The following is a 144,179-nucleotide window of genomic DNA, read 5'->3' as shown; positions in this document are numbered from 1 at the left end:
CTTTCATAAACCCTTAACATGTCTTACATCACATATGGTTCTTACAACACCATCATGCATTTTGATTTTGACATTTCCAATACCAAGTATTTTGCATGAAATATTATTTCTCATCAAAACACAACCAATATTGACTGACCTGTAGGTGTCAAACCATTTTCTATTTGCTGTCATGTGATAAGAGCATCCGATATTTAGAATTCAAGAATCATCCGTGAGGCACTCCGAGCCTGATAAAATACATAGCATATCCCCATCATTGCACTTTGAATCTTATTCCACTACATTTGCAGATTCTAACAGACCTTGCTAATTTTCAAAATTCACTTTCTTCCACTCTGGACATTCAGTTCTTATGTGCCCAATTTTACCACACTTAAAACATTTCACGTCCTTCTTCTTCTTCTTCTTCTTCTTCTTCTTCTTCTTCTTCTTCTTCTTCTCAGACTGCAACCGAGATTTGCTTTGGGACTTATGTCTCCCATGTTGTTGATTACTTTTCACAACAAATCCTTCACCATGTGAAGCTTCCTCGCTAATCATTTTTCTTTGATGAGAACCAAACAATACACTTGTCACCTCTTCCAAATTCAGGCTATCCTTGCCCCATGTAAGAGTTGTAACCAAATTCTCATTAGTTTGAGACGTAGGTAGGTAATTTAATAACATCAATGCTTTGTCTTCCTCCTCGAACTTTACATCAACACGTGCCAAATCACTCACAATTTGATTGAAAATGTTGATATGCTGGTTCAAATCCGAATCCTCAACCATCTTAAGCTAATATAACTTTTGCTTAAGAAAAAGTTTGTTCGACAAGGATTTAGACATATTCTAGCTTTCTAACTTTTGCCACACAGCCGCTGGAGAATCCTCTTTTATCACATGATAGAGAATTTCATTAGCCAAACACAAACGTATTGTAGAAATGGCCTTTGCTTCCAATTCTCTCCATTTTGCCTCATCCATTCCAACCGGTTGAACGCCAAGTAAAGCCTTAGTCATTCCTTGTTACACAAGTATATCCTTGACTCTCCTCTTTGCCATAAACCAAAATTTCTGGTTCTATAAAATTTGACAATGTCAAATCTTGCAGAAGATGATCCCGATGCCATGACAACAATCGCTCTGATACCAATTTGTTGTAATATGAATCGAATAAATAGGATGCATAGAGGAATAAAATACAACAAGAAAATGAAACACAACTAGAAAATGATAAACAACAAGAACAACAGCAAAATTTATGTGGTTCGGTAAAATCTACATCCACGGAAGCAATGGCACATGAATTTCACTAAGGAAATGTCGAAGTACACAATACACTTCTCAATGATCTCTCTTATATCTCACAATACCCTCACACAGGGATAAATAGACTTTCCTTTGGAGGTTCCCCCCCCTCCCCCCCAAAACCAACCAACTTAATGTTTAAATTCAAATTTTGAATTTGTGTCTCGTAGTTCAGGAGTGAAATCGTCGACGATTTTCTGAGATCGCCTGAAACCGTTGACAGTTTGAGATGCCGGGAGCAATTTCTGAGATGTTTGAAATTTTTCAGCGAAATTGTTGAAGGTTTCTGTAGTAACCCAGATAATTATAGAAATTAAATAATAAAAGGAAGGAGACAAAAAAGAATTTCAAAGGGGGACTTAGCAAGGTCTCATCGACGAGCGTAGAACGTTCAACAACGAGCAGTATTTATGGGCACATCGGCGGGGACACAAGTCTCGTCGACGAGAACTTATTGAGGGGGCTGATTTCAGGGCCTGAGACTCGTCGACGAGGTGTCGTAGTTCGTCGACAAGGCCATGTGGCCAGAAGTCTATAAAAAGCTGAAAATGATATTTCAGCAAGGAAATAAAAAATCTTTCAATTCTTTGTCTCTTTCTCTCTCATGATCGATTCTCTCTCATTCTCTCTAGATTTCTCGCCCCATTTCTCCCTGTTTCGACAATCAGAAGTCGCCACGTTGATCTTGGGAAGATTTTCGACAAGTCTGTTAGAGTAGATTGTTGGTTAGGTCAACTTGGGTACCATCCCAAAATAGGATAAGTAGATTATTTGGGTATTTTTAGTATTATTATGCTTATTTAAGTTTAAATTTTGTGTTGTATGAGAATATACTGGAATTTTGTGAAGTAAAACTAGAGTATTATATTTTCAAGGTTGGGATGTTTTTGGACCCTGCAAGCATAGGTTGAGGACCCCAACGGATATCTTTCCAAGAGTCCAGGTAAATTATAGTTTGAGAATTTCGAATAGGCAGGTTCAGGAAATATGAGTATGATGATTTTCTGGGGAATTCAGTGATTTATTGAGGAATTGGTATATATGTATTATTTCTGTAAAAACCCCAAAAAGATATATAAAAGATTAGTGGATTGATTTCCAAAAAAAAAAAAAATAAAAAAAATAAAAAAAATAAAAAAAATAAAAAATAAATGAAAAATTAAAAAAAATAAAAATAAATAAAAAATTAATTAATAGGACTTAAAAAAATTTAATTAATTAAAATCTATTTTTATTTTGTTAATAAAATATATTATTATTAATATTAATTAAATATATTATTATTATTATTATTATTATTATTATTATTATTATTATTATATATGATAACCACCTGACAACCCCCCCCCCACCTTCTTCTTCTTCTTCTTTTCTTTTCTTTTCTTTTTCCTGCGTGCAGGAACTCTCAGGAACCTTCTCTCTCTCCTCACGTTCTCTCTACCTCTCTCTTCGATTTCGTGATGGATTTTCGCCCGATTGAAAATCCGAAGAAACAACTGGACTCCATTCGCTGCTGCCGTCATTTCTACCGAAGCGGATCGGTGGTAGGAGCGGCGTAAGCGTATTCCCTGGGGTAAGCCATTTTCCCCTTTTTCTTTAATTTCTTGCAAAATATAAGTCCAATTGACGAACGGACACCACCACGAGAATCTAGGGATGATTCTCTACAAGTCTAGTGGGACGGAATTCTTGTGGGGGTGTCGGGCCAAAACTCTAAATTTGGGGTACGGCGATTATTAAGGGGCTTATTTTTAATTAATTAGCATTAATTTAGAAATGCTAAAATATTAAGCATCTGAGACTGAAGTAGGATTTCTGAAATTTAGGGCTCGGGTGAGCGCCGCGGGTGTAATTTTGGGACCGCAGGCAAAATTTAGAAAATTAAGTGGGGGTGTTAAATAATAGTTTAAATATTAATTTGAGGTATATGGAGTCTAGGGAAGGTTAGATGGGTATTATTTTGGAGAAATAGATTAATTAATTTGGGGAAAATGTATATTGCAGGAGTTGAATTTCAGACGCCAAGGGCGTAGAATTTGGGATTCTAGGGAGACTCTCGGGAAGTCAGGTAAGGGGAATAAATTATAGCAGTGTTTTTAGAATATTATTTGAATGAATATGTGAAATTGAGCATATGATATTTTGTCTGAAAATTATTATGATATAAATATCAGATAAATTGTGTGGTATTTGAGTAATTGTAAATTGTAATATTTTGGAGTGTAAAATATAATAATGTATAATTTCTGAGAAAATATTGAAATGAGAATTACTGATTTGATTAGTGAAAAATAATATAATATGGTATTATTATATGAGTATAATTGTTTTGCCTGGAAAATGGGATTTTGTGAATTATTGATACTGGAAAATAATGAAATGTGGTATTTATTTGTGAGTGAAAATTATTTGCATGAGAAATGAGTATTTTGGGAAAATGTGAAAAATACATGAAATATGATATATGATATTACGAGATGATGAAATGTGCACAGAAAATGATGAGAATATTTATATTGAACTGAATTGTGATATATTGGAATATAATTGATAAAATGCCAATACCGCATAATGATTGCGGGTATGTGGTGGTAAACCCTGTTGGATGGTTATGATATTTAGCACGGTACCGTTGCGAGTGGTGTTAGTGCAACCACACGGACTCTTGGAGCGTGTGGCGTGACAGTCGACTGTGCCATTGTGTAGGGTTGTTGGGCCCCCTGAGTCCGGATCAGGGTATTAGGCCGGCCAGTCGTACTACAGACGCGATATGTGATATGATATTTGATCTAACCGGGTCGGCCAACTGCGGTTAGATCCAGCCTTCGGGCCGCACAACCTTGACCATGGGGGGAAGCATGGCGTGTATAGAAAGATCCTCAAGGTGGCCATGAGTTACAGAAGCGATGTTGGTATTTGATACCGAGGATACTCATGAGCCGGAAAGTAAAGTGGAAATGAAAAGTGAAAGAATGATAAAATTGGCTAAAATGAGAAATGAAAGAAAGAATGGAAATTGAGAAATAAAGAATGATAAAATTGAGAAATGGAACAGTGTGAGTTAATAATATAAATAATTAAGGCGAAGTGAAACTCTCCGCCTAAGGACTTACTGAGTAAGGTGAGTGCCCTGATGGGTATCAGATGTGGCCATACCCGGCTGCATAACGTGTTAGGGCAGAGGGAAGCTACCTGTATGGGTGGGTAATCTTCCTTATTCTCAGGAACTTTACGTGTAAATATGTGTTGGAAATCATTAAATTTGATAAATGATTTTTAAGCTTATAAAAGCTTGTGTTGTATATTTATATGATTATGTGTTTGTGAATATCAGTGTATTTTCTCAAATGAAATGGTGATTTGAAAAGTAAAGTGTATTATAATTTTACTCATTTGGCCACACACTGTAAATAATCTATTCCTTCTTACTGAGATGTGTCTCACCCAAATTATCTAAATTTTTCAGGGAACAGAGATAGGCCAGGTGGTAGAGCTCCGTGATCATAGGGAGCTGGGACCCTGAGATACAGGGTGAGTTTTGACTAGGGAGGTGTGGTTTCCTAGGATTGTATTATTTTTGGGTATGAGATAGTGTTGTGTATTTATGTATGTTGATACTCTAGGTATTGTATTCTGACTTATGTGTATATACTGGCTTCCGCCGTTAGGTTGTTTAATAAAATACTTTTTACCCGGTATCCAATGCGGGTCGGGTCGTATGAATGGTACTAGGATTGTTGACGTGGCTGATTTGTGGATGTTGTGGATTTATGACGTGATTATTTATTTATTAAAAGAAGAAAAAAAATTGTACGAAAATCGGGGCGTCACAATTTCACTATTTTGAGGATAGTATGTCGAGGGCGTGAGAGTGGAGTTGGACGCAAGCCTTCCAGTCACTTAGGTAATGGAAATATGCCATGTTAGGAATTTTAGAAGATTTATTAATAAATTATATGTTTTTCTAGATTATTATTATTCAGTTTAGAAATTATTTGTATATCAGGAAATATAGTTATCAGTATATGAGATATTTATTTATGTAATTGTGTGGTATGAGACAATACTAGATCAGTATATGAATTACACAGTTTTCGGAATATTGTGATTTAGAGTATTTTTGCATAGAAACATGTTTTACTAGATTTTATAGAATTGTGAATTATAGTGTATATTTTACAGAAAAATATTTATCAGACATAAATTTTATAGATATTATACAGACATATATTTTACAGTATTTAAAGAATACCATGATTTCCAAAACCATAACATTCAGACATTACAAATTATTTAGTTAAATATTACAGTCAGATATTACAGTTATTTCAATCAAATAGTACGATTGTTTTAGTTAGATAATATAGTATTTCAGATCAGATTTATAGTGTTATGGTTATTTTGGAATCATGATGAAAAAATAAGATAATTATATATATATATATATATATATATTAGTATTATACAGTATCAAATCCCTAATGAATTATTTCAGATATATTCATTCAGCAGAGCATGGTACCGTTGCCAATTCAAATCAGAGTGCAACCACACATCTTAGATAATGTGTGGAAGGTTTTTGTCAATCGTGCCTGGAGGGATTGCAAGCTCCCCAGAAGTATGGGTTGAGGTGGTTGGATTGACGAGGTAGATATTAGTACGGTGCCTAGGAGAGGTTGCAGATTGGATGGGCTGAGGATTGGTAGAGTTACAGTTGACTTACCTGGTAGGCCAACCAAAGTTAAGTCCCGCCTATGGGCCGCACAACCCTGTCATGAGGGGTTAAATCATGATGTACAGTTTTCCATGGTATTTTCACAGTAATGTATATGTATATAGATTTACAGGATATTAGCAGACATATTATAATACTAGAAGTATGAATAAGTAGAAACTCAGATATTACAGATGTATTTTAAACCATAAAAAATATGAAATGTACTGTATATTGTCTTATCAGCCGCCACTGTTTCAGTTACTTAATAGTATACCATTTATGTAGCTTAGTTGCCACACACTAGTAATAGCATATTTTCTCTTACTGAGTGTTGTCTCACCCCAGTAATTTAATATTTTTCAGGTGATCCAATTAGGCGAGCGGATCAGGCTCGCATATAGAGAGGGTGATTACACTACCCTGCTTGTAGGGTAAGTGTATACAAGAGGTTGTATTTTTAAGTAGATGATACTAGGGTGGTGTGTATATATGTACGTATGGTTTGGGAAGAATTACTGAATTCTGGTATTGTTTATATGGATGAACAATTTTATGTTTTTCTGCTGCATAGGTGTGTAATATAATCAGGTTTTCCTCAGTGCTCGGTTGGGGCCTGAGATGTTACATCAGATTATACAGGAGTATCATAATGTTATATTTTGTAGTTTATTTTATTTAAAAAAATGATATAGATTTTCGGGTCGTTACAGTTTGGTATCAGAGCTTAAGTTGTTAGGTTTTGCAGACTTTAGAGTACTGTGGAAAACAATACCAGAATATAGGGATGAAATTTTGAGAAGATTATAACAGAATATCTGTGAGTCAATGTTGGGGTACTAGGCTGAGAATTTAGGGTTCTGTTTTGCAGTTTAGAGGCAAAAATTTCGGGGTGGTTTCTGTGATTTTCCTGGGGTGACTATTTTAGGAAAACCATAGTAAACTATTGTCGATTTCTATTTCCATATGGTAGGACTAGACCTTAAATTAGTGATAGAAGGTAGGAGGTATTTTAGTTAGAATAACATTATGAAGTTCGGAATTTCAAAATAAATTGTTATTATTGCAGGATGGACCCAAGAGGTAGTAGCGCCCACGCTAGCGGCAATGATGGAGCAGGGCCGTTTGGTATGGGAGGTGGGGACTCTGATGCTGTCTTGTGCAGTGTAGCTCAGCAGGTCATGGCTGAGATTGCATAGAGCTCCAGAGAGCAAGGGGGTCCATCTATAGCACAGGGGTGCATGATAGAAAAGTTCGTGAAGATGAACCCTCCAGCATTTTCAGGAGCAGTTGATCCTGTAGTTGCAGATAATTGGATGTAGGAGATAGAAAAGATAATGACAGTGCTCCACTACACCGACGAGTAGAAGGATCTTTATGCCACGTATAAGTTGGCAGGAGAGGGCCGAGAGATGGTGGGCAACCACGAAATTACTGGAGAAGCAGAGACCCATCCTAGTGCTTATGACCTATGCCTAATTTAGAGACATATTCTTTGATATATACTTTTTTACCACGGTCAGAGAGGCTAAAGTACAGGAGTTTCTGAGTTTGACCCATGGATCGTTAACAATTCAGCAGTATGCGGCGAAATTTATCAAGATGTCATGATTTGCTCCATATATGGTACCAAATGAAGTTAAGAAGACCAAGATGTTCGAGCGAGGTTTGAGATGAGATATATACAAGTAGGTGGCAGTGTTGAAGATGCAGGATTTCTCTGAGCTGGTTGACAGAGCTACAGTAGCATAGGAGAGTGAGCAATAGGAGTATTGAGCTAGAGGAAGAGACTCACGCCACCAGGTTTCCAGGCAGGTCCCAGCCGGGGCCCATAGAGAGGAGACCGATATGGAGGAGGCCAAAGGCAGATGATGGGGCACAACGGCGTTTAGGGTGGGCAGATTATTCCTATCTGTCCTAGATGTGGCCGGAGGCATTCAGGTGAATATAGGATGGGAGAGAATGTCTGCTATCAGTGTGGGAGATTCGGCCATATAGCACGATCATGTCGGGGATTGCCAACTTACACACCAGCTCATAGACCATTCCGGGGTGGTTATCAGGCGCCTCGTGGAGGCCAGTAGAGAAATACAACAACGACGAAGGTTTATGCATTGACGTTGGGAGATGCGGAGGCTACTCGAGATGTCGTGATAGGTTTCCTTATTATTTTACCATATAAAGTTGTTGTTTTATTTGACACAGGTGCCACCGATTCTTTTGTGTCATCGAAAATATGCTAAAGTAGTTGGGGTAGAGGCACAACGATTAGATGTTGAATTGTCGATAGCCATGCACTGGATTGGTAATGAGGTGTATGAGGGTACTTAAAAATTTTCTAGTGGGCATTTAGGAGAAAGTACTACCAGCCAACCTTGTGGTATTAAATATGTAGTGATTTGATGTGATATTGGGCATGGACTGGTTAATAGCTAATTATGCCATCATAGATTGTCATCGAAAAGAAGTGATTTTTAGACCCCCAGGTGAGCAAGAATTCAGATTTATGGGTTCACATGCGCACACCTCGCCATAATTAGTGTTAGCTATTCAGGTGAGGAGATTGTTTCAGGATGGTTGCCAGGGGTATATTGCCTACATAAAGGAGTTGTCGAAGGAGGAACTGAAACAGGTTGATATTCCAGTAGTCGGAGAATTTCCATATGTTTTTCCAGAGGAATTACCTGGCTTACCACCAGATCAAGAGATTGAATTTACCGTGGATCTACTACCAGGGTCAGCACCAGTGTCTAAAGCACCATACTGTATGGTTCCAACCGAATTGAAGGAATTGAAAGATTAGTTGTAAGAATTGTTGGATAAAGGATTTATCAGGCCTAACGTATTGCCTTGGGGAGCACCGGTTTTGTTCATGAAAAATAAAGATGAGACCATGATGATGTGCATAGATTATAGGGAGATAAGCAAATTGACAGTTAATAATAAATATCCTCTTCCCAGAATTGATGACTTATTTGATCAGCTCCAAGGGACCCAGGTCTACTTTAAAATTGACCTTCGGTTAGGTTATCACCAGGTGAAAGTCAAGGCAAAGGACGTATCAAAGACAGCATTCAGAACCAGATACAGGCACTATGAGTTCCTAGTAATGTCGTTCAGGTTGACTAATGCACTAGTAGTATTATGGATTTAATGAATTGAGTTTTCCATCAATACTTGAACCAGTTCGTTGTGATTTTTATAGATGATATACTAGTCTACTCGAGGAGTGTAACAACCTCAAATTCCTTAACATAAAATGTAATATATTAAATGGAAAATTTGACCCGAACCCGTGAGTGACGGGACATCTGTCAATCACAGCGGAAACCTAAGCAGTAGTAAGTATAAAATCTCAATCATCCATTCATAAAACATAATACCAGAGTTTACTACAACATCATAAAACTGTATTTATACACATCCTCATAAACATCAAAATAACTCTAGGATCAAACACAAAATAATTCTGACCCTAGTACAAAATCTTACCCTCTTAACGGGGTAAATCACTAACTCAACAGTGGCTACGACCCGCTAGTTACTCAGGGTCTCCTGAAAAATTAATTAATGTTGGGGGTGAGACACATCTCAGTAAGGGAAAATAAACTAAATACAGCTGTGTAGCAACATGAACATTTAATGCAAATATACATATACAGTACATTTCATATATCTGTAGACGTTTATCATAACATACTGAATAATCATATACTTTCATACTTGCTAATAAGTCATGTCGTATATAAAACATCCCGTTATAACTGATAGTACTGAAAACATACCTAGGATGAATAGCTAACTAATGTCATGTATTACCCCCCATGACGGGTTGTGCAGCCCGAAGGCGGGACCCAACAATGGCTGGCCGACCGCTGTCGAGTCAAAAATATGTCTGTAAGTACGATGGACCCGCCACACCCTGGTCCGGACTGCCAGGTGGACGTCTACAACTCTACACTGAAAGCCACATTGACTATCCATCTCCCACCCCCTCGTGGGGTGGTTAGCACAAGTCTAAACATAGATATCTTATCTATATAGCTACGGTACCGAGCTCTTGAAACTAAACTAAACTAACATCTGGGTTCTGATAACATATAATATGTGAGATTATAGAATTTTTCATAATTATGACCTTGTGCCAAACATTTCATAATTACTGTCTTGCGCCGAATATTTCATAAATAAGGCCTTGTGCCGAACATTTCGTAGATACAGCCTTGCGTCGAAATTATACATAAATACGGCCTTGCGCCGAAATCATACATACATACGACCTTGCGCCGAAATCATACATACATACGTCATTCTGAAAATAATCATTTAATCATATATTTTCCAAAATCATAAGTACTGTATACTTTCATAAATTCTCAAATTATACTGCATTCATATCATCATCATATCATAATAGTTTCCCACGTAAAATAATATTCATGCCACACATTTGCTGTATAAAACTATACATTGCATTTTAAAATCATACTTCCTGACATCTCAAACATATTTATACATTTCAACCTATTAGCAGTATTTTTCTCAAACGTACATTTCCTTCGTAATCTATAGATATAATACATGATTTTCAGAAAATAACTTTTCTCATAGATAATAATAATTTGCATGAAAATGACTGCTTTAAGTTATTCCCTTACCTGACTACTGAAAAAACCCCTAAAATATCCTAACTTGACACCCGTAGGATTTCCTGATCAAGACCCTAAAAATGAAAACTCACAGTACTAAACTTTAGTATTTCTACGTGTACATCATTTCCTATAACTTCCATAAGGTCAAATTTGGCTTAAAAAGTCTTACCTCAACTTAGGGATGATTTCCAACTTACTTTCAATAGTGATCCGCTCTGGCAGATTTGGAGAGAACTTCCCTAGGAGCGTCGTGGTGACTTCAAATTGTCGATTTGGCGTAAATCCGACCCAAAATCGATGTGAGAGAGAGAGAGAGAGAGAGAGAGAGAGAGAGAGAGAGAGAGAGAGCCAAAAGGAAGAGAGAGAATGAGTTTGCTTAGTTGTGAAGTAACAAAAATCCAGATTTTTTTTTATATTTATAGAACTGGATTCGTCGACGAGCCACGTCATTCGTCGACGAATCCTTCAATATTTTCGTTGACGAAATTCAGTCCTCGTCAACGAAATTCAGTCGGTTCAAAACCTCTCTCAGTATTTCCTCGTCGATGAAGTCAACTTCCTCCTTCTGTTACCATCTCCATTTCCCTTCCTCTTTATTATTTAAATCCCATTATTATTCGGGTTGTCAAAAGGAGTTTTGAGGAGCACAAGTATTAAGAGAAAAGAGTTTTATGCGAAGTTAAAGAGATGTGAATTTTGGTTGAGGCGGGTTACTTTCCTCGGGCATGTGATCTCCGAGAACGGTATATCAGGTTACCCAAGTAAGATAGAGGCAGTGGTGAGTTGGGTAAGGCCAAGAAATGTCTAGGAGGTCAGAAGGTTTTTGGGTCTGGCAGGCTATTACCGACGCTTTGTGGATGATTTGTCCAGATTGTCAGGTCCACTAACACGAATCACGAGGAAAAATGTGAGGTTTGAATGGACCGATGATTGTAAGCAGAGCTTCTAGGAGTTAAAGCGATGATTGGTCTCTACGTAGGTACTGTCTATTCTATTAGGGGAGGATGAATTTGTGATATACAGTGATGCATCTTTGAAGGGACTCAGATGTGTGTTAATGCAGCATGGAAGAGTCATCGCCTACGCATCTAGATAGCTTAAAGGGTATGAAAAGACGTGCCCCATGGACGACTTAGAGTTAGCATAATTGGTGTATGCTCTAAAGATCTGGAGGCACTATATTTATGGTGGGAAATGCGAGATTTTCACTTATCATAAAAGCTTAAAGTGTTTCTTCACCCAGAAAGATTTGAATATGTGGCAGAGAAGATGGTTGGTACTTATCAAAGATTATGATTGTACTATTAGCTACCACCCAGGAAAAGCAAACGTGGTGGCTAATGCACTAGGCAGGAAAACGGTAGGAGCAGCAGTGTCAGCAATGGAGTTTCAGCGCCCTGTCCAGATTGATTTGGAGAGGTTAGGTGTGGAACTGATAGAGGGTGATCACCAGACATTTATTGCCCACCTGGTGTTACAACCTACATTGTAAAAAAGGATTAAATCTACCTAGATAACTGATCCGGAACTAGCAGAGTTGATAGAGAAAGTGCAAGATGGGCAGGAGGAAGAATTCAGTATATTAGATGATGGAGCCCTGCGGTTTCGTACCAGATTATGCATTTTCTGCAGATGCTCAGATCAGGAGGGTTATCTTGGAGAAGGCTAACAGATCCCTATACACTGTGCATCCAGGTAGTACTAAAATGTATCGGGATCTATGAGAATCCTTTTGGTGGAGTGGCATAAAGAAGGAGATGGCTGAATTCGTAAAGCAGCGCTTTGACGTGCTAGCTGATAAAGGCTAAGCAGCAGAGACCCGCAGGATAGTTGCAGTCACTTTACATTCGTGAGTGGAAATGGGAACACGTCTCTATGGACTTTGTAACAGGGCTACTGCCAGTGCAATAGGGACAAAACGCTATTTGGGTGGTCATAGATTGACTAACGAAGACTGCTCACTCCATCCCTATCAAAGTCAACTATTCTATAGACAAGCCAGCAAAGTTGTATATTTAGGAGATAGTTTGCTCCCATGGTGTGCCGGTATCCATAGTCTCAGACCGTGACCCCTGATTTATGTCATGATTTTGGAGGAGTTTTCAGGATGCTATAGGGTTACAGTTAGCATTCAACATAATTTTTCATTTGCAGACTAATGGGCAGACAGAGAGGACAATTCAGATACTTGAGGATATACTGCGAGCTTGTGTGCTGGATTTTGGGGGTAGCTGGACCCAATATATGCCAATGGTTGAGTTTGCGTATAATAACAGTTATCAAGCCAGCATCGGCATGACACCTTTCGAGGCATTGTATGGTAGGAGGTGTCGTTCTCCACTATACTGGGATGAAGTGGGTGAGAGGCAAGTTTTGGGACCAGAATTGGTGCAGCAGGTGTACAATAAAGTCTGACTAATTAAAGACAGAATCAGTGCAGCTCAGAGTCAGCAGAAAAGAAAAGCTACGTAGATACTCGCCGCCAGGAGTTAGAATTTGACGTGGGGAATCAGTTATTTCTTAAGGTAGCTCCACTAAGAGGAGTTATGAGATTTGGGAAGAAGGGTAAATTGAGCCCTAGGTACATTGACCCATTTCGAGATACTTGAGAGGGTGGGGTCAGTTGCCTACAAGTTAACTCTGCCACCAGCCCTATCTAGAATACATGACGTATTTCATGTTTCCATGTTGAGGAAATATATCCCGGACTCTTCCCATGTGATCAATTATGCAGAGGTAAAGCTCAGAGATTCAGTGGCATATGAGGAAGCACTAGTGCAGATCTTAGACAGAAAGGAACAGGAACTATGCACCAAGAAAATTCAATTAGTGAAAGTATTGTGGAAGAACCATACCATAGAGGAAGTCTCGTGGGAAATTGTGGAGGAGATCAGACGAAAATACCCACACCTATTTAGTGGGGTACAGTAATAGTCAATGTTGTTTAGGTAACGATAATTTATTTTTATTTTTAGCTTATATGGTAGATAGTGTTTTAGTTTTGGGAGAATTTTTTTTTATGAGTATATTTGTAATCTCCCAAAACCCTGAATGTAATCACGGTATTCATCTGCCATAAGTGAAGGTAAGTAATAAGATAAGTAGCCCATTTTTTCTCAATAAATGATGTTGAATATAGATAATGAATTTCAAGGACAAAATTTCATAAGGAGGGGAGAATGTAGTAGCCTGGATAATTATAGAAATTAAATAATAAAAGGAAGGAGAGAAAAGAAAATTTCAAAGGGGGACTCAGCAAGGTCTCGTCGACGAGCGCAGAACGTTCGTCGACGAGCAGTCTTCTTGGGCACCTCGACGGGGACATGAGTCTTGTCGACAAGAACTTATCGAGGGGTCTGATTTTAGGGTATGAGACTCGTCGACGAGGGTTAGGTGTTCGTCGACGAATTCTCTTCTTGGACTCTTCGACGAAGTGTCGTAGCTAGTCGACGAGGCCATGTGGCCAGAGGTCTATAAAAAGCTGAAAACGACATTTCAGTGAGGAAATAAAAAATCTTTCAATTCTCTCTCTCTCTCCTGCTCGGCTCTCTCTCATTCTCTTTAGATTTCTTGCCCCGTTTCTCCCCATTTCGACCATCAGAAGTCGCCACGTTGATCCTGGGGAGATTCTCTACAAGTCTGTTAGAGTGGATTGTTGGTTAGGCTAACTTGGGCACCATCCCAAAATCAGGGTAAGTAGATTATTTGAGTATTTTCAGTATTATCACGCTTATTTAAGTTTAGATTTTGTATTGTATGAGAATATACTGGAGTTTTGTGAAGTAAAACTAGGGTGTTATATTTTCAGGATTGGGGTATTTTTGGACCCTGCATGCATGAGTTGAGGACCCCAACAGATATCTTTCCAGGAGCCCAAGTAAATTATAATTTGGGAATTTCAAATAGGCAAGTTTAGGAAATATGAGTATGATGATTTTCTAGGTAATTCAGTGATTTATTAAGGAATTGGTATATATGTAATATTTCACACTTTTGAGGATAGTACGCCGAGGGCGTGAGAGCGGAGTTGGAGGCAAGTCTCTCAGGCAGTTAAGTAAAGGAAATATGTTATGCTAGGAATTTTAGAATATTTATTAATAAATTATATGTTTGTCCAAATTACTATTCAGTTAAGAAATTGTTTGTATATAAGGAAATACAGTTATCAGTATATGAGATATTTATTTATGTAGTTGTGTGGCATGAGACAGTATTAGATTAGTATATGAATTACATAGTTTTCAGAATATCATGATTTACAGTGTTTTTGCATAGAAATATGTTTTACTAGATTTTACAGAATTATGAATTATAGTGTATATATAGACAGATATATTTTACAGACAAATATTATACAGACAAATATTTATCAGACAGATATTTTACAGTATTTATAGAATATCATGATTTCCAAAACCATAACACTCAGACATTACAGATTATTCAGTTAGATATTACGGTCAAAAATTGCAGTTATTACAGTCAGATATGATTGTTATTTCAATCAGATAGTACGATTGTTTTAGTCAGATAATATAGTATTTCAGATCATATTTATAGTGTTATGGTTATTTTGAAATCATGATGAAACAGTAATATAATTATATATATATATATATATATATATATATTAGTATTATACAGTATCAGATCCTTGATGAATTATTTCAGACAGATTTAGTCAACAGAGCACAGTACCACTGCTAATTTAGATCAGAGTGCAACCATACATCTTAGATAGTGTGTGGAAGGTTTTCGTCAACTGTGCTTGGAGGGATTGCAGGCTCCCTAAAAGTCTGGGTTGAGGTGGCCTAATCGACGAGGTAAATACCAGTGCCATGCCTAGGAGAGGTTGCAGATTGGCCAGACTGAGGATTGGTAGAGTTACAGTTGACTTACCTAGTAGGCCAACCAGAGTTAAGTCCCGCCTACGGGCCGCACAACCTTGTCATGATGGGTTAAATCATGATGTACAATTTTTTAGGGTATTTTCATAGTTATGTATATGTATACAGATTTACAGAATATCAGTAGACATATTACAATACTAAAAGTATGAATAAGTAGAAACTCAGATATTACAGATGTATTTTAAACTGTAAAAGATATGAAATGCACTGTATATTGTCTTATTAGCTTCCACTGTTTCAGTTACTTAACAGTATAGCATTTGTGTAGCTCAGTTGCCACATACTAGTAATAATATATTTCCTCTTACTGAGCATTGTATCACCCCAGTGTTTTAATATTTTTCAAAACAATGCTTAGTTACATAAGAAAGGAAATTTATCGTACACAACTCTATATAAGTGAGTTTGAATAACTTTAAGAATTGCATTCGGATGAGTGACAGAGCCCTCAAATTTTCTCTTGTTTCTAAAGTGCCATAGATCATAAACTGTGATTGTCAAGCAAGCTCTCTTAGCTATGGCCTGAACTCCTGTTCTTTTGGCCTCTTTGTGAAGCCATTTAAGTCTAGCTTTTAAGGTGGACATGGATCTTTTCAGCCCAAGCCAGTTCCTTAGACGGTTCCACACACAAGCAGACAGGTTACATTTAAAAAAGAGATGGTCAAGAGTGTCCACCTTAAGTTTATCACAAGTCTGCTGCTTTCCTTTGGCAGCTAGCCAAAGGACAAAGGAATGCTTCGGTATGCACCCATTATTCCAAACCAGAGCTTTCCAATGAACACTGTTACCTTTGCATCTCCAGAATTGGAAAGCTTTCAAACAAACAAACTGCTCCGCCGCAGTCCACTCTCTCAGCTGAAGCTCCTATCGTGTGGTCTAGGTTCAATATTGACTTCTAATTGATAAAAAAGGAAAAATCAATCTGTAAATATAAGTAATGGGCATAGTAGACAAGTTAGGGCTTTATTAATTGATGGGGTGGGTTGAATATATGTGTTTATAATTTTATGGATTTAATCGGGAAAAAAAATCAGTAACCTATAGTTTTATTACCATAATTGGACTCTTCTATAGTCTTCAAAACTACAAAACGTTATATTCTATCAATTTGCTTGATGAAAATCAATATATTAGATGTAGAGGTGAGCAAACGGCCGGTCCGACCAAATTCGATTAGTTAACCGAATTAATCGAAATTTTCGGTTAATGAGAACTATTAACCAAACCGACCGAATAGAGGGGCCGAACCGAACCGAACCCGGTCAAATTACCTTTTCGGGTAATTCGGGTAACCAAATTTAACCGAATTAATTTGAAATTAATTAATAAAAACATAATATAATTGTTGATTTTTTATTAAATACTAATTAACATATTATTAATCAAACATATACTAATTAACATATTAACAAATTAGCATATACTAATTAACATATTAACAAATTAACATATTTTAATTTATATTTAAATTTTAATTAATTATTAAATCGATTATTTCGGTTAACCAAATTAACATTCCTCTTAACCGAACCGATTAACCGATTAACCAAACTTTGTAAAACCATAATCGAACTGACCGATCCTGTGTTCTTAACCGAACTGAACCGACCAATTTCGGTCGGTTAATTCGGTTAATTCGGGTTTCCCTGAATTATGCTCACCCCTAATTAGATGATTTGTAATATATTAATTAGACCAAACAGATATGTCCAGTATTATCGGGCATACCCAGGAAAGGGGAAAACAGAGCTCCCCTCCGAAGCATCTACAAAAACATCAAAAAGCCAAAACATGGCTCAGGAAAAAACTACAACTCAAACAATCGAGAGCCAGGTTGACAAAACATTCATCAACTTAGCCAACCAAGGGAAACAAATACAATCAAAGACAATCCATAAATGGAAATTTCTCTTACACAGTTCTGTAAATTTGGGTTTGGATAGTTCTGATAATACTCTTGGGTTGGGTAGCAATTCCTTCAAACTTTCTCTTGTTCCTCACGTGCCAAAGGCAGTGCACTGAAATGGCAAGGCAAGACTTCTTAGCTACAGCTTGAATTCCTGTGGCCTTAGACTCTTTGTGGAGCCACTTGAGGGCAGCTTTAATTATGGACATGGCTCTTCTAATACCCAGCCAGCCCCTTATGTAGTTAGTTCCACACAGTCGAGGAGAGCCTATATTTGAAAAAGATGTGGTCAATGGATTCAATTTCTGAATTATAAAACAACCTAAATATGAATTTGAGAAGAAAGTAACTAATATCTATTACCCAGATCCAATAAAACTTCAAATCCAAAACTTCTCCAAACTCAGGACAAGAGTCCAAATGACCCATACTTAAAATTTTTTATATATTTAATTGCATTGAGATTGCTCAAATTTCTCTCTCTCTCTCTCTCTCTCTCTCTCTCTCTCTCTCTCTCTCTCTCTCCAAGTTTCACAAATTTAATTATTGGAATTATTCCATATCAAATGGCTACAAAACTGTTCCTCCCCACCTCATCCAAAACAGAATTGTGACATTCATGTGAGAAGCTTTAAATTGAATGATTTTTTTAAGACTTTATTTGAATCAAAGATTTGTTTGAGAAAAAAAATTAATAAAAAAGTTATTTTCTATTATGTTTTCTCTCTAAATCAAATATTAATTAAAAATAAAAAATTCTTTTAACATAAATAAAATTTTTTTAAAAATATATCAGAAATTTTCTTATTGATTTTTATCATTTCCTTCATAATCAAATATAAGTAGTGGGTTGCATTACATTTTCTTTTATTCTCTTAAGGTCATGTTTAGAAGTTGAAAAATGTATTAAGAAAATGTGAAGAAAATATAAATAAATTTATTCTTTCGTGTTTAATTATGAAGGGAAGCGAGAAAGAAATAAAATATAAGTGCAATAGCAAATAAAAATTAATTTTACACATCATTACATTTAAATTTTTAAACTTAGTCATGTTACAACTCGTTGCTGTCTAAAAATCGAATGATCTTTGTGAATCACTCCCCGATCACGACCACTTGAAAAAATTAAGCAAGAATGGCTTGGAGGACCAATGGTGTATTCCGAGAGATCACTCTAATGCCTAAGCAAGGGACTAATGAGAGGCTATGAACTGCAACAGTAGAAACAAATGTGAATGAGTGAAATGCTTACCTATTCTCCAAGTCCCTTTTTATAGTGGTGGAAGGTATTGATGGACATTTATTGTACTTGTGGGGGTTACAGAGGCTTTATGGGCATTTATGTGAAGGTTTTAAGTATAGTTTTGTAACGATTCTTCCTCATAAATGTGTGTACATTAAAGAGAATTAATGGTGTTTTGTAATCTTTCTTCCTTTTTTTTTTTTTTTTGTCTTAAGATTGAAATCACGGTATTCCTCCGTCATAAGTGAGGGGTTTTCTAATAAAATTAGGAGGTGCGCCCTCTTTTACCAAAAAAAGAAGAAGAAAGTAACCTTTCTTCCTTTTCAGTAAAGATATTTTTGGGAATATCACAACTAATTTTTGTCTATAATGATCTTTGATATAAAGATAAAAAGTAATGAAATTGAATCCCTTCTTATTTTCTCGGACAAAATCATTGGTTCGCATAGAATCTTGGCCTTGTTCGACAACTTATGAAAAGATAATTTCATTTTCCATTTTTAAAATTTTCAAATAATTACTAAGATGACACATAGTTTTCTAATTTTTTCAAATTTGTAAGTTTTTGTTGGGAACTTAGGAAAACACTAAGAAAAAGAAAGGAAAATATGAAAGAGTTGGCATTTTCATGTTAAGTTATCAAAGAAAATGAGAAAGAAAATAAAAAATTATATCAAATGTATAAATACAATTTTGATTTTATGCGCTATTAATATTTAGTTTCTCTTAAGTTTTAGTCATATTAAAATAAATTTTCATTTTGAATAGAATGTAACCTAGAAGGAAAATACAATGGAAAATGAATTTCTTTCTCATCTTCCTTTCCTTTGCTTTTTCCAAATAAAATCCTTGATCCAAAAGGAGCCATAGTAAAGTCAAAAAATATCTTTTGTTATTTTCTATATTTTTGTATAAAATTTAAAAATAATGGTGACATTTTTATAATTATTTGAAAATCTTAAAATAAAAAATAAAAATTACTTCCCCCAATAAATAGAAAAACAGTTGGAAGTATGAGTTTTCGTAGATTAAACTATAATTTCTGTGAATTTATTTTATACTATATTTTAGACAAATTTATATAATTAGAATCTAAAATTCATACTTCCAAAACATTGTGCAAAAATAATATTAGTTAATCCTAAATCTGTGAGAGGGAAGAACAAACGGTGTCGTGGTGTAGTTGGTTATCACATCAGTCTAACACACTGAAGGTCTCCGGTTCGAGTCCGGGCGACGCCAACGGTTCTTTTTGTTGTTCTGTTCTCAATCCTTTACTTTAAAGGAATCAAAGCGAGCAAGCCTTTTCCACTCCTAAAGAGGAATCCGAGGCTCAAACGACAACGTTTTGCTCATTTATCCATAGCAAACGGCCTTTTCGCTTTCTTGCCGCCGACTGTTCCCCAAAAAAGGCTTTTCCTTCTCCAAAATACAAAATGATTGATTCCCCACTGCATCTTTTATTTTTGGGGTCCGCTCACCTATCTATCTCTGTCTCTCTGGTACACCTGCCCACCTACACTCCCGAGCGCTCACTCGGTCATCACTCACAGTAACACGCGCAGTCGCGCACTCAGAGAGAGAGAGAGTGAGATGGGTTTCCTCACCCACAGAGTTGAAAGAGAACAGATCAATGCCGGCGACCATATCTACACTTGGAGAGCCGTCTTCACCTACTCCCACCACGGTACTACTCAATTACTATTTCCCACTTCTTTAATTTCTCTCCCTGGTTGACTATCTCATTTTCTGCATGATTATGGAATGTGGGTTTCGTGTAATTGGCTTTGTCAATGTGAATGCCGCTTTGGGTTCTGTGATTTCTGTCTCCCCGTTAACTGCCTTGGGTTTCATCAATGGCGGACCCATCTTCTGGGTTTTTTCCCAGTGCTTAATTTGGCTGTTTCTTTTGTGTTTTGGCAATAAAAATTAAAATATTTTGCGGGTTTTCCCCTCTCTTCTAGTGGATCCATGACCTGGGTACATATTAAAATTTTCCTAGACTTGAACCATCAGGGGATCAACCAAAATCTTTCAAATTGTAAGGTTTGCACTGGAATCTGAGCTTTCTCTACTCTAATAATGTCGTTATTTATTTTTATTATTTTTTAGGTGCCCAAACTCTCCCCTTGTATTTGGAAGCTTGAATTTCTAGCCTTGATTTTAGAATTGGTTATATTCTTGAAGTCTGTAAGTGGCGGTTCAGGTTCCTCCCCCTCTTCACGAACCTCAAACATAGAAAAGGCCAGCGATGCATCGGGTTGTACCCTGCAATGTAGTATGGAATGTTGTGTCATTATAGAGTTGTATGATCCTATGCTTGAGAGAGTTCTTAGATTTGGATTTATGTGGGTTTGAAAAAGTTGAGATATAAAATTGTATTGAATTTTGTCCAAATTCATCCAAATCCAAAATCAAAGCCCGAAATTTATTCTCCCAAATGCAGCATGAGGGTATGGGTGTTTTACGGTTCGTTTACATGGGGGCTATATATATTTGCAGCTGAGAGTGGAGGTTTCACAAAGCATGCTAACAAATCACGTAATTTGTTTTCGACCTTTCTTTGTTATTTTCATTAGCTGCCTCAGGGCGTGTTTCATGATAGCAAGTATTTGAGTAGGTGTAATACAACATTCAATGCTCCCAAAGCAGTTTATTTCTAATTTTAGAATAATTCTTTGGTGTATAACAATTGTGGCAAAACCCATTGTGGTACTACACGTTTACCCATAAAACTTTATCTAAAATATTGATTTATTGCTTTGATAATCTTGTACACAATGGTTTGATTTTTGTTTTGTATATCTCTATGCTCCCTAATGCAAACTTTTACTGAAAACATCTATCCATGGGAGAAATGATTCCAATGAATCCACTGCAGTAAATTGAAAATAGTAAACTGCAATTTTGATGCAGTTAGCCTTTCTTTAGACCAATGTTTTAAAAGGATCAATTGAGGCTCCTATTGACGCTTATCTCAAGACAAGGCATGCCTAAAATGCCTTGAGGCTTAGTCTAAAATATCAATCCCCAAAATGCTAATACATTATACACCAAGGCAACATTTGCACAAAAGACATTTTGTGCTTTCAAATTAAGGCTTACACATTTTGGTGTGTGAATCTTAAGTTAGATTTGGCTGGAAAACTTTAAGTACAAGTTTATATGAATGTTGTAATATGAGTTGATTTAATTAAGGGTTGCATCTTGAAAATAATTTGAACTATTTAATGTTATAACTATCTCTTGGCATGATTCATTTAATTAACTAAATTTAATACTTTTTGGAAAGCCAACAAGTAATTTACAAATATTATATTTATATATATATGCACACAACAGCTTTCCTCTGTGCATGCCATTCAAATCTCGACACGTTGCATCTTATCTTCACCCAAAAAGCATCTTAGTCATAGGCCGAATACTTCACACCTTGTGAAGGATCATGTGACTCTAGCTAAAACATTCTTTTTTAACTAGGCAACCAAAGATTACCGCGATTTACCACAAGAAACATTCACAGCAGTTGATTGTAAGTAAGCGGAAGGTAAGCAACTAACGAAAACCAATTGCAAGCAAGCAGTAAACATTGAAGTAATGTAATTCATTAACACCACCTCCCTAAGCAACATGTGTTTAGTGAGGGAAGCAAGTAGGTTAAACACGGTGAAGAAATGCTAGTGAGTTTTACAAGATTGATAAGCACTCACCCTCCCCTAAAGAGATTTATATGCTATTTTAGCTCTAGTACTAGAAAACATCAAATTGTCCAAGGAGTTATACTCTCCTTTTCCACTAAGTCTTACAACTACTCAAAGCATAAAGCTTGTACTAGAATTTACATGATGGTAACTCATACCATGGCACTCAATACAAGCATTATAGGCTAGCATATTACCCCGAACAAGTTTGGCCCATGACACCTATCAATGCACACCCCAATTCGACTAGAACGCACTTCACCATCACTGTCCAATTCCACGCTTGAATTCATAACACCACCACCAACAATAGCTCCCTCCACCTCAGCTATTACAGGTACTCACCAACTAGAATGCTAAAAACATTGGTCGGTGTCCATGTCAATGCCTCCACCCTCATTAACACTAAAAACAAGAAATTCATTTCTCCTTTCTAATCGACGTCGGAAATGATGTGCAAGTTGTAGATTGGCGGAAAATATGGAGTTTAGGGCTCTCGCTATTTGCTGGAGATGATCAAAAGGTGGATTTTGGGTTTGAGTTGTAGATTGATGGTTGAGAAATATAGGGTTGAGGGTTTTTCTGTTCGCCGAGAATGATGGAAAAGTGGATTTTTGGTGCAAGTTGTTGATTGGTCAAAAAATATGGGATTAGGGTTCTCGTTATTCGCCGAAAATGATGGAAAGGTGGATTTTGGGTTGGGTGCTACACTAATGGGAGGTGTTTTTCTAGAAGATAAGAAGTAGTGGCATGGTTGGATGGCGTGCAAGTGCAGACCTGGATTGGGGTGCATAGGAAATTCTAATGCCCAAAACGCATAAAGAAAGACTGTTGTATATATATATGTTGCTGCCAAAATTTGTGTGGAAGAATTTGGATCAATCACGACTTCAATTACTTGCCAAGAAAGAAAGAAAAATGGCTTCAAAGACTTGAGGTGTGCTCTGGGGATCGCTCTAATGCCTAAGTTAGGGAATTTGGAAGGATTATATGATCGCAATCGTAAAGAGTGAGTAAGGATTAGATGCAATATGTTACCTTCCTTAGGGAGACCTTTTTATAGGCATTTGAGGTATACCTCCTTATTGATTTTCCTACTAATGGATGTTTATTTGTATCCTAGTGGTTACGTTTTGGTTATGGATATGTTACTAAGGAGTAAAGATTAGTGTGCTAATCCCTTGCTTTAATTGACGGATGTTACCTCCTTTCCATTAATCCTTTGATATCTTATCATTTTTTGGTCTCACATAAGTTAATGTTGAGTTTAATGTTAGAGTCTCTTTTTGGTTATACCAATTGTCCCCCTACTCTCGAGTCTTAAAGTTACCTTTTTGGCTCGAGAATATATTGCATTTTACTATAACTCCTTTCACAAGAATGAGATTAAATCATCAGATAGACATCTTTGGGCCTCATGAGTGGTGCTCACAGATGGGCCAATACTCTACCAAGTAGTGCCCGTTTCTTGTTGCCTTATAAGCGGTGCTCATCAAATGGGTGTGTACTTTGTCACACAGTGCTCGTCTCTTGCTGCCTCATGAACAGTGCTCATTAGATGAGCCAATTTTTTGTCGAGCAGTATCCGTCTCTTGTTGTCTCATGAGCGGTACTAATCAAATGAACCAATTTTTTGTTGAGCAGCGTCTGTCTCGTGTTGTCTTATGAGTAGTGCTCATCAAATGAGCTTTTATGAGCCTCATGAGCGATGCTTATCATCAGTCAACTTTTTGTCGAGCAATGGTCATCTCTATTGCCTCATAAGCGATGCTCATCAAATGGCCTTGTACTTTGCTGAGCAGTGCTTAGTTCTTGTTATCTCATGAGCAGTACTCATCAGATGAGCCAATTTTTTGTCAAGCAGTGCCCCTCTCTTGTTGTCTTATGAGCAATGCTCATCGCTCATTAGATGGACATATTTGGGCCTTATGAGTGATGCTCCTTAATTGGGCCAATTTTTTACCGACTAGTATCTATTTCTTTGTTCCTAATGAGCAGAGCTCATTAGATGGGCCAATTTTTTGCCGAGTAGTTGCTGTTTTGCTAGCATGATTTCCCTAGCATGATTTGCATCTCACAAAACCTTGTGATTCATGCCACCTCTATTTTTCCTATGAATAGTCCCTCTCCCCGACTCTTATTCTCCATATTTATAAGGGAAATCTTTACTAGAGGCATGTTTCTTTACTCACCCCTCCACGATTTTATTAGCATCTCTAATATGTTTTTTTTTTTTAAATAAAAATAAAAATCTCATCTGCTTCTTTTTGTGGTGATAACCTTCTCCAAATTGATATATTTCTGGGCTTGTGCCATTAGCTCTCCCATATCGGACAAGGGTCTCTTCCCCTGGAATTGAGGAAGTTATAAGGTTGCAAAGTCGTTGTCAAGGCGGCTATTGTTATTTTGTGGTCCAGACTTTTGATCTCCATAGTTGCTTTGGTAAAACGACGCATGAACTCTTTCAACGTCTCTTCCTCTCCTTGAACAAGGCTCATAAGGTGTGCTGAAGTCTACCACCCTTCTTGGAAGGCTAGAAATTGGTCTAAAGGTACAATTTGTGACAAATTATCTAGTGGTGGGGAGTGAATCGATTGGTGCGATTGATCCCTAGCAATGCGTTCGGACTCAGAATTGCATGATGCAACCATGATTGAGTTTTAGAAAGAAATATTTTCAAGCTTCCTACAAATGACACCAACTGTTGTTGCCAAAATTTGTCTGGGAGAATTTGGATTAATCACGACTTCAATCACCTGCCAAAAATGGGAGAAAAATGTCTCGAAAGACCCTAAGTGTACTCTGGGTTTGATGCCTAAGTCAGGGAATTTAGAAGGATTGTATGATCACAACAGTAAAAGAGTGAGGATGAGATGCGATGTTTTACCTTCCTTAGTGGAGTCTTTTTATTGACATTCGGTATACCTTCTTATTGATTTCCCTACTAATGGATATTTATTTGGATCGTAGGGGCTACATTTTGGCTATGGGATATGTTAGTAGGGAGTAAAGATGGGTGTGCTAACCCCCTGTTTTAATTGACGGACATTACCTCCTTTCCATTAATCCTTTGATGTCTTTTCATTTTTCGATCTAACATAAGTGTTTAATACCAGGTCTCTTTTAGATTATATATATATATATATTACTTTTCCAAATTTTCTTATTTTTATATGCAATTTATTTACATATTTTTATCTAAAAACAATTCTTGAAAGGCTTATGCTTTGATGCGTCAATACTTATCCCTCGCCTCTTAAGGGTTAAAATGCCTCACCTTATGCCTTTGTGCCTTAAAACATTGTCCTTAAACAAATTCAGATTTAGGGGAATGATTTTTTCTGCTCAATGAAATGGCATAGACCTTGCCTCCATTTAGGCTACCTACTCAGCATACTTATTTTCATCATAGATTTTAGATAATTTGCATGAATTTCTGTGTTTGTGTAATTTTCAATTATGTTGGGGTTAATTTGTAATTATGTGTTTTGAGTTAATTATAGGGTATATATACTTTTGGTTGTGCAGCCTCACCCTTCTCTTTCTTCTTTGTCCCTTCTTCTTTTACTTCTTTTCTTTTCCTTGTCTCTTCTTTTTGCCCTTTCTCTCCCTTAACTCCCTCTCTCTATTTCTGTTTTTTCTGCTGTCCTATATCAATTTGGTAAACCATGATTGCCATGCCATAGCCATGTCCATCAAACCAAACATTTTGCTGCCACAGCATCAAGCAAGCTGTCGCCATTTCGTTCACTTGCAATATCTCCAAAATTGTTGCAAACTGAACAATTTCAACACTATACATGAGGCATTCACGGAACATTCAAAACCAAAGGCATTGCTGCACTGCAAATTCTTCACAAAATTACTGTCATGCACTAGAGTTTCCAACACGACATTTGTCAAACACTTGCTATCCCTCCACCACCATCAACCCTAGAACCCCCTGAAAGGCCTTCCCCTAAATTTTCTTCATCATCTGTCCTCATGTTGATCCCACATGCCATCTGAAGATGTTCCAGCCACCAACCCTCAAATTCCCACCTTTCCTGGATTTTTCTTGACACACCACCGCCACCATTCTCACCAGACCTTGATCCACTGGCATTAAAAAAAAAAAAACATTGCCAGAGGCCCTTTCTGGCAGTTGCAGTCATGCTCCACGTGCAGGCTACCCAACAAACGTCAAACATGTGAAAAACTTCCAGCAACTTATGCGGCTTTTGGAATTGCGAGAAATTTTGTTCCTGCCATGAGATTTTGCCTTTCTTCAAGAGATTCTGAAGATGTATGATAGAAAACTATTTTATCATGTTCGATTAATCGATTCACATTTTGAAGGATAAATTCAGCCTGCCAGTGCCTTTATTTTTGGTGGTTATTTTGTGAAATTGGGAGTAAGCTTGTGGAAATTTTATGACTAGGATGAGACTAATTGCAATTGTACTTAGTGTCTTAACATAAATATTAACACCTTTAATATAAAATTTACATATTGTCTAATTAAATATTAATTAAAATTTTCTTATTAATGTTTGTGATTAACATTTTAAATATTTTATATTTATAGGGGTATTATTGTCTAAAAGCCAAAATAGTGAGGCCAATTTGGTTTAAAAAATAGGATTCCCATGAAATTTACTCATTTAGGGGGGAGGGGGGGGGGGGGGGTTGTGTGGGAATAGCATGTCCATGTTTCATGGAAATCCTTTCATTCCCAGAAATGTGAACATTCTTATCACATCAAATTCTCAATACTCAAACAAACGTAAGCATTTTCGGAAACCTTGAAAGATGCCTCAAACAAACACCTCCTTCGATGTTTAGTAGGACAAAAATCGGGCAATTGGGAATTAGAGCTACCCATATTGAGTTTGCTTATTATAATTCTGTGAATAAATCTATAGGAAGAGTCCCTTTGAGCATGTACTTGGTTATAAACTCCATGTACCCATTGATCTTGTTCCTTGGCCCACCAAATGCTTGTGTTAAACCTGCTTTTCATTTTGTTTTTCACTTCCATTAGTTGCACACTGAGGTTACGGGGAAACTTGCCATGAGTTATATGTTTACGAGCTTGCTGCAGATGTCCATCATAGAGCTAGAGAATTTAATGTGGGTGACAGTGTCATGGTTCACATTGGACCTATACCTACCCCAGAAATTATTTTAAAAAGCTCCATGCTTTTGCCAATGGTCTTGTCTCCATCATTCAGAAACTTGGACCTGATTCATATTTAATTGATTTGCTCGATTATATGACCATTAATCCAGTTTTTGTGTGGAGGATTTGACACCTGAGGCACCTTTTAGCCTCCTGCTTTATTATTTAGTACCCATGCAGAGTCGGCATTTCCACAAGATTCTTCCATTTCTTAGCCATAGGACAATGGAGTCTATTCTGGATGATGGGTTTGTGTTTACTTCTCGGGGTGATTTTTGGCATTATTTGGTTCAGTGGAGAGGATGCCCCTCTTTGGATTCTACATGCCTTACTGAGGATGTTTGTGAGAGTGCTCCTAAGTTATTAGATCTATACATGCAGCTACACTATCCAGTGCAAATTCCCTAGGGCGTATAATGAAGGACCGCCCATTTAGGCTGCCTATCAGCATACTTATTTTCAACTTAGATTGAGGACAATATGCATGCATTAGTTTTTTGTTTGCTCTCTTATTTTCTGTTATGTAGGGGTTAATTTGTAATTATGTGTTTTAGTTAATTGTAGGGTATTTCTCTCCCTCAGATGAGTCATCATCCATTATGATGGCAAGTGTTGATCTTGGTGCTTCCTCTTGATGTAAGGGATCAGCCATCTCAGCAAGAAGTTTGGAGATAAGAGTTTTATATAGTTTGATAGTTGAAGTGTATGTTACAGCTCAGTGTTTTAAAAGGCTCAATCGAGGCTCGCCTCAAGGCAAGACATGCTTAAAATGCCTTGAGGCTCAATAAAAAATACCAAATTCCAAAAAGGCTAATGTATTACATGCTAATTCTTACACATTTATACAAAAATCACGCCTTTTGCACCTTTTTAGTTGAGGCTTACGTATTTTGGGTGTGTGATTCTCAAGTTCGAATTGGTTAGAAAATTTTAACTACATGTTTGTACAAAAGGAATGTCATAATATGAGTTTATTTCTAAAACTCTTGAACCTCAACCTTTCCAAAATAACTGGACTTGTATCTTATGTCATGAAAATAGTTTGAACTTTGTAATGGTATAGCTATCTCTTGTCATGATTTATGTTATGTATTCAAGTTAGCAATTTTTGAATGGCCAACAAGTATTTTTTTTAAAGTACATCTAGTTTTTCTTTTTTACATTATATTTGTGATTTTCTTAGTTTTTACTTTATTTTAAATGTATATAATTTATTTAACAAGTTTTTATCTTATAAAACAAATTCTCAAAAGGCTTACGCCCCAACTGCCTTAAGGCTTATGCCTCACCTTTTGAGGATTAAAACACCTCGCATTATGCCTTCGCCTTTTTAAAACATTGGTACAGCTTAATCACATTTGAACTCATCGGTGTTTTGCTCCCCCCCCCCCCCCCCCCCCCACCCCAAAACTCTCTCTCCCTCTCTCTCGTCCTATTTCCTCTTCTTTTCTCCTATTTCCCTTCCTCTTCCTTAATTCCCTCTCTATGTTTATATTTCTGCTGGCGTCCTACATCACCTTGGTATCTCTCAAATTTTGCATTTGTCTTATGGACAAACTCTAAATCAAATACAGTAGTGAAGCAGCTGAACAAGCAAAAGCAAAATTTCTGTGGGCAAGGGAGGAGAGAATTTTCTATCAATCAAACAGTGGTATTGCAGAATGCCCAAACTCTAACCCCATATCAGTGGGCCTCAGGATTGAACTTCAAGACGTACTTATCTCATTGAATTTGATTATATGCATTATTCTTGGTTAAACTCAAAAATGAAATATAATATTCACAAGCAATGATATAATAGTAAAAGTTCTATAATACTGTAAATAAACAGGCATCTTGCTTCTTCCTTTGTGTGGTGAAGTTTTTCTCAAACATGTTTGTTTGTTTCTTTTCGTGTTCCCATACTCGTGCAAAATTCACTGTAGTTTGAATTTTGGTAGTTCTACCAAATCTGTTTCACCCCAAAATACCTTATATGAATAGCTGGATGCATAGTTTTGTATAATTATGCTCAAAAAACAAATATCCTGCTAAAAGAATAACAGTGCCCTTCTCAATTTCCATTTTACATTTGCATCCAAATCTGTGCAGGCATCTATGTTGGGGGAAGCAAAGTGGTTCATTTTACAAATGAACAGCATTCAAGTCGGAATCCTCCTCTTAGCTCCTCTCTAACAAGTTCAGTTTCATCTAGCAGATTCCCTGCTTCAAGCTCAAAGCACCAGCCGATATGTCCAACTTTCCCTGATTGTGGTTTTCGACAACCTGGGAGTGGGGTTATCCTCTCTTGCCTGGATTGCTTCCTTGGTAATGGATCACTTTATCTCTTTGAATATGGAGTTGCCTCTTCTGTCTTCCTTACTAAACTACGAGGAGGCACCTGTACTATTGCCCAATCTGATCCGCCAGAAGCAGTAGTGCATAGAGCCATGTTTCTCCTTCAAAATGGGTTCGGAAACTATGACGTTTTTAAGAATAATTGTGAGGATTTTGCAATGTATTGCAAAACAGGTCTTCTGGTGGTTGACAGCACAGGTTTAGGAAGGAGCGGTCAAGCTTCCTCATTCATTGGTGCTCCATTGGCAGCCATTCTTTCTTCTCCCCTCAAGTTTTTAATGACCAGTCCTGTGGGTGTGGCTACAGCAACAGCTGGTATGTACTGCATGAGCAAATATGCTACTGACATTGGCGTTCGATCCGATGTAGTGAAGGTGCAGGTGGAGGACATGGCTTTGCTCCATGGCTGGGTCGAACATTCGGAGGAATTACCAGAAGAAGATGAAAATCAGGAAAGACAAATTGTGCTGTATGAGAAGGATATTTCAACTTCAGGGCAAATCACGACCAGTTGACATGAGCTTGAACCCGTTCCCACAATGGTCTTGGTGTGGCTAATAAGCATGCCCTTTGAGGCTTGCGAAATTTCTTTCTACGTGATTGTGAAACCTTCCTAGTGCCTTATTTTATCTCTTTCCTGGAAATACATGTATGTAGTGGATTTTATTTTTAGTTGGGTTGATTTTGAAGTTAGTGAAACTTTTTTGGTATGTATTTATTTATGTGCTATTTTAGTTTTTGATAAAACCTAATGTCACAAAGGGGGAAATGGAAAATAAGAAGATGCAATTGTTTAACTGTCATGAAAAAAAAAAAAAAAAACCAACATGAATAGCATGATAGTAATTTATTGGTTGCTTTTGCTAATCTTTTTTGCATTTGCAGCATTAATTTCATGGTCCACCAAACATGTTCCTTGAAATTCTTGAAATCTTGAGGGAAAACCTCAAGGTGGTTTTGTCTTTTTACCAATTCTCAAGGAAGATCAATATCTTTTGCCCTAATAATAATAATTCCATTTATTTTTTCTTTCCTTTCCTTCATCATCATCATCATTATTATTATTATTATTCAGTAGCCAGTTATTCTTCTTGCTTTGGATCACCTTCACAAGTATCATTGAAATCTTGATGCTCTCCCATGGTAGACCCTAGAAAGGCCTTTGATTCAGTAGATTGGGGGTTTTATAATGCTCTTGCAAGCAGACTTGGTACTTTGTAAATTTTGTGAACAGGGCCTCTGAATGCATCTCCACCCTTAGCTTCTCCTCTGCATTAATGGTTCTGTAGAGGGGTTTTGAAAGGGAAGAAGGGGATTGTTATGGACATGGAAGTTTTAACCAGAATTCTTCGAAGAATTGCTATGAAGGCAGAAGAACTCAAGTTTCGTAGTGTATGTATGTCTCAGAATTAATTTTGCAAACTAATGTTTGCAGATGATTTAATAATTCTTTTCATATGGGGATGTTCCCCAGATCTGCTAGCAGCATAAGGAATGCTTTGAATCTTTTCCACAGAAAGCTTTCAGGTCTTCAAATAAATCCCTCAAAATCTGAGCTATTCATTTCTAGTTCAAAGTTTTGAGAAACTAGAAATTCTTCAAATTGTTAGAGGCAAGGATTTTACTTGAAAAAAAAAAAAAGGAGGAAACTCATTGCGCATTGCATTTTCCTTCAATGTTAAATTATATTTAAAATAAAAATTATTTTAATGACTAAAAATTAAGAAAAATTCAATATTAATGATGTATAAAATCAAAATTTTGGTTATAAATTTGATATATTTTTTATTTTTATTTTTTCACTTTTCTTGATAATCAAACATGAAAATACGAATTTTTTTCATATTTTCCTTTCTTTTTCTCAATGTTCGCTGAATTCCATTGGCAACCTTAGAGTATGGGAAATTATAAGAGGAGTTTGCCCCTCCATGCATCTTAGTATCTATCATTTAAAATTATGACACATGCCCAATTGAGTGCCTCTCCCTTCGCTCTATTTGAAACTCAAAAACATTAAGAAAATGAAAGGAAAATATTAAGAAATCTATATTTTTATGTTTGGTTATCAAGAAAAATAAGAAAGAAAATAATATTTATAACAAATGTATGACCAAAATTTAAATTTTATATATTATAAATATTTATTTTTTTTACTTTTAGTCATATTAAAATAAATTTTAATTTTTTAATAGTCTTTAATATAAAAAATATAACTCCGCCTGTGATGCACTTAAATGTCTTAATTTTTTCACACACAGCCAGTCCCAAGCCCGGGTTAAGGAGGAGGGTTGCGTTAGGTAGCTGACAGCCAGCGTAAAATTTGTCAGATCACTATGATATGAATCCTTACCGAATATTTGCTGGGGCGTCCCCTACGAGCGACGCGTTGCACCTGAACCACTTGGGTGTAGTGAAAAGTGGGTGAGGGTGGGCTAGGTCGTGGCCCCGAAGCGACGCGCTGTATCGGCGCTCGGGTACGGTGTCAAATATGCAAGGGTTCCTGCATCATTCTGGACGTGGGCAGGTAAAGACGTTAGTTCAGGAAACTATGATTAGATTAGCAACTTGGAATATAGGGACACTTACGGGTAAAAGCATGGAAATTGTGGATACAATGATTAGAAGAAGAATTAATATAATTTGCCTTCAAGAAACTAAGTGGGTGGGGGAGAAAGCTAGAGAAATCGATAAATCAAGTTTTAAACTTTGGTACCCTGGAAAAGAAAAACATAAGAATTTAGTAGGCATTATTATAGACAAAAACTTAAAAGATAGCATTGTAGATGTAACTAGAGTAAGGGATAGAATTATAAAAATCAAAATGGTATTAGAACAAGAGATAATAAATATCATTAGTTCTTATGCTCCTCAAGTTGGCTTAGCAGAAAATCTTAAGAGATAATTTTGGAAAGATATGGATAATATTATACAAGGCATACCAGGGACTGAGAAAATATTTATAGGAGGAGATCTGAATGGACACGTTGGAAGAGATAATAAAAATTATGAAAGGATACATAGAGGATATGGATATGGAGGCAAAAATGAGTTTGGAGAGATGATCTTAGACTTTGCTATGTCATATGATTTTAGTATAATAAATACTTGCTTTAAGAAGAGAGAAGAACACTTAATAACCTTTAAAAGTGGACAAAATAGAAGTCAAATAGATTTTTTTTTAACTAGGAGGGTAGATCATTTATCATGCAAGGATTGTAAAGTTATTCCAAATGAAAGTCTAACCACACAACATAGAGCCTTAGTATTATATATATGAATTAAAAAATGGATAAAATAAACCAGTGTAGGAGAACTAGATGGTGGAACCTAAAAGGAGAAAATATAATAAAATTTAAAGATAAAATGATCAAAGATGGAGATTAGACCTTAGAGGATGGGATAGATACAAATACTCTTTGGAATAAATTAGCTAGCTCTATTAAAAAGATAGCAAAAGAGATTTTAGGCGAATTAAGGGGAAGATTCTCAAATAGCAAAGAAAGTTGGTGGTGGGATAAAGATGTACAAAAAATCATAAAGACAAAAAGAATTTGGTATAAAACGTGGCAAAAATGTAGAAACAGCGATAACTTTGAAAAATATAAGGAGGCAAGAAAAGATGCAAAAAAGGCCGTTAGTGAAGTTAAATATAAATCATTTAATAGTTTGTATGATAGATTAGGTACAAAAGAAGGGGAAAAAGATATATTTAAACTTACTAAAGCTAGAGAAAGGAAGAATAAGGACTTAGGAAATGTAAAATGTATAAAAAGTGAGGATGATATTGTCTTGGTTAAGGACGAAGATATTAAAGAAAGATGGCGAAGTTACTTTAGTAAGTTATTTAACGAAAACCAAATAGAAGGCTTAAATTTAGAATTGTCAAATGAGGAAAAGACTAAAAATATAAGATTTATTCGAAAAATTAGAGTTAACGAAGTTAAGTTTGCACTAAAAAAGATGAAAAATGGGAAAGCTATGGGACCAGATAACATCTCAATTGAAGTTTGGAAATGCTTGGGTGATAACGGAATTATATGGTTAACTAATTTATTTAATATAATTGTAAAAACTAAGAAAATGCTAGATGAATGGAGGAAAAGTACTTTAATATCTATATACAAAAATAAAGGAGATATTCAAAATTGTAATAACTATCGTGAAATTAAACTTATGAGTCATACGATGAAACTATGGGAAAGAGTAGTTGAACAAATATTAGGGTTAGAAACAAAGATCTCAGAAAATCAATTTGGTTTTATGCCTAGGATATCTACCACAGAAGCTATTTATCTTTTAAGAAGATTAATGGAAAAGTTTAGGGAAAAGAAGAGGGACTTGCATATGATATTTATAGACCTTGAGAAAGCATATGATAGGATACCTAGGAAAGTTCTATGGTAGGTTTTAGAAAAAAGGGTGTATGTTGTAGGTATACCGATGTCATTAAGGATATGTACGATGGAGTAATGACTAGTGTAAAGACTATAGATGGAAAAACTAGAGAATTTCCAATTACCATAGGTGTACATCAAGGATCTACTTTAAGTCCTTATCTTTTTGCTTTAGTGATGGACCAATTGACTAAGAGTATTCAAAAGGAGGTTCCATGGTGTATGTTGTTTGCAGATGATATTGTATTAATTGACGAAACTAGGGATGGAGTAGAGGCTGAGTTAGAATTATGAAGAGAAACTTTGGAATCTAGAGGCTTTAAGATAAGTAGAAATAAAACAGAATATATGAAATGTAATTTTAGTAATGATAGGAGGAATATTAGAGACAAAGTTAAACTTGATGATACAGAAATTAATAGCATTTGTAGATTTCGATACCTTGGATCTATTATGCAAGCTGAAAGAGAATTTGAAGATGATGTAATGCATGGAGTTAAAATAGGTTGGGTAAAATGGAGAAGTTCTTCAAGTGTTCTATGTGATCGAAGAATACCCTTAAAATTGAAAGGAAAGTTTTATAGGACAGCTATAAGACCAGTTATGCTATATGGATCAGAATGTTGGGCGACGAAGAAACATAATATCCAAAAAGTAAAAGTTGCCGAAATGAGGATGCTTAGATGGATGAGTGGTATAACATTGAAAGATAAATTAAGGAATAAACATATTCGTGGTAAGTTAGGTGTAACTCCTATAGAAGATAAGATAAGGGAAGGACGACTCAGATGGTATGGACACTTGTAACGTAGGCCTTATAATGCACTTGTGAGGAAGAGTGACTTAGTTACTATGGGGGGCCGTAAAAGGGGTAGGGGTAGACCTAAAATAACTTGGGAGTAGATAGTAAGTAAAGATTTAATATCTTTAAATCTGTTAAAAGAAATGGTCCATGATCGCATAAATTGACGGAAAAGGATTCAAATAGTCGATCCCACTTAGTGGGACTAAAGTTTGGTTTTATTGTTGTTTAATATAAAAAATATATAAAGGAAAATAAGTTTATTCATTTTCTTTTCCTAAAAAAAATCTTGATCCAAACGACGGCGCTGCTTCGTTATGTTTGTGTGAAAAAAATAAATAAATAAATAAATAAAATTTGAAAGTTTTAGAAAAGGAAACTTGCATTTCTCTCTCTTCTTCGCCCGCGGATCTCTCTCTCTCTCTCTCTCTCTCTCTGCTCTTCGCCTGAGACCCAGAAAAATGGACATGAAAATTTTTTTAACCCAACATTTGCGAGGAAGCTCTGCTGTTAATGTATAGTTGATGTAGGGAATGCCATCGGCGACCGATTTGATGCAGCCGCAGGCGTCCTGCCTGTCCTCTGCGCTCTTAGCAGCGTCATTGACGGCCTTAACCCCTACGCAGCACATGGACAGCGGCACCGTCCCGCGCCGCCAACCACCACAGCCGGGAAGCACGGGGCGATTTCCTTCCTCACTTCGTCGCGTGACACTGCGGCTTCAGCTACCTGGGTTACGGCCACCGCCACCGCGCAAGCAAGGACCACGACGCCCGCGAATCTGTGGAAAATGAAAATGGTAACTTTTTCGCGCGTGCAATGGCAAATCCGCCCTATCGTGAGGAGATCTCCCTGTTAGTCCGCTCAAAATTTACTTGTTCTAGGGTTCCGCCCATCGTGAGGAGACCTCCCTCCCAGTCTACTCAAATTTTACTGTTTCTAGGGTTTCTCTCTGCCCCATCGTGAGGAGATCTCCATCACAGCTGGGCATTGGGTTTTGGTGTTTGGGAACTTTTTTCTTTTGGATTTAAGTGTTTCAGAATCCTCTGCTCATCTTTGAATTTTTTTTATGCTTTGAAATTGTTGTTATTTGTCTTCTAAATCAAGTGTGAAAATGAATGAATGAATGCATAAGTATATGTTATCTTATATTATATTTTATATATGCCAATGTATTCATCCATGGCCTCTATATATAAATGCCAATGAGTAAGTAGATGTTCTATTATATTATATTTTATATATGCGGATGTATTAATCCATGGCCTCTATATATAAATGCCTTCGTAGCTCTCTCCTCATAGTCATAATCATGAATCTTTTTAAATGGACAGGAGGGGTCTAGTGCAGTTTATGGGACTATATTCTAGCTTATTATCAATAAACACAACCTTTTAGAGTGTTTTGTTTTGTAGCTTGAAGGGATACGTTGAGTGTGCGCTAACTTTTAAATCTTGAGCACATAGGTGCAGTCTGTCCTTGTGCGCAGGCCTTAGCTCCCTCATGGATTCCACTTATATAAGATTCTGTGGCTGTCCATCATTGATGGCCTTCTGTCATGCAGCATATTTACGAGGATGGAATATTTTTTAGGATGCTCTTTTGCTGATATTGGGAGAAAAGCTATTTCCCTGCTGACTATTTAATTCTCCACGTCTTGGTGTCTGATGTTTACAGCTGCAGTTGTTTCCCTCGCAGCAGTGTTCTGAAGTTAGTCTGTCTGTTTTTAACATACCATCTTTACTCAAAGTAAAGAAGTTTGAAAAAAATAATTAAAAAAGACAAATAAGTGTCAACACAACAATGCAGATGTAGTATGATAACCTTGATTTTTTATGACAAATATCTTTGCTGCCTCCCTTTCCTTTATTTACAAGGACTTGCATTTTATTTCATGGTGATCGCTTTCCCATGTCCTCTCATGTTAATGGTGCACTCATAAATGCATAGGAATGTTGATGGTATTGTCCATGAATTCCAACTTGTGTAACAAACTCACTATACATAATACCCAATAATAGCTATATTGACGAAAGTTTTAAGGGTTTAGTCATAAGCCTTATTCATATGCTTAGGCAACCCTTGAAAAAGTCTTTATCACCCCTAATAATGTTATGGGGGTTTTAGATTTGGGCTTTGGATTGTTTTGAGGTGTTTTCTAATCCTATTTGGAAAGCTAAGTTTCCCTCTGAGGTTAAAAGGTCACGTGGTTGGCCTTCCTTAATAGATTGCATACTAACAATCTCTGTAGATTGGGTTAACTTTGTCTTCTGATGCATATGATGCATCATGCTAGTCATGAGTCAATTTTCTCATATTGTTTGCATCATTTAGCAGCTTGGGAGCTTGTCTAATAACAAATATGTTATTTGGTTCTTCAGTGTTTGGGTGCATGAGCTTTTTGGAGACTGTTTTTTTGTTTTCTTTTGGAGACTTTGAGGGATGCAAGGATGTTAGCAGGCTGTGGTTGTGTATTGGAAGAATATTTATATATTAAATTGTTGTTGTTTGCCTTCACATTTGCTTTGGACAAAATTGTTATTGTTGCTCCACTATTGGTTTGTTCATCTATTTTGCTTTGATGGAATCTGCTTCTTGGATTTTCAGCAATATTTGATGGCTTTTTTAGTATGGTTTTCTTTTGTTTCTTTTCCTTAGATGGATGTCTTCTCAGCTTCTCCCTATCTTTCTTTTGTCATAGTAAATTTTCTGTTCCTATTAAAAGATCATTCTATTAAAGTTTTGTTTCATTCCCCTCCCCCCCTATTTCTATTTGGAGTGCTACATTTTACTTTTTTTTTATTGTTTTGAACATCATCAATTTTGTTGTCCCCCCTATTGAAACTGGTTGTAAGGGGGCCAACGGAGATATCATTAATTGCTCATCTGTTTTCATTGGTTTGAACTTCAATTTCCACTGGTGGGTAGAGGAGTGATATTTTTGTTGGCCATGACCATATTTTACGTGGATGGGCCCCTATCTTGGCTCCCTTCTTGCATGTTAATGAATAAACCATATATTCAATCATGTTCAATAGATTCTTAAGAGCATAATCCCTCATCTCTATTCCATTTGTTGTCTCTTACAATTGTTTATTTTTTTTACTTGTTATAGTAGTACTGTGGCATACTAAAAATGGAGAAAGTTCTGGAAGTAGTTTAGTTGGAAGGGAATAAGATGGTACTCGCGAATAGATGGGATGTCCATTGAGGGGCATTAACATGCCTTACATTAATTCTCCCAAATTTCCCCTTTGAAGGACTGTCTCATCATGGTTGGTCGGAAGCACAATACTTTGTATGCCATGCAAGTCATTTACCCAGTGGTCATAGTTGAAAGCATTGTTTGTGTTTTGTGGTGCAATTTTTTCCCATCTTCTCTCATTCATGTGTTTGTAACTAAGTATAGCAGCATGTTTGTTTGCTTTAATGGGTCAAACCATCTCTCTTTTATTTATTCTTCAGGGTTGCTATGGAAGAGGAGAAGTTGAGCCTAATTTCAAATGGTGGGACTAATGCAAGTCATGTGAATGCTGAAGCTTCAGATTCAAACAGCAGCGACTGCCATTGTCATGCAACCAAGCATCATAGGCAGGGTAATAATGATGATTCTCCGAGATTCAAAGGGGTTGTGGTACAGAAAAATGGACATTGGGGTGCACAAATATACGCAAATCACCAGCGAGTTTGGCTTGGGACCTTTAAATCAGAAAAGGAAGCTGCTATGGCATATGATAGCGCAGCTATTAAGCTTTGAAGTGGAGATTCCCACCGGAACATTCCATGGGCAACCCTGACCTTGCTCTTCAAGAGCCAATGTTCCAAAACCAATACAGTACATAAACAGTGCTAAACATGATTAAGGATGGTTCCTATCTGTCCAAGTTCGCAGACTTTCTTAAGACTTCATCCCTGGGGCAAAAAGAAGTGCGCTTGAGCAGTCTGAGAGCACATCACAGTGATGGCCGTTTGTGTTAATTGTTTCAGAAGGAGCTTACACCCAGCGATGTGGGTAAGCTAAACAGACTTGTCATTCCAAAGAAATATGCTGTTAAACACTTCCCACCTATTTCAGAAGGCAGTGGTGTGGATGACATACAGCTAATTTTCTTTGACAGGTTCATGAGGTTGTGGAAATTCTGCTACTGCTATTGGAGAAGCAGCCAGAGTTTTGTCTTTACCAGGGGTTGGAATCAGTTTGTGAAGGAAATGGATTTGAAGGCAAATGACATCATCACTTTCTACCTATGTCGGCACCCTGAAGGCCTGAAAGAGGGGCAGACATTTGCATGATCAACATAGATTATAAGAGGGGCCAAAAACAATGTTGGCTTGGTGGACCAATATGCTGACATGCTGGTGGGTTCTCAAATTCATTTAGAACAAGGAATTGGCCATGTAAATGATGAACCCAACTTAGAGGAAGGGATCCGTGGGATTGAAACTTGTCAACAATGCATCCAGAAAACGTTTCAAGATTTTTGGTGTTCAGATAAATTGAACATATTGGGCTTGTCTTTCTCAAGGTTCAGATTTCTCATTACACTGGTACGTCAACGTATTGTATTGTGGTGCAGCATTAGGATTTTTATTTAAGCATTGTTTTATAGGTATTTTATGTGTTATGGAACTTCGATCAAGGATGATGGTCTGCACCCTGTCCCATTTTGAGTCCATCGGATGATAGTCTGCTCCCTGTCCCATTTTGAGTCCATCGGATCAAAGTTTTCGTTGTTACTGCATTCAAGTTTTTGTAGGTCAGGTAAATTTACTTGTATTATTTATACATAGGAATGGAATAGAATAGAGCACAATAGAATCGAATTTATCACTTGACTTCTTCATTCTCTTCGTACAAATAGTACAATGGAATAAAATTAAATTCAGCTCTTTATTTTTTCCATTTTCTCTATTCAAATTTCATTCTATTCAATTCCTATCATTTCATTTCATTTCATGGGTTCATTGGATCAACAAATAAACCCATTTGCTGCAGTAAGCAGGTCACTCACCCCAGTCTGGAATTGCAGTAATATTTTGTCCATCTTTTGCAGATTTAAAATCAGATTTTGAGATCAATAGATAAAAAGAAAGGGAGGTTATAAAATATAAACACATTTACCTAAGAGCATGCTTATAAAATATAAACATATAATATTGTATAATATAATATATTTTTTTAATAGGGCACTCATATTATATGCGTAGGGCTCAAATCTTAAATGAGTTTATCACCTGAATAACTCTTTAATATTTTTTATATTACATTATATAATTTTATACTATGTAGAAATCATCATAAATGATAATATGATGAATTCTCAATTCTTATATATGTGATATGTGTATGCATATAATAGTTTTAAATTTCAGGTTGAACACAATATAGTCTAGATTTTGTCATTTTCTTTCTAGTTCTAATACATTTTAATGCCAATTGAAGGCAAAACTTACCCATCTGATAAAGTAATAGACTAAACATATAATTGGATGAGAAATTCACAATTCTTATAAATGATTGATTAATGTTGGTTTAGATAAAATAAAATTTATAGAGGATGATGAATAATTTGAAATGTTTATTCTAAAAATTTTAGAATCTCTTGGCACGCATTTCTTGTGTTCCAAGGCTTCCATACTCATTTTCTAGTATTAAAAGTCAATTGCATTTTGTTTTTACTATTATAAAGATTTCAAAAATCATAAAAATCATATTTAAAAGAAATTCTAATTTAAATGTGCATAACAATTAAAGCTTCATGTTTTTATTTATTTATTTATTTATAATTCAGTAACCATGACACTCACACCTTGTTATTATATTATTATATTATATTAGTTTTGAAGTACAAAATTTTTTTTTTTTTTGGTTGTTCATTGTTACAAATTTCATAATACTTATTTTGCCGTAACTATTTAAGAGGTTTTCAATTTTTAATTACAAATGCACCTATCCTCCATTGGCCTTTCCTTTTCTCTTATCTAAACAATTTTATTTTTTTATTTTCCAAATTTTTCATTTCCTAAGTTTCTTTTCTCCAAAAGATTCATCTCCCCACATTTTTTTTTTTTATCCTTCTCATTCCATGGATATATATTATATCCTTAGTGAAGAAGAAAGAACAAATAATAGTTCAAGGTGTAAAAGTTATAATGAGGTGTAGAACTCAAATTTTTGGAGAGATACAAGATGAGCATAGATAAGATAGGTGGATTGTGGAAGAAATGAGATTATGACAATAATTTTATCTAATTCAACAATTGACATTCACGTCAAGGTAGGGTTTAAAAAGAGTTCTAATTTTTGAAGCCTTATAAAAATCTATCGGTAGCGCTCATACTTAAGTCTTAATTAAATGGCTCTGATGTTTTAAAAATGTAAATGCTCGTGATTAGAAAATAATGTTAATTCCAGAGATATTTAAAAGCTCTCTCTCTCTTTCTATATATATATAGCATCTAAATGTTTTTGAGCACTCTGAATTAATCTATCAAGATAATAAGATGTCTTTCTATTCTTCTCCCTTTGAATAGCAAGGTCTTATAGAATTTATTTTTTAAATTAATGAGATTAATTTATAAAAAATTCACTATGTTTAGGAATACAGGTCCCAAATATTTGACATGAATATAAAAGTGAATATTTTAAATAAAATTTCAACTCATGTGCACTAACTAGTTGTCTCAAAAGTAAGAGGTTTTTTTTTTAATAGTTATCTATTGAGATAATGAAGTGTCTCTCTATCTCTCTCCCCTTAAATACTAAATCTTATTGAATTTATTTTTTAAATCAATGAGATTATTTGATTAAAAATTCACTATATTGAAGAATATAGATCTCAAACATTCGATGTAGATATAAAATTGAGTATTTTAAATAGAATTTCAATAAATGTGCACTAAATAGTTGTCTCAAAAGTAAGAATGCTTCTTTTAATTTTGTGATTTATATTGACTTTTTGAGTTCGATCCCTGTTTTAATGCAGACAAACATAAATATCTTATGTGTGTATTTAGTATGTAAACAAACTTACAATTTGGCATACACATAAGATTAAGGGGAAATGGAAGCTAGGAGGAACTTAAGCTCATACACACTTGGTGTATTCCATGAAATAGTAAAAGAGCAAAAGGACAAGAAAACATATGTTTTTATTTGTAATGCATTTAGTTTTTAGTTTTTAACTTCTAAAAATGCATATCTTGCATAATGTGGATGAATGCTCAAACAAGACCGTAAATAGACCTTAGGGGAACCTAACACTTTCATGGAAAACTTTGTACTCATAATTCCAATCTCATACCCATAGGGTTGAAAGGTTTTAGTTCAAAAACAAGGCTAAACTTAAGAGTTTTATTGACCCCGGTTGATCGACCCTTGAACTTTATAAACGCTCCAGTCGATTGACCTTTTACATTTGGCTTATTTAGAAAGCCCTAGCCGACTGTGTAGAGATCCAAACCCATAAATAAGGAAAATAAATAAGAAAATGGTAAAAAGGGAATTACAGCAGGGTTAGTCAACGAAGGAAGTATGTTCGTCGACGAAGTCCCTTCAGTTCTTCATCGCCGAAGTTCAGAGCATCGTCGACGAAGAAATACCGAGCGAGCCAAAGAAAATATCCGGATGGGGTTCGTCGACGAAGGTAGCGCTTCGTCCACGAACTGAGTGGCTGGCTCGTCGATGAAGGCACCGCCTCGTCGATGAATTTGACTCGATCAAAGGCTCTATAAATATCATTTTTGGTTGCTTAAGGGTTAAGAAAACCCAAAAGCTCTCTCTCTCTCTCTCTCTCTCTCTCTCTCTCTCTCTCTCTCTCTCTCTCTACGATCCTTCGCCTTTCGTTGTCCGTTTCCAAGATCAGAAGTTTCTGCGTGGATCAGGAGAGGAAACTCTACGATTTTAGCGGATCAGATTGTTGTTTTGAAGATTTTCGGGATTGTCCCTAAAATCGAGGTAAGGACCTGATTTCATTTCTGATTCGGTAGTTACGTAGTAGTATAGATTATAGTAAAGTATTGTTCTTCGGTTTTTAGGTTTCGGGGATCTCGAGTCATTGTTTTGGACTGATCCGTTCATGTTTTGGAATTCGAAATTAGGTAAGGGGATTTGTTTACATCAATCTTTTTATAAAACTAAACTGTTAAAAAGTTAGCTTATGTTTATATTTATGATATGACTGCTTATTTGTGAAGTTTTACTAGGTAAAAATGTCGGTTTTACGATTTCACGGTTTTGGTAAAAATAAGTGTTTGGGCGACCTGTATTAATGTAAGAGATGTTTGAATCTCTTATTTCCCATTTAAATGATGTTTATCGAGTTATATACTATATAGCTGACTTTTGATCAAACGAGTGTGACATATGTTATGAAATGGAATATGTGAATCTGTTATAATATTTAAATGAACTATGGGAATTGAAGTTCCATTTTTCTATATGAAAAAAGTGGAAAACAGGTGCCGATTATATACCAAGCTATATACATAAAAAGGGTTAAATGAAGAGGGTGTGTTCCGATTTATACCACAATGTGATTGTATGAGTTTGTGAAAATACTGGAACTGTACAGGTGATTTGTGAATGTGAAACAAGTTAATTCGTTTTAATGTAAATTGTATTTATGATATTTGAAACCGCAACTTGTTACTATTGTTATATCAGAGCCTTAAAAAGCTCATTGTTATATAAGAGCTCTAAAAAGCTCATCATTATAAGAGAGCCTTAAAAGGCTCAACGTTAAGGTCGTTCCGTTTCTATATATATATATTGGATACAGTGCAACCACACATATGATTTTCAGTGTGGGTATCGAGATAGTTGGCTAGATATAGGAGTGACCACTGGTGGATTAATGGACCAGGTGGTACCAGTCGGACTATAGTAAATTGCACAACCCGTAAGCCAAGGGGTAATGTGTTGGTATCTTGTTATTATTGTATCTAAGCTGGATAGTGTTTTAAATATGCATATTTATGATTTGAAAACTAAAATGGGCAAAATTACGGGTTTGAGTACCAGGCGGAGAGATCGTACAGTGCATGGGTCTATACCCTACTCTAACCTCGAGGACTCTCGCTTGTTATGATGCTAAACCATCTATCATAGGATTTATGTCTATATATCTCCTATATTACATTATTGAGAATATTCCTTATATGTATCTGCTTTCAATTGAAATAAATGCATGTGGTCGCACACTAATGTAATATCTTCCACCTTACTGAGTAGTGTCTCATCCCAACATACAACCTTTGTTTCAGGTCCTACAGGGCGTCGGTCCTAGTTGCTAGAGGAACCTGAAAGAGTCGTTTTGTCTTTAGCTTACGTAAGATATTTTTTATATGCTACAGATTAGTTCGGAACGTTTTTGGGGTTGTAAGAACTGGTTATGTTTTAAGTATGAATGTATGTATTTGAGGATATAGTTTAGAAAACTCTAGTATGTCTAATAGATTCCATATGAATGTTTATGTTTTCCGTTATGCATAAAATTGCATATCAGTATGAAATACACGTATGTCTCTATTTAGGGGTAGTCGTATATGTATGTATTCAGGGACAGGTGTATTAAACATGTGTCGTAGCACTCTGGGGCCGTATAATGGGCCGTGGTGTTACAGATTGGCTTGTTTAAATGCTTAAGGAGTTCAACTAGCCTGCTTTCATATTTTGACCAGTTTCTAAAGCCTAGCCAACCAACCTCTTGGTTTGGCAGACCGAACTTGAGCCCCAACCGATTGAACCAACAAAGGTTTGGAAATCTCCTATGACTAGCCGACCGGTGCCTTCCACGATCGACCGACTCTCTTAGAAAATTTGAATTTTAACAAAGGCTAGCCAATCGGCGCCTTCACCAGTCGACCGGACCTCTCAGGTTGGTTAAATTAACAGCGCTAAATGGTCATTATTTTTGGGTTAAACAAATTAATTAATTCCCACCGTGCCCTTAACGGTCAAATTTCTGAGAATTCTATATATAGCCCATTCAGAAGCATAATTAGGTATCTTTGATTATCTGAAATTCTCTCAAAAAATATTTAAGCTTCATTTCTTACTCTTACTCTCTTTCTTCTATTCTTTTGACAAATCCTTTCGAAAGAGAGCATTAATTATATTTAACTTCTTTCATTAGCATATTGATTGCTCTTGAAGGTTGTTGAAGATATATTTATTTAAGCATTGATTTTTATCAAAGATCATTACTTTCTCCAACTTGTTTATTTGAAAACTCTTCGTTCTTGGGTTATTGTTTACAAAATTTTGAGCATATATAAACTCATATACATTGCTTGGGAAATTTGGTATTACACATCTAATTTTTCCTCTCCATTTTTCATTTCAAAATCATTTTGGGAAATTTTATAAGTTATTCAAAATATTTGAGCACACATTTACATTCATATCTATTGTGTTTGAAAGGTCTTTTTGCATTTGAGCTTTCATAGATAAATCTTATTCTTGCAAAAACCATTAGAAAGCAAAACTCTAGGTTCTCCAACATTATTTTTGAAAAATATTTTTTGAGAAATATTTATTGGGGTAAAATCTTTGAAGTACTCATCATATACATTTTACTCAAATATTGGAAAAGTTTTATTGTGAAAATTACCATACTCTATTGAGCATTATTTCATATCATATAAGAGTGCATTTCTGAACTTCATATTTGTACATTTCTGCTTTTTGAGAAGCATTTACATTGTATGAAAAATACATCTATTGTAGCTGGTTTGGCTCAACCTAATTGATTGAGTTAGGGAGACTCCGCCCGTAAGGAGAAACCAGTTTGGCTCAACCTGATAAATTGAGTTAGGGAGACTCTGCCTTGCAAGAGGAACTGATTCGGCTCAGCCTGATGATTGAGCTGGGGAGACTTCGCCCCATAAGGAGAATTGGTTGGCTCAGTTCGGTAAATTGAGTTAGGAAGACTCCGCCCTGCAAGGAGATATTGTAAACGGCGTCGCTCCGCCCGGTTAAGTGAGCATATAGTGGAATCATTGGGTGGTTGGCCCAAGGCGGGGACGTAGGCAAGATTAGTCAAACATCGATAACAATAACTATGTCATTCTCTCATTCCCTACGCTATTTATTTTCCGCACTTGCATGCTAATATTTAATTTGTTGTGAATGCTATATTCGTTTAAATATTTGCATATTTGATTATTTGGGGGGATTTGAGATTGTTTAGAAAAACCATAGGTTGCGCAAATTTCAACGCAAGTGCACTAACTAGTTGTCTCAAGAGTAAGATTTTTTTTTTAATAGTTTTCTATTGAGATAATGAAGTGCCTCTATATCTTTCTCCCCTTAAATACTAAATCTTATTAAATTTATTTTTCAAATCAATGAGATTATTGTTGGGAATTAACATGAAATTCCTAGATCTTGTGAAAAACAAAAATAGAGAAACAATCCACGCCAAAGAAAACAATCACACGCACAAGATAATATTTATATTGTTCGGCAATTTTGCCTACGTGCACAAAGTTGCAGGGATTTCACTATTATCAGGAAGAAAAATACAGAGAGTGCGCAATACAATGATTTTCTCTCTCGCTCTAAAAAATGACGGCCTAACCTAATCACCCAAAAAATAATCGTTTTATATGCTGCGCACAAGGCTTCGAATGGGCTACAAAATAGGCCCAAAATTTTTTTCCCCTGGGGGCGTTGCAAGTACAGCTTAAGCCGCTTATTCCACTACGCCGCAACTTGGGCCTATCAGCCCAAGCCTTCACTCCATGGACTAAGCCCTTAGGATAGAAATCTCTCATTAAAAACCACACGACATTAATTTGGGTCAGGTCATCATCATCCGAATCAAACGAAACTAGACTCCACAAAGTCCATCAATTATTTTATTAAAAATTCACTATACTATAGAATATAGATCTCAAACATTCGATGTAGATATAAAATTGAGTATTTTAAATAGAATTTCAATAAATGTGCACTAAACTAGTTGTCTCAAAAGTAAAAATGCTTCTTTTAATTTTGTGATTTATAATTAACATCATCTATTGCATAAAAATTTTTGGCTTTCAAGATGATGATGTCTTCCACTTAGAAAGAAAACTATGAAATAGAAGATTGGGAGAGTTGATAAGGAGTACTCAATGAGTGGTCATAATTTAAATTTTTGCATAAATATATACTCACCATGACCTTCTTTTTAATCCTCAAACCTTTTGTTGTTCCATGCCCGCTAGGACAAAGCGATGTCTCGACTGTGCTACTAGAGACTAAGTTGAAGTTGGAGTAGGAGAACACTTGTCTTAGGGTGGATTTACAACTTAGATGTTTTCAACAATAGTCCACTCTGCCTTTGGCTACCCATAATTTACTATGGGCACGATAATTGGTACACAATATTTTAAAAATTCTAAGTAACTTTTCTATAGTTTGGTAGAAAAAACAAGGGAGAGGATATGTGTCTAAAAAAAATACATATCATATGATATTTATGAGATTTCTAAAAATTAGTGGAAGGTATGCGTTTTATTGTCAAATCTTAAGAAAATTTATGATACTAAATATTTTATTAAGTTGCCATACCCTTTTTCCTTGAATATATATGTTGAATGGCTTCATGACACTATATAGTTCGGAAAGATTGTCATTACCCATTAATCATCATTATCATTTATTAATGGTTTGAATTTTTTATGAAATTATTTATGGGTATTATAGAGTAGGGTGTGCCACTTGGATGAATAAGAATCAACCTGGGCCATCAATTATTACCTAAAAATTAAAGAAATCACCTCCCACGTCATTGCACTTTGAGGATGCTTCAACAAAGATGGGTCTAATGTGTAACAATCCGAAGAATAATAGTATTTAAATAATAATGAGGGAGAGAAATAGAAATAGAAACAGAAGGAGGCAGTAGACTTCGTCGATGAAAGTCTTCAGGATCTCGTCGACGAGTAAATACCGAGCAAAGGATTGGGCTACTCTGAATTTCGTCGACGAAGGGTAAGGTTCGTCAAGGAATTTAATGAAGGACTCGTCGACAAGGTGACGTGTCTCGTCGACGAATCTAGCCCTTATAAATAGGAAAAACTCATCTTTTTATCACAAATTTTAGTGCTCTCTCTCTCCTATGGTCCCCTCCCTTCTCTCTTCAATTTCGGCCCCTCCAGTCGTCAGATCGACGATTTGAAGCCACCACGACGCTCTTGGTGAAGTTCTCTGCAAGTCTGCCGGAGCGGATCGTTGGTGAAATGAAGTTAGATTTCATACCAAATTCAGAGTAAGGTCTTTTAGTCCTTTTTTGGCCTTATGACAGTTATAGGAAATGATGTAGGCGAAGAAATACTAATATTCTGTTATGGCAAATGTTGTTTTCAAGGTGTTATGTAGGAGGCCCTGCAGTGTTAGGCTAGTAAACCATAGAGGCTTTTCAGTAGTCAAGTAAGGGAAATATGCTATGCTAGGAAATTTTGAAATATTATACAGTTTATTAAATTATGAAAATTATGTATTAAAGTATGGCGTGGCTTGAGAATATGAATATAGTACGGAGATATATTTTATGAATTTAAATACCATGATTTTATGAATTTCAGTATCATGATTATACGAATTCTAATACCATGATTTTACGAATCTCAGTATCATGATTATACGAATTACAGTACTATGATTATGCAATTATTAGTGTTATGATTATACAGTTCTCAGTATTATGACGTATGAACTACAGTTACAGTTTATGCAGCATCATGGTTATTACAGTTATTTAAAAATCATGGTAAATCAGATAGTGGTATATAGAGATATATTATATAATATCAGACCGTGTTGAACTATGCAGTTACAAAGCACGGTACCGTTGCTACAGATGCTATGTTATGAGTGTAACCACCTATTTAGATAATACGTGGTAGTAGGTCGATCACCTAGGCCCTTGACGTGGACAGGCTCCCCATCAGATATGGGTTGAGGTGGGCAAATCAGACCGATGGAGTATAGTAATTTACCCTGGTCGGCCAGCCAGTGTAGATGCCGCACAACCTTGTCATGAGGGGTTAAATCATGACACACAGTTATTCACAAGGAAAGTTTTTAGTTACTATTACGTATATACAGATTTACAAAAATAGGGAACATACTTATACTAGAAGTATTTTGAATAGTAATCTTCAATATTGTTATGTTAAGCAACATGGAAATGGGTGGTGGATTTTATCACTTGTACTGTATTTACATATTCAATTATACATGATTATATGAAAATAGATTTTCATAATATTGTAACTCATTTGCCACACACTAGTAATAGCATGTTTCGTCTTACTGAGCGTTGGCTCATCCCAGTATTGAATCATTTTTCAGGTGATCATGGTAGGCGAGCATACCAGGCTCATAGATAGAGGGGCCACGGTATTGCCCTGTCAGTAGAGAGTGAGTATATTTTGGGAGTGTTTTTCTATATCCCAACATGGTTGAGGGTATTTTGGGGAAACAGATATATGTGTATGCTTTGGGAAACATGTTAGTACTCTGGTATTGGTATTGTATATATATTACATATGGTTATGTTTATATGATTTCTGCTTTTCGCTGCTTAGGTTGTTAATTGGGTTGAACTAGTATGGTATCAGAGCATGTAGAATATCATAGCATAAAAATAAAAATAAAAACATGGAAATTAAGCAAGTCGTTACACAATGTGTCATGTGTCCTAATTTTAAATGGTATGTTTTGGGACATGTGGAGGGACAGGTCGCCCTTATAATTTCCCCTAAAAAGGTGAATAAGCATGATTGTTTGTTTCCATGTGAGAAAATCTCTACTAGAATAAACTGGTGGACCTGCAAGTTTTTATCCTACACAAGAAAAGCTCAACTTATAAAATTTGTCTTAATGAATATTCAACCTTATTGAACCTCTAGTTTTAGTTTGACAGAGTTAGTTGTTAAAGGGTTAAATTAGAAGTTAGAAGACTTTTTTGTGGAAAGAAAATGATTAGAAAACTATTGGTTGTATAGTTAATTGGGCATATGTTTGTGAGCCTTAATCTTAAAGGAGTTTCAATATATACTCTATTTAGTGATGCATATTATCTTAATATGCAATGGTTTATCCTAATTAGGAAGGATTCTCTTTACATCTCTTGGCTTCTTGCTCATAAGCTAACAAATAGATGTATTTGGGCTATAAAACCTCCACCTATGTGCACTTTATCTTGGAAGTCAATTCTAAAAGTAAGGAACATTATGAAATCAGGTGTCTATTATAAGATTGGAAATGAAAAGAATAGTTATTTGTTAGATGATAAATGGCATGAAAAAGTCCTTTAATCCAAACTTTTGTTGGAATGTTTTGCTTCAAAATTGGGAGTTTCTTCTTATACTATAGTCAACGAAATCTTTAGTAATGGAAGATAGCGTTGGCCTAGGCATTCCTCAAGCAAACTAGACAATTTTTAAAGTTTTGTTTCCTTCTCTCCAAGAACAAGGGTGGAGAATTCTATTAGGTGGACTCAATTACAAGATGAGAGCTTTTCTTTAAAAGTCAGCATGAAACTTTATAAAGGTCAAAGAACCCCATAGTTGGATGGAATAATACCATGCCCTTCAACTCTAATATACCAAAGCATTCTTTATAAATTGATTATTTTGGAAAAAGCTTTACAATTGGGGTAAAATTCGACCAACTATTTGTGTTTTTTGGAAGATGGAATCACTTGTTCTTCAATTGTCATGTTTCAAAGGAAGTCTACTTTAAAGCCTTCTCTTCTATGAATTTGAAAAAGAATGAGTCAAATTGAAATGAAGAGTTGTTGTAATGACCCGGATTTTAAATGAAATTTAAATAATAAAGAAAGAGGAATGGGAAAAAGAAACAGAAGGAAGCTGCCAAGCTTCGTTGACGAACACAGGATTTCGTCGACGAGAAAATACCGAGAGGGGGAAATGGATCGACTGAATTTTGTCGATGAAGGACTGAATTTCGTCGACGAAATTAACGAGAATTTGTCGACGAAGGTCAGGCTCGTTGATGAATCCTGCTGTTCTATAAATATGGGAAATCCGAAATTTAAGCTTCTTAAGGAAGCTAACACACACTCTCTCTCTCTCTCCCCTTCGGTCCCCTCTCCTTCTTCCGTCGATTTCGGGTCAGATCTTTGCTGGATAGACAATCCGAAGTCACCACGACGCTCCTGGCGGAGTTCTCTCCGAATCTGCTGGAGCGGATCATCGGTGAAAGCAAGGTGGAAACCATCCCAAATCTAGGGTAATGCTTAATACTCAATTTTTGGATTTGTGACAGTTGAGAAAAGTGTTTTATGCGTTAAAATATTAAATTTTAATATTGGGAGTTTTCGTTGCCAGAGGTGTTGATTGGAAACGTTGGGAATCATCCCTAAGTTGAGGTGAGGCTTTTAAGCCGAATTTGACTTAATGATAGTTAAAAGAAATGTTATATACGTTGAAATACTAAAATTTAATTCTGTGAGTTTTCATTTTCAGGGTGTTGAGTTAGGAACCCTGCGGGGGCGGGGAAGACTTTCTTAGGGGTTGTTCAGGAACTAGGTAAGGAGATAAACTAAGCTAGTTTCTGTTTTTGAGAAAATGCTTATATATATACTTATCATTTGATTTATGGAAAACGTATATGTTTATATATATATATATATATATATATATATATATATGTTTTATATTTACAAAATACTGTGAAAATGATCGTATGTTGAATATGTTGAAAATCTGTTGTGTGGCATGAGTAAAAAATGTTGTGAAATACTGTTTTCTAGGAATGTAGATGATACGGATTTTTATGATGGAAAACCAGCGTACGGGCCGAGATTTTTATGTGATTTGCCGGCGTACGGGTTGTGTTATGTGATGTGATTTGCCGGCATACGGGTCGTGCTATATGATTACGGTTTACCAGCGTATGGGCTGTGCTATGTGTAGCTGGCGTACGGCTGAGCTATGATAAAATGTGTAATACCGGCGTACGAGCCGATGATTTTCATGATACACGTATATATGTGAAATGATATGATTGATGTGAAAATAAATGATATGAGATATTTATGTATCACGGTTTCAGTATATGTATATGATATCAGAATCTGGTTGGCTTGGTCTAGGCTAGCACTTGCACAGTACCGTTGCTATGTGTCCATGGTCTCCGTGATCATAATATCTATGTTAACGCCGCTGTACGGAGTGGTGTAAGATTGGATGGTCAATGTGGTTATTTTCAAGAAGTGTGCTATTATCGCCCCTGGTGTACGGACCAGTCTGGGTAGACCCATCGGACCTACAGACTAGACTATTGACTTGACAGTGGTCGGCCAACCATTGTCAGGTCCTGCATCGGGCAACACAACCCAGTCATGTGGGGGTAATATATGACAATAGTCAGCTAACCTACCAGGGATTGTTTTATGATATTATTATTATGATATGAGATGAGATATGCTTAAGAAATACAGTATGTTCTGCCATGATTTGATATATACATGTTTTCCCAGATTTGATAACTAGTACTGAATGTGTTATATATGATATATGTTGAACACGAAATACTCATGTTGCCACACACTAGTATTAGTTTATTTCCCTTACTGAGAGGTGTCTCACCCATAAATTTCATTAACTTTTCAGGAGCCCCAAATAGGAAAGCGGGAAAAGCCCCACTGATATAGAGCAGTTATCTGCCTTTGTTGGAAGGGTAAGTCTTGGTTGGGACAATTAGATTTTTGTGGGAATTGTCCCTAGATTTATTTTTGGGATGTATATACTGAGAGATGGTGTTTGTAGTACTCTGGTATATGTTATGCACATTATGATGAGATGTATATGATTTTATACTTTCTGTTGCGTAGGCTTCTGCTGTATATTCTGTTATATCCCTGGTACCCACGGGTCCAAGTGGATGGTGACCTGCTGAGCTAAAATGTGAGATGTGTGTAGTTGATTATTATAAATAAATAAATAAATAAAGAATATGTGAAAATGAGCAGGTCGTGACAGTTGTCCTCTACATAAGAAGGCTAAAGGAATATGTTAACAAGATTGTATAAGTTCTTCTTGATGTTCATTACAAACTCAATGGGAGTATCCCTATGTTGAAATATTTTCTAAAATATATGATTTTATGGGTTTTCATAGTCTTCCTTTTATGAATTTTCTAAAGCATTCATAAGTAGTGTTTAATGTTAAGTGAGTTTGTCCCACATAAGAAAAAGTGGAAAAGAAAAGATCTTAATAAATGATAAGGTGGAATAATCCTTGAAATTGGAATAATCCCTTAATGTGGAATAATCCTTTCGTGATTTGAATAGATGCAATCTTTTGTTAAAAAAAAAAAGCATAATTTTTTCTATTTAAACAAAATTAATTCCACGAAAATATTTCTTTGGCATAAGAAATGGTTCATTCTCTGCATAAGAAGTCTAATGGTGGAAATGTAATGATCAAAGTGGACATAGCTAAGTGTCACGGTCCGCCTTTTTCACACCGTTGTGAAGGGCCGTGCGGCGCTAGCTAAAGCACTCTTGCTTAACTAGCCAGCCTTTTGTTTACCAACATTCATCCACGAAGCACTTTCATTAACATTCAATCAGATAGCAGCGGAAATAATAATCAATTCATGAAAGCCGTGGCAAACAAGCAGTAAATATTGAAGCAAACGTAATTTATTAACAAATCCTCCGTTGACATGTTGTACTTAGCGAGGGAGGCAAGTAGGCTAAGCACGTTGAAAATTGCTAGTGAGTTTTACAATGATTGATGAACACTCACCCTCCCCTAAAGAGCTTTCTAGGCCATTCTCACTCTAGCACTAGGAAACATCAAAGTGACCGAGGAGTCATACTGCCTTATTTGGCTTACAATGAAAGAAATACTAGAAAATAACCCTATACTAGTATTTACATGATGGAAACCCATCCCAAACACACGAGATAAGCGGTCATAGGCAAGCATAATGCCCTGAACAAGCTTAGCCCGTGACATTCTCCCCCACTTATGCGGTCGACGTCCTCGTAGACTTTTGGCGGTAGGTACACTTCAAATTTGTCCACGAACAGTTGAATATCTTCCGCAGAAATCCAGCTGATTTCTTTGTCATCAAGGCGCTTCCACTTCACTAGGAACTTCTGCCGCTTCTTCCTTGAGGATATGAACTTTCTGCCTGCAAGGATCTCTTCAACATCATGTCTGTTAGGTTGCACTGTCTTCAACTCTACGCTGTTTGACTGACTTCTGCTCAGGTCATTGGTGTTGGCGTTGAATGGCTTGAGGCAATTGACATGAAATTGCGGTTTTCTCTGTTGATCTGCCCACTTCTTCATCTGCTTAGAAGCTTTCTCCAGATAGGCTTGGGCAAAGTCTGCATTCTGTCTCCCTTCACTGGTGAAGATGTATGCCTTAGGACTCTTTCGTCTGTACGGCTCGCCCACTGTGTGAGGTAACAGTGGCAGCTGGTCTGTAACAAGCTCAATAGGGCTCTTGTTGGTAGTTGAGCGCCTTTGGGCGTTGCCACAGAATGGAGCCACATCAAGTAGTTGCACGCCATTCTTCTGGTTGTCGTTGACAAAATGGCACAAGTACTCATCTAGAAGCTCTCTGAATCTCTTCATCTGTTCGTCTGTCTGTCGATGATAACTCGAAGAGATGTCAAGGTGTGACCTGAATATCCTGAAAAACTCTGTTAAGAAGTTGTCAGTGAACATTAAATCTTGGTCACAAATAATAACTTGGGGAATACCCCAATGTTTCACAACAGTCACAAGGAACAATTGTGTTGTCCCCTCTGCCGAACAGTACTTTGGTGCGGCCCTGAAAGTGCCATACTTCTTCCGCTCCCCCTTGTCTTGTTGGCAAATGAGACAAGTTTTGGTATAATCAACCCCATCATCCCGCGTGTGTGGCCAATAATACCTCCCTAGTAGTCCTGTCATTGGAGTCATTCTCCGTGAATACCCCTTAACGAACTTCCTGCAGAAACTAGTAAGGCCAAGAAAGGAACGCAACTCCTTCACTGTCGTGGGGATCTTCCGTTCTTGAATCATCCTTACCTTCTCCATACCCCTCTGGATACGACCTTGTTCAACGACTTGACCAAGGAATTTGTTGCTCCGCCGAGCGAAAGAGAAATTCTCCTTCTTCAAATTCAGACTGTTTCCCTTCAGCCTGTCGAACACCTTCCGTAGATGCTCTTCATGTTTCCTCTGAAACGACACCGATGCTCCCAACGGTGTTTTGGAAGGGCGAACACATCCCGCTTCCACTTCATCAAGCTGTTTCCCCAACTCTACTATCTCTCCAGGTGCAATCCAACATGGCCTTTTAGCAGGTGGTTTCACTCCTGATAACAACTTGATCTCTTGCTCCACAGTCCGTCGTGAAGGCAAATTGTGAGGCAGCTTATCCGGCAACACCTCCTTATCCTCATCCAACACCGCTTGGATGGTCGTAGGCTCCAACTCTTGGCCTACTTCTTTGTCTACCACCACCGTGGCTAGACGTGTCTGCTCACCCTGACCCAATCCTTCATTGAGTTGTATGGCTGAAAGGGACTTCCCTTCGTCTCCTTTCGTTGCAACGACTTGCACCATGCACGAGTGATCTCCCATCAGGCACAGGGAACCAGCCGAAGGCATCAGCACTGCCCTCGTCCCCATTAGGAACTCCATTCCTAGAATGACTGGATAGTCATCCAATGGCACCGCTGTGAAATTCGCATGACCTTCCCACTGTCCAAGCTTTATAGCCACTTGCTTGGCTACTCCCAGAGTAGGCTGGGCTACAGAGTTAACTGCTTTCACGCGTCCTGTATCCTTCTCTAAGGATAAGTTGAGTCTTCTTGCTTCCAACTGCGAAACAAAATTATGAGTAGCTCCCGCATCCACCATAGCGCGAGTACTCTTCCCATTTATCCTCAAGTCCACAAACATTAACCCTTTTGCTCGTGTAACTTTCGGTGTTTTTGCCTGCTTTTCCAATGCGTTCACCAACCGCACTGAACCCACCCTCGGGGCTTCATCCTCTTCCCCATCGTCTTCCACTGCCTGTTCTACAATGGAAGCTTGTAAGGCATTAAGTGATGCTTTGCGAGGGCACTCAAAAACTCTATGAGGACCTCGACACAAGAAACACTTAATTTTACTCTTCCCCTTTCCATTGGGTGTGTTGAACCCTCGAGACGACGAAGCTTCCTGTGAGGTTGATGAATTAGGGTCGGCTCCCCCACTCTTGGGTTTGCCATTCTTGAAAGACTTTCCACCGTTTCCCTCTCCGCCAAACCGTTTGGACGAAGTGGTCTCATCACCAGCGTAGTCTGTCAAGCGTTCTGCAGCCGCTTGTGCAGTTGACAAGTCTTGAACCCTTTGTCTATGAAGTTCAGTCCTTGCCCACGGTTTCATCCCCTCTAGAAAATAGAACAACTTGTCCTTCTCCGACATATCCCGAATATCCAACATTAAAGCAGAAAATTGTTTCACATATTCACTGATTGACCCCGTATGCTTGAGATCTCTCAGTTTTCTCCTCAAGTCTGCCCAACTATCAATCACACAGCTTCCATTTTCAATTTCTCTGTACTTGGTACGCCACCACAGTTTGGCATCACCAACCAAGTACATGGTCGCAGTATCCACCTTTGCCTGTTCTGAGGCCATCCTCACAACGCGAAAGTACTGCTCCACATCAAACAAGAAGTTCTCTAACTCCTTGGCATCTCGGGCACCCCCATACGTCCTGGGTTCTGGCACCTTGGTCTTGCTAACTCCCGGAGTGTTGGAGTTCCCCATAACAAGAACCATCACATTTACCTTTGCATCCAGATCTGCCATCCGGGCTTGCAAAGTTTCCACAGTGTGGCGAAAGTCCTCTGACATGTCGCCTATCAAACCTGCTTGATGTTTTTGTGATCCCCTCACTTCATCAACAAGTTCTCTCATCTGGGCCACCTCCGCGGCCATAGTGTTGGTTGACTCTTCAACCTGTGCTTCCAGCACGCTGATCCTCTCAGCAGTGTTTGGTGCCATGGTCACTTACCAAAGCTTTCCAAACCCAACAACGAAGGCAATCGAATTCACGTAGCAACTCAACCTTGGGCTCTCACCAAGTGTCACCGACTTGGGCTCTGATACCAAATGTCACGGTCCGCCTTTTTCACACCGTTGTGAAGGGCCGTGCGGCGCTAGCTAAAGCACTCTTGCTTAACTAGCCAGCCTTTTGTTTACGAACATTCATCCACGAAGCACTTTCATTAACATTCAATCAGATAGCAGTGGAAATAATAATCAATTCATGAAAGTCGTGGCAAACAAGCAGTAAATATTAAAGCAAACGTAATTCATTAACAAATCCTCCGTTGACATGTTGTACTTAGCGAGGGAGGCAAGTAGGCTAAGCACGTTGAAAATTGCTAGTGAGTTTTACAATGATTGATGAACACTCACCCTCCCCTAAAGAGCTTTCTAGGCCATTCTCACTCTAGCACTAGGAAACATCAAAGTGACCGAGGAGTCATACTGCCTTATTTGGCTTACAATGAAAGAAATACTAGAAAATAACCCTACACTAGTATTTACATGATGGAAACCCATCCCAAACACACGAGATAAGCGGTCATAGGCAAGCATAATGCCCTGAACAAGCTTAGCTCGTGACACTAAGGCATATGAAAGGATCGATTGGGATTTTTTAAACTTAGTTTTGAAAAGCTTTGGTTTCTCATGAAAATTTTGTGGTTTAGTGGCGGAATGTGTTTCCTCTACTTGGTTCTCCATTATGATGAATGGCACTTATAAAGGTTTCTTTAAACCTTCTCGAGGGCTTCGCCAAGGAGATCCTCTATCTCCCTATCTATTTATTATTTTATAGGAAGTTCTCTTTCTGCTTCTAAAGAAAAATTTTATGGAGAATAAGATAGGGGCTTACTATCATCCTCGTGGGGCGCCTTTGGTATCTCACCTTCTCTATACGGATGACATTCTTATTTTTTCCAATGACAAGAAAAGTTCCATTCGAATGCTTATTAAGACTGAAGACATATGAGGATTGGTCTGATCAATTGATAAATAAAGAAAAGTCAAGTATTTTTTTGTCAAAGAGAATTGCTTTTACTCGGAAGATATCTCTGTTAAGGACAACTGGCTTTGCGGAAGGAGGTTTCCCTGCTACATACTTGGGTGTTCCTTTGGTATCAGGACGTCTTACAACCCATATTTTAGAGCCCCTAGTTGATAAATTGAGGAAAAAGATAGCGGGTTGGAAATTTAAGCTTTTATCTCAAGGGGGCGCCTAATTTTAATTAAGCATGTATTATCATCAATGGAGGTTCATCAATTGGCGGTATTGGACATTTCTAATACTGTCTTCAAAAAGATAAATTATATGTTATCGAATTTTTTTTAGAGTGGAGTAAATGACAAAAGGAAAAGGAATTGGTGTTCCTAGTCTAATATATGTAAGCCTGTTTGTGAGGGTGGTTTGGGTGTTAGGGGTTTGGAGGAGGTAAAAAAATCATTGCATATGAAGTTTGTGTGGAGATTGTTAACTATGGATAATCTGTGGACTCAATTCTTTAAAGCAAAGTATTTCTATAAGAAACACTACTTGAGAGAAATGAAACTAGATAAAGGAACCAGATTTTGGAGATCGATTGTTCGTGTGATTCCTGAAGTTTTAGAGCATGTTCGTGTTCGAATTAAAGAAGGGTCGGCTTCTTTCTGGTTTGATCGTTGGTTAGCTTCTGGTCCCCTTTTTTCTAAGGTTCAGGAAATCAGTAACCATAAGCTACGAATTTCGAGATTGTTGGGATAGAGATGGGTGGAATGTTGATTTATTAGTTGATTTGTTTGGTGAAGATCAGGCTAAGGAAGTAATGAACTCTACTATTTCTTGCAAGGAGGGTCCATATACAGTAATTTGGGAACCTTCAACAGATGAAAAATTCACCACGACAAGTGCTTAGGAAATTATAAGGGAACATAAAGAGGAATTCTCAGTTGCAAAATGGATCTAGCATCCTATGTTGCCAAAAAGGGTGTCAATTTGTATGTGGAAGTCTTGGTTCGCTTGTCTTCCAGTTGATACTCGTATTAAATAAGTAGGTGTTCAGATGGCCTCTCGATGTGATTGTTGTTCAAATGCCAAGATTAAATCTCTAAACCAAGTGTTTTACACCGGATCTTTTGCTCATGAGGTATGGAAAAAAGCAGCAGTGGCGTTGGGTGTTAGTTGTATGGCAGAGTTAATGTCTGGTTTAGTTGTGCAAGATGGGTCTCACAGTTAGGCTTTTTGGTAGGTCTTATACCAGTCTCGTCATTTGGAGACTCTGGACTCGTCAATGTAAAGTCAGGATGGAATCAATTCATGATTCGGTGAGAATTGTGTGGCTTGATATTAAATATTGGCTGAGATCCATTTCAGACAAGTTAAATAAATGTACACCTGCTTCTTGCATGGATTTTGCAGTCCCTCATGCTTTGGATATATAAGTAAAAAATGTGGAGGTTCGTCTTCCTTGTGTAGTCAAATGGTGTAAACCTGGGATAGGTTAGGTTAAGTTGAATGTGGATGGAAGTTGTAGAGGTAACTCAGGTAATTGTGGTGGTGAAGGCGTGATAAGAGATGAAAAAGGTTTATTTAAAGCAGTTTTTTCTTCATTATTGGGTTATGGAACAAATAACATGGCTGAATTGAAGGCGATTATTTTAGGGATTAATCTGTGCAAAGATCTCGATTTTGATCAAGTAGAGATTGCATGTGAGTCTGCTTTGTTGGTTCAATGGATAAATTATGGGAAGTACTCGATTTGGAACTTATGGGAATTGTGGGAAGAGTTTATGCTAGTATTAAGAGGCATACAGTTCAAAGTGGAACATGTTTACAGGGAGGCGAATAAGAGTGAAGATTTCTTTGTCAAACAGGGTGAATCTGGTATTTCTCGATCATATAGTTGTCAAGATGATCTTCCTTAGCAAGTCAGGGGAATGATTCAATTGGATTTGTTGGGTTTTCCTTCATTGCGCTCATGATGTTTTATGTTGTCTTCTGGAGTTTTGTTTGTTTTCCACTTTTAGTGGTTTAGTTCTTAGTTTTTTTGTTTGGTTGCTAGTCTTTGGTTTTTTGGTTTGATTTATGTTGATTAAGTTAGTTTTAGGGTCTTAGAGTTTGCTTTTGTTGTCCCCAAGTCTCAAGATTGGAACCACAGTATTCATCCGCCATAAGTGAGAGGTTTTTTAATAAAGTTAGGAGGTGTCGCCCTCTCTTACAAAAAAAAAAAAAATTCATCATTCTCTCCTTCCCTTTCTTACATAAAGCTTCCACAAATTATATCTTTTTCAAATCTGAATTATATTTTCTATAAAAATAGAATTCCAAAAAATTTGTTTAAATTATTCTAAGAGTGTTTGTAATCAGTTTTCGTTTGTGTATAACGCAAACTGATATCAGATTATATTATGGGCTTCATTGTATTCTAAAAACGTATTTGCTGACTCAATACAGATCTATCTAATGAGAGCAAATAAAGTTTTAAAGAAAACGACATTATAACATATCTTTGAAACATTTTCTAACCTGCATTGTTTGCCTATCTTATTCTTACACCCTATGGTTTAGTTATTAATAATATTATTAATAGTTTAAGATATATTTATATACATTAATTATTATATTTACATGTGTGTGTGTGTCATTACCAGATGTACATAATGTATACATATCAATATAAGTGAACAAGCCGTTTGTTGAAAAATAATTTCTACTTTCACTTTTAAGACTTTTATATAATTACAAAAATGACCACCTTTTAAATTCTTCAAGATTTATATGAAAAACCAAAAAAAAAAAAGTTTTTCTACTTTCTTTGACGAATGTAAAAAACTAAAAAAACGTCTTAAAAGTTAAAAACAAACTATTTTCACAATTGAACAATTCCTCAGCAATCCTATATCGCGGAAATTCAACACAAGCTTGTCAAAATATTAGTTAATAAAAATAAATAAACAAAAGTGCTCAATGCAAGCCCATTCAATCTTTACAATATGTTACATGTGGGAAATTTGTATCTTTTATTCATAACCCATTTTCAACTAGGATCTGCATTGGTTTGATTGAATCTGCATCCATTAAAGGTACACAAACTATTCCCTTCCTCGTTGAATGAGAATCATTGCTAAATCAGGTGGAAATTGAAATATGAGGAACACAGAGAGAGCGAGAGAGATGGATCGATCCTAAAGGCTGAGCAGGTTTGAGCTACTGTTGTTTATCATGCTTGGAAACCATGCACCTAACCAACAAAAGGGCGTGCGTGTTTTCATGAGTTGAGCTCCACAAAGAGGCTTGCCTGAGGATGTAATCCTGCTTCTTTCAGAGACTGAGAGAGCTTTTCTGGGCCGTAAACCACCCGGGGAAAGTTGGAGACGAGGCTGTAACTCTCCACTTCCAGGCAATCCAAAGAATCGACGTAGTCATACAGACACTGGATTGTCGATGTGCTGTGGAACCTCCTTTCCTTGCGCTCTCCAGTTGGGAACCTCACCACAACCTGATTGATCATCCATGGAAGGGAAAAAAACAAATGACTGATTTAGCAGGTAAGTTGGTTTTGAGCAACTAATATTTCGATAATAATAAAATGAAAATAAAGAATAGGAAAACTGTGAAAACCATATGTACAAGTTGTCCGCTCGCATGGATAGAATAGAATGAAATGAAGAATGAAGTTGGTATTTAGCGCATGAAGAATGAAGTTGGTATTTAGCGCATTCCTTTTCAGCGCACCAAAAACTGCATAAATGTCTGGTATGTAGAAATGGAATGGAATAGAATAAGACGGAATGAAAATCAAATTTGTCACTAAAATATTTTCATGTACACCATTGAAATTGTAATTCCATAACATTCTGCAAAACAAAGCTGATGTAAGAATGGTACATCATTGTTAATTAGATTATAACATTTTTTTTTGGCTATGTTTATAGTGGATCTTCATACATTAGATGATGAAGGTGCAATTTTTGATATACATAAAATAAAGGTAAAATAAAAATTTGAAAACGATGCGCTAGTCATTTCCTACCTTCAAGAACCCTTTTTTTTTTTTCAGGTAAACCTTCTTTTATACGTATTTGTGTGCGTGGGTGTGTGTATGTATATGTTACATAAGAACAGTTCATGGATCAAGAGAGATGCTCGTGTTATCTTTACAAGCCTTCTGAAAATATGACTGATTACAGGACCACGCTTTAGTAATGTATCTGATGTAACTCCCTGAGGTAGACTTGGATCTAAAGTTGAACCCATATTTAAAGAACCGAAAGGCCCATTCTGCTGGAGTTCCCCATACCCCAATAGCATGTGGGTTCCTCGTTATTTAAAAAATAAAAAACATCTACTGTAATGTAATAAGCATGTACCTGATCTAATAATTCAAATAACAATAATTTGGAAATTTTTGCATTTGGAGGGAGGGGGAAAGGAATGAAGGATTGTGGAGTTGAGAGTTGAGAATTACTTGAGTAACATTAGGCCCCTTTTCAGGTTCTGTGCCAAGTGAGAGGGCTTTCTCCTGCCGCAGTCTAGCTCGTGCCACTTCTCTCTCAACAGCCTCGCGTGCTGCTTTTTCACGAGCCTCTTCTTCCTCCTTCCGCTTCCTCTCAGCTTCAGCAGCTTCCCTTTCCAGCCGTTCTTGCTCTTCTCTCCTCTGGCGTTCCCTGGCCTGTTGTGTCCAAGAGGCAACAGTAAATCAACATAAGACAACAAAGATTTTCCATTTTTCTCCTCGAGTATATAGAGGAAAGAAGGGTGGGAGGAGGTGGTCCAGGCAGACAAAGCATAACAGAAGCAAAAGAGAACAGTTACAAAGGTAGCATACTTGATCAGCTTCAAGTGCTGCTCGAAAGGCAGCATCTTGCTCCTCCCTTAAACGCACGTTGTTTCTTCTTTCTTCAGCATCAAGTCTTGCTGCAACAAGAACAGAAGCACTTTCTTCATGCACTCTCTGCAGTATAGTAAGCATCTCTTCCGGAGATTTTGGTCCCTCAACCTGCAGGAAAAAAGCAAAGTTTGGAGTAATGCAAAAGGAAGTACACACTGCACAATAAACAAGATAATTTTTTTGCCCCCCAGCATTAACGAGAGGACATCCAATGACCAAATCCATTGAAAAAGTACACAAAATCATACAATCAAAAATATTAAACTGGTGTTTGGGTCAAATACTTGTATGTACATGGGCATGCTCCTTGATTACAAGTCATTCTAATGACCCAAAGCAAGTGATAGAGCAACATTGGAAGCTAAAGGGGGATGTCCATCCTTCCAAATTGAGATGGGGCCACAGTTCTGTATGAGCTCTGCCTCCTTATTTCAAGCACTAATATTTAAAAACTTCAAATTTCAAAAAATCTACACCGAGGAATCCACCATGAGCAACAGAAATTGCTCTATCATTTAAAAAATTCTGCATAAGCTTTCAACAAGGTAGCTTCTTTTTTCTTTTTCTTTTTTTCTGCTTTTTAATAACATTAGCTATAAGAATTTAACAAAAAAATGCGATGCAAAAAAGCAGTGCTCCCTCAAATGGAGCAGAAGACCTAAAACTAACATCAGAAAGGTCAACAGAACACCTGCAAAAGATGATCTAGCTGAAAGCCTGAAACTTCTTCTAGTCAACTGCAAACCTATTTTATAAATAATATCATGAAGGGAACCATTAAGCTAGGTAAGAAGGCAACTGCAAATTACAGGAATACATAAATTATCAATCTCTCACCCACCCCCTTCCCCCTCCCCCTATACCAAAAAAAAAGGAGGGGGGGGGGGGGAACAAAACAACAAAAAAAAGGAAGAAAAATAAATAAAATAAATTCCAAAAAATAGTATCAAGAGACAAACTATACAAACTATCTTCAAAAATGTACCACATATACAAGAGCTCTCTGTTTAACCTCAAAATGCTTGCCCATAGTTCCTCTCACTCAATTATTTTTTCAATCTACCCAGCACCCTATTACTTCATAACACTTCCTAAGTCACCTTAAACCATCATAATAACTTCCCCAACAATGTCTTGATCACAATAAAGAAAAAAACAATCATTGTTGACCCTCATACCATAATAATTCAAAAACTCTCCATGATATTTAACTTCCACAATAAAATAGCACATTTAAGGACAAATAGGATCTCAATGTGCGAAAAGATATTTGAAGCATACTTGGTAAACCTTAAAACTTGAGCTTTACAAACAGATAAGAGAGAAGAGTTGACATGTTACAAAAGCTATGGGGAGACTGGGAGAGAAAACAAAACAATGATGGAAGAAAAGATAATAATACACTTTATACATAGTTGGAGCCCTTAAATGTAGTCACTTTCAGCAACTATGAAGAAGAATGGGTTGATGTGGTACAGCCACCTCAGAGAAGAAGAGAGAGAGAAAGAATGAAAAAGAGAGGAGGAGACTTGAGGGAAAACACATAAATTAAATTCAATTTCCATATAATCCAACCTACCAAACATAAAACATAATACTATGAGGAAAACTAAAGAAATGCCACCAAAATCCCTCCTAATAAAACGAAACCCTTAAGAATCACTATTTAAATAAACCCCTATACAAAAATAAGTCTAACTACTTGATCAAACATTACGCTCTTTGTCACAAGGGATGAGGTTCCATCTAATTTTTGGCTTCCCATCCTACAAAAAGGATGAGGTTCAAGGGTTACAATGCACTCCATCAAAGCTTCAGAGCCCTCACAGATAAACGAATAAACTAATTACTTCCAACAAGAAAAAGTACTACATTTTTTTAGTACATTATCACTGAAAAAATATAAAGCTAGTTAAAGCAATCCGAAAAGAAATAATTAGGCATAGAAATGCACAATTAGAAACAAAAATACTAACAAAACCAGGCATAGAATATTCTGAAAAACAACAAAATAATATAATAGGCAAGGGCATCATGGCCACATCAGCGCATGTGGCAGCAACCAGCTAACATCCAATCTCCAGTGAAAGAGAATGATAGCAAGAAAAGGACACTGGCAAGCCAGGTAAAAACCCATAGGTTTCATTTGGTTCTCATAATGTCTATTCTTAGGAATTGAACAGTAGTAATATAAGGATTTTGACAACTTGTAAAAGAAGATACGTTGTCATTATAAAGCAAATGCCAATGCAAAAATCTTTATTAATCCATAACATGGAATAGACAAAAATGACCACTCCCAAATTTCAACATGCGAAGTATATTCTTATACCATTCCAAGATCGTTAGAATAACACAAGCTTTTTCATGAGTGACTCTTTTCTAAATGTTCATATCCCTATCCAATTTCTATTGCAATTGCATATTATTTCATTCTATTCCTAGAAATATACATTCCACAAACCAAAAGCAACATATCAGATGTAGCCTCTCAACCATTCACAACATACCCCATCTTTCGTTGCCAATGTCCCCTTCTGCCTCGCAAAATGAATATGGTACTCCCTAAAAGTAGAAAGAGGAATATGGGATGGTGTGCTGTTTTCTGATCCAAAATTAACACCTATGAATTCTCTGCCTCCCACCAAAGAATCATGCTTTTCTTAACATGACTTAGACCACATGCTTCCTTGACGCATGAGGCAACTAAGAGTGCATCATCCATGGTTGGGTATGAAAAGCATTGAAAATTTTAAGAGCATAACCAAACATAATAAATCAAAGAAACCCAGTAACACTTTTATTTTCAGTAGAACACTTAAACAAATCACCCACATGGTCCTCTGAATAGCTTGTGAAAGTTTTGGCCACAATGACACAAAAAGGAGATGACAAGACGTTATTTTGCCATAATCATCAGTAAGTCCAGAAGAGCTGGCAGCCAAAGGTATCAAGCATCAGAATGACACCCCTTAACTGCACCACCACAAATGCTATTGAGACAAGAATACTGAGATAACCCACATGTAAAAAAAAAAAAAGTATCAAAGGAGCAAAACACTCAAATTAAAAAACAAAAACAAAACATTGTTGCAGGCACAATGCTGACGACTGTGGTACGTCACAAGGGACAAAGGGAGTGCCAGCTGCAAAGACTTGCAGCAATGGTGACGTTTATTGCTGTGAAGGCAAGTGCCCCAACTCAAGTATTGGGGAAGAGAAAAATAGCTACAGGTAAATTGAAATGCTGCCCCCTCCTCTCCCAACCCACTGAAAATACTATGATGCCCCAACACTAAGATAACACAAATAAAGAAAACAAGAGTTGTATATAAATGCATATAAATCAATATAAGCAGGTTTTGAACTCATCCCAAAAAGTTGAAAAACTTGAGAGCCTTCAGGAAAATTCCCAGCTAGATTCAACAAATAATTAGCCATCTCTCCTGTTTTCACCCATGAGAAGCCAATAGCAGCCCATAAGAAATGACTCAGCTCTCTATCTCTCTCTCTCTCTCTCTCTCTCTCTCTCTCTCTCATGATCAACAGATTAAAAATTTAGGATTTATTTGGGAGTTTTTGTTATCTTTACATTGAATATTAATACTTGTGGTGTATATCCCATCAGTTGCAAGTTGAGACCAATAACTAAAAAAGTTAAGTAGAGCTAATATTGTTTCAAAAGCCAAGCATATCGATAATTGGGTTGGTTCAAGTATGGTGTCAAATATGTGAGGGTTTCTGGACGTGGGCAGGTAAAGACGTTAGTTCAGGAAACTAGGATTAGATTAGTAACTTGGAATATAGGGACACTTACGGGTAAAAGCATGGAAATTGTGGATACAATGATTAAAAGAAGAATTAATATAATTTGCCTTAAAGAAACTAAGTGGGTGGGGGAGAAAGCTAGAGAAATCGATAAATCAGGATTTAAACTTTGGTACACTGGAAAAGAAAAACATGAGAATGGAGTAGGCATTATTATAGACAAAAACTTAAAAGATAGCGTTGTGGATGTAACTAGAGTAAAGGATAGAATTATAAAAATCAAGATGGTATTAGGACAAGAGATAATAAATATCATTAGTGCTTATGCTCCTCAAGTTGGCTTAGTAGAAAATTTTAAGAGACAATTTTGGGAAGATATGGATAGTATTATACAAGGCATACCAAAAACTGAGAAAATATTTACATGAGGAGATCTAAATGGACACGTTGGAAGAGATAATAAAAATTATGAGAGGATACTTAGAAGATATGGATATGGAGACAAAAAGGAGTCTAGAGAGATGATCTTAGACTTTGTTATGTCATATGATTTATGTATAATGAATACTTGCTTTAAGAAGAGAGAAGAATACTTAATAACCTTTAAAAGTGGACAAAATAGAAGTCAAATAGATTTTTTTTTAACTAGGAGGGTAGATCATTTATCATGCAAGGATTGTAAAGTTATTCCAAATGAAAGCCTAACCACACAACATAGAGCCTTAGTATTATATATATGTATTAAAAAATGGAGGAAAATGGATAAAATAAACCAGTGTAGGAGAACTAGATGGTGGAACCTAAAAGGAAAAAATATAATAAAATTTAAAGATAAAATGATCAAAGATGGAGATTAGACCTTAGAGGATGGGATAGATACAAATACTCTTTGGAATAGATTAGTTAACTCTATTAAAAAGATAGCAAAAGAGATTTTAGGTGAATCAAGGAGAAGATTCTCAAATAGCAAAGAAAGTTAGTGGTGAGATAAAGATGTACAAAAAATCATAAAGACAAAAAGAATTTGGTATAAAACGCGGCAAAAATGTAGAAATAGAGATAACTTTGAAAAATATTAGGAGGTAAGAAAAGATGCAAAAAAGGCCGTTAGTGAAGCTAAATATAGATCATTTAATAGTTTGTATGATAGATTAGGTACAAAAGAAGGGGAAAGAGATATATTTAAACTTGCTAAAGCTAGAGAAAGGAAGAGTAAGGACACAGGAAATGTAAAATGTATAAAAAGTGAGGATGATATTGTCTTGGTTAAGGACAAAGATATTAAAGAAAGATGATGAAGTTACTTCAGTAAGTTGTTTAACGAAAACCAAATAGAAGGCTTAAATTTAGAATTGTTAAATGAGGAAAAGAGTAAAAATATAAGATTTATTCACAAAATTAGAATTAACGAAGTTAAGTTTGCACTAAAAAAGATGAAAAATGAGAAAGCTATGAGACCAAATAACATCCAAATTGAAGTTTGGAAATGCTTGGGTGATAACGAAATTATATGGTTAACTAATTTATTTAATACAATTGTAAAAACTAAGAAAATGTCAGATGAATGGAGGAAAAACACTTTAATACCTATATACAAAAATAAAGGAGATATTCAAAATTGTAACAACTATCTTGAAATTAAACTTATGAGTCATACGATGAAACTATAGGAAAGGGTAGTTGAACAAAGATTAAGGTTAGAAACGAAGATCTCAGAAAATCAATTTGGTTTTATATTTGGGAGATCTTCCACAAAAGTTATTTATCTTTTAAGAAGATTAATGGAAAAGTTTAGAGAAAAGAAGAGGGACTTGCATATGATATTTATTGACCTTAAAAAAGCATATGATAGGATACCTAAGGAAGTTCTATGGTGAGTTTTAGAAAAAAATGGTGTATGTTGTAGGTATATCGATGTCATTAAGGATATGTACAATGAAGCAATGACTAGTGTAAGGACTATAGATGGAGAAACTAGAGAATTTTTAATTACCATAAGTGTACATTAAGGATCTGCTTTGAGTCCTTATCTTTTTGCTTTAGTGATGGACCAATTAACTAAGAGTATTCAAAAGGAGGTTTCATGATATATGATGTTTGCAGATGATATTGTATTAATTGACGAAACTAAGGACGGAGTAGAGTCTGAGTTAGAATTATGAAGAGAAGCTTTGGAATCTAGAAGCTTTAGGATAAGTAGAAATAAAACAGAATATATAAAATGTAATTTTAGTAATGATAGGAGGAATATTGGAGACAAAGTTAAACTTGATGATGAAGAAATAAATAGCACTTGTAGATTTCGATACCTTGGATCTATTATGCAAACTGAAGGAGAAATTGAAGATTATGTAATGCATAGAATTAAAACAGGTTGGGTAAAATGGAGAAGTGCTTCAAGTGTGTTATGTGATCATAGAATACCCTTAAAATTGAAAAGAAAATTTTATAGGACAGCTATAAGACCAGTTATGCTATATAGATTGGAATGTTGGACAACAAAGAAACATAATATCAAAAAATAAAAGTTATCGAGATGAAAATGCTTAGATGGATGAGTGGTATAACATTGAAAGATAAATTAAGGAATGAACATATTCGTGGTAAGTTAGGTATAGCTCCTATAGAAGATAAGATAAGGGAGGGACGACTTAGATGGTAAGGACACTTGCAACGTAGGCCTTATAGTGTACCTGTGAGGAAGAGTGACTTAGTTACTGTGAGAAGCAATAGAAGGGGCAGGGGTAGACTTAAAATAACTTGAAAGGAGATAGTGAGTAAGGATTTAATATCCTTGAATCTATCAAAAGAAATGGTCCATGATCTCATAAATTGGCGGAAAAGGATTCATATAGCCGACCCCACTTAGTGGGACTAAGGCTTGGTTTTGTTGTTGTTGTAGTCAATTGAGTTTTAGCAATTCCCAATTTCAAATTTTCTAACCACTGAATGAGAACTTGAAGAACAAAACAAATATATAATGCTCATGTATGTTTGACATTAATCTAACCAATCTCAATTCACATATTTTTTTCCCTTCTTACATGGATAACAGCTACATTACATAGAACCAATGAAATTAGAAAAGATCTTCAATTTTGTTGATTCTTGTTTTGGTTTTTTTGGGGGGAGGGGCGGGGGCGTGGTTAAAAAAAAAGTGGACTCAAATCAGACTTTGTTGACATCAAATCCCATTAAGAATTTAATTTTTAAGTCATTCATCACCATCGCCTGTTCAAGATCTAACAGATCATGAAAGTTACAAACGATGTACGAAAATGCTTGCACAGAAACTGACTTGAATGATCTACAATGATTCATGGACAACCACCAAAATTATAACACCAATTGCAACTACACACAAGAATGGGCATTCTCAACCATAAACATTTTTAAAGAACCAATTGCGTAACTATACAGGAGAAGAATAGTTAAATGGTAAGATGGTCAAAGATATTAAAGATGTGTTTGAGAGTATTGACAACAAGAAAACAATCGAGCACTTCGAGAAAAGCTCCTTTCATGAGTAACTGTAGTGAACCATAATCATAAGCCAAATTTGAAGAGATAAAGGAAGATTAACCATAATGATATGCTAGGTACATTATATACAACAGCCCCTCTAAAGAAAATTTCTAGGTCCACAGCTGAAGTTCGAGATATGTGAAACTAATGGTATAAGTGAGCTATTACACATTGAAGATGCAAAAGGAAAAAATTTGACACTTATTATGTACTCACTAGCCACCACGTCATTCATAAATCATAGCTTATTTTTCGTTTATATATGCAACATTGCTTGCACAAGATTATAGCGCCTGAAATTTTATGCTGGTGCTGAGTGAGTATTCAAAACTCAGCTTGTTCAGCGACTTGGGAGGCAAAAATATCATTTGCCAGAGTCAGCTGGATTTTAAGGAAAGCATATTAAACTTGTTTTACTCCTAAAAGTTTCCCTCACCTCAAGCACCAGTTACACTAAATCTTATTGCACGCAAACTATGACAAACTTAAAACTCCTAAACTGTAAAACAAAAGTTCCCCTTAAGTTGTAAAAACATAAAGCTAACATCACGTTAACATTCAAACATATACAATATTATATTTGAAAAAGATTCTTCAATTTGCACAGTTAATGCTGAGAACATTATTCATATAAATTACAAGGTATTATTATCCACAAACTCTGAAAAATTCTTAAAAGAGTAAAGTTGAAGTAACTTCAATTTGCACAGTTAATGCTGAGAACATTATTCATATAAATTACAAGGTATTATTATCCACAAACTCTGAAAAATTCTTAAAAGAGTAAAGTTGAAGTAAGCTCAGCTCAATTTGTAGCGGAGCTAACATATCACCTTTACATATATATATATATTGAATAAATGAGAGCACAGAAACGAGAAATCAATACAGTACCTGCTGGAGTAAAGCAATCCTCTGATTCGTGGCTGCCATAACCACGGCGCAAAATGGGAACCGCGACGCCTTCAAGCTGTTGCTCATCTTGAAACCTTCACTTCCCCTAATACTCCCTCCCCAAGCCACAAAATTCTCGTTCACAAAAGCTGCCAACGCTTCATTACACAGAGTTCTCTCGCAGAACAAAGGCGTATCGGGATGATCCGGCGAGTGCAAGTACACGAACAACAGCTTAAACCCCTGCCGAGACCGTTGCAGCGCGTCCATAAACCCTTCAGTAACAAAATTAGGTCGATTTGTTCCTCCATAAGCCCTCTCGAAGTCCGCCACAAAATCCATAGCCTCGGACGCCGCCGCAGAGACCGAAACCAAGGGAGAAGACGAAGACTCGCCACCCCGTCCGGACCCGCCCAACCCAATCATACCGAGCGAGTAAGACAGAACGCCACCGGCGGCCCACAGTCCGAACCCGACCGCGCCCGAAATCAGCCCTAGGCTGCCTGAAACAACAGAAATGGGTAAGGTTATGACCTTCCACGCCAGCCCTGGAGCGACAGCAGTACGGTCGTCCAGAGAATCGGATTGGCCACTAATTCCGACGTCGCGAGCTGTGGTGGTGGCCGCGGCGACGGCAGCGGGAGCAGGATCGGAGCCGTCAGAATTGGTACCGGTGATGGAGGCGATGGCGAGTTCGAGGTCCCAGCCATGAGCGGAGAGGATCTCCGTGCACAAATCGGAGTCCTGAATGCCAGTGATTGCTTGAAAATAAGCTAGTTTTTCGGCGACATCAACCATATCTATCTGTTCCCGCAACTTTGCAGAGACAGAATGAGAAAGTAGGGTTCGAAGATCCAAACCGATCGATCCAATTCAACGCAGAGACTCTTCCTCAAGAACAAGAACAAACACGCACACACACTCAGTCTGTGCGTGGGTAAAAATGGGAACAGAAATTCGACTGTTTAGGAGGGGAGGGGTGTATATCGTATATGTGCAGCGACGAGAGATAATCGTATGATTGAAGAAGCGAAATACCAGGAATGACAGAACTACCTCCTTAAATAACGAAACTGCCATCGCAGTGTCCATTAAAGTCTTCTTATCCCGTGTGATTTGATTAGAGAGGAAAATGGCGAAAATACTTCGCCACGACGAATCCTCCCAGCGTCGACGGAGTGACTACACGACGTCGTTTTAAATGCCGGAGCGGAGTTGGGACTTCTTGCCCCTCTCTCGAGAGTTTCCGTTATCACGGCCGAAAAAAGATTCGCTTATCTAGGATGCTGTTCGTCTCTTCCAGTTGCGCTGGGTCCGGTTCTAGGTTCGGGTCAGTGGAGCGAAATGGAGCACCATTTGGCTTCGAATCGGATCCATAGACCCGGACTCAAATAAAAGTAAATTTCAGCCTCAGCTAAAATTTATTTTATTTTTTGAAATTAATATCGAATATAAAATTGTTTTGATAAAATTTTGATTTAATTTTAATTTATTGTTCTTTTTTTTCCTCAATCCCAAAATCAATGCTTCAAAAATTAAAAAAAAGTACCAAAGGCATTTAGTTTCATTTAAATGTTAATGCTTATTGGAGTATTATCAAAATTATTTTGATGGGCTTAAAACATTTCAATAAAATTTAAAAATTATCACCACTATCTTGATTTATTTCTACTATAGACTATGAGCACACATGTCTTATGTCACGAGTCATCCTTATTCAAGGCATTGTACTTATCTATGACCATCTGTGTCATTTGCACGAGATGGGTTTTGAGGATTTTTTTTTTTTTTTTTTTTTTTGTAGGGAAAATATGAGAGTACAGCTCGTTAGACGGTTCGATGTTTCCTAGTGTTAAACTTAGATTTGCATATAAAACTCTTTAGGAGATGGTGAATGTTTATATAAAACACACTAGTAAACGTATTTAGCGTACTTGTCTCCTCGCTAGATATACATGGATAACGGAGGTGTTACTTTAACTTTTATGTTTATCACTAACTTGACATTGCTTTCATCAATTGCTTACTCCAATCACTTACATTTAATTCAACTATGATGAATGTGTTTTGTTAGTAAATCATGATACTATTTAAGCAAGAGTGTTTTAGTTAGTATAATACAATTTTTTACAAAGGTGAAAAATACTTGACCCGTGACACCTTTGTATAAATTTTTTAATCTTGAATTTAAATTTGTATAAAATTAGACAAAACATACTACAAATCAATTATTTTAAAAACAAAACCTAAAAATTCATGTTCCCAAAATTTATTTTAAAGAAATTTTATATTTAAAATAGAAAAATATTTCTCAATTTTACTATTATATGTTTTTAATTAGCGGAAAAATGTAGTAGTTACAAGTGCATTTTTTAAGTTTTCAACAATTAATCTAAAATAATTGCCATTTTTGTATTTTAAATTTTTTAAAATAATATAAATCTCATTAGATTTTTTTACCTTTTTAAATTTTAGGGCACATGGTTATTGGTACAACTTGAATATATGTACATAATATTTTTTTTTTTTTTCTAAAATCCACAAATTACAACTTTTTAGTAATAAGGCTAGGCCTAGATTTTTATCTGTCACTAACATATAAAGAAAAGATATATACTGGAACAAATTTGATCAAATTATTATATCACACAAAATATATTGGCATGTTTTTTAGTCCCAAATCATTCATTTAAGGTTCAATTTTATGTCCGTACATTTTTATATGCATAAATTTGATGTGCGCAGTTTATGTCGAGTTCTTAATAGCTTTTATTTCCCGAATAAAACATTGAATTAAACTCGTGCCTAAAACATACCTCTGTCCTATAAACTATTAACTATTGTTTCAATCAAAGATAACATAAACCCTAAACCAACCCAACCCACCTAAAAACAACATAAACCCACATTAAAACCTAGATGTACATTCCATATGATTGATAAGATAATACAGAAAATGAAAGATACTATAAATTTTTTTAACACACATCACTGAACCTCCTCAATCAAAACCTTGCCCCTGCTTTCTGCTTTATACTGCGCTTTCCCAGAGCTACTTTTACTGCCTGTGTGATCCATAGCTGAACCCTTCTCTGCCGTCACAAGAGCAGCCAAAGAAGACCAGACTTCCCCTGGCTGCTCATGGACCCAACACATGATGTAATATACCTTCTTCTCAGCAAGCTTTAGCTTGGTTGTCATTTCCACCCTCTTTGACTTCCGCAGTTTCTCTGACCTCAGCTCGGTCTCCCCTGCTTGAATCAGCCTCTGCAGGTCACACAGTAAGCAAATTAGCGCAGAACTGCCGAGGGAAAGTAGGGTTATTACATCGTCAAAAAGACCCAGTCCAAATTGGTAGCCACCCATGTGCTTGTAAGCGGGAGAGCACGCCTGCTCCAAGCAATGAGAGAGAGCTTCAGAAACCGTTTCGGGATGCCCACCTTGACCTAGGACGGAGGACACACTCAACATCACCATGGCTGATCCTAAAGAATCAGACTGGGAATCCCCGTTGTAGAGCCTAAGCATGAAACAATAGCTGTATATAATGTCAACCAGGTGAACAGATAGAAGTGGGGATGGCTGCCTTGAGCTAAGCTTCGAAACAGGAGGTAGGGGGGTTTCGGGTCCTAGAGGAATGTCGGTTGGATGATTACTTTCTAGATCATCTTGTGAGGATGTTTCCGTTTGTTGCTTGAGAAGCGGCAGGACTAGTCGACTTCCTCCCTGGCTGAGAGATAAGGTCCTAGCAGAAGGCTTCAACCACCATGGCTCCCATGGCTCAATCATCCTGCTTAGTTCCCCAGATGCTACAGCTCTTAGGAAACGTTTCTTATCTTCAGCAGATAAATCATCAATACTGGCTTCACCTCCTGCGGGGAGAGGAACAGCCAATTCAAATAAGCTTAGCACAATTTAATATTATATATTTCAGAGTTTCATCAGGTTGAGGAAAGAAAATGTGTACTCCATAGGCGCAACCAAAAGGACTGAAGGTGAGTGCAAATTTGTAAATTAGGCACTGAAAGGGAACAAATGGGAGACTTCAGCAAAGAAGACAGTTAATAAGCCACTTACCAGACAAAACCTTTTGAACAATATCCTCTGACAGAGCTGAATCTGCCAAAAAGAAAAGAATTCAGTAAGCAGGTAAAATTAGCAGCTTATAACCAGTGAATAGAACCTAGTGCATGAAAAGGAAAAACAGCCCCCTACACTGACTGGGAAAAGAGTGGTGCAGGAGGCCGTCCTAAATTTACAAAAAAAAAAAAAAAAGGTTCCCCAGACAAAATCCACAAGAAGAGGAACAAGGAGAGTTTGTTTGAAAATTAACAAACTAAGACAAAAAGCCATTTAGTATCATTGTCAAAAATTATCAAAATCAAAACTAGAAATGAAAAACTGAAAATGTGTTAATCCATTTGGCTAATATTCTCAAAATGGAAAGTTGAAACAACTTAAATCCCACTTGAATGCAGGTTCATTTCTTCCTTGGATACAGTAACAATTAATAATAGAATAAAGAAAAATTCAAAAAATACAAATTAAAAGATACTATAATAAAAATAGAAATTAATTTTAATGATATGATTATTTTACTTCATTATTATGTTGTTAAACCCACTTTTAAATCCTCTAAGAATAATGTTATAGTATGTGATGAAGATTGACAATGGAAAATATTTTCCAAAATTTTTAGAGATTTTAGAGATATTTTTATTTTAAGTTTACATGGTATTTTTTTTTTCATTAAAAATTGTGTAGACTACAATTTGATCCATTTAATCCATCACATGAATTATAGATATTAGAGTACTGTAGCAAGTTGCGATGGGAGATGGACACCAAAAACTGAATGCACCGCCCACAACCTGTCATTGCCATTGTTTCTTCACAGCATTGTAATTAAAACAGAAAAGTCCCAAAGCACGCCATAACTATTTACAATTTACCATCTTCATCCATGCCACATGCTTCATCTTCAGAATGGAATCGTTTCAGTATGTCCAGCATTTTTTGTTTGGCTTCATCATCAGGTTGCACTTGCCGCAGCTCTTCAACTACATTTTCTCGCATAAAGGATTCCGTGCAATGAAGATTGTGGGACTGTCACAAAAAATATAGTAGAAATATGTCAGAACTCTGAAAAATTACAATGCAATATAAGCAGCAAATGTTTGAATTGCACCATACGAAGAACACATGATGCACCCTCTACACTCAAACAATCAAGATCAACAGAACACTGATGAAGGACAAAAGTACAAACATCATGTTTGGGTTGCAAAATGGGATGGTGTCAGAATGGAATTAAATTTAGAAAAAAATAAAATAAAATTGAATGATGAATATTTAAGAATCAAGTAATAAATTCAATTCCATTCCATTCCAATGTACCACACATACAGTAAATCTTTCCCCTTTTTAGATAGAAATATTTCCCCATTTGGCTGCAGGGCAAATACAAGAACAATCAATTAAACAAGAAGAATCAAAGCACAACAAAGTAATTGAGCCAGAAAGATCAAAATGAGGATTGAAAAAAAAAAAATAGACACCGAATTTCATTCTCTACTAAATAAAAGAGACTGATGGATGATCAGACAAAGTGACATTTCACATAGACATATGTCCATCTTCCCATTAAAAGGTTACAAGGTAAAATAAGTAAATTAAAAAAAAAAAAGACTTTTTTGGAGCTTGAGATCTCGAGACAGTTTTCATAGTATGAGACCCAAACTAAAACGAACTAGAAGCAAACAAAGAGATCTAACAATAAACCAGCCCTAATGGACAGAATCTATTGAGAGAGTTAAAGAAGAATACAAAGGGGAAGACAACATCCTCAAAAAACACCAGATACACTCCCAAAAAAAAAAACAAAAAAGAACAATCAAAACAGACCTCCAATTGTGTAGTAAGTCATCAAAGGAAATGCTCCCAAAAAGAACACCATAAGGTGGTGTTTGGGTCATAAAATAAAAAATATTCCCTAGAAATGGGATGGCTGCCCCAAGGAAGCTTAGTTTACATGGTAATATTCCCAATAAAGTGCACATGATGTACATGTTGGTGTTTCATTCAACATGAAATCCAAGCAAGCATTTCAAAAAGACCATCATACCCTTGATGTGTGCATGAACAATATATGAAGAATAACATATGTTTAGTATAAAAGAGTACTGAGGATATGTATCAAAATTAAATCCATGTCCTAACTCCATCATAAATAAAATAAATAAATAAATAACAGATCATGATGCAGGACAGCATCAGCCAAGAGAAAATGTCGTAGAGGAGAATGGAGGAAGAAGGAAGAGAGGAGAGAAGAGATGCAAGGGGCAATCACGCGCCAACTTCTCAATTCAAAATCATTAACAAAACAACTCTTACATGACTTTCACACGCTATTTATAAGAAATCCACTAACACATGAAATTACACACATACCCCCTAAAACTACATGAAATTAGAAACATACCCCTGAAATACACAAATATTGCAACACAAGCCCCCATAAACACATAACACTGTACCAATTAAACTAAAAACATAATAACTATTAAATATACCCAACAATCCTTGGCCCGATTATTTTGAATTGTTATCCAACAAGGATCTACCCATGGTCTTGCCTCTTGTCCTACAACAAATCTCCCCCAAAGCCTCAAATTTTAAGTGTTGGAGGACCAAAGGTAACACACAAACTTGAACTCCTCAAAATATGGTGCTTGAGTGATGCAAGAATCCATGTTCCATTGGCAGCACCATAGACTCGAATTGAGAATTGCCATCAATGAACATATCAAGGGTGACAAATTCAACAATTGGAATGTTTGAAAGACTACGGATGTCTTCAAACACATGCATTTCCTTTCTTGTAGTGCCTTCAAGTTGAGTTAACTCTGGCAGATTCTTTGTCTTAGTTTGCTAGTAGAGTGGGCTTCAAAATGATCTTCTTACCATTATAGTGGGAGACGTGTTCTCATACCCTTAGATCACACCTAAATTATCCAACCAAGGAGAACCAATTAGTGCATGGCCAATATTCATGGGTATGATATCACACCAAACATTAGCAAAATATCCACCCATTTGGATGGGAACCAAACATATTTTACAAAAATGTACAGTTATCAGCACAATATATCTCACAAGGCTCTGGTGAGGTTCTGGATAAAGTTGCATGGGAGTGATCCCATTTATAGAAATCACATTCATTGGACATCTTCCATCAGTAATGATTTTGAAAACATTTCTCTGCTCCTAAGAAAGGCGTGAAAAAGCTTGAAATTGTACCAAAGGTATGATAAATGGCATTCCTTTTTCCAATAATTGGTCACCATATTGCTGGATTTATACATATATCCACTGCAACTACATATCACCAAAAGTCCTTAACACAAATTGACCACAATTCTCAATCTATTCATGTAAAATCACAAGTTTGACTCCACAATTTTCAAGACCTAACTTCAAGTCACCTTCAATCTTGAGTATCACTTACACTGTGTTTGGAAGAATGGATTTCAGGCCTTGGATTTGGACAAATTTTAATACAATTTTATGCTAGCAGTGACGTCTAGAGTTTCATATCAAAATATTGTGCTTGCTTGCAATATATCATGTCCGCAATCAAAATATCATGCTGCAGATAAAAATATTGTAGAGAAAACCCAAAAGATCATGGCTGGAACAATTTCTCAAGTCTGGCAGTTGTAGGGCATTCTTGCAACTTTTCTCACATGCTGCGCTGGCACGTAAGGCGCATGAGACATCGGAGGCAACTTTCCAGTGATGAAATTTGGGGCGAAGGGAGGCCAGGGAATGCGGATTGCAATGGTGCTGTGGTGTGATGAGAAAAGCACTGAAAGTTAGGGATTTCCAGTGGTAGTTGCCTGGGAGGTGTTTGGCCAGTGTATGAGGCTTCATCGGTGGTTAGACAGCAATGAAACTTCAGAGGAGGGTTTTCCAGGAGGTCCTGTCTTCAATGGTGTTGGAGGCGTCATGAAAATCTTTCATGGAAGGGGTGTTCAAAAAATGGGGAGACTACTGGAATTTTTGAAGAAGTTCAGAACTGCTCTTTGCTTTTCTTCCTTTTGAAATCTAGGACAGATTATTGATGTAGAAAAGGGATAGAATCTCAAGTCTGGACGTTGTAGGGCATTCTAGCAACTTTCCTCACACGCTGCGCTGGCATGTAAGGCCCATGAGACACCGGAGGCAACTTTCCAATGATGAAATTTGGGGCGAAGGGAGATCAGGGAATGGGGATTGCAATGCTGGTGTGGTGTGATGAGAATAGCACTGTAAGTTAGGGACTTCCAGTGGTTGTTGGCTGGGAGGTGTTTGGCCAGTGTATGAGGCTTCATCAGTGGTTAGACAGCGATGAAACTTCAGAGGGTTTTTCAGGAGGTCCTGTCTTCAATGGTGTTGGAGGTGTCGCAGAAATCTTTCATGTGAAGGGGCATTCAAAAAATGGAGGAAGAAGAAGGAAGAGGAAGAGAGGAGAATAGAGATACAAGGGGGAATCACACGTTAACTTCCCAATTCAAATTCATCAACAAAACTACTCCTACATGGCTTTCATACGCAATTTATAAGAAAGCCATTAACACATGAAATTACACATATACCCCTAAAACTACATAAATAACAAACATGCCACTAAAATTCACAAATACTACAAACAAGCCCCCAAATAAGCATAACACTATACTAATTAAACTAAACACATAATAAACTATTAACTAAACCCTGTAATCCTTGTCCTAGTTCTTTTGAGTTACTCTCCAACAGGGATCTACCCATGGTCTTGCTTCTTTCATACATCAAATAATAATCTAAATAGCGGAAATAATGGGGGGCAATATGGTCCCAAAATTTCAACCATTACGTTATACTAATATAACATAATAATATTATTTTCATTTTTTATTGATTTCTATTTTTATTATAGTAACTAATTATTATTAATATAATAATAGTGCAAATGATACTATTTTATGGAAGCATTAATGGTCAGAACAGTAGGGGCAATTTAGTACCAAAAATAGATCACCATATGAATGGGATTGCCATAAAACTCACCCATGGAAGGGCATAAGAGCAGGATTCCATGCTTCGCGGGAACGGAATGTGAGATTATTGTCACATTAGATCCTAGTCCCACCACATTCATGACAATGTTGAAAGATGTATGAACTGAACACCCTTCCCCCCGCCCCTGGCTAAACTCTATATCTAAAGAAAATAAAGAGTAGCACCCAACGCGATAAGAATATGACTTTATATTTAAGTAAATAAGTAAACTAATCCTGAAAAATCCTCTCATTCCTTTCACTCCATGACGCCCAAAAAACAACAACCCAGCAAGCTGCCAATAAACCACCTTTTCTGTGCTCCTACCCAATAGAAACCTATCATCATAAAACCTTCCACCATAACTGCACAAACCCAAACCTCACCAGTCACCAAGAAACACCAAACAAAATTAATCCACAAGAGCCTAGCTAGCAACCTGTGAGTGAAGAAGGAGGTTTACCGTGGCCCATATGAATGCTTAAACAACATGCAAATATCTAGGCTAATGCATTCACTTGCAACAAAACATTGCCATTAATTTTTCTAAATGCCTTTTCATAGAGAAAATTTTATCAATAAAACAAAAAAGGTACAAAAGCTTGGACAAGATTTTCCTCAAGGACTGAAAAGAAAATAATAATGTTAAGGCTTAATATGCATAGTTCGCCCACAACCTGATAAGCTTTTACATAACGTGGAAACCTAACATGGTATCAGGTTGTCAAGAGGACCTGGGTTCCACTCTCATTGCCTATGTTTATTGTAAGTTCCTTAAAAAAAAAGTCATCTTGTTCCCAATAATAGGTACTCATTGTTTGTTTGTCTCTCCACATGCAACCAAGCAGCAAGTGCGTGGGAATGTGAAGCTTTGATATGTATTGTTTGCGGACTACCTAATAGCTTAGGCTTTTAGGTAAAGTCCCAATTCCCCTGGAAAAAAAATAAAAAAAAAAAAATCTATTTTCAAATTTATCAAGTAAATAGTGCAAAAAATTCAAGAATACAAAGCCCAAAGGAAGCAAGAATCACTCTTAACTCGTAACGAATAAGATGTGACTCAGTGCCTTGGTCTTCAAATATTCTAGTACTCATCGCCATTGAAAAGGTCCAAATAATGGCATTCCAAGCACAATTCAACAGCATTTTCCCTTTCCCAAAGCCCAAAACTTCATCAACATAAAAGCATCCACTACCTGAGGAATCAGTCACACATCTCATTGGCAAGCAACAAAATTTTATCCAAAGCTGCCTAGCCATCCAACAATGAACCTAAGTGCTCATTTGTCTTATTAGAAGGTAAGCACATCAGATAGATATCTAGACTCATTGATTTATTACCTCACTGGCAGCAAGACATTTGTATTAATTTGAAAGAACCAAAGTTTAGGTAACTGCCTTTGATCTTGGAGGGGTTTTAGAATTCCAAATACATTCTACAGAGGGAAACAAAGGGGTCGACGATTTTCAATAAATGCATTAGAATTTAGAGAAGATTTGGAGGAGTGTGGTTCATATTTCAACATTTAGGGGAATGTGATGCCTATGGTATCTCTTTCCCACGTTGTTCGGGCACCACAAATGGGCATGGTGAGCATCTCAACATTTCTGGGAATGAAATTATCTCAAAACATGGACATCCCATTCCCATCCTGCCCCACAGGTAAGTTTCCTAGGAATCCTAGTTTGGGGACCCAATTGCCCTCACTATTTTGGTTAGTTGTGCATCAATGCACCAAAAATAATAATTACACGCTATTATTATACTTAAAATAAAATAAATAAATATCAAAGTACAACAACAACAAAAATCAAGCATTAAGTCCCACTAGGAGGGCCGCCTATCCGTTTTGCTCATTTACGCAATTTTGAGCAATATCCTCAGACAAATGGAGGGTGGAATCGAAAATATTATTGTTCTTCATATATTATTTATAGACATGTCAAGGGTATAATGGACAACTTCTTGAAATGTTTGGCATGATTGGCATGTTGTGGAATCTTATAGCACTAACCAAAAAAAATTATTCCCATGAGGTAGACATCCCATTCATGAGACTTTTGAAAATGTCATTCCATGGGAATATTTTCTATGCCACGAACCAAACACCCCCTTAGAAGTGACTTGAATAGAACTATCATGAAGCCAAAGATTAAAAAGAAAGATAACAAGCATTCCAAATGAATAGTCTAACGAAACAGAACCAGAGATGGAGGGAAAAAGCTTATGACAAAGCCTAAGCTTAAAAAAATTTGGGGCATACTTTCTACATGGCATTCTCATGGGGAATTACCACTATGTTTTTTATTTTCTTGGGAATTAAGTTAAGGATTTTGGATTTGGATTTGCTTATGTATTTGGGGTTTGATTTGCCTTCCTATTTTGTTGTTCAATGTGCTTATATTAGAGCACCTCTATTAGGACTGTAGTTAGAGTTGATCATGAGTACTGGTGTCCCTTCAAGGATGGCCGCTTTTGCCTGCTGAATAATTTTGTCCAGGAAACTTTCAACAAATGAATATGAATTTTACAAGAAAAAATGACTAGAGCAACCCCCTTGTCATTTTCACATGTCCGACCCAAAGTGTGAAGTAAAGTGTTCAAGAATCCCCACAACACGACCATGCACCCCAAGTTCCCTCCCACTGAGATTTCTAGAGAAAAGTAAAAACCAAGAAATTGAACTCCCTCCAAGAATAGCAAGACGAGCATTATGAAGATGTGGAAGTTTGTGCAGCTAAGGAAAGAGCCAGATTATGGAGCGAGCATTCTAACCCAAATATCCCCCTTAAATCAAAATGAAGAACCACCATCAATTTTATAAGACATGGAAAAAATAAATTGGTAACACAAGAAATGAATTTTTTTAAGGGTTTGCATGTGTAACAAAGATAGCTCCTCTAATATTCTCAGCCACAAATTGATGACCATACTTGTCCCTAAAAACCATATTCTATGGTGAAGTAGGTTCCAAAATCTCCACAACCATTTGCCTGCCAATGAAATGAATATAGATACCAAATCAACAAGACCACAGCACACACTTATTTGGATCTTAACAATAAGTCACTAACAATTGCAAAAATGTAGGGGTGTATGATTTATCATCCAACACCTTTAATGTTTCAGTAGACTATATAAAAGAGGCTATTCAAAACACAGAACCATTGGCGTTATCGAACTTACCTAGCTTTTATTAACTACAAGTTTGAACACTCTAGAGAGCTCCTCATATAAGGTAACAGACAAGAAGTACGTAAAAGCAATACCAGGGGATATACATTGGTAGCTCTCCGCTACGTTGGACAAAGTGACGTGGTGGTAAGTGGCAACTTTGCACATGCTTAAAAGACTACTCAGGTATATGAAGCATTTTAATAACGATGACCATAAGTGATGCTAGTCAATTTAAATTCATTAGTAAATTAGTAGTTTATCCGCAAGTGTTCTACATGAAGCCATTACAACTTATGAGGAAGAGTTTTGAAATCCATAAATGACGATAATTTTAGTTCATTAGATCAAAGAAGCCCCCACTATTGCACCAACTATCAGACTTCCACTTTTGGCACCACTAGGTGATTTAGAAATCTTAGTTTGCTGCTAACAGACATTCTATTTAGTCTTGCATTACAGTCAATTGATCTGTTTTCTTCTTCACAAACTCTAGTTTCACATCATACATTATCTGACAACGTAAAATCTACAATACCCAGACTCAACTAGTAAACCTAAACTACCTACAATCAAAAGACAGATATACAAGCATGCATAGTCGTTAGAATCATACGATTCTCAATTCAAATCATACAATTCGTATCGATAAAGGCATAGATCGGTTCGAATCGCATGGGAGAATCACAGAAAGCAGTCAATTGAGGTAAATCGTACGGTTCACCTGGTGAATCGAATCGTACAAATCAACAGATTCGGAAGCAACTCTAAAACCCAACTTAAAGATTTTTAAACCCTTTTCTTTTTCATGTCGGCATTCCATTTGCTATTTACATGAGTTTTTTCCTTTAAGAGAGGAGAAAAAAGTCTGTTGGCCCTCTCATTCTGCACCTCTTATTTCTGCCATTAGATAAGATTAGAAGAAAACCAAAGTTAGAGAATGAAAACTGTCTTTAGAAGAAAACCAAAGTCAACTAGGTGGGTGAGCATTTTCTTGGCATGTTGCCCTCTCCACTCCTTTGGATTTAAAGATCTAATTTTCATTAGTTTCTATATTTTAGTAAGTTTCGCTTTGTGTTTTTTACTCACTTTCTCTTCTTGTTTTAGTTATTAGAGCAAGCCCATGCATTAAAAATGACACTTCTTATTACACACCATGTGTCCTTTATCTTACTTATTAGTGTATCTTGAACTCCTAGACTTGGTGTTTTAGTTCTGACAAACATAACAATATGGCTTCATAGAAATTAGCTAAACTTGATAATTGATAGAGGTGGAATGGTTAGATCACAGTACATCTTGCTTATATGGCTACTTTTATTTTTAAATCAATATATGTATAATGGTAGGATTTAGACGTACAAAACTTGCTTTGAAGGCAAGCACCATTCCAATTATCAACATGGATGATCCATATTTGTTGAAATTTCAATGTATTTTACTATTTTACTTGTTTTACATATATGCAAGTCATTAGGAATCGATTTTTCAATTATTGCACCGAATCTTATGATTCGATTCCCGATTCTCGATTCTCGATTCATGAAATTGGGATTTCGGTTCACGATCCAAATCTGATACATTGGGATTTCGATTCACGATTCAAATCTCGATACAACTATGCAAGCGGCACACAAGTTACAGCATAGCTTCTTTTTTATCATTTAGCAATAATTCAATTCATGCGGCAAAATTATTTTTTACGGTTTCATTTTTCATATAATGTTCATAATCATTTTGTCAAATTACTGTTAGGTTTCATATTTTGCTTATAGGATTCTCAAAAAAATTTCCTCAATTTTTAAATTTTTATTGCTCCATTTTTAAACAACTGTAACTTCCAGTTTCCCTTTGCATCACATAAAACCCCCTCTGCTATTCCACGCAAAACATAACAATATGAATTACTTTGCCAACTTAATGCAGCATGAGATATGAGACTCTAGCAAAATTAGCCATTTGTCAACAAAATAAGACCCATTAAAAATGGAGGAGAAAGTCTCGCTTTGCTCCAAAACAAATTTAAGCGTCTGCCAACCTTGTTGCACTGAAGGGCACAATACCAGGAATTGCACCAAGGAAAAGAATATTATGAAAATTGCTTTTGCCATCTGCATAAACAAAATTGTTCTTTATGGTCTCATTTTTCATACAATGTTCATAATAGTAATTTTCTGTCAAATAAATTTTAAGTCTCACTTTAAATATGCATCTACAAAATGGGCATGGCCAGATTAATTTTTTCATTTTTTTTTTTTTTAAGAACTTTGTTTTTCGCCAGATTGTAACTTCCAGTTGTCCAACCCTCCACTATTCCATGCAAAACATAAAACAACATGAATTATTTTGTCAACATAATGCAACATGAGGGACAAGAGGGACTAGAAGCTTGAACCATTTTTCAACAAAATAAGAACATGAAAAATGAAATAAAATAAAATTAAACAAAAAAAAGCATAAAGAAAACCTGTCCTTTCCAGTGGACTTTAAAAAACCTGTCCTTTCCAGTGGACTTTAAACTTCTGCCTACCTTGTAGCACTGAAGAGAGCAATAACGGGAATTGCATCGAGGACAAGTATATTGTGAAAATTGCTTTTGGCATCTGCATAACAAAAATAATTAAATCAGACAACTATTCTTTAGGGTAAGAATGTTATGAAAACAAAAGCATAAAAACCAACAAGGGCTAATTATTTAAACCCCATCAACAAACTAAGGGCATAGATGTAATACTAGTGGGTCATAATAACTTATAACTATATAGCCAATTCAACTAATTGCATTTAAATGCATGAAAAAAATAAGAAGAGTATCATAGTGTTGTTATCCATGAACACATGGTTGCATATTTCCTGTTGGAGTATCCTGTCATGGCAGTACTGAATCATGAAGCATTGAGGAAGCACAACCTCAATTTTGAAGAATTTACTGCGCTCAATTAAGGACATTAGAAGTTTTATTATATAAGCTGTGTTTTGAACAATATCATAAAAATAGTTCAGTACATTAGTTTTTTCTTTTACAATCATCTTATTTTGCCAGTGTAAAAAATTGACTTAAAATGATCTTCAGTTCAAGTCTCTAAACATAATCTTGAATATGGATGTTAATAAGAGGCGACAAGAAGTGCTCATAAATAGTGGGAACTGAGTTGAACTCCATTATGAGCAAGAGGCTGAGCACCAGAAATTGTCAAAACAGAAAACAGATGGGATGCCCATGAATACAAAATAAAATCAGTCCTTCACAATCCTACATTTGCCTTTGTCTTCTTCTCAGTTAACTAAATAGAGAGTAATTAAGATTTGAAGGTTAGAGTAAGTGCAGTAAAAATTCCACAATTCAACATAAAAAATACAAAAAATGAAGAAAAAAACAACAAAAACTAGCAAAAAAATTTAATGAAAGCATTGAGATTCACATACACTAGGCAGATTATACGAGAAGGCAGAGTCAAAGGGGATGCTGAGGATGGTTTCTCAGAGGTAATGATGTTATCCGCCATTTTTTAATTAGTTGCGGGGGCTTGAAGCAGACGTTTTTGCTTGATTGCGCTGCTGCAAAAACATTTCAAAGATTGTTTGCACATATTGTTAAATGCTAATAATTTTATCATTAGGACTATAGATTTCCCTAAAACTCTAGAAAAACTTACAAGAAAAAAAGTATCCATTCACTTAAAATTTGAAAATTTTACGATGGTAGAAACCATAACAGGGAGAGAGAGAGAGAGAGAGAGAGAGAGAGAGAGAGAGAGAGAGAGAGAGGGGGGGAGGGGAGAGAGAGAAGATGACATACCAGATGTCGAGATTTGATAAAGAGGGGGTATTGATGAGTTTGATGCTGTAAAGATGAGATTTCGAAAGACAGATGGCTCCAACCAGACGGAATGGAAATGAAGAACAATCTTGCCCGGACTTGAACCACAGACCTTGTATTAGAATTACGTGATAATCAACTACACCACAACACTGCCTGTTGCAAACAAAGTTATCGACATAAAATTTGTGTTTTTAATTTGAAATTACAATTTTATATTGTTTTTATCCAAATTCAACATCCAAACTCTAAAATATGAGAAAAGTGTTTTGCCCCCATGAAGATTTCCTAGCATGCAAATCCAATTGTAATGTCTCATTTTGGAAGTGGGAAAACATTAGAGAAAAAAAAAAGGTTTGGCCAAAAATCCCCTGATATTCGCAAAAAGACATGGTATTAAGCATCCCAAAAATCAATGTCAAGGGAGTTATGTCATATTTATGAAACTGCATTTTTTGCCAAACCTAAGGAAAGGTTTGTGAAATTTTTTAAGCTCGAGGGGAGGTGTATGTCTTTTTGCCAAACCTCAAGGTATGTCAAATGTCTTTTGCCAAGAGAATTGGTTATCGAAGAAATTGAGATATAGAACATCAAGGAACAAAATAAGGGAGTATGTATGTAGTAGGTGTACTGTTGTCATTAAGGATATGTATGATAAAACAAAAACTAACATTAGGACTGCAGGTGGAGAGTCCAGAGATTTTTTTCCCAATTACAATAGGTGTACATTAAAGATCTACTTTGAACCCTTATCTATTCACTTCAGTGATTAACGAACTCATTAGGAGTATCCAAAACAAGATACAGTGATGAATGTTGTTTGCAAATGATACTGATATGGTTCATAGAAGTAGGACTAGAGTAGAATATAAGGTATAATAATGGAGAGAAGCTTTAGATTCTAGAGTTTTGAGGATAAGTAGAAACAAGACGGAATATATGAAATGTAATTTGAGGCATGGTTGGAGGAATATTAGAGAAAAGATTAAACTTGATGGTCAAGAAACTAATAGCACTATTACTAGATTCGATACCTTTGAGCTATTATGCAAGCAGAAGGAAAATTAAAGAGAAGGTATGGAGTTAAAGTAGGTGGTCTAATATGGAGGAAAGCTTCGGGAGTGTTGTGTGATCACAAATACCCTTAAAAAAAGGAAAGTTCTATAGGATGGCTATAAGACCAGTCATGTTTTATAGATCATAACGTTGGGCAACTAAGAAATAACATATCCAAAAAATAAAAGTTACTGAAATGCAAATGTTAAGGTGAATGAATGATATAATATTAAAGGATAAATTAAGAAATGAATATATTCGCAAAAGTTAGGCATAACACCAGTAGAAGACAAGAAAAGGGAGGGGAGGCTTAGATGGTTTGAACATCTAAAACATAGACCAAATAGTGCACCAATTAGTAGGAGTGAGCTAGTTGTTGTCATTGGTAGTAGAAGGGTTAGGGGCAAAGCTAAAATAACATGAAATGAGATAGTGAGGAAGGATATAATAGATCTTACACTAGCCGAGGGAAATGCCCTCGATCATGTGAATTGGCGGAAAAGGATTTATGTAGCCAACCCCGCCTAGTGGGACTTAAGGCTTGGTTTTGTTATTCTCGTTTTTTTTTTTTTTTTAGATTTTATACATCATTCTTCTTTAAGTTTTATCAATTTTTAGGACAAAAAATGTTGATCTCTACTGAGGTTTGGCCAAAAGACATGGATAGATTCCAAAATTTCTATAAAATTCCTTTGATATTTCACAAAAAGACACAAACCTCAAGTTCTAAAAAGTCCACAAACCTCCCCATAGGTATCACCAAAGGCGCAAACCTCCCCTAAAATTTGATAAGGGGTACTAAGGGCCCTAATTATCAAATATCAAGGGAGGTTGGAAGTTTTGAAACCCTATGGGAGGTGCACGCTTTTTTTGAAAGCTCAAGGAGGTTCATGAGATTTTTGAGACTATTGGGGAGGTTTAGGAAGGTTAGTATCTTTTATCGTAATCTTTAATAATCAAATTAGAAAAAATTTTCATTTTAAATTGGATTTGATAAAGAGAGAAAATAAAATGAAAAACGAATTTCCTTCTTATTTTCTTTTTCTTTTTTTTCTTTTTCAAACAAGTCCTTTAATCTGAATTAAGCATAGCCTAAAAGTATATTTGAAATCTTATCTTACGTGAGGGAAAAATCCTTGCTCCAATAACTTGCACATCATATAGAAAAATCCTTGCTCCAATTTGTCCTCCTGTTTTGAATTTCTATTTATAAAAGTTATTATAATAATTTGAAAGGTGAGCAAAAAATATTTTTCATTTAAATAGAATAATTTCTTGAACCCACCTTCACGGCTTCACCTAGATCCCCCTTCCCATCTCCAGGAACTCCCCATCCCGAAGCTTTAGACCCACTCCCCAGAATCTTTAATGGGCTATCGTTGATGCCATTGCTGGTGAGAGGAACAGTCGAACAAGGCCAACATCCTTCCGCCACTTCCGCCAATGCTTCGCTGCTCCATCTCTTATCCCAATCTATTGACCTATAAGATGGCCCTGCAGCCAGCAAGGACAAAGAGTCAAATGGCTATGTGACTGAGTCAAGAAATTTTTCCAACGTCTAGCTCCAATAAGACAAAAACTCGAAGAAGATAGCCTTAATTCAAAGGTTGTTGATTTGGGAAAAAGTTTGTATTGAGTGATTTTTTGGAACTGCAGAGATTGCATATGACGAAGGTAAAGGAGGAGCTCCGACAATTGGGTGGCAATCGGTACCGGTACGGCAATCTCATCAAGTCCACCAACTCCATCGTCCTCATGAAATCTTTGAGATCAGTGAAACGAGGGTTATAAGGGTTGGGACGGGCGAAAAGGACAAAGAGCATAGAGTTTAAGATGTTGGGTGGTCTAGGACTTCTAACCCCAAAAACTAGCTCAAGGGTGAGGCTTTTCCTCACACGTTAGACCACCAGCCCCTTCCATAATCGATGTGGGATAACCCAACAGTCTCCTCCTCACACATCGGGATCTCTCCCGGCTAGGCATCGAGGTCTCCCCCAACACAGCACACTAAGGAGAATGTTGGTGAACCATTAAGCTTTTAGGTAAAGTGGTAATCTAACATGGCATCAGAGCTCTGGTTACTAGGAGGTCCTAGGTTCTAGTCTTGTCGTCCGCCTTTATATACACATAGGAAATATGGATACAACAAGATATGGATACAGTAATACAACGATTTTGTAAAAACAAGGATATGGATAAGATATTTTAGTTAATTAATATAATATACACACACACACACACACACATGTATATATTTAGGCATGTATTTCCTTTCAAATTAAAAAAAAAAAAAAATTGAGGTAATAGGCATCATTCAGGCTCAATTATGAATTGCAAAGTCATTAACAAACCTTATTATGATCAATATCATCTTTCATCAATTTTTATAAAAACAAATACACAAAGACAAAAATAGGTGTTGGTGCAAATGCGCAATGGAAACCACACAATTGAACTCGAAATAATCACAGAACAAGCAATGCAATCACTCAATGATGAACTATACGGGATAAGTAATCACTCCACAGGAGGAGCAACTGAATTTTTCATTATCACAATGTCAAGCTCACAATTAGCGTCAAGCATACAAGAACCTTAGAACCTATCTAAACCATCCCTGTAGCAATCCCCGAAGGAAAATCCTCCAATCCCCCCAATCTACTGATCTACAAACTCAAATTCCGTAACGTGCGCCAAATGAAACCATCAACGGTTTAGGCCAAACTATCAACGATTTAAAGCCGAGAAGAACCCCCTGCATTCTGCCTAAAACCGTTGACGATTACCCCTCAATTCTAATAATGTCGAGCAAGTCGTCGCCGGTTTTCATCCTGCAGACTTCTCTCTTGTTCCTCGCAACTCGCTTCACAATGCTTTCCCGGTGCATGCATTCTACTCAAAATATGAGTCACATCCCCAACAATCTCCACCTTGGTGAATGTTCACCACCTAGGAGAAATCTGAAAGCATAACCGCTACTTCACCTGGGGCAGTAGATTAAGGTCATCTCCGTTTAGCATCTAGAGACGTTCATCAAGTCCAAGCAATGCTTGAACTTGTCCATTGTGACCGGCTTCATTAGCATATCAGTCACATTGTCAGACATATGAACCTTCTCAAGTAAAAGTTCTCCTGAAACAATCAATTCCCTAACCCTGTGATACCGCACATCAATGTGATTTGTCCTCGCATGGTACACCTAATTCTTCGCCAAGTAGATGGCACTTTGACTACCACACTGCAGCCGAACTCCACCTTGCTAGACACCCAGCTCCCTAACCAATCCCATAAGCCACAACACTTCCTTGGCAGCCTCAGCCATTGTCATGTACTCTGACTCAGTAATAGATAAAGCAACGAGCGACTGCACCATAGACCTCCAACAAATAGGTCCACCCACAAGGGAAAATAAGTACCCTATGGTAGACCTCCTGTCATCCAAGTCTCTTGCATAGTTAGCATCCACGTACCCTACCACTGACGAATCACTCTGTTGTCTACTGAACATGATGTCATATCCGATTGTACCCCTCAACTACCTGAGAATCCACTTGACCGCATCCCAATGTTGTTTCCTGGATTCGAAAAGAATTTACTCACCACACTGATAGCATGTGCCAGGTCCAGCCTTGTACACACCATGGCATACATTAGACACCTACTGTACTAGCATAAGGGACCTTCGACATTTCACGAACCTCATCGTCCGTCCTTGGGCATTGGGTGATAGACAGCCTGAAATGACTCGCCAAAGGTGTGCTCAACGGCTTAGCATTAGTCATGCTAAACATCTCCAGCACCTTCTCCACATAGCCTTCCTGAGATAACCATAATCTCCCTACAGCTCTGTCCCTGCAAATCTCCATGTCAAGTATCATCTTGGCTACACCCAAGTCTTTCATATCAAACTTTTTTCCCAACAGGGTCTTCAACTGATTTACCTCAGTCATATCTTTAGCAACAATCAATATGTCATCAACATACAGTAATAAAAATACGAGAGACCCGTCCACAAGACTCCTCACATAGACGCAACAATCGTACTCACACCTCCTGTAGCCAATACAGATCATATAGACGTCAAACCTTTTATACCACTGCCTCAAAGACTACTTCAACCCGTAAAGTGGCTTCTTCAATTTGTAGACTAAGTACTCTTGTCTAGGTTGGCTAAACCCTTTTGACTGTCATGTGAATCAGCTCATCAAGATCACCATGGAAGAATATCGTCTTTATGTCCATCTGCTCTAGATGTATGCCTTGTTGTGCCACCAATCCCAACACAACCCTGATGGAAGTGTGTCTAACCACAGGGGAAAAGATTTCATCATAATCTACTCGGTTCCTCTGCGAGTATCCCTTTGCTACCAAGCAAGCCTTGTACTTCTCTCTTTTCCTTTCTAAAACTGCTTCTTTCTTCCCGTATACCCACTTGCATTTAATCGCCCGCTTCCCAACTGAAAATTCCACCAAGTCTCACGTTTGGTTCTTATGCAACGACTTCATCTCCTCTACCATAGTGTCTATCCAACTACCCTTCTCCTGGCTGTGCACGGCCTCTTCGAAAGGTAGTAGGATCCCCGCTGCTAGTGACAAGAACATAAGGCACCAAATCATCAAAACCATACCTAGGGGGTGGCCTGATGATGCGTCTAGGTCAGTTTACAACTATGCTATGACGCGGCTACTGGTCATCCGCGCTAGAACTCCGTGTTCTGAACACCGTCATCGCCATCCTAAGTTTCTGACTCCACCTGCACTGCCGGCTGATCTCTCGAGCTAGAACTCCCTACATTTCTACCCTGTGTCTCCTACTCTACCTGAATCACATACCCGTTGTGTAAAGACTTGCCTTATTTACCATAATTTTTTTCCCATATTAATATCCAATAGAATAATCCTGACAAATCATAATCAACTTGGACCCATGGGTACTAGGGATATATACCTGAAATACAACACGGATACCTAAGCAGCAGGAAACGTAAAATCATATACATATCAAATTATCCAACCAACACAATACCAGAGTTTTACTACAACTGTCATATACATACACATATTCCAAAATGTCCAAAAAGTGCCCTAGGGTCGCCACCTAAAAATCCGTCAGACCCTAGAAATGACTTACCCTTCAAATAGGGTAGAATAGTCGAACTCTAACGCTGCGGAGCTCTATCCGCTCGTCTATCTGGGGCTCTTGAAATGTTTATATAGCTGGGGTGAAACACCTCTCAGTAAGGGAAATAAACTAATATCAGTGTGTAGCAACATGAGTAATTTAGTGTTTTACATATAACGGTATAATAATCATTTTTGATAAAACTGTCTATAACATATCTGGGAAATACATATTTTATCATGACATGGTATAACATACTAAATTTCTATACATATAAATCATCTTATATAACTATACATGAAAACACCCTGGATGGATAGCTGGCTAGTGTCATGTCTTACCCCCACATGACTGGGTTGTGCGGCCCGAAGGCAGGACCTAGTGTCACGGTCCGACTATTTTCACACCCTTGTGAAGGGTCATGCAGCACTAGCCAAAACACTCTTATTTAACTAGCCAGTCTATCGTTTACCAACATTCATCCATGAAACACTTTCATTAGCATTCAATCAAATGACAGCGAAAATAGTAAGCATTCATGAAAGTTGTGGCAAGCAAGTAGTAAACATTGAAGCAAATGTAATTCATTAACAACACCTCTGTTGACATCGTGTGTTTAGCGAGGGAGGCAAGTAGGCTAAACACGTTGACAATAGCTAGTGAATTTTACAATGATTGATGACCACTCACCCTCCCTTAAAGAGGTTTTTATGTAATTATCATCCTGGCACTAGGAAACATCAAAGTGACCGAGGAGTCATACTGCCTTATTTAGCATACAAAGACTCTACTAGTAGAAAATAACCCTACACTAGTATTTACATGATGAAAACTCATCCCAAGCACACGAGATAAGCGGTCATAGGCAAGCATAATGCCTTGAACAAGCTTCACTCGTGACATTTTCCCTCACTTATGCGGTCGACGTCCACATAGACTTTGGTGGTAGGTACACTCCAAGTTTGTCCACAAACGGTTGAGTATCTTCTACACAAATCTAGCTGATTTCTTTGTCATCAAGGCATTTCCACTTCACTAGGAACTTCTGCCGCTTCTTCCTTGAGGATATGAACTTTCTGTCTACAAGGATCTCTTCAACGTCATGTATATTAGGTTGCACTGTCTTCAACTCTGCTATGTTGGACTGACTTCTGCTCAGATCATTGGTGTCGGCATTGAACGGCTTGAGGCAACTGACATGAAACTGCGGTCTTTTCCCCTGATCTGCCCACTTCTTCATCTGCTTAGAAGCTTTCTCCAGATAGGCTCGGGCAAACTCTACATTCTGTCTCCATTCTCTGGTGAAGATGTACGCCCTCCATTCTCTGGTGAAGATGTACGCCCCGGGACTCTTTCGTCTATACGGCTCGCCCATTGTGTGAGGTAACAATGGCAGCTGGCCTGTCTCAAAAGTACTCTTGTTGGTTGTTGAACTCTTTTGGGCATTACCACAAAATGGAGCCACATCAAATAGTTGCACGCCATTCTTCTGGTTGTCGTTGGCAAAATGGCACAAGTACTCGTTCAGTAGCTCTCTGAATCTCTTCATCTGTCCATCTGTCTGTTGGTGATAACTCGAAGACATGTCAAGATGTGACCTGAATATCCTGAAAAACTCTGTCAAGAAGTTGTTAGTGAACACTAAATCTCGGTCACAAATAATAACTTGGGGAACACCCTAATGTTTCACAACAGTCACAAGGAACAATTGTGTCGTCTCCTTTGCCGAACAGTATTTCGGTGCGGCCCTGAAAGTATCATACTTCTTCCGCTCTCCCTTGTCTTGTTGGCAAGTGAGACAAGTTTTGGTATGATCAACCACATCATCCCGCGTGTGTGGCCAATAATACCTCCCCAGTAATTCTGTCATTCGAGTTATTCTCTGCGAATACCCCTCAACGAACTTCCTGCAATATCTAGTAAGGCCAAGAAAGGAACGTAACTCCTTCACAATCGTGGGGATCTTTCGTTCTCGAATCATCCTTACCTTCTCCATACCCCTCCGAATACGATCTTACTCAATCACTTGACCAAGGAATTTGCTGCTCCACTGAGCGAAAGAGCTTCACATCTAGACTGTTTCCCCTCAGCCTGTTGAACACCTTCCGTAGATGCTCTTCATGTTTCCTCTGAAACAACATCGATGCTCCCAACGGTGTTTTGGAAGGGTGAACACATCCCGCTTCCAATTCATCAAGTTGTTCCCCCAATTCTACTATCTCTCGAGGCGCAATCCAACATGGCCCTTTAGCAAGTGGTTTCACTCCTGATAACAACTTGATCTCATGCTCCACCATCCGTTGTGAAGGCAAATTGTGAGGCAGCTTATCCGGCAACACCTCCTAGTACTCATCCAACACCACTTGGATGGTCGTAGGCTCCAGCTTTTGGCCTACTTCTTTGTCTACCACCACCGTGGCTAGACGTGTCTGCTCACCCTGACCCAATCTCTCATTGAGTTGTATAGCTGAAAGGGACTTCCCATCGTCTCCTTCATCACAACGACTTGTACCATGCACGAGTGATCTCCCATCAGACACAGGGAACTAGCCAAAGGCATCAGCACTGCCTTCGTCCCCCTTAGGAACTCCATTCCCAAAATGACTGGAAAGTCATCCAACGGCACCGCAGTAAAATTCACACGACCTTCCCACTACCCAAGCTTCACAATAACTTGCTTGGCTACTCCCAAAGTAGGTTGGACTACAGAATTAACTGCTTTCATGCGTCCTGTATCCTTCTCTAAGGATAAGTTGAGTCTCCAAGCCTCTGGTTGCGAAACAAAGTTATGGGTAGCCCCAGTATCCACCATAGCGCCGGTACTCTTCCCATTGATTCTCAAGTCCACAAACATTAGCCCTTTGGCTCGTGTAACATTAGGGGCTTTAGCCTGCTTTTCCAATGCGCTCACTTGCCGCATTGCACCCATCCTCGGGGTCTCATCTTCTTCCCCATCATCTTCCACTGTCTGTTCTGCAATGGAAGCCTGTAATGCATTAAGTGTTGCTTTGTGAGGACACTCAAAAACTCTATAAGGACCTCAACACAAGTAACACTCAAGTTTACCCTTTCCCTTGGGTGTGTTGAACCCTCGAGACAACGAAGCTTCCTTTGAGGTTGATGCTTTATAGTCGGCTCCCCCACTCTTAGGTTTGCCTTTCTTGAAAGACTTCCCATTGTTTCCCTCTCCGCCAAACCCTTTGGACGAAGCGGTATTCTCCCCAACGTAGTCAGCCAAGCGTTTTGCAGCAGCAAGTGCAGTAGACAAGTCTTGAACTCTTTGTGTATGAAGTTCAGTTCATGCCCACGGTTTCATCCCCTCTAGAAAATAGAACAACTTGTCCTTCTCCGACATATCCCTGATATCCAACATCAAAGCAGAAAATTGTTTCACGTATTCCCTTATCGACCCAATATGCTTGAGGTCTCTCAGCTTTTTCCTTGCATTATACTCAACATTCTCAGGTAAGAATTGGGCCTTGAGCTCTCTCTTCAAGTCTGCCCAACTATCAATTACACAGCTTCCGTTTTCCATGTCATTGTACTTAGCACGCCACCACAGTTTGGCATCACTAACCAAGTACATGGTTGCAGTATCCACTTTCACCTGTTCTGAGGTCATCCTCACAGCACGAAAATACTGTTCCATATCAAACAAGAAGTTCTCTAACTCCTTAGCATCACGACCACCCCCATACGTCCTGGGTTCTGGTACCTTAGTCTTGCTAACTCCTGGAGTGTTGGAGTTCCCCATAGCAAGAACCATTAGATTCACCTTTGCATCCAGATCAACCATCCGAACCTGCAAAGTTTCCACAGTATGGTGAAAGTCCTCTGACATTTCACTTGTCCAACTTGCTTGATGCTGGTGTGATCCCATCACTTCACCAACAAGTCCCCTCAGCTGGGCCATCTCGTTGGCCATATTGTTGGTTGTCTCTTCAACCTATGCTTCCAGTGCACTGATTCTTTCAGCATTATTTGGTGTCACGGTCACTTACCAAAGCTTCCCAAATCTTACAATGAAGGTAACTGAATTTTCGTAACAACTGAGCCTTGGCTCTGATACCAAGTGTCACGGTCCGACTATTTTCGCACCCTTGTGAAGGGTCGTGCGGCGCTAGCCAAAGCACTCTTGTTTACCTAGCCAACCTATCGTTTACCAACATTCATCCATGAAATACTTTCATTAGCATTCAATCAAATGGCAACGGAAACAGTAAGCATTCATGAAAGTCGTGGCAAGCAAGCAATAAAAATTGAAGAAAACATAATTCATTAACAACACCTCCGTTGACATTGTGTGCTTAGCGAGGGAGGCAAGTAGGCTAAACACATTGACAATAGCTAATAAGTTTTACAATGACTGATGAACACTCGCCCTCCCCTAAAGAGGTTTTTATGTAATTATCATCCTGACACTAGGAAACATCAAAGTGACCGAGGAGTCATACTGCCTTATTTAGCATACAAAGACTCTACTAGCAGAAAATAACCCTACACTAGTATTTACATGATGGAAACTTATCCCAAACATATGAGATAAGCGGTCGCAGGCAAGCATAATGCCTTGAACAAGCTTAGCTCGTGACACTAGCAATGGCTGGCCGACCACGCTAGATCAACATAAGTCTGTAAGTAAGATGGGTCTGCCCCTCCTCATTCAAACGCCCGATGGACGTCTGCACTACAATAAAACCACATCGACTGCCGATCTCCCACTGCCCCTTACGGCAAGCGGTAGCACTAACATATACATGATCGTGATCATATAGCTACGGTACCGTGCTTCGTGAAAGCCTAAACCAAGCCAACCAGGTTCTGATAACATATAATATATTTCCAAATAATGATACATGGCTATTTCATAATAATATCTATCATGTAAATATATTTTCATAAAACTGACTTAGTTTATTTCCTTACCTGATTTATGAAAAAGCCTACGAATTACTCCAAAATCACACCCGTGTGGTCCCCAGCTCAACACCCTGAAATTGATATTTTTCCAACAAAATTTTAGTATTATCTTACCTAACATATTACTCTCAGTCCAGAAACACCAAAAATCTAATAAAACTAAAATTAACTAACTTACCCAAATTTTGGGATGGTTCGCAAGTTAGCTAACCGACGAATCACTCTAACAAATTCGTAGAGAATCTTTCTAGGAATGACGTGGCAGCTTCTGATCGTCGAACCGGCGAAGAAATAGCCCAGAATTTAGAGAAAAGGGGTGGAGGACGAAGTGTAGTGAGAGTGTAACGACCTGCTCCTTTTTCACATATATTTTTTTTTTAATAAATAAATTATCATCACATCATACATTCCAACTCAACAGGTCACAATCCACCTGGGCCCGTGGGCACCAGGGATATATCAAAGCATAAAGCAGACGCCCTAACAGCAGAAAATATACAAACATATACATCTCAATACCATATACCACAATATACCAGACTTACTACAATCACTGTATTTTCATATATACATCCCAAAAATAAAACCTAAGGACATTTTCCACAAAATCTAACTGTCCCTACAAAACTTACCTTTCAAAAAGGGTAGATAGACCGTACTATATCAGCGGGGCTTTTCCCGCTCTCCTATCCGAGGCTCCTAAAAAGTTAATAAGATTTAGGGGTGAGACACCTCTCAGTAAGGGAAATAAACTAATATCAGTGTGTGGCAACATGAGTAATATGTGTTCTACATATACCATACATAACATATTCAATACTGTTTATCAAATCTGGGAAAATATACATATATATCAACACATAGCAGAATATACTGCATTTTCATAAACATATCTCATCTCATACACTAATAATAACATAAAACAATCCTGGTAGGTTAGCTGGCTGTTGTCATGTATTACCCCCACATGACTGGGTTGTGTGGCCCGAAGGTGGGACCTGACAATGGTTGGCCGACCACTGCCAAGTCAAACAGTAGTCTGTAGATCCGATGGGTCTACCCAGACTGGTCCGTACACCAGGGGCGATAACAGCACACTTCTTGAAAATAACCACATCGACCATCTAATCTCACACCACTCCGTACAGCGGCGTTAACACGGATATCATGATCACGAGGATCATGGACACATAGCAACGGTACCGTGCAAGTGCTAGCCTAGACCAAGCCAACCAGGTTCTGATATCATATACATGTACTAAAATCGTGATACATGGATAACTCATATCATTAATTATCAAATCATTCACATCATTTTTCACATATACATATATCATGAAATCATCGGCCCGTACGCAGGTATTTCACATTTTATCATAGCTCGGCCTGTACGCCGGCAAATCACATAACACGGCCCGTATGCTGGCAAATCACATAGCTCGGTCCGTACGCCGGCAAATCACGTAGCACAGCCCTTACGCTGGCAAATCTCATCCACATAGTACAGCCCGTATGCCGGAAAATCACATATATATATATATATCTCGGCCCGTACGCCGGTTTTCCATCATAGAAATCCATATCGTCCCCATTCCCAAAAAACAGTATTTCACAACATTTTTATACTCATGCCACACTAAACAAATTTTCCACGTATTCAACATATCATCATTTAAACAGTATTTTCCAAATATAAATCATATATATAAATATATTTATTTTTCCTGAAACCAGATGCTACATATATATACATACATTTTCTCAAAACAAAACTAGTTTAGTTTATTCCCTTACCTAATTCCTGAAAAGCCCCTAAGAAAATTTTCCCCGTACCCACAAGGTTCTCAACTCAACACCCTGAAAATGAAAACTCGCAAAATTAAAGTTTAGTATTTTCGTACGTACAACATTTTTTATAACTACCACTAAGTCAAATTTGACTTAAAAAGTCTTATCTCAACTTAGGGATGATTCCCAACGTTTCCAATCAACACCCTGGAATTGAAAATTTTCAGTATTAAAATTCAGTATTTTTAAGCGTATATCACTTTCTTCAACTGTCAAAAATCCAAATATTGAATATAAAACCTTACCTTGGATTTGGGATGAAATCCAATTTCGTTTCCCTGAAGATCCGCTCCGGCAGACTTGTAGAGAACTTTACCTTGAGCGTCGTGGTGGCTTCGGTTTGTCGATCCGGCGTAAAACTAGCCCGGAATCGAAGAGAGAGAGAGTCATAGGAGAGAGAGAGAGTGCACTCACGCACACCAAAAATCTAATTCAATTTGGATTTTGACTTTCAAAGCTTCTTGAAGAAGCTTGTGTTATTTTATATATATATATATATATATATATATATATATAATAGTAAACATTAATTAAAGTAAAGCTTCTTGAAGAAGCTTTCACACTTTATATATATATATATATATATATATATATACATGCTTTAATATTTATATATATATATATATATTTATTCCTTATCATACTATTCATTTTACTTGTTAATTTAATTAATTTATTTTATTTTATTTTTTATTTTTTATTTTTTTAAAATTTTTTTTTTTTCCCGATTACTACATTCCTCCCCCCTTAAAAGAATTTCGTCCTCGAAATTTATTGTTTTCGTAACTCGCTATCCTTTAATCAGGAAAAAGGGTCTACTCATTTTATTACCTACCCTCACTTATGACGGAGGAATACCGTGGTTACATTTCGAGTCTTGGAAGATTACATATACAAAAGAAAACCATTCTCCCACAACTAAAGTACTACACTATTCAACCATTACATGTACCTGCAACAGAAAACTACTTAACTATTTACATTTATTCACTCAGACTTCTTGAAATAAATGCGGATACCTCTGCTTTATCTGCTCCTCGGACTCCCAAGAAGCCTCTTCTACTGCATGATTCCTCCACAAGACTTTTACTTGAGGAATCGTCCTGTTACGTAGCTCTTGCACTTTCCAAAAATATTTGGAAAATACTGTTTAAATGATGATATGTTGAATACGTGAAAAATTTGTTTAGTGTGGCATGAGTATAAAAATGTTGTGAAATACTGTTTTCTGGGAATGGGGACGATATAGATTTCTATGATGGAAAACCGGCGTACGGGCCGCGATATATATATATATATATATATATGTGATTTGCTGGCGTACAAGTCGTACTATATGGATGAGATTTGCCAGCGTACGGGCTATGCTACGTGATTTGCCAGCGTACGGGCCGAGCTATGTGATTTGCCAGCATACGGGCTGTGTTATGTGATTTGCCGACGTACAGGTCGAGCTATGATAAAATGTGAAATATCGGCGTACGGGCCGATGATTTTCATGATATATGTATATGTGAAAAATGATATGAATGATTTGATAATTAATGATATGAGTTATCCATGTATCACGATTTTAGTATATATATATGATATCAGAACCTGGTTGGCTTGGTCTAAGTTAGCACTTGCACGGTACCGTTGCTATGTGTCCATGGTCCTCGTGATCATGATATCCATGTTAACGCCGCTGTACGGAGTGGTATGAGATTGGATGGTCGATGTGGTTATTTTTGGAAAGTGCAAGAGCTACGTAACAGGACGATTCCTCAAGTAAAAGTCTTATGGAGGAATCATGCAGTAGAAGAGGCTTCTTGGGAGTCCGAGGAGCAGATGAAGCAGAGGTATCCGCCTTTATTTCAAGAAGTCTGAGTGAATAAATGTAAATAGTTAAGTAGTTTTCTGTTGCAGATACATGTAATGGTTGAATAGTGTAGTACTTTAGTTGTGGGAGAATGGTTTTCTTTTGTATATGTAATCTTCCAAGACTCGAAATGTAACCACGGTATTCCTCCGTCATAAGTGAGGGTAGGTAATAAAATGAGTACACCCTTTTTCCTGATTAAAGGATAGCGAGATACGAAAACAATAAATTTCGAGGACGAAATTCTTTTAAGGGGGGAGGAATGTAGTAATCGGGAAAAAAATAAAATTTAAAAAAAATAAAAAATAAAATAAAATAAATTAATTAAATTAACAAGTAAAATGAATAGTATGATAAGGAACAAATATATATATATATATATATAAATATTAAAGCATGTATATATATATATATATATAAAGTGTGAAAGCTTCTTCAAGAAGCTTTACTTTAATTAATGTTTACTATTATATATATATATATATATATATATATATATATATATATATAAAATAACACAAGCTTCTTCAAGAAGCTTTGAAAGTCAAAATCCAAATTGAATTAAATTTTTGGTGTGCGTGAGTGCACTCTCTCTCTCCTCTCTCTCTCTCTCTCTCCTACTCTCCTATGACTCTCTCTCCCTTCGATTCCGGGCTAGTTTTACGCCGGATCAACAAACCGAAGCCACCACGACGCTCCTGGTAAAGTTCTCTACAAGTCTGCCAGAGCGGATCTTCAGGGAAACGAAGTTGGATTTCATCCCAAATCCAAGGTAAGGTTTTATATTCAATATTTGGATTTTTGACAGTTGAAGAAAGTGATATACGTGTAAAAATACTGAACTTTAATACTGAAAATTTTCAGTTCCAGGGTGTTGATTGGGAACGTTGGGAATCATCCCTAAGTTGAGGTAAGACTTTTTAAGTCGAATTTGACTTAGTGGTAGTTATAAAAAATGTTGTACGTGCGAAAATACTAAACTTTAATTTTGCGAGTTTTCATTTTCAGGGTGTTGAATTGAGAACCTTGTGGGTACGGGGAAAATTTTCTTAGGGGCTTTTCAGGAATCAGGTAAGGGAATAAACTAAACTAGTTTTGTTTTGAGAAAATGTATGTATATATATGAAGCATCTGGTTTCAGGAAAAATAAATATATTTATATATATGATTTATATTTGGAAAATACTGTTTAAATGATGATAAGTTGAATACGTGGAAAATTTGTTTAGTGTGGCATGAGTATAAAAATGTTGTGAAATACTGTTTTCTGGGAATGGGGACGATATGGATTTCTATGATGGAAAACCGGCATCTGGCCGAGATATATATATATATATGTGATTTTCCAGCGTACGAGCTATACTATGTAGATGAGATTTGCCAGCGTACAGGCTGTGCTACGTGATTTGCCGGCATACGGGCCGAGCTATGTGATTTGCCAGCATACGGGCTGTGTTATGTGATTTGCCGGCGTACAGGCCGAGCTATGATAAAATGTGAAATACCTGCGTACGGGCCGATGATTTCATGATATATGTATATGTGAAAAATGATGTGAATGATTTGATAATTAATGATATGAGTTATCCATGTATCACGATTTTAGTACATGTATATGATATCAGAACCTGGTTGGCTTGGTCTAGGCTAGCACTTGCACGGTACCGTTGCTATGTGTCCATGATCCTCGTGATCATGATATCCGTGTTAACGCCGCTGTACGGAGTGGTGTGAGATTGGATGGTCGATGTGGTTATTTTCAAGAAGTGTGCTGTTATCGCCCCTGGTGTACGGACCAGTCTGGGTAGACCCATCGGACCTACAGACTACTGTTTGACTTGGCAGTGGTCGGCCAACCATTGTCAGGTCCCACCTTCGGGCCACACAACCCAGTCATGTGGGGGTAATACATGACAACAGCCAGCTAACCTACCAGGATTGTTTTATGTTATTATTAGTGTATGAGATGAGATATGTTTATGAAAATGCAGTATATTCTGCTATGTGTTGATATATATGTATGTTTTCCCAGATTTGATAAACAGTATTGAATATGTTATGTATGGTATATGTAGAACACATATTACTCATGTTGCCACACACTGATATTAGTTTATTTCCCTTACTGAGAGGTGTCTCACCCCTAAATCTTATTAACTTTTTAGGAGCCTCGGATAGGAGAGCGGGAAAAGCCCCGCTGATATAGTACGGTCTATCTACCCTTTTTGAAAGGTAAGTTTTGTAGGGACAGTTAGATTTTGTGGGAAATGTCCTTAGGTTTTATTTTTAGGATGTATATATGAAAATACAATAATTGTAGTAACTCTGGTATATTGTGGTATATGGTATTGAGATGTATATGTTTATATATTTTCTGCTGCTAGGGCTTCTGCTTTATGCTTTGATATATCCCTGGTGCCCACGGGCCTAGGTGGATTGTGACCTGCTGAGCTGGAATGTATGATGTGATGATAATTTATTTATTAAAAAATATATATATGTGAAAAAGAAGCAGGTTGTTACAAAGAGAGAGGAGGGTTTCATACAACATTTCATGCTGGAAAACCGAGTTTGTACGATTTATACACCTGCCTTCGTCGACAAGACCAGGTAAAGAGTTCGACGATGAGCACTTATTATTCGTCAAAGAATTTCAGGCCCTACAACAGTCCTCTCGATAAATTCTCGTCGACGAGACACGTGTCCCCATCGACGATCCCAATAAGCCGTTTCGTCGACAAACGCGCCTGCTGTGACCGCCCCCCTTTTAAATTTCCTTTTCCTCTTCTTTCTATTATTATTTAATTGCTATAATTCACTAGATCTCTACACATTGCTGCTGCGATTTTCTGGTACTTGTTTCTCTTCTTCTTCCTGAGTACGATGCAACATGGTTTTCTCATCGAAAACCACGTCTCTACTGATCATCACCTTGTTTGCCACTAGATCCCACAGCTTAAACCCTTTCGCACCTTTCTGATATCTCAGAAAGATGCACTGTCTAGACTTCGCCTCAAGCTTAGATCTCTCCTCACCATGAATGCGCGCATAGGTTGGACACTCAAATACTTTCAATCCAGAGTAGTCAACCTCGTTACCTATCCACACCTCAACAACTTTCCCATCTTGTGATACCCTTGGTGATCTGTTTACCAAGAAACAATTCATACTAACCACCTCAGCCCAAAAATTCATAGCGAGCCCAACATGCAACCTAAGACACCGAGCCCTCTCAGTTAGGGTTCGGTTCATCCTTTCCGCCACACCATTTTGTTGCGGTGTCTCACGTACTATAAAATGCCTCCTTATGCCATGCTGCTTGCAAAACTCTCTGAAACTCGAGTTTGTGTACTCAGTTCCATTGTCTGTCTTAAGGAACTTAACTTTTCTCCTAGTCTGGTTTTCCACCTTAGCTCCATAGTTTAAACTTGGCAAACGTCACCGACTTGTGCAACATGAAGTAAACCCAGACCTTCCGTGAGTAATCATCGATGAAACTCGCAAAGTACACATGTCCCCCTCGTGATGTCACTCTCACCGGTCCCCAAACGTCCGAATAAATGTAGGCCAATAATCCCTCCGTCTTGTACGTGGTTGTCATGAAATGAACCCTATTCTGCTTCCTAAGCACACAGTACTTGCAGGACTCCAACTTACATGATTTGACCCCCTTCAAAAGATTTCTCTTGTGAAGCTCCTTCATTCCACGCTCACCCATATGCCCTAAACGCATATGCCACAACACAGTACTATCAGACTCAGACTCTGCGGCTACAGCTCCACCTACAACCGTGATACCCAGCAATGTGTATATATTCCCCCGACACTCCCTTGCCCCTTATCATGGTCAGAACACCCTTACTCACCTTCATTACCCCACATTCAGATTTGTAAGTGAACCCATCACAATCCAAGGTGCCTAACAAAACCAGATTCTTCCTCGACTCTGGTATGTGTCTCATATCACATAACATCCTCACCACACCATCATACATCTTGATTCTGATATTCCCTATCCCGATCACCTTGCACGCATCATCGTTCCCCAACAGAATGGAACCAGAACTCACCAATTTGTACGTAGTGAACCAATCCTTATTGGGCAATATATGATAAGAACACGCTAAGTCCAAGATCCAAGAATCTGCAAACTCATCTGATCCAAATGAAATTGAGAGCATATCACTGTCACCACTCCTAAAGTGTCCTTCTACTACTACATTCGTCGTGTTTGACAAACCTTCTTTGGTTTTTGCAACCCCCTTCTTCCTTTTCGGACACTCGGGTTTTATATGCCCCTTTTTCTCGCACTTAAAACACCGCACGTCCTTCCTCTTCCTAGATTTGGACCGAGCCCTATGGTTGCTCGATCCACCTCGGAAGTTGCTCCTCCCACGATCCTAATTCCCCTTCGCCACGAGCCGTTCACCATGTGAACCCTCATCGCTGGCCTTCTTCCTTTGATGGAACTCCAACAATGCACACATGATGTCCTCCAATTCTAGGATTTCTTTCCCCCAAGTCAGCGTCGTAACCAGGTTCTCATATGTAGGAGATGTCGATAGGGAATTCAACAACATCAATGTTTTATCCTCTTCCTCTAACTTCACATCAACTCGCTTCAGATCACTAATGATCTGATTGAATATGTTGATGTGCTGAGTCAGGTTTGAACCCTTTGTCATTTTAAGCCAATATAGTTTTTGCTTAAGATACAACTTGTTCATCAATGACTTGGACATGTACCGGCTTTCCAGTTTCAGTCAAATCGATGTCGGCGATTCCTCATCTATGACGTGATACATCACATTATCGGCCAAACCATGTCGAACAGTGGACATAGCTTTCACTTCCAACTCCTTCCAACTCGTGTCATTCATGTCGTCTGGTTTCTTTTCATATAGAGCCTTCACCATACCTTACTGCACTAGCAAGTCCTTCACCCTCCTCTGTCAAAGTTCGAAGTTCCCCATTCCGTCGAACTTATAATCGAATTTCATCGAAGAGATCCTAGCCATTGTGAACCTATAGCTCTGATACCAATTGTTAGTGCAATTGGCGCTCTGATACCAATTATTGGTGCGAATACACAGGCAGAAGCCACACAATTGAACTCGAAACAATCACAGAACAAGCAATACAATCACTCAATGATAAATTATATGAGATAAGTAATCACTCAACAATGAGAATAAACGAAAACAACAATCAAAGCCACAAGATTTACGGGGTTCGGCAATTTGCCGACGTCCATGGGAGCAGCAACTGAATTTTTTTACTATCACAATGGCAAGCTTACAATTAGGGTTACAAACTTTGATTAAATACGAACCGTAAGCATACAGGAACCTTAGAACCTATCTAAATCATCCCTGTAGCAATCCCCGAAGGAAAATCCTCCAATCCCCCCTAATCTACTAATCTCCAAACTCAAATTTCGTAACATGCGCCGAATGAAACCATCAACGGTTTGAAGCCGAGAAATCCCTACATTTAGCCTGAAACCGTCGACAGTTACACTCAAATCATCAACGGTTACCCCTCAATTCTGAAACCATCGAGCAAGTCGTCACCGGTTTTCATCCTACAGACTTCTCTTTTGTTCCTTGCTTCACGATGCTTTCCCGCTGCATGCGTCCCACTCAAAATAAGAGCCACAACCTCAACAATAGGCAAGTGGCAGAACCATGTTCCCGCTGTCCTGCATCTACCCACCTAATAAAATTAGCAGCTCAGCCCCACTTTCAACTTTTGTTTTTTGAAACACTGAAACATCAACATCAATTTTGTATTTAAGCTATTTAACCATCAAACACATAGTCTCAATCCCCAGTTACCAAACGAGCAACTGACTGACGAGAAGAAAGAGAGCATAGTTGTCAAATCGAGATTCGAATTATGAATCGAAATTCCAATTTTGGGAATCAAGAATCAAAAATTGAATTGAATCGTATGATTCAGTACAAATTTCCAAAATCAATTCTAAGTGGCATGCATATGGCATACAAAAAAAAACCAAAAATAATAAAATACATTTATATTTTGACAACAAAAAAAAAATTCATATTTCATGTGTATGTTTTTTGTAAACAAATGAAAAGTAAGAGAATGAGTTAGGAAATATTAATAAAATGATGAACTTCATCCCTTTTAAAGGAAGGAATCAAGAAAAAGTAATAGAAAATTAAAATTTTGTTGTTTATAAAAAATTAAGAAAAATAATATTTCATGCATATTCTTTCTCAAATTAAAAATAAAAAAAATAATTGAACAAACTACCAAAAGAAAGTAACTTTTGAATCTTAACAACACAAAGAAACATGAGTACCACCTTAGTCGATGAGTATTCTGCCCTTCTTCTCAATAGCAAAACGTTGTACTCCTTCTAGAGAAAAGAATGGCTTTATGAAGGCAACACAAGAACTAAAGTTCTATTTTTCCCCCCTCTTAGCACAAAACTGACATAGACAAGGAATATATGGTAATCGTGTAAAAATAAAAGCAATAAAAAGGAAAGATATGTTGTTTTGGGGGTTCTAAACTATTTCAGTTTGTCAGGATATGATAGGTCCAAAATCGTGTGAATGGATAGATTCAAATTGATTTGAAAGATTCATGAGGTGAATCAATAGATTTGGCTGCGATTCAGTTGTTTTTAGATTCACTAGTAAGATTCAAATCGATTTGATGTGGAATTGATACAATCATATGAATCGAATCGTGAATCGTAAAATTCTAACAAATATGAAAGAGAGCCTTTAACAACTGTTAAGAAAATGGGGAAGAGGGAGGGACTCGCACTGCAAGCCTTCGGGAGAGAAGAGGCTTCGAGTAATAAGTGTCAGACTTTCGGCAAAGAAAAAGCTTCGAGCCTTCAAAGAAGCCAAGATCGTCATCGAATGTCGATAAAGGCTGAGATGTCCAGCGAGTGGAGGCTCAAAGGGAGATTTGAAGGCTGAGATATTGATGACTGGAGGCACAAAAGGAGGTTTGAAGGCTGAGATTTTGGAAAGTGGAGGCTGTGGGAGGTTCAAAGGCTGGGGGAAGGATGGGTAGCTTCCAGACCAGTCGCTCAATCTACTTCTCTTTTGCTGCTTTCTGCTTTTGTTTTTTTTAATTTGGGTTAATATAAATTGCCCTTAAACGCAGCATTTTGACGCAGAATGTGTCCCAAACTACCCCAAATGTGTCTGCACAAATCAGGGAATATCCAAGCATATTGAGAGAATAAAAAAACTAAAGATAATATCCAACATGTGTCCAACACATATGCAACTTGTTGGGTGCCATATCTATGTCTAATACGCGTCAAATACTGACACTTTTGCCCTTTTGAAGTATTCGTGTTTCCTAGGTGGAGAAGATGGTTTCAAAGAGGCCAAGGTTGAGTTTGATGTAGTTTCCTAGGGGAGACTCTACAACAATGTTGGAATTTATATTTTACTTCTAAAGTTACCATTATTAGTAGAAATAAAATTTTTAAAAAATAAAATAAAATAAAATAAAATAGTACATGTGTGTGGATCTCAAAGCTACCATGTAAGCAATTTTAATATATAGGAATTTTCCTAGACAGTAAAAAAAGACATTGCAATATATTGTGAAGTTCAGTGACCTGATTGCAAAAATTAAAAGTTTAATGACCTCAATAAATTTAGTCAATAGTTCTGCGGCAATTCAAAATATTTACCCGCAAATTATGGGTCAAAATTATTAATTGATTTGGTACATATTTCAGTTTTTCTTATTTTTCTTAATTACCAAACAAAAAATAAATCCATTTGAGTATGTAAAGCTGGCATAGGCAATAACAACAACATCAAACTAATTTGCGCTAATGCAATGCCCATTCATTCAGACATTTTATCAAACTTAACACGGGCAGATACATCAAAAGCACAACCTCGTCAACACGACAACCCCATAATCAGCATCCCAACACCATAAGCCCCAATAAGTAACTGAACTGTAACAAAAAACAATTTCAACCAATGCAACGAGTACCCGCTTAGGCATTTTTACAAACACATCACATGCACAAGCAGCCTATCTCATGCATGCATTTTCAAACACATCAGACGCAGACAAATACAACAGAAAATAGAACACGCGTTGGTTTAGCCATTGTATAAAACACAATTCAAACCTAACCTATTCAAGAGAAGGCAACAACAATGGTCGAACAACCAGCAATTGACTTATATGGAAAAAATCTACGATAATTAGCAAACAAATGCACAAATTAGTACAAATTCATGAACATTAAACCTTACAATGATTTAAATAGCTACAAATTTTTAATAATCAGTAAACAAAATTCAAAATCAGCAAACAAGTTCACAACATTGAATCTTACTGTGAGAATCCAAGATTCAGATAAAGTATCGCAGCTTGAAGAACCCTCGACGGCTTACGCTCGTTCCTTCGCGAAATCGGCTTACAGAGTTACGAGGGACTGAAGGGAGGAAGAAATGACGAGCTGGCTAGGTGAGTTGATATGAGCTGGTAGACTACATGGGCTTGGTTAGGTGGGTCAGGCCCAACCGGCGTAGCCAGGCCCACTGGGACTGTGGGCCTAGTTGGTCAAGTGGGCCAAGACTAGGCCTGGTCTAGGGCAGTCCAAAAGCAGCTAGTAATAGATAGGGGTGGCAAAACAGGCAGGCGGGCGGGCGGGCGGGCGAGATCCGGGCGGGTCCACGGCTCCACCTCTGTCCTCGCGATATAAGGGTAGATCTGCGTCTGTGGATCGTGAGGGAGCTTGATCCGGGACCGTGAGGAAGCTCAAGGAGCACCGGCACCGCGGCACGTAGCAGCACACCAGAGGAGAGCCGGAGAGGAGAGGATTGAGAGAGTGAGAGCTGAGAGGAGAGCCGCGGGCCGCGGCGTAGCAGCGCACCAGAGGAGTCTGAGGAGAGGAGAGGATTGAGACTTGAGAGAGTGAGAGTGAGAACTGAGAGGAGAGCCGCGGCGTGGCCGCGCGGGTTAGGGTCTTAGGAACTTGGGGTTTTTTTTGTGTGGCCGTGTGGGTGGAATCGCCGAGGCCCGAGAGTGAAGCTGGAAGAGGGAAGTGGGAAGAGTGAAGACTGAACAGCTTAAAATATATATATATATATATATATATATATAAAGGATTCAAATTAACGGGTGGCCATGACATGCTACCTAGTTGAACCCATTTATAAACGGGTCAACTTGTTATCCGTCCAATTATTAAACTGGTTGACTTCTTTAAATTCGAACCCGTTTTAAATAGACGGATCCAAATAACCCGATAGGTTATGACTCGTTTTGCCAACCTAGTAATAGAGGTGTTCATGGTTTAGTTACTGAACTTGAATCAAATCTCTAGAAACCTAAATAAATATAATTGAAGGTGACAGTTTGGTATTTTTATGAATTGAAATTGATCTGAATCCTTTAATTAATTGATGGTCCGGTTAATTGATGGCTCGATTTAGTTATCTGATCAAAGATTTTTAAATCATTATAATTTTTTGAGTAAAAGACATTAATCTCTCATAAGACTTGGTAAAAAGATAATAACCTCCCAAAGGTTATAAAAATTCCATAAACCTCTCCTCAGGTTTTAAAATTTCTAAGGATCTCTCCAGAAATTTGTCAAAAATACACAAATTTTCCCTTCTATTTTACAAAAAAACAAGTTTTTTTAAAAAAAATTATATCTTTTTGATAAATCTCATGAGAGGTATGTGTAATTTTAGAAATATCAAGGAAGGTCTGTGACATTTTTGAAATTTTAAGAAAGATCTCTATTTTTTTGTCAAACCTCATGAAAGGTAAGTATTTTTTATTTAAATTTTTTAAAATAAAATAAATTTTTAACGTGGGTTTTGATTTAGTGTGTATATTTATACTCTATTCATATAAATTAATTAAGAGTGAAGCCCAAGCCCAAGCACAGCTTGCTCGTTTCAATGGCTCTTCTTCCGCCGCTGATGATGATGGTGATTTGAACGGCGGATGATGATGATGATCATCATTGGATAAAGATGAAATGAGTTGAGGCGGTGACAGGTTAGCTGTTCCGCCCATTTTTGTCTTTCCATTAATTCATACAACGTATTATGTTTCAAAAGCAATCTTTGTATTTGTGTTGGTGGGGCCCACCTCGCGACGCATGTGGACTTCATTTTACGTGAGAAAAAGGTTGACACAGTGTGACAACTTTTGATTTGCAACTTGGATTATGCAATTAAAGTTATTATTTTAATTTTATTTTTAGTTTTAATGATTGATATTTAAAAAATAAAAAATATTTTAATTAAATAGGGTTCGGCGAAAAGTAGACTTTATTACGTATTAATCTTATCGCATTTATATAAGCATCTTTTATGCAAATAAATTGACATAAAAATAATGGAGGTCATATTTATGTTTTATAGTTTAAAATATTTATTATGTTAGAATTTTTTTTTCAAAAATTTAGATTAAGATCCTGTTTATAATTCGAACAAATATGTATCAAGGAGAGAACAAAAAATAGGAATAGCTTTCCTTTTTCCTTTTTTTTTGTCTGTGTGTTTGATTACTAAGAAAAATGAGAAAGAAAAAAATATATACTGCAAATCCTCAACAATATATATATATATATATATATATATTACACATAATTTTAATATTTAATTTTTCTTAATTTTTTAATAATATTAGAACAAAATTGCATGTTTATTTTATTTGAGAAAGATAAATATATATATATATATATAATAAAAAATAAATATTTTTGTTACTCTCATTCTTTTCATAAATATGGCTTAAAAGATAGAATGAAGGGGACAATACATTATTTAATAAGAAAGACAAACTAAATTTAGAAGAAGAAAAAAATGATTTAGCATTATCTACCAACCTCGCACATATACTTACATTTAGGTTGTGTGTGGCAACACTTCATTATTAGATGATCAATTATTTTATAGGTCATTTTGTATAATGTTAAATTAGGAGAAAAGTTTATTTTTCTCTATTAATTCACACACATTACAAGGATTTCAAGGGTATATATATACATGAGAGAATATAAAAATGGAAAGTGTATATTACTCTAATACTCCCCCTCAAGTTGGAGCATGAAGATCCGTAATGCCCAACTTGTGTGATAAGTCTTGGAAATGTTCATGACCCAAAGCTTTGGTGAAGAGATCGGCAAGTTGACTATGAAAAGGAATATGCTTAGTGAAGAACAGGCCAGCCCGTAACTTTTCACAAACAATATGACAATCGATTTCTATATGTTTGGTACGTTCGTGGAAAACAGGATTTTGGCCAATGTAAAGAGCTGTTTCGTTGCCACAATATAAAAGCATAGGCTGTGAAAGTGGTACGCCAAGATCATTTAAAAGAGATTTGAGTCATGTAAGTTCATAGGTAGTGGAAGCAAGTGTCCGATACTCAGCTTCGGCGGAGGATCGAGAGACTGTAGTTTGCTTCTTAGACCTAGGAAATTGAACTAGTGCCCAGCTGAATGAAAAAATTAGTGGTGGAGCGGCGGGTAAGAGGACAACTAGCCCAATCTGAATCATAATAGGCTGAGACTTGAAGAGTATTGGCAGTAGGAAAAAATAAGCCCTAGCTTGGATATGCCTTAATGTATCGAAGAACACGTACAGCAGCATCATAATGTGGTCGTCTAGGCTGGTGCATAAATTGACTGATAATGTTGACCGGAAGCACAATGTCGGGACGAGTGATGGTGAGATATATCAAACGTCCAACGAGTCGCCGAAACGAACTTGGATCAGAGAGAAGATCACCATCAGTATTATTGAGCTTAAGATTTTGTTCCATGGGAAAGTGGGCAGGACGAGCACCAAGATGATCGTTATCAGTGAGGATGTCAAAAGCATATTTGCATTGATTAAGAAATATGTCAGTGGGAGAGCAAGCAACTTCGAGGCCAAGGAAATACTTCAATTTGCCAAGATCCTTTAGTTTGAAATTCTGAGCAAGCGTGACTTTGAAAGTGCTAATATCAGAGAGATCATTACCTGCCATAAGAATGTCATCAACATAAACAAGTATAAAAGTAAACGACTGACCCCGAAAACGGGTGAAAAAAGAATGGTCGGCCTGAGATTGGGTGAAACCCGCAACAAGTAAAACAGAAGATAACTTAAAAAACTAATTGTGAGAGGCTTGCTTAAGACCATAAAGGGATTTCTGAAGACGACAAACACGAGTCTCCCCCTGTTTGCAATAACTTGGTGGAGGGAGCATATGGACCTCATCATCGAGGTCACCATGGAGAAAAGCGTTGTTGACATCCAATTAAAGGAGATGTCAATTCCGAGTTGCAGCCACTATAGGAACACACCTAACAATAACGAGTTTAGCAACATGAGCAAAAGTGTCATAATAATCCAAACCTTCTACCTGAGTGTAACCCTTGGCTACCAAGCGAGCTTTGTGTTGCTCTATGGATCTATCGGCTCGAAGTTTTGTTTTGAACACCCATTTACAGCCAATTGGTTTTTTGCCAGGTGGAATGTGTTGAAGAACCCATGTATTATTGGTTTCTAAGGCTTGGATTTCAGAAGTCATGGCATCACGCCAATGTGGGTGCAGCACAGCTTGAGAATATGAGGTGGGTTCGGGTTGTTGGGACATGACGGAAAGAAAAGTTAAATGTTGGTTAGAGAAACGATGTAAGATAAAAAGGAGGAGAGACAATGAACCGTACCTGGGGAACATCTTAAAACTTGTGAAGTCGTTGAGGACTTTGGTAAAGTAAGGTAAAGATAATCAGCCAAGTAAGAGGGATATGTGACAGCTTGTTTGGGCCGTGAAGAGGTGGGTGGAGGGGGTGGTGGAGGGGGTGAAGGTGGAGGTGTCGGGGAGGAGACCAAGGGAGAAGGAGGGAGAGATGAGGGGTTAGGGTTAGGTGTGGATGGTGGAGGAGGTAAAGTGTAGGAAGGATGCATATCAGGAATAGGAATAGGAAGGACTGGAGAATATGTAGGAGTGGAAGAGATGAAATGATAGGGAAAAACATTTTCTTCAAAAGTGACATGACGGGAGATGAAAATTCTTCTGTTTTCAAGATCGTAGACACGACAAGCCTTATGATGAGCGGGAAAACCTAAGAAAACACATCGAAGAGCACGGGGAGAGAATTTATCGCGGTGTTGACGAGCAGTTTGGGCATAGCACAAGCACCCAAACACTCGCAAGTGTGTATATGACGATGGTTTTTGAAAAAGAAGTTTATAAGGGGACTTATGGTTGAGGCTGGGTGAAGGAGTGCAGTTAATTAAATAAGTGGTTGTGAGAATGCATTCACCCTAAAAAGGGATGGGAAGATTAGCTTGAAAACGTAAACATCGAGCCATATTAAGAAGATGACGATGTTTACGCTCGGTAACACTATTCTGTTGAGGTGTATCTACACATGTGCGCTCATGAAGAATACCTTGATCATGAAAAAAAGTTTGGAGTGAAGTGGATATGTTGGAATTGGTGTTGTTGACTTAACTGGACTTTTCAATCCTGTTTTGATGATAACAAAATGAAGAGCACTTTAACATATAATGTTAAGTGATGCGTTTTAGGTAAAAGAACTCTCAAGGTTGATAAATTGAAGCTCAATGTTAATCTAGTGAAAGCGCCTCAGAATATTAAAGGCAATGAATAACAAATGAAGAAGCTTAAGGACAAGCAAACTCAAAGCCAAAAGTGAACCTCAAATGGCTGAAGGATTTAAGAAGACCATAATTAGAAGAACTGTTGTAAGTACTTCAAAACCAAATGTCATTTAGATATGTGAAGCTCTTATAAAAACAAAAGAAACTAAGAAACACTTTGTTTTAAAGAGCTTAAAACATGTTTTTGAAATTAAAGTAACAAAGGTCTTAAAGGAAGGAAAGTGTTCAAAATAAAAATTGAATTTCTAATAAGCAGTGCACCTGACAGATGACTGTCTATTTATGGACAGACGACTGGCAAGTTAAAGGGTTTAATAAAAGTATTTTGGGTTTAAATTTTAACTATGACATATGACTGCCATGTCATGGCAGACGACTGCCACGTGGAGCAAATTTTAAATCTCAAAGGGAAGCTTCTTTTAAAATTTTGAATTTCAAAATTTAATCAACAATTTAATGTTTTTTCAAAGTTTACCTAATTTGATATGGACAACATCTTTTAAAGTTTTGAATTTCAAAATTTAATCAACAATTTAATGTTTTTCAAAGTTTACCTAATTTGATATGGACAACATCTTTCAAAATTTTGAATTTCAAAATTTAGTCAACAATTTTAATGTTTTTTCAAAGTTTACCTAATTTGATGTGAATGTTGATCTTTCAAATTTTTGAAATTCAAAATTAAATGTTTTTTCAAAGTTTACCTAATTTGATGTGGAAGTTGATCTTTTAAATTGCCTATAAATACCTCTTTGGGTAATGAAAAAACACAATACTAGAAAACACAAGAAAAGAGAGAAATCAGACAAAATTTGAAATTCATCTTGTGCTGAAATTCTTCTGAAGCTCTTCTTTGCTCACATTTTTTGCTGGAGAGGAATTCTACAACTTTGAAAGATTAAAAAAATCAAAGTTCGGTTCTGGGTTGCAATTCCATTTCTCTTTTAAACGAACCATTGGTGACTTCTAAAAACTTTAGAGCTTCATATATTCTATTTTGCTTTGGTTTTTTGAAGTACAATTTACATTTCAATTTGTACAACCTGCTCTAAATTTTGGGAGTATTTTTTGTACGCAGAATTTATATTATATTCTTGTAGATTGTGACGATTCCAGGTTTGCTGGATCGTTGGCTAGGCGAGGGATTATCGCTTAGAGAGGTGCTGCTCTAGCCTTCTGAAGGAGTGTATAAAGGTATTGTTCCACCCGGTAAAGGAACAGGTTTAGTGAATCCTTTGGTGGTTTTGCCAAAGGCGAGGACGTAGGCTGTGTTGAAGCCGAACCTCGTAAAATCCTGTGTCTCACTCTCTCTTTCCCTTACTCTTTATTTTCAGCATATTTATATTGCGTGGATGGTTTAAATTTGAAATCATCTACGTTTATTTGGAAATCAAACAAACTTAAAATTTAATTTTGATTTGGGTTGCGGAAACCGAAAGGGAGTACGTTGGTTAAACCATACTTTGCAGAAACCATACGGGAGTACGTTACTTGGTTAAAACACCTAAAGAAAATTAACTAAGAGTTTATTTGAATTCTGAATTTTGGGAAGAGTGTAGATGTGTGGTTGTAAATCATATAAAATAAGCAAATTTATTTTAACAAGCATATCATTCAACTACAAGGCTTGATTCATATTTATAAGGCATACATAAACAAACAACCATCCTAATTTCTTACTACTGTATATCTTAATTTTGGTTTGGTTGTTTGCCTTCAAATTGTGTTTGGTTAGTTTGGATAGTGTGGTTAATTGAAAGGTTGATTGGTGATTTAGTTGTTTAAGTGCTTGTGTTGTTGATTCTATAAAAGAAACCAAGTTATTGTTTGACAAATTAAACAAACAAGTAAAAGAATTAGATAAACAATAAAAGAAGTTAAGTATTCTTAAAAGGAATTAAAAAGAAAGTTTTTAAATTCCCAATTCACCCCCCTCTTGGGAAGCTATCCTAATTTCAATTGGTATCAGAGCCTAATTATAGCAAAACCTAACAAGTAGCTATATAAAGATCTAAATGGCACAAATAGGAGTAGCTCCCTTTGGTGAGGGTCAATCCTCAACTAGGCCACCAATTTTTTTGTGAAATAAATTACACCTTCTGGAAGCAACGAATGAGAATCTATCTTCAAACAATGGACTGGAAGGCATGGAACGTTGTAACAAATGGAAATCTAATCCCCACTAAACCACTTGATGGAAAAGTGGTACCTAAAGAAGATAAAGAACTAAACGATTCAGATTATAAAATGTTGCAAATTAACTCAAGTGCAATAAACGCTTTATACTGTGCACTTGATGCAAATGAGTTCAATAGAGTAATGACATGTAAAACAGCCAAAGAGATTTGGGATAAATTAGAAGTAACCTATGAAGGCACAGTAGATGTTAGGGAAAGTAGAATCGATATGTTAACCAGTGAATATGAAGCCTATAGGATGAACTCTAATGAAAGTATAACAAGCATGTACACTAGGTTTACCCATATCATAAACTCATTAAGTGCCTTAGGAAAAACTTATTCCACCCATGAGATGATTCGTAAAATTCTAAGAGCACTTCCACCTATTTGGGAACCAAAAGCCACAGCCATTACGGAAGGAAGAAATCTTAAAACAACTTCCTTAAATGAACTCATAGGATCTCTTCTAACCTATGAAATGATGTTGAAAGAAAGAAGCACTGAAAACAAAAATAAGAAGTCTATAACTCTAAAAGCTTTGAAAGAATATTCAAGTGAGGAAGATAATGAATCTAGTGAATTAGAAGATGAGGACTTAGCACTCATAACTAAAAGACTTGGAAAATTCTTAAGGAGAAACAAAAAATTCACTAGAAAATTTAACAGATCAAAAGCTGAAAAAGGAGAAAGTAATAAAAAAGAATACAAAAACAAAAATGATCCTCCCACTTGCTATCATTGTAAAAAGGTAGGGCACATCAAACCGGAATGCCCACAACTCAAGAAGGACAAGAAGAAAAAGAAGCCTGCAATGAAGGCAACTTGGGATGACACTAGTTCGAGTGAATCGGAAAGTGAACCAAGTGATCAAGAAATAGCAAACATGTGCTTCATGGGGCATAACGAAGAGGTAAACTCTTATTATTCCCTCTCTGAAGATTTGTGTAATGAATCTTGTAGTAATTCGTGTGAAAGTATGTCCTCTTACAAAGAACTTCAAAATGAATTACTCTTTTTACATAACAAGTTTATTAAAGTCTCAAAAAGGAACATTAGCTTGAAACAACAAAACGAGGCACTTAAAAATCAACTTGAATCTACAAAACTTGTTGAAGAAGAAAAAGATTTAAAGATTGAAGAACTTGAGAAGAAAGTAGATAACTTATCTAAAAAATTAGCTGAGTCTCAAGTGAATGAAGATAGCAAGATTATGCAAGAAATAAATAATCTCAAAAATCAAATTCAAGAGAAAGAAAAGGTCATCTATAACTTTACCAAAGGTAAGGATAGCTTTGAAAAGATGGTAGGACAACAAAGGATGACAAACAACAAAGAAGGAATTGGTTATAATGGAGCCTCAAATAAAAGAAAGAAAAACTTGTATATGGGATATTTTGTAAATCAATCTAAATATTATGCAAGTACTTCATCAACAAATATTCATGAGCACACCACATGCTACATGTGCAAAAAGAAAGGACACATAATGTTTAATTGTCCACTTAAGAAAAAGTATACAAAAGTAAAAGATGAGTGGAAGATAAATGCTAAAAATAGACAAAATTTAAAGAAAATTAAGAAGGTTTGGGTTCCAAAAGTAACAACTTGAATCATTTCTTGTAGGTTTGCTTTAGGACCACTCCGTCTAAGGATAAATGGTACTTGGACAGCGGATGTTCAAGGCATATGACGGGCGATAAATCTAAGTTTACCTCTTTCACTCCAAAGGATGGAGGATTTGTAACCTTCGGTGACAATGCAAAAGGCAAGATCATCGGAATAGGTAAAATAGGTAAAGACTCTACATTTTCTATAGATGATGTCTTGTTAGTAGATGGTCTAAAGCATAATTTACTAAGTATTAGTCAACTTAGTGACAAAGGATGTGAAATAATGTTTAAGAGAAAAAAAATGCATAATACGAGATTCTAAGAATCAAAAAACGTTATTCATTGCACTTAGAATGAACAATGTTTATTGCATAAATTTTGATAGTTTAATCTCTCAAGACATAACTTGCCTAGCAGCCATGAGTGAAAATAGTTGGCTTTGGCATAGGAGGTTAGGACATGCTAGCATGGATCTTATATCCAAACTCTCCAAAAATAATTTAGTTAAAGGCTTGCCTAAAACAAAATTTGTCAAAGATAAAGTGTGTGATGCTTGTCAATTAGGAAAACAAACCAAGAAAAGTTTCAAAAAGAAGAAACATATATCAACTAGTAGACCCCTAGAACTCATACACTTAGACTTGTTTGGTCCTACTAGAACCCAAAGTTTAGGAGGAAAACAATACGCCTTTGTAATTGTTGATGATTACTCAAGATACACATGGGTGTTGTTCCTAGCTAACAAAGGTTAAGCTTGCAACTCATTAATCACTTTATGTAAGAAGCTTCAAAATGAGAAAGGGTATTATGTCTCAAATATCAGAAGTGACCAAGGAAGAGAATTTAAGAATCAAAATGTTGAAAATTTTTGTAATGAATATGGCATAAATCACAACTTTTCGGCACCTAGAACCCCACAACAAAATGGAGTTGTGGAAAGAAAAAATAGAACCCTCCAAGAAATGGCAAGGACCATGCTTAATGAAAATGACCTACCAAAATATTTTTGGGCCGAAGCTGTAAATACAGCTAGCTATATAATTAATAGGGTTTCCATTAGATCAAACCTAAACAAAACACCCTATGAATTGTGGAAAGGAAGAAGGCCTAACATAAAGTACTTTCATGCTTTTGGATGTAAGTGTTTCGTCCTAAATAACAAAGACAACTTAGGAAAATTTGATGCTAAATCGGATGAAGGCATTTTCCTAGGATACTCCACAAATAGTAAAGCCTATAGAGTCTACAACAAAAGAACTCTAACCATAGTTGAATCAATTCACGTAGACTTTGATGAATCTAGCCCTCTTTCAAGAGAGGTTAAAAATGAAGAAAAAGATGATGTATACAAAAAGGAGGATGAGATAGAAATCAAGGAGGAAAATGAAATAATCAAAGAAAAGTCAAAAGATGAACTCATAGAAAATATGGAATTTCCAAAAGAATGGAAATATAAGAAAGATCATCCTCAAGAACAAATTATAGGTGAACCATTTAGAGGTGTGACTACTAGATCTTCACTAAAGAATCTTTGCAATCATTATGCATTCCTATCCCAAAATGAACCTAAAAATATTGAAGAAGCCCTTAAGGATGAATCTTGGATAGTTGCAATGCAAGAAGAATTAAACCAATTTGAAAGAAGTCAAGTATGGAAATTAGTACCCAAACCGAAAAATCATTCGATCATAGGAACTAAATGGGTATTTAGAAATAAAAAGGATGAAAATGGTATAATCACTAGAAACAAAGGTAGACTTGTAGCAAAGGGGTACAATCAAGAAGAAGGAATAGACTATGATGAAACCTTTGCCCCTGTAGCTAGAATGGAAGCTACTAGAATGTTGTTAGCCTATGCTTCCTACAAAGAGTTTAAGTTATACCAAATGGATGTCAAAAGTGCATTCTTGAATGGATATATCAATGAAGAGGTATATGTTGAACAACCCCCTGGTTTTGAGAATATTGAAAATCCATTTGGTATAACCCCCTGGTTAATTGAAAGGTTGATTGGTGATTTAGTTGTTTAAGTGCTTGTGTTGTTGATTCTATAAAAAAAACCAAGTTATTGTTTGACAAATTAAACAAACAAGTAAAAGAATTAGATAAACAATAAAAGAAGTTAAGTATTCTTAAAAGGAATTAAAAAGAAAGTTTTTAAATTCCCAATTCACCCCCCTCTTGGGAAGCTATCCTAATTTCAGGTGTGATCCCAAGAGGGGGTGAATTGGGTTTTAAAAACTTTTTGGCTAATTTAAACAATTCATCGATTCATTACAGTATCATATCCCCTTCAACATGTATACGTGTATGTAAAGCGAGTTTAATAATAAAAGCAAACATACACATGTGCAGTATCTTATTTAAATCAAATGTGTGCATAAGAATAATTTCAACATTAAATAAACATTCATACACATGCTGAAATTAAAGTGCAAGAATTTAAATAAAATAGAAAGAGTGACATCAGATTTGTTATCGAGGTTCGGCCAAACCAACCTACATCCCCGCCTTGGGCTTACCCCCAAGGATTCCACTATACCTGCTCACTTAACCGGGCGGAGCAAAAGCCTTTTACATCCTCTTCTTACGGGGCGAGGAAAATCCCAGCTCAATTACTAGGCTGAGCCAAACTAGTCTCACTTGCGGGGCTGAGACTCCCCAGTTAAATTCCGGGTTGAACCGAACCGGTCTCACTGCGGGGCTGAGACTCCCCAGTTCAATTAATGGGCTGAACCGAACTGTTACATGAAAATCATTTTGTACATAAAATATGCTTCTAAACTAAGCATGGATGTACAACATTAAAATTTAATATGCATTCTCATATGATTTTGAAATGAAACTCATGTAGAGTATGAGTTTTCTCTCAAAATATTTTTCAAGTAAAACTTGAGAGTTTGGAAAAAGATTTTATTTTTTAAAATGATTGACCTTTATAAAATAAAAGGAGAAGCCTCTCAAGCAAGTATATATTAATTTGATATATGTTCAAGGCTCCCTTTTGTATAACCCAAATAAATTCTCCAACAAATGTATTTCAAGATAAGAGTAGGAGAATATTAGGGTTTTCTTTAAAATGATTGACCTTAGTAAAATTAATCCCAAGAAGGCATTCAAGCAAAATATATGAGCGAGAATATTAGCCCAAGCCTTCAAGACATTTTTTACAATAAATTTCTCCAAAAAATATTTTTCCAATTAAAAGAATATAGGAGAAATTTAATCTTTGAAAAACATGAAAAATAGAAAGGTCTTCAAGCAATATACATATGAAGAATGTTATATGCTCAAGCCTCTTCAAATATAACCCCAAAAATATTTTTCCCAAAAATGGTTTTCAAAAGAAGAGAATGGGAGACATTTTAATCTTTGAAAATATATCACAAATGAAAGAAGAAGGCCATCAAGCAATATATATGTATATGATATATGCTCATGCCTCTTCACATAAAACCCCTAAAAATATTTTCTCCCAAAATGATTTTCAAATAAAAGAAGAGTAGGAGAAAAATGAGAATTTAAAGAACAAATGGGGTATAGAAGTGTGGGAGAATCAAAGAATGATAAACTAATTTAACAAAGGGATTCTCCAACAATTTTCAAGTGTTTTGGGGTTGTATTTATAGGCAAAAACCCTTTGTGACCGTTATATAACCGTTGGGACCTTAAAATATATTTTTATTATAAAAACTAGCCGTTTTTCGATCGTTGGGACACTTTCCCGAGAAGGTCGGTCGACCAGGCTCAAGGTACGGTCGACCGAGGCTTGAAATCAACGAGTTTTGGTCAACCGTAGTGAAGGTTCGGTCGACCGACCTTTACTTTTCTACGCAGACACTGTTCAGTGTTTTGGCCATAACTTTTTCTATAAAATTCCAAATTGGATGTTCTTAATACTAATAGAAATCTAAGAGAAAATCCCACAACTTTCATGTTGAACAAATTTTAAGATAATGATGTTTGGTTTGAGAAAAATGTCCATCAATGAGACAGAAGAAACATGAAGGGAGTTTTTCTCTTACGGACATGTTTCAGTGTTTTGGCCATAAATTTTTATGTGTAACTCCAATTTGGACGTTCTTACTTCTTAGTATCAAACTAAAGCTATGGGAAAATTTCACAATTTTCATGTTGAACATGGTTTGATATGAGATCGAATTGAGTGAGAAAATTGCTGATTTCTAACATTCGGTCGACTGGCCGGTTGACCGACCCCTTTGAAAAATTTAGTTTTTGCCTTTTTTAACTTTAAAATCATTTAAAAACCTTTGTATAAGTTAGGCATTTTATTAAAAGAGTTTTCCATGTTATTTGGAGGTCCTGTGGTCAATTTAAGGTTAGGTAGAGCTTCATTTTTAAATCATGTAAGATGCATGCACATTCAACCCAAATTACTATTACAACCCAGAAAATAAATAAGTTTTCGTGTCTTCTGCTCCTCAATGCTCCATGGAGTATGCCGATTGGTGTTCTTCTCAGTGCTCTTTACGACTTCCATTTTGCATTCATCACTTGTGCTTACAGAAATATAAACCTGTTCACACTCAGTTACACAAGTGGGATATTGTGGTTTGTCATTATCAAAACAGGGATTGGACTCAAAAAGTCAACAGGATAGAAATTCTCTACCATTATCAGTGCGCATGTGCTTAACAATGCAATTGAATTGATTTTTAACCATGACGCAAAAATTCGTAAGGCAAAAGAAAGTATCAAATTTCATGCACATAAGATAGACCCATGTAACACATGAGTAGTCATCCACAATTTTTTTAAAATAATGTGCACCAAAAAGTGAAACAGTAGGTTAACCACCCCATATATCACAATAAATCCAATTAAAACAAAATGTGCTCTTAGTTGTAGTTAAAGAAAAAAAGTAAACGAGTGTGCTTTGCTCTAACACAAACATCACATGGCAAATGAGAAGAAGAAATATTTAAGGTTTTCGGAATACATGATATAAAAGGGTGACCAAGACGTTGATGCCAAAGAGTAGTGTCAGAAACATGTTGAGAGTGGAAAACTGAGGTTGAGGGAGGTTTATAGTGGTAAAGCCCATCTCGTCCTTCACACGTTCCAATCAGTCTCCTCGTTGATAAGTCCTTAAAGATACAAAAAGTGAGAAAAAATATAGCAACACAATTGAGATCCTTGGTAAGTTTGCTAACGGATAATAAGTTAAATTTAAATGAAGGCACATAAAGAACATTAGAAAGAGAGAAAGTAGGAGAAAACCGCATAGTGCCGATATGAGTTACAGAGACAATGTCACCATTTGGATGCTTAATGGGGCATGACTGATTGAGAAGTTGAATATTATCAAGAGAAGACAAATTGGAAGTTATGTGATCGAACGCACTTGAATCAACAATTCATTCATTGTTAGAAAGAGAAGCAGAATGACAAGAGACGAGATTACCAGCAAAATTGGCAGAGTTGGTGTTCAAGAGTGATAAGAGATCCAAGAGTTGACAGTATTGTTCACTGATGAGATCAGGGATAGTAATCTTAAAAGAGGTTGAAGAACTTTTGACATTATTTTCAACCATTGAAGAACTCGATATTTCCATAACGTTAGATAGGTCAAATAAAAAATGTCGAATCGGGGCAATTCAGAGCTTTGCAATGACCAAAAATTATAAACCACTGATTCCATAATCTTCAACTTTAATCAGATAAGCCAAAGGTGTCGTTAGAGTAGTAAGACCGCTAAGGCGAGCTGAAACAGGGACAAGTATTTATACTTGCAGCCTAGCCAAATCCCTCAATCATTGACTAGCCTCAATTTCTTATCTTTCCTTAATGTCTCAGACAACAATCTTCAAGGACCAATACCGATAGGTACACATCACCAGGGCTTCGGGCTTCTGCATATGAGGGAAAGCCAAGGTTGAGCAGAATGCTAACATATATTGTGGTGTTCTACGATGTTCAATACTTTCTAGAGATATACTATTAGTTTTCAATTCGCAACAGATATATATCAAAGATCGACTCTATTGATATTAGAGAAGCCGGAGAACTGAGAGAACACTAGACTGGAGCTGCCCGAACACAAGCAGAGAGGGATACCGACGGCGGCGGTTCGAGAGAGCGCCGAGAACGAAGACTAAACGTCGAACTGAGAAGAGATCGCCGGGAGAAATAGCCGGGAATCTACTACACGGGCTTTGCCGAACTGAGAGAGATGACTGAAGCGAGAATGGAAAACTCTCACCGTCGGTGCGACGATGCAGAACTCCGAGAAGGAGATGCCGCTGGGGGAACGAGAGAACGCCAAAAAGAGAGAGGCCTCCAAGAGAGACTGAGAGCCGGAGAGGGGTAGTCTGCCAGTGACGAGTGACGAGGATGAGTGGACGACAATGAAAGAGATTAATCAGCGAAGGATGAGCGGAGACGGACGAGGTGGAGCAAGAAGCTGAGACGTCGTCGAAAGCTGCTGCTGCTCTTCGCCGAAGAAGACGACGTTGAGTGGTGACGACCGTCGGGAAGCAAGGTCGTCCACTGCTGTCTGCTGTAGAGAGACGGAAGAACCGAGACAACGACGAAGAACCGAGAGGCTGCGGGAGAACTGTGACTAGCCGAGAGAGAGCCTGAGATGACTGTGAGCATCGGATAGGAACCAGTCGGATACAGAAAGGAATGATGCAGAGATGACTGCAGAAACTCAGACACAACACATGGTATTCGGAGAGCGTAGGGGCGATGACGGCTGTGAGAGCGCCGAATGACCACGGCGATGGCTTCAGTGCAGGGAGATTCGAGAGATGCTGCCGGAACTAGGAACAAATAGGGGCCAAGAGAGACCCGCAACAATGGGGGAGCGTGGCAAGAAAGAAAGAAGAAAAGGAGAGAAAAAAAAAATTTAGGTTTGGTCTGATACATGTTAAATTGGGAGAAAAGTTTATTTTTCTCTATTAATTCACACATATTACAAGGATTCCAAAAGGTATATATATACGTGAGAGAATATAAAAATGGAAAGTTTATATTTCTCTTAAATGGAAAGTGTATATTGCTCTAATATATAAACACTATTATGTACAATTAATTAATAAGGACCTTTTATGTTCAAAGAGCTTATATCATAATATAATGTGTTTAATTCATTTTCCATGAAACAAATATTAATAAATTTAGGAATTATAGGATATTGCTATTAGTAAATTACAAGCAACCAAACACAGAGAATTATAAACTCGTGAAGGGATCTAAATTTGCTCGTCACTTAAAATGTCTACTCTTGGGAGCTCATGATTTCAACATCTCATGAATGATAAAATCATTCAACTCCTTGTTGAACGTAGATTATTAGAGGAACTTCTCAGAATCAATATGTCTCTCAAAATAAATCATCCAACTCACTAAAATATGCAAATTACTCTATGCTTAAAAACTTTAAATAGATATGATGGTAAAGATCTCAACTAAATGCATGATTGAATCAAACACACGAATTGATTTGAAGTTCAATAAAAATAAGGAGCTCAAGAATGCTGCACATGAAGCTTAAGAAATTATGTTTCAAAACTATCATAAGGAGTCTTCCAAAGGAAAAGTTTGAGTAAAAAAAAATGGTGTTATATCTCAAGCACTTGACATGGAAGTAGAAGTTAAGATTTTCAACTTTCACGAATGAACTTATTGTCTAAATTAAATAAAAAACCAAAATTAGATTTTAAACCGAAGTACTTATTTTAAACAATCCAAATAATGTTTTATTGTTTAAATAAATTAAAAAATCGAAATTAGATTTTAAACCAAAGTACTTATTTTAAACAATCCAAACAATATTTTATACTAAACACAACTACTTAGTTAAAGTCAAAATAAGCATCCAAACAAGACCTTATGTAGGTAGAATAAAAAATTTGCAAAACAAAACTTGCCTAAACAAGACTATTGCATTATGAGACTTACATGAAACTAATCTCATAAACACACATCAGCATATTTTATCTAGTGGAAATAAAAAGTAACATTGAACTAGAATGCAATGTTTCATAAGATTTATAATACATCAGCCGAGCTGAGTTGACTCAAGTGATAAGGACGATGTGTAATTTTGTTGACTTCAAGGCCACTGGCTCAATTTCTCTTTGAGAGTTTACCTCGGTGAATTACCAAGGTGTGTCAATGGGCGGGCATCTTTCACCCCCCCAAGGTTTGCTATCACACCATAATATGAAAAGTGGCGCGATGGCGGCCGGAGTCCCTAGGTTATTAAAAAAAAATGACAACAACTTTATCATATCATATAATTTTTTTCATAAAAATACAAGTTGCAAAATATATATAATTTATATATGTATGGGTTCTATTGATGGGTACAAGTTGGTCCCATTATCATAAAAAATGCTAGCATGACACAATAAATTGGTGTGTTGTAAAATTTAGGTGGGTTCTCTTTCCACATAATATATTTCACTTAATATTTATAGCACACTAATCTTATTGTGTCATATTAATGTTTATTTTTTCGAAACAAGAGAAATTGTTGAGTTTAATCACGTTTCATTTAAACAATCGACCAAATATTTAACTTGAATGACTGGGAAAAAGATTTCACTCAAATTGATAATTATAAGTTAAAATTTGTAAAACGTGACGTGATCAGACAACTTAATAATTTTTTCACTTGAAGGAGAATGTAAGTATTATCTGCAAAAGATGTTGGGGCAAGTAAGTTACTCTTATATAATACACACTAGCACTATCTCTTAACCAATTTTAAGAGAATATTTCACCTTATCATTTATTAATGATTTTTCCTTTTCCACTCATTCCAATGCGTGACAAACTCACATAACATTAAATGTTTTTCATGAATGCTTTAGAAAATATAAATTTGAAAACCCATAAAAATGATTATTTTAGAAAATATTTTAACAAATAATTTGCTAGAAAAAAGTTAATTTTAAAAGTTTTAAATTTATAACTCTTAAAAATTTCTTAAAAAACTTAAAAATTGGCCAAAAATAGGAATCAATCTCACTATAAACCTACTTATACAAAATATTAACATAATAAATTTCACTTCTATGAAAAAAATAATGTTATACAATAAAGTATGACGCGATTAGATAACATAACCTAATAATTTTTATTGAGGAAAATAAAAGTTTAATGATAGAGGGAATTTAAATGCTTTAGACACAAGATAACGCGTAAATTCATAACATATTTAGGAGTGGTTTAAGTTTTATTTTAAGAAATTAAGAAAGATTTCGTAAGTGGGTCCCACTTCCATCAGAGAGATCTTCCTAGGTTGGGCGATTTATAAAAGGGAGGGGAGGAGTGAACAAAATGTATTGATAGGAACAGTTTGAATGGGCCGTACAACTGTTTGATAATCCGCAGAAACATCTCATCCAATGCATCCCTCAAGGACACGGCGCTGGCGCAGCAAAGCGAAGGAAGGGTCTTTTTCTGTCCATTAGGGTTTTCGCTTTCATCCCTTTTTTTCTCTCTCTCTCTTTTGATTCTGGTTCTGGGTAATGGAGTCTAGGGGTTTAATCGAGCCGCGCATCGCGGGATTTCTTTAGGGTTTTGCATTTTGGTCCAAGATCGTGAGGTCGACAAACGATGCTGATAGAGATATGAAAGAATCTGGGTTCTGTGTGAGGTTGGGAAAGAAATTATTTTTTTCTACAATGGAGGGTTCGGATGTGGATATGGACTTCGATTCATCCGATGCGAGTATTGTCGGATGCCGATTCCGCTTTCGATCGGCATTCGATTCGTATTCCGTTGCTAGTGAGGCATTTTCTGAACATCTTCTTCTCCTGATTCCGATTGGGTTCATCCGCGGTCGGCTTTGATAGGTTTGAATTTTGAAATTCTTATTCTTCTTCTTCTTCTCTCTGTGTTTTTTCTTGGGTTGTTTCTTCGATCTTCTTCGTCGTGGCAATGGATTCGGGGAATGAAAAGGTTGGGAAATCGGAGTCCGAGGAGGCTCAGTATGTGGAGAAGGATCCTGCGAGTCGATACATTCGGGTATGGATTCTAACTGGTTTTGTTTCCTATTTGTTTTTCAAGAATTTATTTTTATTGATCAGTTGGCTGGCATTGAGCCCTAGCTCTTTTTGTATTCCATTTAATTCTGACTAATGAACCTTATGCTGCTGTTGCTTTCTGTTTTTTGTTTTTGTTTTTTGTTTTTTTGCTTTTAAATGTTCGCAATCTCATTTGGCTTCTGACAATTGTGAGCTTGAGAGACCTTTTAGTGGAAAATTTGTTATTATTTGTTACAGAAGACTGAAGAACTAGCTGAAAAATTTTGGTTCCCAGTAATTTCTATGTTGAAAAAAAAGAAAGAAAAAAATTCTTGTCAATATAATAATTTGATATATTGAAGAGTAAACCTGGTCTGATGATTTAGGTTGGTCCGTGGTATCGTTTGTTCTATTCTCCTTTTACCATTTGAAATTGTATTCTTTATACCAAAAAAATAATCTATTTGATGGAAGAGCTCTTATTCCCATTTGGCTTAAGTTAGTCTCATAGCACCTAAGAATTCAGGACCATTGACAGAACATGAAAACTGATTACAGATGGAAATATTCTGTGTGAACTGAGAATTATTTGCTCCTGAATGTTTTTTCCTCTCACATTTGCCTTACTAGATCTAGTGATACTATCTGCATTTCTTTTGTGGTTTTTCTTCCTTCAGTATGATGAAATCCTGGGAAGGGGAGCATTCAAGACTGTGTATGGTTCTGAAACTCTTCTTCTGTTTTTTCTCAATTTTCTGGTTGATCTGATAGTTAGTTTTCAGTGTTGGTGACCGTTTTTCTCAATTGAAGGTGTCATTAGCTAATTCTTGTTTGGTTGTTTTATTCTGATGTATAGATATAAGGCATTTGATGAAGTTGATGGAATAGAGGTTGCGTGGAACCGAATTAAAATTGATGATGTATTGCAATCACCTGAACAGCTGGAAAGATTATATTCAGAGGTTCATCTGCTGAAGTCACTGAAACATGAAAACATCATCAAGTTATATTACTCGTGGGTGGATGATAAGAAGAGAACTATTAATATGATTACTGAATTATTCACTTCTGGGAGTTTGAGGCAGTGAGTTTTGGTCATCATTGATACATATTTCTTGGCTTCCAGCCATATTTTTATTCATTATGGCTGTGTTTTGCGTAGGTACCGGAAGAAGCACAAGAATGTTGATATAAAGGCCATCAAGAACTGGGCGAGGCAGATATTACGAGGTTTACACTATCTTCACAGTCACAATCCGCCCATTATTCACAGAGATTTAAAATGTGACAATATTTTTGTCAATGGAAATAATGGAGAAGTTAAAATAGGAGATCTTGGGCTGGCTACCGTCATGCAGCAGCCTACTGCCCGAAGTGTTATAGGTAATTGGTTCAATTTCTTTGGAGGTGTTGCAGTTTTGATTAATCCATACTATTTTGAATTTGTGATCTTTTTTACACAGGCACTCCCGAGTTTATGGCTCCAGAGCTCTATGAAGAGGAATATAATGAACTCATTGACATATATTCTTTTGGCATGTGCATTCTAGAGGTGGTTACTTGTGAATACCCATATAGTGAATGCAAAAACCCTGCACAAATATATAAGAAGGTCACAACTGTAAGTCTAAAGAGCACCCGCCAAACATCATATCATGTGCATTTTACTCGATGAACATTTTAATATGTCTCCTATATATATATATTATTTTATTTTTTCTGTTGAAGGGCATAAAGCCAGCTTCCCTTGGTAAAGTGAAGGACCCTCATGTCAAGCAGTTCATAGAGAAGTGTCTGGTTCCAGCATCTATGAGATTACCTGCAATAGAGCTTTTGAATGATCCATTCTTTTCATCTGAAAATTCGAAGGAGCTGATCTGTGACCCTGTGCAGTTGTCCAATCCAGTGCCCAAAGTAACAAATTTGCCAAAGCACGAATCTCTTTCCATGGACATAGATCCTAGCTGCAGGAAAGTTTCAGGTAGCACTTGTACAAGAAGTATCAATCAAACTCCTCATTGTTCAACTTTAGAATTTCAGAGGTTCAATGAGAATAACGAATTCAAGATAAAAGGGGAGAAAATTGATGATAATTCAATTTCATTAACTTTGCGCATCACTGATGTGTGTGGTAAGTCCATGTGCAGTATGATACGGCCTTTTTGGTTCATTCTTTCCATGCACGAATAAAAAAATTGGTTGTTCTTTTAACAGGTCGAGCAAGGAATATTCATTTTACGTTTTATCTTGATGCTGATACTGCACTTTCAATTGCTGCTGAGATGGTTGAACAGCTTGATTTGTTAAATGAAGATGTGGCTTTCATAGCGGAGTTAATTGATGAGTTGATAATGGGACTTGTACCCTGCTGGAAACCTTTGCCTGAAAAATTTTATCATGGAGAAAAAGGTTCGTGCAATGGTTCTTTGCCTCCCAATGAGGGAACCTCGTTGAGATGTCCTTGGAATATGGGGGATGTTGGGCATTCTTCCAACACAGTTGATAGGAAACATGATTTTTCACAGTTGACTAATTTGGGGGATCAACATGCTCAAGGGTTAGTAGTTTCAGAAATTTCTGCTGATTATGGAGCTTTGTTCGGCTCAAATGAATATAAAGAGAAGAAAGTTTTAGACTGCAATACTGTTGACTGTTATAAATGTTCAAATGGGTATAGTTTTGATTTAAATATGGAGACTAATAATGATCACTTTAGCTGTAAAGAGAGAGGTTGTGAGGGTAATGCTGGTGAATTTGTGAGAGGAGATGGAGGTAATGTTGGGGAACTCGTAATGATGAATGGATTTACTAGCAACTCAGAGGGTTCCTATATTGATTCGTGCAGTGGCATGTCTAATGACTTGAGCTTGTCGAGCCTGTGTTCTTCCTTATCACTTGCAGACAAAGATCAATATGATGAGCTAAAGCTGGAGCTCGATGCAATTGATGCACAGTATCACCATTGCTTTCGAGAACTCCTGAGGATGAGGAAGGATGCATTGGAAAATGCCAAGAAGAAGTGGGTAACAAGGAAGATGTCTTTTGCTTGATATAATTTTTTTTTCTTTTTTATGTAGAAAAATCTTGTTCTGCAGGCTACAGAAGTCGCTACTACCTAAGATTCTGTGTCTATAATGGATCTTTTTTTTGGGGGGTGTGGTTTTCAGTATAATGGAATGCCAATTGTTTGGTTACCTCTCTTTAAGCATGCTGTGATGATCAGGGTATATGTTGGGGAATAAAAATTTGTTTCTTAAGTGTTTCTTTCCCCTAATAATTCTGTTTCATGTATATATTGTACGAATATTTGAATTACCCAGTTTCATGTATTTATGTTTTCATCTTATTTATATACTTAAGTTTTCACTCTCTTATATTATAAGATTTTCTATCAAATGAGAGCCAGTCTAGGTTTGGTCATCCTAAGCTTAGCTTAGCTTAGCTTATGTTTGGTGCAACATAATTATGGAGTTTTTTCCCATTATATGATTAAAAATATATAAAATATTAAATAATACTTTGATTGGGAAAAAATTTTACAAAGTAATGCTCACGTAATCTCGCAGCTTGATGTTGTCAGATTTAAAGTGATGAGCCGCTGGAAAGACGATGTCTGGCAAGAAGAGAACCAAATCTCGCAGCTTGGAGCTGCGAGATTTAAAGAGAATAGCCAATAGGAAGTTAACACGTGGCGCATAAGGGGAGAAAATCTCGCAGCTTGGAGCTGCGAGATTTAAACAGAGAAGCCTCCGGCTGATTGAGTTGCAGGGAACCTAACTGGATGCTGCCGGAGGTGGGAGAAGGCTGGAATGCGACGGCGACGGAAAAGGATACGAGCAGCGTGGGCAACGGCGCCGGCAAGGATGGTGAGCGATGACGGCGGCAAGGGGTGTTGGCGACGGTGGCGGCGAGGACTAGTTCTGCTTCAAGAAGTGTTGCAGGGTAAGGACGGGGAGGTTGCCCGAGGTGGTGATGCGTGGTGGTTGTGTCGGTTTTCTGGTGCGATCCGGAAGGGAGGCTGGGCGAGTGGAGCAGAGAGCGGCAGCGGCGGCGGCGGCTACTGTCACCTTCTCATTGCAGCAGCCGACAAGGTGGTCGAAGAGGGTGAGGTTGAAGTTGCCGGGGACGGAGAAGACGTCGTTGACGCCGATTTCGACGAGGTGGCGGCCGAGGGTGGCATCGGAGGATGCAACGACGGAGGGCGAGATTTTTTCCACGCGTCACCCTAAATCTCGCAGCTCCGAGCTGCGAGATTTGCTCCTTGCCACGTGTCAGCTTTCCAGTGGCTACTTTCTTTAAATCTCGCAGCTCCATTTGGTTCTCTCCTTGCCACGTGTCATCTTTTTAGTGGTCATTAATTTAAATCTCGCAGCTTCAAGCTGCGAGATTACGTAAGCATTAGTTTGGGAATTTTTTTCCCATTCAGAGTATTATTTAATATTTTATTTATCGTTAATAATAAAATGGGAAAAAACTCCATAATTATGGGGTAAGATTAGTCAAGACTGGTTAGCCGGCATGGCAGAGTAATTTTAATAACAAAAAAAAAAGGAATGAAATTTTGCTTGTTTGTACGTCCATTGTTTGAAAGCACAACTTGAGCTTGGATTTGGATTCCAAGTGAAATCATTGAAGGCCCAAATCCACAAAATTAAATTCAAGCAGAGGCTGGATTTGGATTTAATCAAATCTACAAGACGACTCCTCGACCCTCGAGACCTCTCCTCTCCAACCCCTTGCCCTCTTCCTTGTCCTTGAACTGCACAGCACCATGTGAAGTCCTCCCCCTAGCCATTGCCTCAACAATCAACAAGCATTTTCCCCTTCTTCTTCTTTGCCCTCTTCCTTTTTGTTTTTGTGTTTTTTGTTTTTGGTTTTTGTCCTGGTTGAAGTCCTCCCAAGTTTGTGTATGACTAACCAGGTGTGGGATGAACTCTCTCTCTCTCTCTCTCTCTCTCTCTCTCTCTCCTGCTTGATTTGGATGATTTTGAGCCTTTACCTGCTTGAATCTGTGCATCTCTGGTTCTTTGTTCTGCTGTTGTTCTAATATGCATGTGATTAGATTGTGGTCTATTAATGTATTGTTATTAATTAATCTTCTACTGATGTTCAACTCTAATTTCTTTATTTTCAGTTCATCCAAGTATTATTTAATTTTTTTTATTTCTTTTTCTTCTTATATGCATGTGGTTAATTTCTGGTCTATTGATATTCTGTTGTTAATCTTCTGTCGATGTTGGTTCTTATGCTGACTGGATTTGATTCATTCCTGATTTCATATTTTATTAATCTTCTTAGGTTCGCATTATGTTTGACCTGTGAATCAAAAGTTATGAAACCAAGCCCCTTGGCATTTTCAAAATACTCCTAATTACATTTTCTTTTTTTTAACAAAAACCCCAACTTTATTAATAACTCTTACTTATGGCGGAAGAAAATTGTGGTTACAAACATGTCACAAGGGATTGATAAAACAAGAAGCAAAATCATTCTAAGCAACAAAATCAAACAAGTCTAACAAAACTCGCATCATTAACCAACTAAAACAAACTAAACAAGATCATATGAATCAAAACAAAACGAAAACAAACAATAAACAAAATACTTGCAAACTGAAGACAAATACCTGCAAAACAAAATTTGAGGAAAACATAGGAGAATCAAATGATGACATTTAAAAGCGAAGACTTGAAATACTTATCTTATCCATTCGAAATTAGACCTCTCATTTTACTCGGCATCACATCACTTACAAAATATCTCCTCGTGTTGCCTCCTTCGCCTTGATGAGTCAAGTATTTTGCCATCTGATTACCTTCTCTAAATTGGTGTTTTACGGAGAACTGAAGGTCTTGTAGCTCCTCCTCTAACAATTCCCAAAAGTTCCATAAGTACCAAGAAGAGTAAATTCCAGATGTGATCCATCCTACCACCAATTCTGAGTCACTTTCAATACAAATATTCTGATATCCCAACTCTTTACAAAGGTGAATACTACTAATAAGATCCTGCAACTCCGCTCCATTATTATTACCCGTCTCAAATTTTTCAGAGAAAACGACCTTAATATTACCTGATGAGTTGCTGATGATACCACCACCACCACAAGAACCCGGATTTCCTCTACAAGAGTCATCAATATTTAGTTTCAACCAACCTACAGGAGGCTTTTCCTAGACAACTTTTCGAGGAGTTCTAACCTTCGGTGTTATCAATTTCACTTGGAACTCTTCCAATAAATTCTTGTCAATAGAAGGCAGAGAACCCTTCACTCCTTCTGCAATTTTTGTGAGCCAAAACATCACCGATAATGAAACTGCATTCCCCAATTCATACTTATCTTCCATGAAGGCTTTACAACATCTAAGCCAAAGTCTCCAAGTAATTATAATAGGTAACAAACCGATGATCATACCTTTTTGGGTTGATTTTTTGGCACATCTGAACCATCTACTAATTTTCATCATCCAAGGTTCATCATCAATGTAAGAACCCGAACCGTGATATATGGATTAATTATATAAAAGAAGGGTAAATTGGTAATTAAGCAAAGTTCGTCGACGAAGTCTATGTGCTGCTCGTCGACGAAATTCAGAGGCTCGTCGACGAGGAGAAGTCGAGAGATTTCGGGAAACCGGGGATCTCAGGCCTATCGACGAGGTCACCGTCTCGTCGACGAGGCGTCTTCAGTGACTCGTCGACGAGGACAACCGAGTCAAGGGCTATAAATATCAGTTTCCATTGCTTAACCACTAAGAAAACTCAAAATATCCTCTCCCTCTCTCTAGAACTTGAAGATCGCTTTATCTCTCTAGATTTCTTCACTATTCGTCGCCTGATTCGTAAATTCGACGTTACCGCGTAGATCAGGGCAGGATTCTCTTCTCGAATAGCGGATTAGAATATCGTTTCGAGTAGTTTCGAGTTTTGATAAAAAATTGAGGTAAGGCTCAATTTCCACTTCTATTTCAAGATATGTGTAGTAGTATGAATTGTAAGGAAGTATTGTTCTGCGTTGTTTAGGTTTTGGTGTCTTGGTTCATAGTTTTGAGAGCCGTAGAGTTCCTGACTTGATTTCGGGTTAAGGTAAGGGGATTCTGTTTATATTAGTTTATTTTTGAAATTGGGATCAGTAAACCTATAGGTTACAATCGTATGTATGTTTTGACTACTTATTTGGGGAAATCTATCGGGTAAAAATGCAGGATTTTCGGGTTACAGTTTTTGAGAAAATCGGGATTTTCGAGTATCATCTCTACTTTGTTTGAAAATTTGTATGTTGTATTTAAACTGTATCATTGAGATGACCGAATCCATATTTGTATAAAATTGTTTGCTTGAATTGGAAAACAATATGATTTACAGTATACCAAATAAGTGTGGAATGTATGGTTGTATGTAACTGTTCCAGGCATTTTGTAAAACAGCTAGTGGTGGCTAATAATCGTACGCTGATGAGTATAGGAACGTGAGTTCCAAAATGATTCCAGGTTTTGTGAAATCAGCTAGTGGCGACTAATTACCGTACGCTGAAACAACTATGTGGCGGCTAATTACTGTACGTTGCGCCATGTACCGGTTCATTACCGTGGGCGAGAGTGTCTGACTCTATATCCGAGGGTGTGAAATATCACCAGTGTGTTTCGGTTGGTCACCGATGGGTGTGAGCTACACCGTATTGGCAACGTAACGCTGTGAGGCTTCGGTTATCACAGGGTTTCAGTTGCTTGAGTATGACTACATTGGCCATATGTTTGGGTATCGTATGTACTGGAATGGATTTGTGAAAATACTGGAACTGTATAGAACTGTATGAAACTATATGGAAATATTTCAAACTATATCGTATTGTATAATGTTATGTTTTACGTAAAATAACACTGGTATGCCACACACTGATATAACCTGCTTTCTTTCTTACTGAGAGTTGTCTCAACCCGAATGTATATACAGATGTTTTCAGGTCCTTCGGGTAGTCGAAACTGACATTCTAGCATTCGGAAGCGGGGGTGTCGTTTACCTATGGTTAGTGCCTAGATAGGTATGAGTTTTGTAACTGGGTTGTCGTGATGGTTTTTGTAGACACCCGGAGTATGTTTTATAATTATGGGAACATATATCGTAGTGGTGTATAGACTCTAGTATGGTATGTTATATGGATAGATTAAATAGTTTCTGCTGTATATTTGATGAGTATGGATGTGTATGCGTATGTTTTGTAGGGCTTCCGTATACCCTACGGGGTCGGACCCTCTTCCAATATTGTATCATGTATGCTTAATTGATACAGAGATAGGTTAGGTTACTATTTTCACACCTGAGATGTAACGACCCGAAGAATAATGGTATTAAATAATAAAGAGGGAGAGAAATGGAAACAGGAATAAAAGAAGGCAGCCGACTTCGTCGACGAACGCTTCGCGTTCATCGATGATATTGCACTTTGGGATGTAATGACCCAAGAAAATTTATTAGGTCCTCGTTGACCAACACAGGGGATTCGTCGATGAGGGTACAAGAGGGTCTCGTTGACGAAGACAAGTTTTGTCGACAAGAAGATACCGAGAGACTATGTTCAAGTTCTGAATTTCATCGACGAGATGATGGTGTTCGTCGACGAAGCTCGCAGTATAAATAGTGCTAAACTCAGTTTTCTTGTGCAAAAAACTCACCGAAACCCTCTTTTTTCTCTCTCTATGGTCTCTCCCTTCTCTCTCTTTGATTTCGACCTCTTTAGTCGTTGGATCGATGATCTGAGGCCACCACCATGCTCTTGGGGAAGTTCTCTCCAAGTTTACCGGAGCGGATCGTTGGTGGGACAGAGTTGGATTTCATCCTAGATTTAAGGTAAGGTCTTTTAAACAAAATTTGGCTTTTCAGAAGTTGTAAGAAATATAGTAGACGTAGAAATAATGATATTTTGTTCTGGGATATATGGTCTTCAGAGTGTTGAGTGGAGAACCCTGCAGGTGTAAGACCCGTCACAATAGGGGATTTTAGCAGGAGCCAAGTAGGGGAAATATGCTATGCTAGGCAATTCTAGTATGTTTTCAGTATAAATTATACGTTTCTTTTACCAAATTATTATTCAGAGCAGAAATTTATTTATGCTTCAAATTAATGTGTGGCGTGAGAATATAGATATAGTACAGAAACATATTTTACAGTATTTTTCAGAGTTATGTTATATAGAATATACAGACAGTAAATATGTTTTACATCATTTTCAGAATACCATGATTATACAGTTTTACAGTATCATGACATACAGATTTACAGTTTATCTAAAAAACACAGTTGGTATAGATACAGGTTACTACAGTATCATGGTCAATATAGTTATTACAGAATCATGCTAAAACATATAGTTGTATATAAAGATGTATTATATAGTATCAGACCTTGATAGACCATTATAGATACAATTTATAGAGCACGATACCGTTGCTATATACAAAATAGAGTGCAACCACCTATTTAGGTAATACGTGGTAGGTAGGTCGATTATGCCCACGTGTAGACAGGGTCCCCATCAGATATGGGTTGAGAAGGGCAGATCAGACTGACGGAGTATAGTGGTTTATCCTGGTCGGCCAGACAGGTTAGATCCCGCCTACGGGCCGCACAACCTTGTCATGAGGGGTTATATCATGACATACAGTTATCTATCCAAGGAAGTTTTCAGTTATTATTATGTATGTACAGTTTCACAGAAATAGGGAATGTATGTATATATATATATATATATATATATATATTAAAAGTATTATGTATAGAAACCTAAAATACAAATATGTTAAGCAACATGGAAAGGGTGGTGGTTTATATTATTTGTACTGTATTTATAGATTCAATTATACATGATTATATAGAAACATATTTTCATAGTATTGTAACTCATTTGCTGCACACTAGCAATAACATATTTCGTCTTATTGAGCGTCGTCTCATCCCATTAAATTATTATTTTTCAGGTGATCCAATTAGGCGAGCAGATCAAGCTCGCAGGTAGAGGGGCTTCAGTACCGCCCTATTAGTAGAGTGAGTATTTTTGGGAGTATTACTGTATAGTCCTAGCCTAGTTAAGAGTGTTTTGGGAAACAATCATATATGTATAGTTTGGGAACACTGTAACTCTTTAGTATTGTACATATTTATATATGGTGGTGGTTATGTGATTTTAGCTTCTTACTGTTTAGGTGGATGGTTAGTTTTATATATGAAGGTATAAGAGCAGTGGAATTTCACAATAATTATTATTATAGAGAGAAAAAAAAAACCCCCAGTTAATTTAGTAGGTCGTTACATGGGACCCACCTGCGGGTTCGGGGCGTGACAACTTGGTATCAGAGTTAACCAGGCTGTTAGGTCTTGTAGGCTTGGTTAGGCATAATTATGTGTACATACTAGAGTTTAGGATGTAGGAAATAGGTAGAGTAGGTCAGGGATTGTGTTGTTACTTGATAGGGCCTCATTGGCAGTGTTTTGTGTTCTTCCCGAAATGACGATTTCAGAAAGATTACGACAAACCATTGATGGATTCGTGTCAGTGTGATAAGACAGACCTGGATCCGTTAGAGTGGTAGTTGACATGATAAGTTCTAATGATTGTGTTAACTATGTACGATATAGGAATTCTAACCGATTCTTATTCTGTTTTCAAAATGGAGCCCAAGGATAACAACTTGGATAGTGGCTCCGAGGGGACTAAGAGTGATGAGTCTCCTTCCGTGCCACGAGATTTGATGAGGCAGGTGATGCGAGAGATCGGGCGGAGTGTTAGGAGATGTGAGAGCTCTCCTACCGATGCGGGGTGTACCATCGAGAGGTTCACATGTATGCACCCTCCGACATTTTTGGGAGGATCCGATCCGATTATAGCAGAGGACTGGGTCATGAAGACCGAGAGGATTTTGGAAGTTCTCCACTACACAGATAGGCAGAGAGTCCTTTTCGCTACTTTCCAGCTGTTTGGAGAGGCCGGACGTTGGTGGACTGCGGTGAGTCTGCTTGAGAAGCAGAGAGTTGGTCCATTGGGTATGACGTGGGGCCACTTCAAGGAGGTATTCTTTGAAAGATACTTCTCGACTTCCACTCGTGATGTGAAGGCTGATGAGTTTTTGGGCCTAATGCAAGGTACCCTAACGGTGTAGAGATATGCAACCAGATATATCGAGTTATCTCGATTCGCATCGTACTTAGTCCCGAACGAGTACGAGAAGGTTCAAAGGTTTGAGAGGGCTCTGAGGAAGGACATCCGCTGGCTTGTGGGGATGTTGCAGATCTGCGAGTTCTCTGTTCTAGTGGATAAAGCCACCATAGTTGAGGCTGACCTCCAAGGAGACGAGGTGGTGCAGGAACAGAGGAAGAGACCAGTATCTTTGGGGTCTCAGACTGGTCCTCGGCAGGGATAGTGGAAGAAGAAGAAGAACTACAGTTCAGGTTATCGGCAAAACACCGAGCGACAGAATTCTTAGGGGGATCCATCCTCCACACCGTGCGCCAAGTTCCGTAAATGACATGATGGCGAATGTTAGTCATTCTGGGGTAACTGCTACAACTGTGGCAAGTCGGGCCACATGTCACGGAGCTGTCAGGTACCGAGGAGAGATACGTCTGCACAGAGCCAAAACCGTGGGAGTAATCAGATGCCTCAGGAAACTACCAGGCAACCACGGCTCCGGCGAGGGTATATTCACTTACTCCAACAGATGCGGAACACACTGGGAATGTGGTGACAGGTACTATGTTACTGCTTTCTAATAGAGCTGTCGTTTTATTTGATTCGGAAGTAACCCATTCGTTTATATCTGCTAGTTTTGTGAAGTTGTGTGGGGTTGAAATCCGAGTGATGGATGAGAGGTTGTCTATGGTTACGTCGACTGGGAGTGTAACGACCTGTAGTAAGATCTTAGGAAACTGCCCAGTGATAATTCAGAGAAGGCTACTACTGGCGAATCTTGTAGTATACGACATGTCTAGTTTCGACGTCATTCTAGGGATGGATTGGCTATTCTCTAGTTATGCGGTGATTGATTGTCGTAGGAAGGTAGTAGTGTTCAGACCTCCTAGGAAGCAGGAGTATGAGTTCGTGGGATCGTGTGTGCGTTTGATGCAACAAATTATATTGGCATTACAGGCGAGAAGGCTACTCTTAGATGGATGTCAGGGGTACCTAGCTTGCGTGAAGGAACTGCCGCGGAAGGAGTTGAGGCTTGAGGATATTCGAGTGGTCAATGAGTTCCCGGATGTGTTTCTAGATGATTTACCTGGTTTCCCTCCGGATCGTGAGGTGGAGTTTGTGATAAAGTTGCTGCTTGGTAAGACATTGACCTCTAAAGTTCCGTATAGGATGACTCCAATAGAGTTTCGGGAGTTAAAGGAGCAGTTGTAGGGACTACTGGACTAGGGTTTTATCCAACCTAGTGTATCGCCCTAGGGAGCTCTAGTTTTATTTGTGAAGAAGAAGGACGGGTCGATGTGTATGTGCATTGATTACCGTGAGATTAACAAGGTGACTGTGAAGAACCGTTATCCGTTGCCTCGTATTAATGATCTCTTTGACTAGCTGCAGGGAATGCAGGTCTTTTCAAAGATCGACCTACGGTCAGGGTATCATCAGGTGAAGGTTCGATATGAGGATATTGCGAAGACCACTTTTCGAACTAGATATGACCACTACGAGTTCTTAGTCATGCCTTTTGGCTGACAAATGCTCCAGCAGTGTTCATGGATCTGATGAACAGGGTTTTCCATGAGTACCTGAACCAGTTCGTAGTGGTGTTCATCAATGACATTCTAATATACTCGAGAAGTCTGGAAGAGCATGAAAACCATCTGAGGTTGGTGCTATAGATTCTGCGAGAGAGGAAGTTGTATGCCAAGCTGAAGAAGTTTGAGTTCTGGTCGAATCAGGTTGTGTTCTTAGGTCATGTGGTGTCTAAAGGCAGTATCTCAGTTGATCCTAGCAAGATTGAAGTTGTGGTTGACTGGACGAGACCAAAAAGTGTGCAGAAGGTTCGGAGTTTTCTAGGACTGGCAGGTTATTATCGTTAGTTCGTGGAAGGATTCTCTAAGTTGTCTGGGACTCTAACACGATTGACTAGGAAGGGTGTGAAGTTTAATTGGACCGAGGATTGCGAGTAGTGTTTCCAGGAGCTGAAACGGCGATTGGTTATTGCTCCGATCTTGACCATTCCTTCGGGGAATGACAGTTTTGTGATCTATGGCGACGCGTCTCTAAAAGGTTTGGGATGTGTGCTTATGCAATAAGGTAAAGTAATTGCTTATGCTTCTCGAAAACTTAAGGAATATGAGAAGAATTACCCTACGCATGATCTGAAGTTGGCCGCTGTAGTTTATGCACTGAAAATCTAGCAACACTACCTGTACGGTGTTTAGTGTGAGATTTTCACTGACTACAAGAGCCTCAGATACTTTTTCATGCAGAAGGAGTTGAATATGAGGCAAAGGCGGTGGCTGGAGTTGATCAAAGACTACGATTGCATGATCAGTTATCATCCGAGGAAAGCTAACGTGGTAGCTGACGTGTTGAGTTGGAAGTCAGAGCATGTGGCAGTGTCTGCAGTTATAGTTCAACATCATATCATATGGGATCTCGAAAGCCTTGGAGTGGAGTTGGTGGTTGGTGATCATTGGGCTTTCATTGCTAGCTTGGTGGTCCAGTTGACTTTGTTTGAGCGTATTAAAGCCACGCAGGCTAGGGATGCGAAGTTGGTTGAGATTGTGGAGAAAGTACAGCAGGGATTGGCTGCAGACTTTAACATCTCTGAGGGAGGTGTGTTGAAGTTTGGGACTAGGCCGTGTGTTCCAAACGACAATGAAATCAGAGGGACGATTCTGGAGGAGGTGCATTGTTCTTTGTATACGGTACATCCGGGTAGCACGAAGATGTATCGGGATTTGCGCGAGTCTTTATGGAGGAGTGGAATGAAGAGGGATATTGCCCGGTTCGTGGAGCAGTGTTTGACGTGTCAGCAGGTGAAAACTGAGCATTAGAGGCCGGCAGGGCCGTTGCAACCCTGAGCTATTCCGGTGTGGAAATGGGAGCACATTTCCATGGACTTTGTTACCAGATTACTGCCAGCGCTTCATGGTCAAAATGCTATCTAGGTAAATGTGGATAGGTTGACGAAATTTGCTTACTTTGTACCGATGAAGGTTAGCTACCCTTTGAGTATGTTAGCAGATTTGTACGTGCATGAGATAGTAAGAATGCATGGGGTACCGGTGTCCATTATTTCAGATCGAGACCCGAGGTTTGCTTCTCGATTCTGGAAGAGCTTGCAAGAAGCAATGGGGATGAAGCTTACTTTCAGTACAGCGTTCCCCCCCCAAACTGATGGACAGTCGAAGAGGACAGTACAGATCTTAGAGGATATGTTACGGACTTGCGTATTGGACTTCGGTGGTAGTTGGATTTAGTTTCTGGCACTAGTGGAGTTTGCTTATAACAATAGCTTCCAGGCTAGTATCGGGATGACATCGTTCGAGGCTTTGTATGGTCAAAGGTGTTGATCTCCTTTGTATTGGGACGAGGTTGGTGAACGTTAGGTGTTAGGACTTGAACTTGTACAGCAGACATCTGAGAAG

The 144,179-nt window shown here is 37.2% G+C and overlaps 4 protein-coding genes, 1 long non-coding RNA gene, 1 other non-coding gene and 1 pseudogene across 19 annotated transcripts; 4 read left to right on the top strand and 3 right to left on the bottom strand.

The window, feature by feature from the left end:
• Window positions 1-17,236: 17,236 nt before the first annotated feature.
• Window positions 17,237-18,721, bottom strand: LOC131157852 (uncharacterized). The gene is made up of 2 exons (XR_009137330.1): window positions 18,504-18,721; window positions 17,237-17,743 (listed from the first exon to the last, which is right to left on the bottom strand). It is a non-coding gene; the product is annotated as an uncharacterized LOC131157852 (long non-coding RNA).
• Window positions 18,722-19,886: 1,165 nt separating this feature from the next.
• On the top strand, window positions 19,887-19,960 carry TRNAV-AAC (transfer RNA valine (anticodon AAC)). The gene has a single exon. It is a non-coding gene; the product is annotated as a tRNA-Val (tRNA).
• Window positions 19,961-20,117: 157 nt separating this feature from the next.
• On the top strand, window positions 20,118-30,664 carry LOC131157400 (protein LEAD-SENSITIVE 1-like). Its single transcript, XM_058111531.1, has 2 exons — window positions 20,118-20,405; window positions 29,672-30,664. Exons 1-2 carry the CDS (start codon window positions 20,312-20,314, stop codon window positions 30,430-30,432), a joined length of 855 nt encoding a protein of 284 aa, XP_057967514.1. The 5' UTR covers window positions 20,118-20,311; the 3' UTR covers window positions 30,433-30,664.
• A 4,845-nt stretch (window positions 30,665-35,509) lies between these two features.
• Window positions 35,510-40,016, top strand: LOC131158223 (AP2/ERF and B3 domain-containing transcription factor At1g51120-like; annotated as a pseudogene).
• A 21,138-nt stretch (window positions 40,017-61,154) lies between these two features.
• Window positions 61,155-72,472, bottom strand: LOC131157132 (plant UBX domain-containing protein 10). The gene is made up of 4 exons (XM_058111042.1): window positions 71,232-72,472; window positions 62,982-63,152; window positions 62,622-62,825; window positions 61,155-61,652 (listed from the first exon to the last, which is right to left on the bottom strand). Exons 1-4 carry the CDS (start codon window positions 72,027-72,029, stop codon window positions 61,422-61,424), a joined length of 1,404 nt encoding a protein of 467 aa, XP_057967025.1. The 5' UTR covers window positions 72,030-72,472; the 3' UTR covers window positions 61,155-61,421.
• Window positions 72,473-73,976: 1,504 nt separating this feature from the next.
• Window positions 73,977-111,192, bottom strand: LOC131158000 (uncharacterized). Of its 13 annotated transcripts, none has more exons than XM_058112526.1 (10): window positions 110,471-111,192; window positions 99,038-99,104; window positions 98,584-98,754; window positions 98,412-98,476; window positions 87,287-87,463; window positions 86,914-87,045; window positions 86,018-86,090; window positions 76,184-76,337; window positions 75,309-75,350; window positions 73,977-75,103 (listed from the first exon to the last, which is right to left on the bottom strand). In XM_058112526.1, exons 6-10 carry the CDS (start codon window positions 86,991-86,993, stop codon window positions 74,220-74,222), a joined length of 1,233 nt encoding a protein of 410 aa, XP_057968509.1. In that variant the 5' UTR covers window positions 86,994-87,045; window positions 87,287-87,463; window positions 98,412-98,476; window positions 98,584-98,754; window positions 99,038-99,104; window positions 110,471-111,192; the 3' UTR covers window positions 73,977-74,219. The 13 variants fall into 13 exon arrangements, with proteins under 13 accessions (XP_057968509.1, XP_057968514.1, XP_057968512.1 ...); XM_058112531.1 differs by having other exon boundaries at window positions 86,914-87,042; XM_058112529.1 differs by having other exon boundaries at window positions 87,287-87,419.
• Window positions 111,193-128,782: 17,590 nt separating this feature from the next.
• Window positions 128,783-132,823, top strand: LOC131157735 (serine/threonine-protein kinase WNK8-like). Of its 2 annotated transcripts, XM_058112081.1 has the most exons (7): window positions 128,783-129,567; window positions 130,244-130,281; window positions 130,423-130,650; window positions 130,729-130,949; window positions 131,030-131,187; window positions 131,295-131,697; window positions 131,781-132,823. In XM_058112081.1, the coding sequence occupies exons 1-7, from the start codon at window positions 129,481-129,483 to the stop codon at window positions 132,614-132,616; spliced, it is 1,971 nt and encodes a 656-aa protein (XP_057968064.1). In that variant the 5' UTR covers window positions 128,783-129,480; the 3' UTR covers window positions 132,617-132,823. The 2 variants fall into 2 exon arrangements, with proteins under 2 accessions (XP_057968064.1, XP_057968065.1); XM_058112082.1 differs by lacking the exon at window positions 130,244-130,281 and having other exon boundaries at window positions 128,880-129,567.
• Window positions 132,824-144,179: the final 11,356 nt, after the last annotated feature.

Source organism: Malania oleifera, chromosome 6, assembly GCF_029873635.1.
Source record: "Malania oleifera isolate guangnan ecotype guangnan chromosome 6, ASM2987363v1, whole genome shotgun sequence".
Classification (NCBI taxonomy): domain Eukaryota; kingdom Viridiplantae; phylum Streptophyta; class Magnoliopsida; order Santalales; family Ximeniaceae; genus Malania; species Malania oleifera.
This window is presented reverse-complemented; position numbering and strand designations above follow the sequence as displayed.

Bases quoted from the DNA above. Each gene is read 5' to 3' on its own strand.
- LOC131157400 (XM_058111531.1), top strand. From the start codon at position 20,312: ATGGGTTTCCTCACCCACAGAGTTGAAAGAGAACAGATCAATGCCGGC. The intron at 20,406-29,671 runs GTACTACTCAAT...AAATCTGTGCAG, and splicing joins CTTCACCTACTCCCACCACG to GCATCTATGTTGGGGGAAGC.
- LOC131157132 (XM_058111042.1), bottom strand. From the start codon at position 72,029: ATGGTTGATGTCGCCGAAAAACTAGCTTATTTTCAAGCAATCACTGGC. The intron at 62,826-62,981 runs GTATGCTACCTT...TGGACACAACAG, and splicing joins CAGCACTTGAAGCTGATCAA to GCCAGGGAACGCCAGAGGAG. The intron at 61,653-62,621 runs GTAATTCTCAAC...ATGATCAATCAG, and splicing joins AGGGGCCTAATGTTACTCAA to GTTGTGGTGAGGTTCCCAAC.
- LOC131158000 (XM_058112526.1), bottom strand. From the start codon at position 86,993: ATGGCGGATAACATCATTACCTCTGAGAAACCATCCTCAGCATCCCCT. The intron at 75,351-76,183 runs GTAAATTGTAAA...TCTTTTTGGCAG, and splicing joins ATGTGGCATGGATGAAGATG to ATTCAGCTCTGTCAGAGGAT. The intron at 75,104-75,308 runs GTAAGTGGCTTA...CTCTCCCCGCAG, and splicing joins TGTTCAAAAGGTTTTGTCTG to GAGGTGAAGCCAGTATTGAT.
- LOC131157735 (XM_058112081.1), top strand. From the start codon at position 129,481: ATGGATTCGGGGAATGAAAAGGTTGGGAAATCGGAGTCCGAGGAGGCT. The intron at 131,188-131,294 runs GTAAGTCTAAAG...TTTCTGTTGAAG, and splicing joins TATATAAGAAGGTCACAACT to GGCATAAAGCCAGCTTCCCT. The intron at 131,698-131,780 runs GTAAGTCCATGT...TTCTTTTAACAG, and splicing joins GCGCATCACTGATGTGTGTG to GTCGAGCAAGGAATATTCAT.